Source organism: Dipteris shenzhenensis, chromosome 7 (genome assembly GCF_047967505.1).
Source record: "Dipteris shenzhenensis isolate YYH24624 ecotype China chromosome 7, Dip_SZ_1.0, whole genome shotgun sequence".
NCBI classification, from domain to species: Eukaryota; Viridiplantae; Streptophyta; class Polypodiopsida; order Gleicheniales; family Dipteridaceae; genus Dipteris; species Dipteris shenzhenensis.
In genome coordinates this window covers 10,113,910-10,258,088 of record NC_141602.1, presented here as the reverse complement: position 1 = coordinate 10,258,088, position 144,179 = coordinate 10,113,910, and the positions used below count along the sequence as shown (strand labels likewise).

The window sequence follows — 144,179 nt, the reverse complement described above, 5'->3', positions numbered from 1 at the left end:
CCTCCTCCTCCCCCCTGCTACTTTTTCCTAGTCCTTTTCCTCCCTCATGCTCATCCATTCTCATCTTCCCTCATGCTCATGCCTACTCCTCCTTCCTTCTACTCATGCTCATGCCTACTCCTGTTGCTTCTACTCCTCCTACTCATGCGTATTTGTCTGCCTTCATTCTCACACCTAGTCCTCCGCTTGCTTCTCCTCCCTCATAATCATTCATGGTCCTTCTCATCCCTCCTCAAACATCACCTAGCTTCTATCATCGACGCCTATCATAGACTCTGTAAACTCTGCGACTATTGATGGCACCATTTGTGGAGATCTCCCATGTTACCATCATGTGACCGTACAGTTGTAGGATCAAAATGTGATCCATGATTGTTCTTTTCAAGAAAAGAAACATCTTGAACCTCAGTAGGTGCTCTAAAGAGGAGAATATGAGATAAAATGTTAATTTCATAGTGTTTCAATGTAATTTCTTGCTTTGGGTTATCCACAGTGGTGCATTGCTTTTGCTAAGGTTCCCTTAGTTGTTCTTTTAGGACCTTCATGGAGGATGATATGAGAATGGTGCGCATGGATGATATGGAGTCTTCATATCAAAAGACACAAAGTCATGCATGAGCAAGTTGTTTTGGAGGTGATGCAGGACTTGAAGGGAATGGTGATGCAAACGAGATGCTTGGAGCTTGTGATGTTGCTAATGTAAGTCTTGAAGCTCAAAAGTTTATTGAAGAAGAAGAATTCACATGATGCATTACATCTATTTAAATTTAAATTTCTAAAATGATGTTTCTTCATGTGTGTAGTGTTATGGATAAATTTGACCAAAGTAAAAGGCATAAATATGTGTGTGTGCTTGTATGTGTGGGAATAGTATAATAAAATATGGTGTGCATAAGGCCCAGGGATGAGGTGGTAGGGCATGACCTTGTGCCACCCTTCCATGTAAGAGGACCCATAAGGTGTGTTGTACATAATCCATGGTAGTAATAATATAAAATGATAAGGTGGCATGGGTCCTCCATGCACCACCCCTCCACCTAGGTGGTCCCCACGCCTGCATTTAGTGAGATATGGCCCAAGGACCATGGGAGAAGCAATATAAAATAGGTGGAGATGGATATTATATTGGATTATTCCCTCCATGTAGGATAGGCCCATGTGGGGGGGGGGTGTAGAAAGTCCAAGAATGCAAGTTAAATAATGGGAAAGTAGGATGAGGTGGCAAGATTCCTTGTGCCAACCCTCCACTTGTCCTCCTAGATGTTTGAACGTATTATAAAATTGGGAAGAGGCCAAGGGAGTATCTTAGACTTGGGATATGGGGGTTGATGTATGTGGAAAAATGAGGCAAAGGGTTGTCGCACACAATTGAGAGTGCGTAACTGCCTAGCCCACATGGGACACTCTTCCACACACACCATGCATGTGGGAGGATGCATTTATTGGGAGAGACCCCCTCTCTTGGCTATAAAAGAAGGGGGCTATTCCTTGATGGAACACGCTCATTCTTGTAAAGCCACCTAGCTAGTACTTTGATTTCCCCCCCCCCATCCTTCCTTTCAAATAAAGCATGACTCTCTTCCCTTGATGTCTCCATCTCTACATTCCACCTCCCATCATGTACATGCTCCTCTTCCCCCTTTCCCTTCCCCCTTGTGACATAGTCCCTCTCTTCATTCCCACCCCTCTTAATCCTTTTTCCCCACCTATGTTAATGCTTCTTCCCTCATGTTACCTTTTCCTCTATGGCCTTCGAGCGTCGCCATGCCTTGCATCTAGCATCATGCCTCGAATTCTTTTCTACTTAATAGAAGTGGTGTGGCTACTGGGATTGAAATCTCCACAGCTAGTGTTGTAAAATGCGTTACTCCTACGGCTGGGTGTAGTTTTGCAGTACCTTCTGTGTGCGGTTCTTTGCTTCTACACCTCCAATCCATGTATCTTTTGCTCGCAATTCTCCGTCTCTACGGCTATAGAACTTCTCAGTTTTTGTGCCTTTAGCTTGCGGTTCCTGTGCATCTTCTGGGTTCTTGCACCTTCAGCCTGTGGTTCCTGTGCATCTTCTAGATTCCTATATGCATCTTCTATGCGGTGCCACGTGTCTTTTGGTCGACTATGCCTACGAAATTGCTCCTGTGCATCTACAACACTTGCATGCCCCCTGGTCGCAACTAGCACATCTACGTGTCACGGGCAGATCGTGAATCGCGACTGTTTTCTATGTCTTCTAGTGCATCTGCACATTGCGGATAGATCGCAACTATTTTCCTGGGTTCATGCGTCTTCTGGCGCACCTGTGCATCGTGAACAAACTTTTAGGCTCTTGCAAAAGATCTCGTGCCCCTATCCTCTTCTTCTTCTTCTTCTTCTCCCCGTCCTTCTCTTTCTCTTCTCTTCTCCTCTCCTCTCCTCTCTTTTTATTAAGGAGTGGGAATTGAACCCAAGACCTCCCCATTCACAAAAAGAAGACTTACCAATGGGCCAGCAAATAGGAAGTGATGAAAGTGTAAAGATATTGCTTATATGGTGAAATCTCATGAACTACAACTCTCTAACTGTAGGGAGTTTCCTCTTGTTGTAGAAAGCAAAATACTTTATTTCATGTGCTCTATTCATATCTGATACTAGATCGTAGATTCTGAACTTTTTCAAGTTCACTCCTTGGATGCACACCACACAAGGAGAGTGGATATTTATGTCACTTCTCGACGAGTTCAAGGATTTGGTGCTCGATCCTCCGCTCATTGCAGCTACCAATTGGCGAGATCTCTTTTTGGATCTTCATGTCGATCTTCAACAACTGATTGTACAATGCATTGTTCAAGGAGGCGATGGGTGGGATGATACATCGTGGATGATTCAAGGTGAAGAACTAGTGATACACTGGGAGGACTTTAATTTCAATTCTACTCATTGTGCGGTGATCGAGCTACGTGCTGCATTAGAGGTAATTAAAAGGGTGACATTCTTCGAAGGGTGGGATGCTCCCCCAGCTTGGGGGGAGCTTTGCCTGTGGATAAGCTCGTCTTGAATGATTTCTTCTTGATCTCACTACAAAGGTTTCTAGGGCTCGGCTATGGTTGGTAATGTTTCGACCAAGGAATCCCTTTGTACCTAATCGACCTTTTGTGCCTCATTTTGAGCTTCAAGTTGTAATTCTTTTTTGTCTAAAGATAAACTATCAACAAAGGATTGCAAGTTTATTTGGTGCTAAACGTCTTGCTCAAGTATTGAATTCTCCCCACCCTCTTCTTCTACCTATCTTGGACTACCAAGAAACTTGGGATGTCTAGATTTTAGTCTTGGTGTGATGACATCTTGGCTCCTCCAATTTGATAGTGCATACAAACCTTCGACCAAGGCTGCTAGTGTGGATGTGAAGCTCACTTCACCAGGGGGTGAGGTGTATTGTTATAGCAAGTCTACACTAGCAAGTACTTGCAACTAAGCTGAGTACTCGGCACTCATTTTTGGGCTACAAAAGGCGCAAGAACATCACATCAAGCAACTTGAGGTGCAAGGAGATTCTCAACTCATGTGTGAACAAGTTAGTGGAAGGTGGAAGGTGCAGAGCGAAGGCTTAGTTCCACGACATCAACAAGCGTTGGAACTTTGCCAATAATTTGAAGAGGTAAAAATTCAGCATATCCCTCGAGCTCAAAATATAGTTGCTGATTTCTTGGCATGTGAAGCTTGTACTTCAATCACACATGAAGCGAGTGGAAGCACCGCCCCAACAAAGCCGCAAGCCATGAAGGAGGGTGATCATTTGTAAGGAATGCAAAGGTTGTGGTCATCATGAAACTAAGTGTTGGGCATATTTGATACGAGTTTACCGACTTTGGAAGATCATCAGAAAGGTCCTCAAGGACATTGCTCAAAAGAAGGATGCCAGACCACACACCCCTTGAAGAAATAGCATGGCGATTACAAGAACTGGAAGAAGCTGAAGGTGATGTGCAAGCTCTCCAACTGTTGACATTTGTCATGGCATTCTTGTTTGCCTTGATGAACAACCTCATGCAGTGCCATGTCTCTAACCCTCGCTTATAAAGATGGATGTGATATCATGAGAGTTGGTCCTTTTAAGATTGTCTACGAGCTATTCTATGCTAAAGATTCTTCTCGTGTAGTATTTCACAATACACTAGTCACACCCTACCCTGCCTATGTGTGCTTTGTGGATGTATCTTCACCTGATTTTCAGTTCAAGCTACCTCTTTCCATTGTTTGCCAATAAATAAGCCTCATTTCATCTCTCTCTTTTCCATTTTCCAAGCATGGCTGACATTCTTGTGTCTTGTGGATGAGTTGAAGAAAATCCGAATGAGTATCTTGTGGCCTTTAAGCGCCGTTGTGTTTCTCTCAACTTTCTTACTAAAGATAGATGGCTGTTGGTTCTTCCCACATTTCTAGAGGGTTTGGCTCAAGTGTGGTATGAGAAGCAGGTGGACAACGTTTGCCAAAGCTGGCCAAGGTTAACAGTAGTGATGATTGAGTATTTTGGCAAAGAAGAGGAGCCAGAGAATGTGTACCTACAGGTGGCAAACTTGAAGCAGTTAGAAGGTGAGATGGCACGTCGATATGTGGATCAAGCGGCTGTGCTCCTGGACCATTTAATTGCCACACAGGAGGACAATGCCGGATTTCAAGCTAGAATGACTTAGCATGTGCTAGGCTACCTTGTAGCAGGAGCAAGTGACAAATTCCGCCTCAAGCTTAAATGGGAGAATCCAGAAACTATGGTGCTAGCACATGAGATTGCTCAAAAGTTTGATAAAGTTCAGTCTGACCCCGCTTCAAAGAAGACGATTGTCCCTCTGCAACCCCCTCAATTCTTGCAACAACAACCTAGGGGGTCTAACTCAGGGGCATACCCCCACCCCTCATCTGGGATGTATCCATCGCCTCCACCTCAAATGTATGGTCCTACCTTAGATGCTTACCCTCAACAAGGAGTATATCCTTAACCTCCACCTGGAAGATTTCCCTAGCCTTGCCCACGAGCTCCCCTCCTTCCTACTCCCCTGGCCCCTCCTACTAAAGAACCCAGAGTCAATGACCTAGCCAAGGCCCTGAATGATCTTCGGCTTGAGATGGTGGGCATTAGAAATCAAGCCAATTGCCCTCCAAGAGAATGTGCCAATGTTGTGTGCTACAAGTGCCACTAGAAGGGTCATTATCGCACAGAATGTCCCAATATTCCAAGGGTGAATCTTCTGAGTGAATCAGGCATCAAGGATTCTGACATAGAGATCCTTGACCTCGAGAAAAGAAGTTGTACCACCTCGGACCCCTCTCCAAACCATGGACCGAGCCGCCCCAGGAAGAAGGTGTCCTTCTCAGAGCCCTCAAATGTTGAGATGGCAAACCCACCAATAGAGAAGACTAAAAGATCTCACAGGAGTAAGTGGTCGTCCTCGGATTTTCCCATCAGCTCGGGGCAAGAGGACTATTCGGTCATTCAAGACCTTGCTCATCGGTCTTTGAGTATCATGCTCCCTCAACTAATAGCATTAAGCCCTAAGGTGAGACGTGAGCTGCAGCAAGAGCTCTCAACAAGGAGGAGCAAGAAAAAGGGAAAGGTACGAGAGGTTTCTTTTATCTCTAAAGAAATTGATCGCGGCACCCACATATAGTAGATGTCATCATAGATAATTGCCATGTCAAAATTGTGTGTGTCGATGGGGGAGCTGCATGTAATATCATGGTGCCTCATATCATGATGAAATTGAATTTGAAATGCACAAGGCGTTCCTCCACTCGAATCAAGGTGGCAGATGGTCGATGACTCACCACCCTAGGAGTCATTGAGGATTTGCCCATCACTGTCAATATGTTAACCACCACCATCAATTTCTATGTAGTGGACATCAAAGATATAGGCAGGAGTTACCCAGCCATACTCGGGAGACCATGTTTGAGAAAGAAAGATGCAGTCAGCTATTAGAAGACATGACACATGTCTTTTGGTGCTTCTAAGGAGAAGATCCCAGTGCAACTAGGTGCCACGGAACTAGAAGAAGAAGAGGAGCAAGACAGGGATACTCTCTCATCCTCGGTGTCTGAATCAATGGAAGAATCAGACCAGGGGGAGGAGTTCTTAGAGGAGGAAGTTTACATGATGGGGGTGTCTCTGACCCCGCCACCTACAGAAAAGGTAACAGCTAGTCCTCAACAACTTGAATCTATGCTTTCCCCAAACCTCACTCCAAGTGAGAAAGACGAGTTTCTAGAAATGTTCAAAGATTTCCCTAACCTCTTTGCAACTAGCTACCGCCACCTTCACCATGTGACTGCCATAGAGCACAAGATAGAGTTGAAGCCTGATGCAAAGCCTATGGCTCAGAAGTATCGAAGATTAGGGCCCCTACAAACTGATGCTTTGTGCTCAGAGTTGCAGAAACTTGTAGAAGCTGGGTTTATTGTTCCGGTTCACAATACTGAATGGGTTTCACCAGTGGTAGTCACCCCAAAGAAAAATAACAAGTGGTGGGTCTGCATCGGCTATAAGAAACTCAATGCAGCCACCAAGAGGGACCATCATCCTCTTCCCTTTCAAGACCTCATTCTTGAGAAGGTAAGTGGTCATGAGATGTATACTTTATGTGATGGTTACTATGGGTTTTATCAAATCAGAATTGCTGAGGAGGATGTGCTTAAAACCACATTTGCCACACCTTGGGGGACATTTGCATTCAAAGTAATGCCATTTGGCCTCACCAATGCTCTTGCTACCTTTCAAAGATTTATGTAGATGGTGTTTGCTCCTTATTTGGGGATTTTCTTGGAGGTGTCTTTAGATGATTTTTGTATATTCTCAGCACGTAAGGAGCATGTCATGAAGGTTAGGTTGGCCTTCCAAAGGGTCAATGATGCAAATGGTAGCCTCAACCCTGATCTGATAAATGCACCATTGGAGCCACTCAAGGGAGGTTACTGGGACATATTGTCTCACCTGAGGGCGTCAAGCCTGACCCTGAGAAGGTAGAAGCTATCCTCAAGCTCTTCCCGCCAATAACCAAACATTAGGTATGCTCATTTGTCAATCTACCAGGATACTATCGCCCCTTCATTGATCAATATGCTGCTTTGATGCGACCCATGACTATGCTATCAAAAGATAGAGTTGATTTCTCTTAGGATGAGGATTGTGATCATGGGTTTGTACAAATCAAGAGTGCTCTAGCTTTAGAACACATTCTACACAATCTTGATTGGTGGTCAAAGACTTTCTATATCAATCCTGGGTTTGGTGAGCACACTCTGGCGGGTATTCTTCTCCAGCAAGGGGAGGATAAGTTCATGTATCCCGTTTGATTTGCTTCTTGATAATTGCTTGAAACTAAACAATGCTACTCTGAGGCTAACAAGCATGCTTTGTCTTTGGTGTTCTTCATTGAGAAATTTAAGCATTATGTTGCTGGAAAGTCCTGCATTATAATCTGTAGCAATGGTCTTGCAAAGTAGGTTCTTAAGTCACCAAATCCCATGGGCCGGTTGGTCAAATGGTTGGCAGTTTTACAAGAATATGATTTTTCTTTCAAAATTGTAAAGGGGGTCGTTCCAACTTGAAGAATGCTTTGATTGATTTATGCTTCGATGTAACCCTTGTAGTAGCCATAGAAGATGGGGATCCATGGTATGGTGGAATCTATAGGTTTTTTACTGCTTTCTCCTCCAGAAAGTACTAGCTATGAGAGAAAGAAATCCATAGAGATAGTAGGCGCTACACTCTCTTTGATGGGGTGTTATACCGTCAAGGCCTGGATGGGGTACTAAGATAGGCCATTGATGCAAATGAAGTACCTAAGGTATTGAAGCATTATCATGATGGATTTTGAGGAGGCCACTATGCCGGTGACTATACAGCTAAGAAGATTTTACATGCTGGGTACTTTTGGCCGACCTTATTCAAGGATGTCACTATGTATTGCAAAACTTGTGAACCATGCCAATTCTTTGGTAAGAAGGATTTGCATCCTGGGCAACATCACCCAGTGATGTCCATCCATCCGTTTCAGAAGTGGGGAATAGATTTTGTTGGGCCCCTACCCATGACTGCCTACAAAAAGAAGTATCTTTTGGTAGCCACTCAGTATGTCACTAAGTGGGTTGAAGCTATCGCCCTCCCCACTACAAATGGTAAGGCAATTTTAAATTTCATATTTGAACGTATCTATACAAGGTTTGGGACACCCATGGAAATAGTATCTGACCATAGGAGTCCATTCTTAAATGAAGTAGTGGAGTTGCTCATGGATCGCATGGGTATTGATCACCGCACTTCTAGCATCTATCATCCAGCATCCATGGGACAAATAGAGCGGACCAATGGCCTCCTTTGTAAATCCATGGGAAAAATGGCCACAGGGAACAGGAGCCAGTGGGATCAGAAGGTCACTGAAGCTGTGTGGGCTTACAACATCACTCATAAAACGTCTACAGGTCACACTCCTTTTGAGTTGATGTACAGTACTGAGGCAGTTTTATCACTAGAGATAGAGATTCCGGCCTTGAGATTGGCACGAGAACAGAGGATGATAGGAGATGAACATGTAGAGGCCAGGTTGGTACAACTTGAGAAGTTAGATTAAACCCAATTCCTTGCACTACATCAAACAGAGATCCAAAAGAATCGACAAAAGGCTCACTTGGATGCTAAAATTCACAAGGGATGGGAAAGACACTTTGTTGAGGGGGATGTTGTGCTATGCTTTGATAACAAATTGGACCACCGAATGGATAAGAAGTTCTTGCCACTATGGACTGGTCCATACAAAGTCATCAAGGAACCTAGTAATGGGTTTGTACAAGTTCAGGAGCTGCATGAGCCATATGGCAAGAAGGTGATCAACAAGCGTTGTATCAAGCCCTTCTTTGTGCATGATGGTCCCAGGCGTGGAAATGCTGTGCATTCCTTGCCTGGGGGGGGAACTATTATGGATAAATTTGACCAAAGTAAAAGGCATAAATATGTGTGTGTGCTTGTATGTGTGGCAATAGTATAATAAAATATGGTGTGCATAAGGCCCAGGGATGAGGTGGCAGGGCATGGCAATGTGCCACCCTTCCATGTAAGAGGACCCATAAGGTGTGTTGTACATAATCCATGGTAGTAATAATATAAAATGATAAGGTGGCACCACCCCTCCACCTAGGCAATCCCCACGCCTGCATTTAGTGAGATATGGCCCAAGGACCATGCGAGAAGCAATATAAAATAGGTGGAGATGGATATTATATTGGATTATTCCCTCCATGTAGGATAGGCCCATGTGGGGGGGGGTGTAGAAAGTCCAAGAATGCAAGTTAAATAATGGGAAAGTAGGATGAGGTGGTAAGATTCCTTGTGCTAACCCTCCACTTGTCCTCCTAGATGTTTGAACGTATTATAAAATTGGGAAGAGGCCAAGGGAGTATCTTAGACTTGGGATATGGGGGTTGATGTATGTGGAAAAATGAGGCAAAGGGTTGTCGCACACAATTGAGAGTGCGTAACTGCCTAGCCCACATGGGACACTCTTCCACACACACCATGCATGTGGGAGGATGCATTTATTGGGAGAGACCCCCTCTCTTGGCTATAAAAAGAGGGGGCTATTCCTTGATGAAACACGCTCACTCTTGTAAAGCCACCTAGCTAGTACTTTGATTTCCCCCCCCCCCATCCTTCCTTTCAAATAAAGCATGACTCTCTTCCCTTGATGTCTCCATCTCTACATTCCACCTCCCATCATGTACATGCTCCTCTTCCCCCTCTCCCTTCCCCCTTGTGGCATAATCCCTCTCTTCATTCCCACCCCTCTTAATCCTTTTTCCCCACCTATGTTAATGCTTCTTCCCAAATGTTTCCTTTTCCTCTATGGCCCTCGGGTGTTGCCATGCCTTGCATCTAGCATCATGCCTCGAATTCTTTTCTAGTTAATAGTAGTAGCAAGCAGGAATGGATAATCTATCCATTTGGAATAAGAAGGCATGAAGAATTCATAGTATGCAACCTACGTGATCCATTCCAATGTGTGGTACATGAGATTATAGGAACTTATGAGTTGAATGTGAGATTACAAGTAGCATAGCGGTCTTTCTAAGGACTAAGTCAAGGATTCAAAGACCCTATTATTGGCATATTAGAGTTGAAGAAGAAGAGAAACAGGCTATGAAGCCTCTTTGTAATACAATCTGAAATACAAACACCTATTTCTAATAATATTCTTCTATCTAAAGCAAAAAAATTTCATGTATCTATGGCCAAATGGTGAATCTTTTCTTATGTCTATTTTAATTATCTATTGTTTTTAATATTGCATCTTTTTTTATATCAACTTGCACACAAAAGTTATATCACATTTTGATGTCACTTACAAGTCAATAAAATGTTGTTTGCTAAGTTTGGCCATTCCAATACATATGTAGAAGAGATTTGACCATGGCACCACATTGATTAGATGGAGTGTTTAAAAACCAAAATTTGAGATTTTCCTACATCACCTTGTAAAGGATTGATGCATTTCATGATTTTCTACGAAGAAATATAGATTTTGAATGGGTAGATGAAGAAATTTAACAACTTTGACCATTTCAATGTCAATTTTTGGCAAATGTAGGAGGAATTTGATCACAGCGGAGAAGGCAAAGTTGGTTGGGACATCATGGGGTGTCCAAAAATTCCAAAACCCACCATGGTGCGAATTTGGCCATTTGGACACCGTGCAAATGGCCAAATTCGTGCCATGGTGGGTTTTTACATTTTTGGACACCCCACGACATCCCGACCAACTTTGTCTTTAGTGCCGCGGTCGAATTCCTTCAACATTTGCCAAAAATGGACATTGGAATGGCCGAAATTGCCGAATTCCTTCATCTACCGAATTGAAATCCATGTGTCTCTATAGATGCATCAACTTCAACATAGATAAACATGGAAAATAGCAAATGACAATTAGTCAATATGACAACTTATGTGCTTTGTAGCAAAGCTTTGGTAAGACCCTTAGGCAATATGTTCTCTATATAATTTCTTGCACTTTGGAGGAACCTTGTAGGTTGGCTATGTCAATGTAATTTTAAATTTAATCCAGAAGACTTTGATCTTCCACTACATTACCTTGTAAATTTTCATTTTCTTTGTTTATCTTGCCTTTGGAGCCACCTTTTAGGTTGGCTATGTTAATGAAATATTTGATTTCATATCACTAAATCACCTTGAAATAATTTGATGCATTACATGAGAAAATATATATTTTGAAGAGGAATCTAAAAATTTCATTTCTTATGTTTTATTAGTCATAGACGTTGGCTATGTATATGTATCTTTTATTTTAATACTTAGGTTTGCTACTATATCATCTTGTAAAAGATTGATGCACTTCATGATTTCCTATGAAGAAATATAGATTTTGAAGAGGTAGATGAAGGAGTTTGACAACTTTGGCCATTTTGATGTCCATTTTTGGCAAATAAAGGAGGAATTTGAGCACGGTGCAGAAGGCAAAGTTGGTCAAGACATCATGGGGTGTCCAGAAATGCACAAACCTGCCACGGCACGAATTTGGCCATCTGGACACCCACAGTGTGAATTTGGCCATCTGGAGGGTGTCCAGATGGCCAAATTCGTGCCGTGGTAGGTTTGTGCATTTCTGGACACCCCATGATGTCCTGACCAACTTTGCCTTCTGCACCATGGTCAAATTCCTCCTACATTTGCCAAAAATGGTCACCAAAATTACTAAACTTGGTCGAGAGTATTTTTTTGACTTGGAATATCCATAATATTTTCCTAAAAATATATATATATACAAGTAATAGAATTTAATTGCATGGAATATGAAGAGAATAGTAAAATAGCTATAACTTTTGCGCTATAACTCTGATTGCAAATTTTTTTAGTTCAAAATCGAGAGCATGAGTAGCTCTATGATATTCGACTGGAAAAATAGATCTATGACCCTATTTTTCCTCGAATCTTCAAATTCACTGTAGAAGACCTTCAAAAATCAGTCACAAGTTGAGGGGGTTATAGATTTGTAATTACATTGAATACAAATGAAGGAAAAGCGACAAGTTTGTATCTTAAAGGTTCACCTCTCTACACAACCAACTTGGAGGTGGTGTATTCAATACTCTATAATTCAAAGCGACATTACCTTATATTGAATTAATAACACATTCAAAATTTCAACCATGACTCAATCAAAATTATTGCTTATGAGATCGTATCTTGCAAGGAAGAGAATGTGATAATGGACTGCTTGAGAGGCTAGACTGCTTCTATGTTGGGGACTGGGCACTGCGCAGAGGTGGCTGTACTAGGATTCTGGCAAGTACCACGATGTCATACCACTCTCCAATAGTACTTTAATTATAGCAGCCCCATCAAGGTCTTCCCCAAAAGGGGGTCCACATTCTAGATGACCTCCTACAGGACGAGGAGATGCAACAAGTCATGGTAGGGATTTGGCAGCAGTCAGAGACGGCACCATGTGAGGGCTGGGCTTCATGGGTGGCCGATGCGATCTAGAGGAGCAATGAGGAGTTGCAAGCTCATGCCCTTAGGTAGAGGAGGACTCTTCAGGAGTGCGAGCGGGCATTGAGGAGAGAACTTGCCTCCATAGAGCGGCTCAGGGAGCAAGACCAAAATCTCAATGGCATAGTGACAAGTTTGAAAGCACTTGTCTTGAGCTTCAGGACATAGAGATTTGGTGATCTGAGTTCTTTTATCACTCTTCCTGAGCTCGGTGGGTACAGCAGGGGGACAAGATGACAAAGCAGTTTTTTCACACCACTGGGCCCCAATCAGCAGGCACACAACTGTAGCATCTTTGAGATCCATAGGACATCATGCATTGACCCACAAGAGATTTTAGACCTGACCATAGGTTTTTACAACCAGCTCTTTCAGATAGAGAGGATGACTCCAATTGGTCTTGTGGCCAAGGAGGTAGTTTGGGATCACGTTTCGATAGTAGTCTCGCAGAATTTGTGCAGTAGTCTGGAGGAGCCTTTCATAAATGAGGAGCTTTGGGAAGCCCTCAAGGCTCTCCCAACCCAAAAGTGTCCTAGCGAGGATGGCTTGGACTCTGGCCTTCTTCCGAAACTTTTGGGAGATCATCTCCACCCCTTTTCGACTAGCTTGCCAAGAGATTTTTGACACAGGCTCCCTCCCTCAGCCCCAGAGCAGGGGGTGGATTTGTTTGATCCTGAAAGGGGGAGATATGTCAGATATCTGGTAGTGGAGACTGATCACTTTACTTGATAATGCATACAAGATCCTTGCCAAGGTCTTGAGTTTGCGGTTATAGCCCCATCTTATTAACATCATTCACGACACACAGACCAGGTTTCGTCCAAGAGCGCAACATCCTAGACAACATCTTCACGTTTAGGGAGGAAGTGGATTGGTCCATAAAGGAGTCATAGCCCCGCTAGTTGTCCTCCTCTTGGATTTTCATAAGGCCTACGATAGGGTGGAGTGATCCTTCCTGGAGGGTGCCATATGGAGATTGGGTTTCTCAGACAAATGGGTGGAGTTTTTGAGCTTTATGTAGGGAGATCTAGCCAAATGCTTATTGAACAACACACAGGTGAGGCCTTTCCTCTCTCTCACTTGGTTCGGGCTGCCCCCTTGCTCCCTTCCTCTTCTTGTTTCTAGCGGAGGCTTTGGGATATTACTTGAGATCACAGGTGGCAGGCCTTACAGGGTTGAGGCTCCCAATTAGGCAGGAGGAAGAGCTATTGGACTCTGAGTTTGCAGATGACACCGCCTTGTATGTAGAGGGCACCATAGCGAGTTTGGATAGAGTCATGTGAGGCCTCAAGTGCACGGATCAACTGGACAAAGTCCATAGGTTTCTTCATAGGCTCTAAGGAGACACATGAGATTCGTGAGTAGGGGAGCAAATTTGGCTTCAGATGGATACTACAGGGCTAGACAGTGAGATACCTTGGATGCCAGGTTAGTATCGACATTACAATAGAGCAGTAGATCGCCTCGGTCCTTGCGAGTGGGCACAAACTTCTCTACGGGAGGCCAAACTCTCCCTAGCAGGTAGTGCCATAGTGGCAAGCCAGGTCCTTCTTGCCACAACCTAATATATCGCCTCCTGCTAGTGTTTTTACAGCGGGTGCATTGAGCAGCTCCAACGATTGGTTTGAAACTTCCTTTGTGTAGGTTTGGATGGCACAAGGAATATTAAAGCCGGGGTCGCCCAAAACTAGACCTCGAGTCGCTTGGCAGATATGATGATCATGCCACAAGCATTGGGAGGCTTGGGTATCATCATTGATTTGGAGATGCAGAGCAGTAGACCTCTTGGGCAAGTTGGTTGTTCACGGCCTCACCCCAGGTGCAGAGCCTTGAAATCTCCTCTTACAGTGAGGGCTTCTTAGGAACACCCCATGCACTAGGGGGTAGTGGAAGCTTTCACACAGATGGATCTTCTCAGAGGCCCCCATTATGGGGAAGGGTTCCCCCTTGATGGGGAGCCTCCATAGGGTCTAGTAGAGATTAGCAGGGGGCCTCATTCATGCTCAACCCAGATGGAGAGAGGAGTTCGAGCGTCGGCCCCTTGTTTGGCACTTAGAGATCTGAGATCAAGAGGGGCGTATGCTCAGACAACAGACTCACATTGGTTCGGCACAGTGGGACAATGGACTGGCCAGGTCCTTTGGTAGATGGAGCAGATTACTCATGGAGGTAGAGATAAGGCTTGGTGCCATAGCGCCTCTGCGAGGGGTAGGGCAGCAGATGAGAGAGATTGACCTAGCCATCCCTAAGTCTTGGTGGGAGGGACTTCGTGTGTTGATGGACAACAAATGGTTGGGCCAATTTTCTCGAACTGGTATCCCCTTGAGGATGATGATGCAGTAAGGCAACGCGCAGCCCAGGTTTTTTTGTGGACCTAGAGGCCTACTCCAAGCATTCACTCAAAGAGACCTAGAGATGGATGGGAGTCTTGATGGGATTCACTCGCACATGATCAAAGTGGTGGGACATTTGGGGAAGGACTGGCACATTTACCCTCCCAGTATCTCAAAGTAGGATGCCCCCAGATGACGCCTTTGGCTTTGAGAGGGTAGGCCCTTGAGGAGGTCCAGTGGGATCCGAGAGAGTGGTTCTGGCCCTCCAGGGGTAGCCTTGCCAAGCAGGTGGACAAGGTACCTTTGTTTTCCTACACCACACAGATTGGTAGGAGGCATTTTGTTGCAGAGTGTAGCAATAGGTAAACTATCTTTTTATTGCATAGTATTTACAAATGTCTCGAGCTTGAAAAGTGGCAGTTCGCCGTGTCAATCCCCCGGGACCTAGAGAACTTGATCTTCGTTTATGAACTGTTTCATAGAACTAGTGAGATATATACTCATATCAACAAAATGTCATAGAGATGTACACTTGCCACCATTGTCACATCTAAGTACCTTGATGGATTTGCCAATATCTTTTTCCACCAAAGCTTTGAGAGCTTGAAAATAGTCAAATACATCAAACCTTTCTTTCAAACAATATATCCAAGCTTTTTAGGAGTAAGTCATCTATAAAAGTCTCCTGCATCCTTCCTCTAAAGAAGAAAGAAGACGATGCAGAGTAGGTGGGATCCCTCATGTAGCTCAATCTTGTGGATGCTCTATCCCTATATCTCATAGGCTAGCTAGACCTAATCAATGTGGAAGGCATGGTCCCCCTCTATCAACCAAGTTGCCATGTCCCAATTGAAGTCCCTCTAGATCCTCTACATTCAAACCATAAGTAGTGTTGGATAGTCTCTAAAACTGCATCCATGTAGTAGTGGCATCACCCATCCACCCACATCTACTCGAGCCAAGCACCTATGGGAAAAAGCCCTTGTAAGGTGACCAACAAGAAGAAAAAATAGATCTTTTGTGGCCGCAAGTTGAACCATGAACACATCCAAAATATAGATCTGACATTCTAAGACATATGCTACTCAACCCAATGTGCCTCTAGCTCTCTTTAAGGATTCCACACCAATGTCTCCATCTCGAGCTGTCGTCATATTTTTGTTATGTAAGAGAAGAAGGTCGCCTTATCCACTTGCTTTGTGTGGCCTCTTCTAGACACCTAGAACCACTCTCCCAGATCCCACTAGACCTCCCAAAGGGACAAGCCCTCCTAGAGCCAAAGGTGCAACCAAGGGGCATCCTGATCTAAGATGCTAGCAAGGTCAATGAAGCGTCCTTGCCCAAATGGCCCACCATCTTGAGCATTTGCCAAAAATGAAGAGAATCTAGCCTCCAACCCATCTCTTGGTCTCCCTTAGCCAGTCTCCCTTAGCCACTGGCTAGAGGGGCCATCCAAACCCCACTCTAAAGAAATTGGCTTGGTCATTACCTTTCCTAAACATAATCCTCAAGAGTACCCTTGTCCTAGAAAACTGACCCAACCACCTACTATTTGCATATGTCTAAATTGTTGCCCACAACATGAGTGAGGGATGGATTCGTCTATCTCCCTCATCCATTGCCTTGCTCCTTAGAGATGAGAGATGGTTCCATGTCATGCCTTTGCCTCTTTGAGGAGCCTACTTTACATCTACAAACCTAGCTAAGCCACTATACCATGGTGCCCAACCTATGTGAGTCCATTGTCTGAGCATGAGACCATCCTGATCCCAAATCTATGAGTGCCAAATATAGGATTGATGTCCTCCTTGTAGTAGCTAGGCCGAGTCCTAATGATTCCTCCTTCCAGTCTCTGCCAAACCCTATAGAAGCTCTGCATCACTCGGGAGCCCTTCCTTGTGAGAGGGGCCTCACCAAAGTTCCAACCATATGTAATGATCATACGTCGGTACTATGTCATTTTGGATAAAATATATTACTTTGTATATATACACCTCCATAAGACTAAATATATCAAATCTTACAAATTCATTTTTTTTATAGAACAAAGGAAAGAGAGTATAGAAGCAACTTTAGACAGATTTGTGAGTAAATAATAAAAAAATAATAACAATTTAGTAAGCAAAGCTCCAATTATGTTCACATTGGTACCCTAGCATAAGTTGCCATTTAGGTTTTAAAAGTTCTAGACTACACTACTGTTTTGTTGTTTTAAAAACACAAATGCAAGAGAAGTTGAAAAATAGATGACTTCAATGGAAGATTTATTTCAATGTAGAAATAAAAATTTCCACTACTGCCACTATCCACCTCTGCATGGGGTATTCGTGAGAAGCACCCACTAAAGGAGGAACTTCCAGGGCTATGTGCTTGGGGTGAGACCCCGCACAACTAGCTTGCCCAAGAGGGCTCTACTCTACATCTCCAAGTCAATGATGCCCAATCCTCCTCGTGTGTGTGGCTTGCCATGCAACTCTAGCTCTGATTCCCTCATGCCCTTCGATTTGGCCCTTAAAAGCCATGCACCAAGCATTTGAGTCCTTATGAAAGGATCAACAGGAGGCTATGTACTAGGCCATGACATGGTTGGTCACTAAATCTTTGCCTACTACTATGGAGAGTTTGGTTGAGCTCCAATATAGAAGCTTGTGTTAAACACTCTCTAGAACCAAGGCGATCTACTATTCTACTAAAATATCAATACCTAGCTAGTAGCCAAGGTACCTTGAATTTCTATTCTTATGGAATCCACTAAAAGCCAAAGGTAGCCCCCTAGGCTCAAACCTCTTAGTTCCCTTGAACATCTCAAGGCTAATTGTTGATCCCTCCACATATAGGGGCATGTCATACATGAACTCTAAATCCAATAACTCCTCCAACTAAATTGGAAGCCTCATCCTGGTAAGGCCTACAGCCTAAAAGTGTAATAAGTAATCCAACACCTTAGCCTCAAAAAGGAAAATGAAGGGGGTGAGGGGGTGGCCTTGTACAAAACATGAAAGAGAAAAGGACTCTCTTGCACCTGACTAGGACTCCTTGCACAAACATAGATGCAACTATCTGAGAAGCATAATATGTGCATAGTTCCCTCTAGGAAGGATCACTCCACACTATTGTAATCCTTCTCAAAATCTAAGAGAAGAGTAGCTAAAGGTCGTGAATCCTCTTGAGTCCAATCCACTGCCTCCCAAAGGAGAAGATGTTGTCTAAGATGCTGCGCTCTTGAATTAAACATGTCTACATGCCATGGATAATGTCAGAAAGTTGGGGTCTCAACCACAAGCTCATGACCTTAGCTAAGACCTTGTATGGAGTATCTAGGAAGGTAATCGGTCTTCACTAGTGGGTGTCTAACTTGACCCCCCTTTGGGTGTCTAACTTGACCCCCCTTCAGGATCAAGCGAATCCAACCTTGACTTAATGGGCTAAGGAAGTGAGCTCAAGTCAAAGATATTCTAACAAGCCAACTGTAGTGGGGTGAGAGTAAGCTTTCAAAAGCTTTAAAAGAAGGCCGTAGGATCGAGTTGTCCTCCCTAGGGCACTTTTGAGGTGTGAGGGCCTCCTAAAGCTCCTTATTATCAGTGAATGGTGCATCTTCAAGCATGATGAGACTATCATTGGAATCTGATTCCACTCTGCCTCTCAGGCTACAACAACTAAGGGAGACTCCTCCTCAAACTGAAACAACTATTGATAGAAGTATGTGGTCATCGCAAAAATCTCCTGAGGGTCCACGTGCATGTGCCCTACACATCTCACAACCATTGAAGTTGTGTCCTAGTTGAACGTGGATGGAAAAAATACTTGATCATCTTATCTCCTTTTTGAACCCATCTGGTTTGAGAGGATTGGTATGAGAACTTGGCTTGTTGAATCTTTGTGACCTAAGGGACAATCCTCACAGTCTTGTACCAACCAAGGAGCCATTGGGAGCCTAGATCCTACTCTATGGGTCTCCCTATGGAAGCTAAGTCTTGTCTCAATGCTCTCTCTTGCTCCTACAAAGCATCTCTCCATCCGTGGGCCTAGGACTAAATCTCCTCGTTGCTCCTTTGTATCACGTTTGCCACCCAATAAGCCCATCCATGTCCACCCTCTAGCTATTGCCAAATATTAGCTACTACATGTTGTTGCACCTCCTCCTCCTGAAGTGCATCATTTGGGATGTGAAATTACTTTTGGGAGAGTCCATGCTAGGGCGGCTATAGGTGAAGCACAATACAAGAGTGATTCGCAATGCCTACAAGAATGCCCATGGAGGCCCCCTTTTCAAAGCCCAATTCCCAACATAAAACCTGCTGAGACTCTCCAACAAATCCTCATACCAAAAGAGAAGAGGAGGCTGTTGAGAACCCTGGTGAGCTCTTCTTCTCTCCATGATCTTTGCCACGGATCGTGAAGATGAACTTAAAAAAAGAAGCTCCTCCTTGCTCGTCCTCTACAAACTCTAGGTTGTTGATGTCGCCTCCAACAATCCAAGAGTCATCTCGAAGGCACTCTGTCAACTTCCTCTAAAAATCATGGCAATGTTGTTTGCAAGCACGTGCATACACATCTTATCTTGGATGCACCCACTCGGGAGCCCTTGTGATAAGCTTGCCTTGATCAAAGATATCCGAGGAATGAAAATGCACACTCATCCACCTTGGCCTATCGTGGGGGGGCACACCTTTGGGCCTCTCCCCAAAAGTAGATGGTGATTAATTGATGTCTAATGTTGAGAATATATGCTCATGTATCAAGAGAAAACTATTGCCCTTTGTAACTCTTGACAAAGTATCATATGTTGTGGCTAACTACATGCACAATCATGAAGCCTATGCATGTTCCACGTCACCATGGTCTAACTCATGAGAAGGAGGATAGAGAGAATAGGGCTCACCTATGAGTGGAAACTTGCACCATGACCTCAGACTTTTGTGGCTTTGAAGGGGGCTTGGAGGGAGAGTAGTTTATATATGCGCAATGGCATACCAAGGGCATGAGAGGCACCATGCTTGTAACCTTTCATGCCCGTTGCATCATAAAGGATCACTCCAAACTTATCGGCACACTATTAAAGTGTGCATTAAGTTGAGTGCATGAACTCCACCTCTAGTGCCAAACAGATCACTGCCAAATCCTATGCCCATCCTCTTTACAGTAAAGCCAAGCTGGTAGGAAGATGAAGCACCATAGTTGAGCCATATGTCTATCCCATGTTAGCTCATCCACTACTCCATCATGTGGTACATCTGCTCTCCCATCATAGAGAGGGGTCCACTACTCCAATCCTATGAATGAAATTTTGGAAACTATAGAAAGGGTGAGTGCAGGAAGAAACCACAACAATGAAGCTCCCATTCCAGGGCTATCATATCTAGAGCAATGGGTACCTTGGGGTAGTTCCATGGCCCAAGCCTATAGAACTCCCTTGGTAGAGGTTGCCCAAGGTGATGCCTTGGGCCTGGAAGCTTACAAAACAAGCCATTGCACTCAGGCTTCTTTGAGGAAGCAAAATCCTACACTGGAGAGGAAGATGGGTATGATTGAGAAGAGGAAGCTACAGTCTAGGAGTGGGAGACGATGGGTGTGATTGAGAAGAGGAAGCTGCAGTCTAGGAGTGGGAGAAGATTCAACTTTCCCCTCACCCGAGGGCTTGTAAGCTCAGTCAGATCTAGTAGGGGTGTAGGAAGGAGGAAGAGGTGGCGGGAACTACTTTAGAGGGGAGGGGCACAGAGGGGGGCAGAGCAAGGGTGGGGGGAGGACGGGTAGTGAGAGAGACTACACCTAACAATGGCTGGCGAGGGGGGGCAAGAGGGGAGGAGGAGGGGGGGTTGCGAGGGGGGGGGGAGAGATTCAGAGGAGGAGGGCAAGCGCTAGAGCAGCAGCCTCTAAAGCTATGGAACCTCACAAGTCTTGCTACTAAGCTAGGACCCTAGATACTTTGGACTCTTGGTAGCGCTGGGGGGTCAGCCTTCACATCAAAGAAAGTACTATCATCTGGAGTCTGGGGACAATATCCTTTGGTAAATTCCCTTAGGACTGGGAAGCTACTTCATGCTCTTCTCACACTTGATCACGAAGCCTAGCATGCCACCTGTGGTTCTTCAAACTCTACTTGCTATATGCATCTTGTGTTGTGCCTTGGTCCAAGATTCCATCTGCTAGCTAGTTCGTACAATGGTTTCACACTGGGCGAGCTACCCACTACTCTTAATGGGGTGGAAAAGGAACCCTTCCCTAACTCCTCCAACAATCTTGTGCCAAATGCCCCATTTGTCTGTATTGTAAACAATGTCCTGGTAGCCTTGAAATCTCGATGCATTGCATGAGCTTTTTGCCATGGAGAGTCTCAAGCATGATCTCCTTCAGTATAAACTTGGGGCACTCAACAATCAACCTGAGGTAAGGAATGCCATCATCTTCCACCACTGTCACTGCTGTCTAGGATGATTGAGACTCGAGAACTATGCCGAATGCCCTTCCAATGGATTGAAGGATGGACTGATACTCCGCTAGAGCTATAGAAAGTAGAGCAGTGAGAGGGACGCGATGAGCCAAACCCATGTCTTCTATAGTGAAACCATGGTACTACAGAATTAAATAAACCGAGTAAGGGCCGAGGAAAAGAGGACTCCAGTCCACTAAAAGTGAGGGTGGTGTCAGGGAGCTCAGCTAGAGGACAAAGATGCCTCTTCTATAGCTGGTGACATCCTAGATAAGGTCACCTTCTATAGATGGTGACATCTTGGATACGGTCACCTTCTAGTACTAGATGGTGACATCTTGGATATAGTCACCTTCTAGTGCTAGATGGTGACATCCTGGATATGGTCATTTTCCAGTGCTAGAGAACTATAATTTTCACAAGTTAGAACTTGCTCGCCTGGATCGAGTCTCGCAAACCTGGCACCTCGTATTAGTAAGGCCTACAATCCTTCCTATCACTACTTTGTCTTGGAGTGATTGCTTGAACTTCTTTCTTCACCTCCTACTTGTTTGCTGGAGAGAGAGAGACCTCAATGGCATGGGGTGTTGAGGGTTCTACCATTGGAGCCCCTTTGGGGAAACCAAGGGTCACAACTAAGAAGCTTCTTCTCCAAATCAAGCACTGGGCTCATTAATGCGAAGAGGGAATTGGTGGGTGGGAAAAAAGAAAAGAAGAAAGTCAAAAAGGCTGGCCAATAGTTTGGGCAGGGAGGCTCCTCCAACCACAAAGGAATGCTAGTAAAAAAAGGCAAAAGGGGACCTTTGGAGGTTGGAAACAAAAACTATCGGAAAGACCTAAAGGAGAAACTATCAAAGGGATTGATAAGGGGCTATCAAGTTGGTGGATGAGCCTAACTACAAATGAGCTACGGACTCAAAACAATGACCACCCTTTGGATTACGAAGGAAGCCCATGAATAATCAAGAACCAATAGCAAAAAATGCACCCAAATGGGCAACCCCACAAGCACCTAAGTCCTTGGAAGGGGCGCAATAGCACCCCAGCTCTTGAACAGGAGTCATGAGCAAGGTTGGGGACTTCCAAGGTCCACATGGCCTGGTAAGGGAGCGCAAGTAGAATGCATGGGCTCCAAGGGCCTGCATGGCCAATCAAGGGGACCCAAGGGCATGTGGGGGTGCAAAATAGTGCCTTGGGCATCTCGAAGTAGCCAATGGCTTGGAGAACAGTAGCCATGGTAGCAACTCAAGGCACAAGTGAAAGGAAGAGGCCAAGGAAGGGTGAATGAAGGAAGGGAAAGCAACTTGAAGCACAAGCGAAAGGAAGGGCGTGGGAAAGAATGGGAAGAAGCACAAAGAGAAAGGTGAGGAGGAGGGAGGGAAGGAAGGCAGGGAGATAAGGCAGGGGGTGTAGTGGAGGGAGCATGCGAGAAGTAGGTCACTATTGTATTCATGAATGAATACTTTAGTTCTGAAAAACAAGACATCATAGTCATTGGCAATGATTAGACCAATTGATAACAAGACATGCAAAACATTATCAATCACTCATGTTTGATCTCATTTGTTTTTTATTAGCACTATGGCTTTCATGTTGTATGGATGGCTATTTGTAATGAACACATGTTGTCTAGGATTTTAATTCTTTTGAATGTATGAGAACCATTCTTGATGACTTGTATGAGCAGTTGCACCTAAGTCAACGAGCCTTTTAGGGTTGCCCCTTTATTTTTGTTCAAGATTGCCTTACATGCGCAGTAAGATTTACAACTTTTGAGCATTTTAACATCATCATTAGCATATTTTTCACGTTCTCTAGATTGCTCTCATTGTGCTTGATCTCTTTTTTTCTTATGACTTTGTGATTCTTGATGTTTAGGCACTTCACAATAATTGTACTTTCTTAATCTTCTTGGTGCCTCACTACTAATATTCATATTATTGAAATGTATCAAGGTGATTGCTTCATGTAGCATTTCCTCTACCTCTATTGTCCTAAGAATCTCTAGGGACATTATCCTTTATTTTGTTGTACAATCATGACTTTTGATGTAAATTCTAGCTATTTTTTGCTTATTGGTTCCCCTTGCTAGATATTGAGGGCTAGTTAGAGCATTTGGCGTAACCTCTACCTCTTTTAGTATTATATTAGCCTCTTCCTCTTTTGTTGCAAATGCTTGTTTAGACCTTTGTGTTTACTAGATTTTCCTCTATAAATGTTATCCTATGCCACCATATGAAACATGATCTCAAAAGTTAGGAGATTCTCCTAGTAACCTTGTAGTTACAATTTGATCACAGGCTTGCCAAGACCATTCAAGGTAATTTGCACCAATTCAATGATGTCCACTTTGTACCCAACTTTTTGTCTAATGAATTATAATTGATATTTGAATATCTTTTAACCTTGAAATGCAATATGGACATGGTTTTGACACACTTCTTTTGTCGGTATTCAACTTGTTCTCAAGCAAGATACCTATAGACATATTTTGGTAGCAAACTATATTCGAAGGAACTTTTCAAATCATAGACAACAAGAATGATGTCCACTTTGACATTCACCTTGATCATGTATAAGACTTGATCAACATTTTCATGACATTCTACTTGACAATGACATCAATGATAAGTCATGGAATTATGCTAGTAAGAAATGCCCCAAAGTTAATTCTAAGGCCTCTTTGGGCTTTAAACAAGTGTGCCATACATAGTAGTTGAGGCTAAAGTAGCCCTTTGCTTAAAGTTTGCTTGCTTATAGATTCATAGTACTATTGAATAGCTCATGTTCCAATGACCCTCTTGTGAGCTTGATGTAGAGCTCTACTAACATGTTGAGGGAAGTGTTAGGTGGGTGAGGAGAGGATGGAGGCAATTGTCACACACCAAGATACTATAGTTTATGCACATTGTTCTATTCCCAAAAAATGAGATACAAGGTTATTTACATAACCCCACTTTGGAACTCTAGTAGTATGTTACACTAGACCTTTACACATGAGACATGCCCATTTCTACCATGCTTTCTGTACATATACCCTCTTACACAAAGAATGGTATCTTAGCATAAAAGTTGATTGCATCCCACTACACAAGTCTCTCAATAGAAAAGTTGCAAGAACTATCTCAACATTACAAAGACCTTGAACTAGTTGTTTTTTATGAGATGTCTTTGATAGGACACAACACATTGGTTGTTGCTGTAGATATGCGATTACAAGAGATAAAACATAACCATCTTCAACCATTTAGAGGCATAGAAGGATTCCTGGCTCTTTGTAGAACAACCAAGTAACACACCAATTATATCATCATATTGGAAAGAAAATGTCTTGCTATATGAATTGCTTATGCTGATGAGACAAACGAACGAACACTTCATAAAACTACTAAACATAATACGCATAGGTCAACACACACAAGAGGACATTGACTACATAGACAAGCATTACCTACAACAACCATTAAAAAAACAAAATATTCCTCACTTGCTTTACACTAATGCTTCAAAAGATATTCACAACAAAGAAGTATTTGTCTTGTTGCAAGAATCTCCACATATTTTACAATCGAGCGACACAAGACAAAAGACATGCATCAAAACAATAACAATCCCAACAAACTCAAATAACACATGTGGCCTACACCAGACTTTGCATTTGAAACCAAGGATGATAGTGGAGATTTGTTTGGGAAACTTGGACATTTCGGATGGCCTAGTTAATGGTTCTGATGGAATATCCAAAAGCTCCAACCCAACAATAAAGCCAAATGTTGTTTGGATCCTTTTTAATAACAATAACATAGGGAAAAATGTAAGAATGAACAATGCACACCTTTATTCCGAAGACATCCCTCACTCATGGACTACTATACAGGCAATAACAAGAGAATTTCAAATAGGGAACAACTTCCTCAACACAATCTCTCATCGTCAATTCCCAATTCAACCAGCTTCTGTTAGAACTATCCATCCATCCCAATGATTAACAATGGATTTTCTCGCCTTTGACCCTTCTTTGATCAAGTCACATGGCCTCACATACACAACACTTCCACGTATTCAAAACCTTGACAACGTCTTTCTCATCAAACCTCTTTTGCCTCAACATATTAACATGTTCTTCGAGAACTTGAATGATTGTGAAACGATCCAACATGGATCCCCAAACAACTTAACTTCTTCACAAGCACCACCAAAATCGAAACGATACAATCCCTTAACACACGCACTCTTACATCCCATTTGCAAGACATCCTTTTCGAGAATAGCATCCTCTCAGCTACAATCTTATGCCTCCAAGAACTTCATCTATGAAACTCAACAACAATGGCACTACTAGGGTTCTCATGCATTCAAAAAAACATCGAAGTTTGGACTAGCAACATGCCACAACGCACGCATCCAACTAATACACGAAAAATACATCATCACAAACAAGTGCGAGTGCTTGCTCACATTGTTCGCACAAAATAAAACAAACGAGCATGTTGTCATAAACATTTACAAATCCCCTGCAACATCAACCAATACACTACTAACTCTACTTGAGCAACTCCTCCATGATAGTCAAACACCACCACCAACAACAATCATAGGTGACTTCAATATTGACTACAACATATCAAATACTAACACAAATAAACTTCATACATTCATGAAATATTATGTAACATGACACAATTAATCAATGAACCGACCACTTTACATGGATGACTATTGACCACATTTGGACAAACAACCCACAACAACACAAACTATTTTTTTGGGACAAATTATATTTATTGGTGTGACCACTCCCTTCTTTAAGCAAACTTAATTCTCCCTTTGGGGCAGGCCATTTGAATGTAATTAATTCACCTTGTTTTTTTGGGGTAGTCTTTCAATATGTTTGAGAAAATCCAAGGGCTATGAAGTGTAACAAGGGTTCCCTTTCTTTTTTCTTAGCATGTAAAAAGCCATAGGCTCTCTCTTTCTGTCTCTCTAATAAAGAGGGGGCTTCTAGCCTTCTACCTCTCTCTTTGCACCGCCTAAAACTATTCAAATTCACCTCCTCGCCCCTCCTTTTCTCTGTTTTTTCAATCCCAGGCCCCTCCTCCCCTCCCACATCTTGTTGCCTTCGAGGATAGCCGTGGTGAATTCACCAGCGGGCATCTTTCAGAATGGGAGTCCCAGCTTTCTACCGTTGGTTAGCAGATAAATATCCCCTTATCGTCGTGGATGTCATCGAAGAAGAGCCGCACTGTATCGATGGCGTGACTGTGCCCTTGGACACAAGCAAGCCGAATCCCAATGGCCTCGAATTCGACAACTTGTACCTCGACATGAATGGCATTATACATCCTTGTTTCCATCCCGAAGATAGGGTATGAAACGGCTTTTGTCTCTGTAAAGCTAGATATTGCAAATTGGATATTTTAATTATTGCGTTTTCCTTCTGATATGCAGCCTACACCTACAACATTCGGCGAAGTATTCCAAAACGTTTTTGATTATATCGACCGGATTTTTGCAATGGTCCGACCGAGAAAGCTGTTATACATGGCAATTGGTAGGTACTCACGTCAATCGTTGCATTTGCAGCTTCCATGTTGCAAGATATGTTCAACGTCCTATAAAGGTAGCTATGTAGTAGAGAGAGAATACTTAAAACGATTTTCGGTGCCGTTTATGCGGCCTGGTTGTCAAGGGATTGTAGTCACTTCATTCTTGACACGTTCAAATTTTCAAAACGAGGATTTTGTAGGTGTCCAATCTCTCTGAAAGACCATGGGAGTTTCTGGATTTTTTTTCTTTTAAGTTGATCTGTCGTTCCCAGTTTTTGAGATGTGGTAAGTTTGCTGTAGACGGTGTGGCTCCAAGGGCAAAGATGAATCAACAACGTTCAAGGCGCTTTCGAGCTGCAAAAGATGCTGCTGATGCGGTATGCGTTGCTTATTTACCACGGTGAAGCACCATTGTCTGAGTTGTGGCAGGCATAGATTTGCAACAGTGGGAATAGTTTTGGTTCACAGACAGGTCGGAGTATTAGTCAATGCTTGCTGGCAGTACAGCTGAGCAATGAGGGGTGTGCTATGGCTGTTTGATGTGATATGAGGTTGCATGTCTCTTGATAGGCTGCTGAAGAGGAAAGGTTGCGACGGGAATTCGAGGCAGAAGGTCGTATAATTCCCCCCAAAGAGAAGTCCGAAGCATATGATTCTAATGTGATTACTCCTGGGACCCCCTTCATGGGAAGCTTGGCAATTGCACTACACTATTATATTCACCTGCGGCTGAACCACGATGCTGGATGGCGGGACATCAAAGTGAGTAGTCCAGCCTCGAGGGGAATACTTTTTGATTTTGCATTCCCCTTAATAGCTAGAATTGGATCAGCCCTTAATTTTTGAGACATGATGGAAACTCAAGATAAAGGTCTTCATTCTTTGAGTATGTGGAGTGGGCATATGCGCAAGAGTTTATGTGAAAAAGTATCTACGCCCCACCTTTGGCATGGTACTTGCATAATTGCTGGGGATTTCAGAGTAAGTAGTCCTTCATATTCATTAATGTGTTGATGGTCTATTACTTGCGCGAGCATCACGAGGTTGAACTGCAATTTCAGTTATTTATTTAGTTGAAGAGTTTTGACATGTTCCTAGATTGAAGCATCACAAGGTTCCATCGCATATGATAGTCAGGGATTTTGTAATCCTAGCTTCAGTAACACTCACAAACCTTCTAATATTGTAACAAGCCTTTTTCTTCGTGAGAAGAATCATCAGTAATTTTTTCTTGACAGGTTATCCTTTCTGACTCAAACTCTCCTGGTGAAGGAGAGCATAAAATCATGTCATACATTCGCCTTCAGAGAAATCTTCCTGGCTTCGATCCAAACACTCGGCATTGCTTGTATGGGCTGGTATGTCAATTAGGTTATTCTCAACAACCCTGTGCGTACTTGAAATGGAAGATTTGAACTTGAAAATAACTTCTATTGTCCCTTTTACAGGATGCAGATTTAATCATGCTTGCTCTTGCTTCCCATGAAGTGCATTTTTCTATCCTGAGAGAGGTACCATGATAATAGTTTTGTTTATTTTTCATACCTCATGTTGCGTATTGAGACAAGTGCAAACAATTTGGTTTTCCCTCTGTAGTTTGTCATTTGGCATGCTCTTTAAATGTTGCAGGTGGTTTTTACTCCTGGACAACAAGACAAGTGCTTTCTTTGTGGTCAAGTCGGTCATTTGGCAGCCGAATGTGAAGGGAAGGCCAAGCGGAAGTCTGGGGAGTTTGATGAAAAGGGAGCAGAAGATGCTGGAGCGCTAAAAAAGCCATTTCAGGTAGGCATGTCGGTGTTGAAGAATCAGAAAGAATTACAAACAGCAGGTGGTCAACGTGGAAAACTCTTTTTGATTAAATTGATGTGGCTCTAGTGTGTAAGTTCTCAAAATTGGTATTAAAGTCTAGCTATATGTCTTCAAAGGAAATCTAGACTGCTGGGTATCGTTGGAGCTATAAGCTGACTCTCGACTTTCATCTTCCACTATGAATAGCTGGTACCGGTGAACTTCCTGGCCTCTCCATTTGGAGGAAGTGGCCTGTGGAAAAAGGCATAGAGAGAGATTAAACTGCTGTAGGTCCCGCCCTATGTGCTTTCATGATCAAATTGTGTCCAAGATGCCACTCAGTGCTGCTGTAACCATCGCAGGCCTTACGAGGGACCAAGAAGTCTGGGTGTATTCCTCCAACGAATGCATATCAAACTGCTTCCTTTAACAATTCCCATGACTAGGGACACACATTTGTTATGTTATACTTCTAAACACTTCTTTCATGGCTTGTCTCTTTCTGATATTTACACCAAAAAAATTAGGTGCTCAATTGACCAGAAATGCACCTCTATTACTTAAGAAAGAATGGATGGAGGAAACCCTAAAAGCAAGCTACAACACTATGGGCAGGGAGAAGAGTGTATATACCAAAAGGACTCATCTACTGCAGTAGGATCTCGACTTCCTTTCTAAACCCTTTGCTGGAGTGAGGGATCATTGATATGGGCTCTCCAATGTGGGTAGGAACCTCCTCCGCACACAACCCCCCGGACATCTAGCAGTCCGGGTTAGTGAATAGCTGAAGATCCACCTCACATCTATGAGATCCTTATGGTGAGGATGTAGAGTGATGGCTAAGTTCCCTTTCATCCGAAGCAAGTAGGTGGATTTTCTTAAATAGGTAGTCTCCAAATGGGGTGGATTTGTGGAGCCTCCTACAGTCAAGGTGCTATCTCCCACAAAGGGGGAAGCTTGCAATGTCAAGTAGTTGAGCTCAATAAGTTATGGAGTATCTATTGAGATGTTGGAGTCACTTTAATCATGATGATGGCCATGTGGTAAGGCCTCCATTTCAAGGTGGTCCATTAAAGAACCTTCATCAAGATAACCAAGCCTTCTAACTTGGATTATGTTTGGTCCAATGACCCAACTAATGATTCAACCATTCCTACGCTTGGCTAATGACTTAGTCTAAGAGTCTATGATAATAGAACTTAGAAAGCGTCCACCTTGGTTACACGTACTTTTTTGGTGAAAATTTTGTTAATTTATATTGCAGAATCACAATCCAAAAAACGGGATGTGGAAAAATACATCACGAGAAGGTCTCAATATATGACAGATACACAGCATAGTCTATGCACTGAGTTTGCAAGCAATCATAGAAAGATTGCTGCAGAGAGTGCCTGAAGAAAGAGAAAAGTGAAGAAGTAGGGTCACCAAAGACATTATGATTTCTGTCCTTCCATAGAGTCCAAGGTGCCCAGTAGCGAGCCCAAGTGAAAAATAAATCAAAATCCTGTTTGGGTGGGTGTATCCCAAAGAGCTAGAAGAACTTTCCAAAGGTAGCATTTGGAAGCTGCCCAAGGAAACTCAAAAATCATGAGTATGGGAGCAATGCCAAAGAAGATGAGGCACATACTCCCGTGGAGCCAAACATCTGTGACAAATGGCCGGAGCAATATTCTTGCATGCTAAAAGTTGCCTAGATGGGGGAATCCCAACAAAGCTCTCCACAAGAAGACCTGTTGTTAGAGTGGAATTTTTGAGTTCCAAATCTGTCTCAATCTTTTCCGCCACCACTAGTGCGATTCACTCACCCATGGTGGAGGCAAAAGCACTTTATATAAAGAAGAGACGGTAATATGTGATAGCCTCAAAGGACGACAAGATGACCCTGGTGACCTACTTGGGAACGTGTTGCTCTAACCAGTTCTGCTCCCTTGACGGGGTCCAAGTTGCGACCTCTAACTGGATCCGATGACCAATGCGAGTCGTGTAAGAGAAGAAAGGCACCTCCTCCACTCTGTTTGACTCCTTACTTGCGCCGGCCAGAACCACTCCCCTGGATCCCATTGCAAATCACGAAGAGGTTGGCCCTCCCAGAGCCAAAGGCGTCACACTGCTTCCTCCGGTCTCAAGAGAACTGTGTCCGCGTCAATATGCGAGGCCTTGCCTAGTCGGCCTACTACTCTGATCCGTTGCCACTCTAGCCCTCACAAGTCACCCACTTTCCCCCCATGGCTCTCCGACTCTGCTTGTAAAAGGCCACCTGGTCCTACCTTGTAGAAACAATGGCGAAAAGAGAGGAGTGTCTTTGTAGAAGAGGACCCTAAGGGGTACCCCTGTCCTCCAAAACTGCCCGTCCCAACAATGTGGAGTCCAAGGTAATCGCAGCTTCTCCCACCAAGGGGTTGCTATTGCTGCCTCGATTTGTCTTCCCTGGTTGATGCCTCTTGAGGACGTGGTCTTTAGGCTCCGAACGACCTCACCGGGCCATTGTCCCATGGTGCCCAACCAAGGTGCGTCCTCTGTCCTAACATGCGTCCGTCCGCATCTCGGACCTGTGGATGCCAAATAAGTGCCTAACGCTCAAACTCCTCCCGCATGATGGGCTGGCCCGAATGAGTCCGTTGGAGAGCCGCTGCCAGACTCTAAAAAGGCTCCTCATCAAAGGGGAGCTCTTCCCTATGAGAGGGGCCTTTGGAAAAATCCATGTGTGTGATTGTTGCCACTGTCCACTGGTGCGGGAGCATTCCCAAGAAGCCCGCGTTGAAGGAGGAGCTTTCAGGGCTCTGCGCTTGGGGTGAGGCCTCGTACAACCAACTTGCCCAAGAGGGCTCTGCTCTGCATCTCCGGATCAATGATGCCCAGTCTTCCCCGTGACCGAGCCTGAACCACCGTCTGGCAGACGACTCTGGCTCTAGTGTTCCGCGTGCCATTTGATCCCGCCCAAAAGAAATTTTGCACTAGGCGTCTCAGTTGCCCCATGCATCCCGGTGGAAGCATGAACAAGCGGCTATGTACTAGGTTGTAGCAAGGAGGACCTAGTTGACCACCAATGCTCTTCCTGCGAGAGAGAGTTTGGCTGAGCTCTAGTACAAGAGCTTTCGCTGCACACTTTGCAGCACTGGGGTGATCTGTTGCTCTGCTGAAATATCAATCCCAATCTAGTAGCCGAGGTATTTCATAGTCTGCACACGCGGAATCCATCGAAAGACAAAAGCCGAACCCCAATCGCGAACCTCTTGGACTTCCTCTGCACTTGTGAAGAAACCAATCGATTCCGAAGCCTCACAGTAAATGGCTAGAGCTCCCCTAACCGCCTCTAGGCTCGCTGTGGTGCCCTCGACAAACAAGACTGTGTCGTCAGCAAACTTTGAGTCTAGCAGCTCCTTCTATTTGATGGGAAGTTGCATCTTTGTGATCCTAGTTGTTTGGGAGTGAAGGAAGTAGCCCAAAGCCTTCGCTACAAAGAGGAAGAGAAAGGGGGCAAGGGGACAGCCTTGGTGAACCGAGCGTGAAAGAGAAAAGGTCTACCCTGTGTGTTCGTGTAACATGCAACGGTAATGTGATCGTGTAATCAACCTTTAGCGAGGAATTAGCATTATGCACCATAGAGAGAGAATGGAGTCGACAACCAATTGGTTCCTTGTACCCACCGAGGGCCCCCTCCCCCAATCAGGGGAGAATTTGCTTATACTTGGAGAACTGAAAGATACAAATAACACTCTTCGAGAGTGTGATCAGAGGCCACACTTTGGAGGTGTTCAGGACCGCACAAGAGGGGCTGGAGGGGAGCTGTTTGGAGTGCCGAAGGCTGGAGGACTTAATGAGGAATGAGGGCATGTAGGCCCCCTATTTCTAGGGGCTGGAGGGCTAAGCAAACCAATCAAACTAGCCAACTTTTTAGTCGGCTGTTTGGGCCCTTGGCCCCATAAAAGGCAGCCTAGGGAGGGGTGCAGGGTAGCCTATAAAGGAAGCCGTCCCCCAGCCCATTTCCCTTCATAGTTCCTGTAGGCCATTCTATGGGCTATCCATATGTGCCACTTGTTCCTTGGTGCCTTGGAGGACTATCAATTAGGAATGTTGGTACAATTAGTTCATGTACCACCTAGTTCAGTTAGGATACTTAGTCCAGTTAGGGCATTTGGCCCTATGGTTTTGTCATATTGGCTCCCTCTTGAGCCTCCACTCATTGTAACAGTATTTTCAATATAGCAGCTCGTTTTTGGCCTTCTCTCACTCATTTCTGAGCTTCCATTGTCTGCCATAGCCAACAGTGGTATTAGACCAAGTTAGGGTTCCATCCTCTAGCCATTTCTACCTTCCCCAAGCTGTTGGTGACCTGTTCCAGCCTCATTTCAGCTCATTCCCTTGCTGGTCGGCACATTTCCGAAGGCATTGGTCCTTGCTGCAGCTACCCAAGGCAGTTTCCAGCCCTTCCATCGCGGGAAAACACTATCTTGGAGTTGCTGCTGCATTTTTCGGCTCATTTGCTGCTCTATTGAAGCCATTGAAGATTGTACGGAACTCCGTACACCCTGTACGGACTGCAGGCATCGCACGTGTGAGCCGTACATGCTCATTGATTGCTGTACGGCCTGCTGTCAGCCTCATTAACTGCATTTGTTGCTGTTGCGCCTGTGTACGGAGCTTGTACGGACTCACATGAGAGCTGTATGGATTGAATTTTCGGCACTTTGCTCCACATGTGTGGTCTGTACAGCTTGTATGGACCTGTACGAAAATTGCAGCAGGCCTACATGTAATGCAGCTTTTGGTGTTATACCTACCGCCTTTGGTACTACTTGAGGTTATGGGTCTAATGCTTCTACTAGAGTAGCTGCATCTACTACTATAGGTACTTTGCCTCCTACACAGGGGTAGATTCAGTGGGATGGTCGTGATGCCAAAGCACATGCCTTGATTGCTAAAAGGGTTATTATCCCTCATATCCGGTCTTGCAAGCCAGCTAAGTACACATGGAATCAACTTGCATCCTTATATCAAGGGCAGAATGAGGCAAGGGTTGCCTATCTCGGCAAGCAATTGAAGGACTTGAAGCTTGAAGAGGTTGGTAAAATGGATGCCTATGTTACTAATGTGAAGGATTTGCAAGAGCAATTGGCCAATATTGATGAGATTATGCCTCATTCTCAGGTTGTTTCTAATACCTTTGATGGGTTGCCTCATTCTTGTCAAGGCTTTGCTACTACATTGAGGTTGGTTGTAGGTGGCAATGTCAACCATTTCTCTTTTGACCAGCTGGTTGCTCCTCTCTGTCAAGAGGAGCAAAGTCGTGCAAATTGCAATGCTTCTATGGCTAGGGATCAAGCCTTTGTTGCCTAGCAACAAAGGCAAAGGCAAGGTTTCAGCTGGTAAACCTGCTCATTCACGTGCTGATCATTCTCATGGTGCCTCTTCTTTGGGAGATAATAAAAAGAAGAAGAGATGTAACTATTGCATGAAACCTGGGCATGATATTTCTGAATGGAGGAAGCGGATTCCATTTGAAAAGAATAAGAAAGAGTCTGGTCTTGTAGTATCTGGTTCTTATAGTGCGGAAGATCGACACGAGTCAACTAATTTTGCACAAGACCGGCATTGAGCTTTCTTGGTTTCATGTTAGTATAATCCTGATATTCATGATGCCTGCATGGCAGTTTCATATGTTCATGAAACCTGGTTCTTTGATAGTGGTGCTAGCAAGCACATCACTTCCTGCAGGAAGTTATTCAACTCACTAGAGCATACATCTAAGGGAGGCAGTGTCACATGTGCCAATAATGCATTGTATACCGTGAAAGGTATTGGGCAAGTTGCTCTTACTTCTGTCTTTGGTGGTATTGTTACTCTAGAGAATGTGCTTTATGTTCTAGGCATTCGCAAGAACCTCATTTCTATTTCAGTTGCCATAGCTACGTGTGGCTATCAGGTTCTTTTTGATGGTGCTAGGTGTGCAGTGTATGATGCTACACATGCCTTTATCATGGTCTTGACTGGCACATTGACTAGAGGTCTTTATAGACTGGATGCATATGACCGATGTTTGGATGATGCTGCACTTGCAGATGCACATGCCTTTGCTCTTGATTCTTCTACCATGGCAAACACCCATTTGTGGCATGAGAGGTTTGGATACCTCAACTTTGGGGCTTTGGTGAAGTTATATAAGGATGGTATGGTTGTCGGTCTTCCCAAAATGCATATGCTTTCAAAGCATGTTTGTGAACCTTGCTTGCTTGGTAAGATGCACCGTGTTGCGTTTCCCAAGGATGGGAGAGTTGGTGCCCCATGCAAGCTTTATTTGGTTTATAGTGATGTTTGTGGACCCATGCGGGTTGCAACTCTTGCTGGTGTTGTGATAATTCTTTCTATCTTAAATGGTGCGTTGCCCTATCAGTGCTCGTTTGGGAGAGACTAAAATCGTTTAGACGTCACAAGCAGTTGTAGCTTGAATGAAGAGATTTTGGACTTTTTGATTAGCCTTCTCCTTTAGTGCTAGCCTTCGTCATGGCTGAGTTTGCTCTTCACCTCTGGAGAGCCGACAGAAACTCAGTATGAAGAATTTGTATAAAAAGGATGCTCAAGTATGTGTGGGTGTGTGGATTTGTATGTGTGAGAGCATATTTTTATACTATGGTCTACACTCACTGTCGGACGCTGATGACGTCAGTGGGGATGTCATAGTAGCTAGTCCCTGCTATGTGTGATGGAGTTTATGTCTTTTCAATCTTATGAGCGACTATCGTGACATTGAAATTGCACTATGTTGTGTTTCTAGAGGATGAGCTTGGGAATGTTCCTGGATTCATCTAGGTATAAGATTTATTTGGTTCATAGTGATGTTTGTGGACCCATGCGGGTTGCAACTCTTGGGGGATTCTATTATTTTGTCACTTTTATTGATGACTTTACCAGGTATACTTGGATTTTCGCCTTGAAATACAAATTCGAAGTTTCTTCATGCTTCAAGCATTTTATTGCCTTGGCTGAGAATGAGAGTGGGCTGCACATTGCTCACCTTAATACAGACAGGGGGGGTGAATATATGTCGAAGGAGTTTGCTGTTTTTTTGGCTTCACGTGGCATACATCATCGATGCACGGTGCCTTATACTCCTCAACAAAATCCCGTGGCTGAGCGGAAGAATAGATCAGTGATGGAGATGGCCACGTGCATGTTGAAAGGTAAACATTTGCCGAACAAGTCGTGGTTGGATGCCGTCATGTGTGCTAATTACATTTTGAACAGATGTCCCACTAAGGCATTGCAAACTATCACACCTTATGAGGCTTGGACAGGTCGTAAGCCTCGCATTTCTCACATGAGGACATTTGGATGCTTGGCATATGCCCATGTGCCTTCTTAGACACGCACCAAGTTGGATGATAAAGCCGTCAAGTGCATTTTTATTGGGTATAGCTTTGAGAGCAAGGGCTATAAGCTCGACCAGCCTCGCATGGGCAAGTGTTCTGTTAGTCGAGATGTTGTGTTTGATGAATCTTCTACTATGCCTTTGCTGGACTGTCAAAAACAGCCCGTTGTTGATGCCCCATATATCTTTGACAGCTTGATGCCTTTGTTTCCATCCGATGCTCATGATGATGTTCCATCTGAGGTTGTACCTCCATCTCTTGGTCATTTGCAGCCACATGTGCAGCCAGATATTCAGCATAATATTCAGCCTGATATGCCAGCGATTGATCAGGACAGTTTAGACAGGGCTCTTGATCAGCAAAGAGCTGAAATCCAGGAGCCAAAAAAGGTCCCTCGTTGGCTCCTTGACACATTAAAAGACAGCAAATAAGATACTCCTCTGCCAGCCCATACTAGAGCAGGTGTCCGGAAAGAGCATGCTAGTTTTGTTGCTTATGCATTGGTTGCATGCAATGAAGAGCCCTTATGCCATAAAGATGCCTTTCAGAATGATTGCTGGTTGAAGGCTATGCAAGCTGAATTGGATTCTATCCATCAGAATAACACTTGGGAGTTGGGTGACTTGCCTCATGGCAAGAATGCCATTGGAACTAAGTGGGTTTATAAAATTAAATGGAAAGCTGATGGTTTAGTGGACCGTTACAAACCCCGTCTTGTTGCTAAGGGCTATGCTTAGCAGCAAGGCATTGACTTTGAGGAGACTTTTGGTCCCACTTCCAAGATCACAACTATTCGCATTGTTATTGCCTTTGCTGCCCACTTTCATTGGGAGGTCCATCAGCTTGATATCAAGACAGCTTTCCTTCATGGGCATTTGTAGGAAGAGGTCTATGTTTCCCAACCTCCTAGCTTTGAGGTTGCAAGTTCCGAAAGCAAGGTCTGCCGCTTAAAGAAAGCCCTCTATGGATTGAAATAGGCTTCTTGGGCTTGGTATTTACGGATACATACTCATTTGCTCACCCTTGGCTTTCAGAACAGCCCCACAGAGGCTACACTCTACATCCACACTACATCCACAAGAGTGGGACAGATTTGCTGATTATAGTCCTCTATGTGGATAACATGCTTGTGACTGGGACACATGCTCAACAAATTGCCGATTTTAAGCTTGATTTGTAGAAGACATTTGCTATGTCTGATCTTTGTCTTTTGTACTAGTATCTGGGCATCCAATTTGCTAGTAGTGAGGGGGGCATTTTGATGTCACAATCCAAGTATATTGGACAGCTTTTGTAGCGTTTTCAATTTGAGGATTGCAAGCCATTTCCACACCATTAGAGCCTGGTTTTCATTTCTCTTCTGAGGATGGTGGCGGTGCATGTGATGTCACTCTCTATCAGCAGGGAGTTGGTTGTTTGATTTTATTTATGCCATACGTACACTATGATGTCTCACAGTTGAGCAGATATATGCACAGTCCCTCTACGCACCATTGGCATGTCGTGAAGCGTGTCTTTTGATATCTCAAAGGCACTCAACATTTAGGCCTTCTTTATGGGACTGATACTTCACTTGTCATGCATGGATTCACTGATAGTGATTGGGCTCGTTGTTCGGACACTCGTATGTCACATAATGGCAATGTCTCATGCTTGGTACTTCATGCGTTTCTTGGTTCAGCAAGAAGTAGAGTACATTTGCTACTTCTAGCTGTGAAGCTGAGTACAGAGTAGCTTTTACAGCTATGGTGGAGTGTGTTCTCCTTTGCAGATCTCTATGCATGTTAGACTGCTCCTACCAACTCGTGAAAAGAGAGAGGATTGCTACCCCCCTCAATGGCAAATTGAGCGAGGTGTGGAAACCAAGATAGGACTGAGGAAGGGAATTTAGAGTGGTGGTAATCATCTCTGAATGACTTCATCTATATTCAACAACTGCTCCCTCAAATCTTGAAGCTTTGTGAGGTGAGCATTCATGGAATCTCCCTCATCCATATGTGTATGAGATAACTCTCTCTTTAGGAAGGAAACAGTAGCATCATTTCTTGCTGCAAAGATACTATCCAAAATCTCCCAAGCTGCCTTTGAGGTCTTGCATGACCGAATGTAAGGAATAATGTACCTCTTGTGACAGAAAGAGAAATCACAGAAAGAACTTGCGCATCTCTAAAATCCCATCTTTTCTGCTCTGCTGTGGGAGCCATTGGAGCAGCAGTTGCTCCAATTACTTGTGTTGCATTTTGACCTGTACCCCTGCCTCCAGCTGTAGGAGTGGCAGGTGTAGCCACAGAATTTGGCCTTGCTTCATCTCCATTGACATAATCCCAAAGATGTCTGCCAACCAAGATGTTGCGAACCATAAAACTTGACAAGTAGTTGGTGCCATCCAACGTATCCTCCTGTGTGAGAACTCCAAACACCTCATTGGGGTTGTTCTGAGCCATTTTTGCGAGATAAACTCAAAAACACAGCAAACTAGATAAGTAAAATGTCTTGCTGGGATGTAAAATGCACAACGAGAGTCTGCCAAAGAAAATCTGCCCACAGTGACAAATACTGTCATAGCCTATCATAGGCTTGAAATGCACCACAATGCTTTGCAAATGCCCAAAAATCTGCAAAAAGTGGCAAAAGTCTGCAAATTGACTCACACTGAGTCCAAAACTGCTTGCAAATCTCCCAAATGGTCGTTCAACTGCCATATTGCATCCGAATGCCAAAAGCCCCAATTTATTCAAGCAAATTGCATCCAAAAAAGGGCAAATAAACTGAAAGCCCAAAAAATGCCTGAGATTGCAGCTCAAAACCCAAAGCCCCAAATTTTGTGGTGAAATTGAGCAAATGTCACTCAAATTTCAAGTCTCTTGCAAAAGCCCCAAATTTCCACTTGCAACGGAACAACCACAGCCAAACAATGACTCAAATGCACAAATTGACAAAAGCGCCTTCCAAAATGCACCTGCAAAGGAAAATTGCTCAAAGTACTAACGCCTCCAAATTGTACGGACTGACAGTACGAGACTGTTAGTACAGCTAAGTATAGTTTTCGGCCGGTATAGCTTGTACGAACGGATTCCGTACAACTGTACATAAAATATGACGTTGAAGTACGTACGAGATAGTACAGTGCAGTATGACAAATATGTACGGAACCTGTCAGCTGTTGTTCGGCGACCGTACGGAACCTGTCAGCTGTTGTTCGGCGACCTGTACGGAATGCAAATACACTGACAGTATGGACGGCGTGCAAGCGCTCCAGCTGAAGATGTACGGAATGCGGGCGGCCACTGCCTAGAAAATGATAATAATTCTAACACTTGCGTACCCTTTGCTTCAGCCTACTGAGGCTTATATGAGTTCGCTTTTTGTGTACTTTGTCCCATAGGCCCGTGAGGCCTCCCGTGGACGTTAATATATCTTTCTTTCTTTCTTTCTCTCTCCCCTTGTTCGTTCCTCTCCCGCTCATACAGTCCCGTCCGTACTGCATTCGTACAGCCCATAAGCCACAAATAGACTAACCCTAACCCCGAGTTGGGCTGAATCCTCAACCCAACCTGGGGGTTAGGTTCAACTAGGGGGTTCAAAAGAAAGCCAATTATGGACTGGCCTACCCTCTCCTCCAACGCCCTCTCAACTCCTTCAACCTCTATCAGGACTTAGTACTCTATAGTTGCAGCCATGACATCCTCTCCTTATACAGGGAATTACCAACAAGAAGGCTCAAAACGATCCATCCTTGGGCAATAGGATCATATTTTTTATTTGCAGCAGGTAGTGAGAGAGCTACGATTAGAACTGGCAGAAGTAAAGGCTTGACATCACCCTGGAAGGGCTTGGTAAGCAGGTGGTAATTGTTGAGGCTGTAAAATCTTGTAAGGATTCCCCCCCTACCCATAGCTAGTCTCTACAGTCAAAGATCTTGTTCACATTGAAGGACAAACTCTAAGAAGGAAGTGATTGTGGAAGTGGACACCAAAGCAAGTAAGTCTGATATTCAAGCAGAGATCAAAGAACACGAAGCTAGAAGTGATAGTGCGCTGAAGATTAGAATAGGGGGACTCCCAGAATAAAGAGGAAGACACATATAGTGAAATATTGACAAAGATCAAAGCAAGCTTGCCCAACATTGAATGGGTGGATGATGATGAGCAGGATGATGACGGCTCCAAGCCAACTTCTATTATGCACTATAAAGGTCATGCAATCCTTACACTGATGTTAAAAGATATGCGGATCAAGTTTCTTCGACAATCTTACAAGCTGAAGGGAACCAAAGTATGGATAGTAGAGGAGCTTACACAGGCTCAACTCAAGAGTAAGGCAACTGAATTAGCTCAGTTAAGGCTGCCAGAAAGGATGGAAAATGGGCAGTTTACCGTGAAGGTGTAGCCCTAATCAGAGAGTTTAAATCAAAACCTAAAGACTCTCAGTCTTAAACTGATGTATGGCTGTTTACTCTTTTAGACTATATGTAGGCACTCTAAAATAATGAGGGTTGCTTTTTGCACTCCTTGGGAGCTGCCATGTGCCTGCCTAAAGCAGATGTACTAGAGGGTTTCTTGCTGTCCCATAGACCTTTGGTCTCCAGTGGACGTTAATATACTTTCTTCCTTTCTTTCTTCTAGAGGGTTTGGCTATTTTGCAAGTTCTTTTTAGCTTTCTTATTCTACAGAATTCAAGAACTTCGCTATTTGTTCAGTAGTCTGCTCAATGTTGACCTTTTGAATTTGATGCATTAGTAAATATAGTTGTTTGAGCATGCTTGGGAAACACATGGTATGCAAAGTTAAACTGTATCATTACTTTTGTAAGCCAATTAACAATGCGCATGAAATTTCGGATGATACATAAACAATTAAGCACATTGGTGTGGTGGTATTGGTTGCTAGTTTGTAAATGCCGCTGTAATGTAGCATTAGGTGTGATAGTAGATACTTATCATAGACATTCGAAACTATAAAATTGTAATGGTTCTTTTGTTTTGTTTCTTTCTTATGTGCAGTTTCTTCAGATCTGGTCTTTGAGAGAATATTTGGAGTATGACATGAGGCTCCCGAATCCTCCTTTTGAAATTGATTTCGAGCGTCTTGTGGACGATTTTGTTTTCATGTGCTTTTTTGTAGGAAATGACTTTCTTCCACACATGCCGACTCTGGAAATACGTGAGGTTGGTATTTTTTTCCAAGCCTATTTGTATCTCTAAATAGGTTTTTGACTTATTTCATGAAATGTATGTGGTTTCATAAATCTTTTGAGAGGGTATCTTTCCAGGTTAAATGTTGTCACCACAATGTAAATATCCTAAGTCAAAGTACAGTTGACCATTTACAGATGGAAGATCAATGGGTACCTTTGGGAATTCAGAACAACGAAGGCCCACACTCCTACACATACCCAATGGTATAGATGTACCCTTATTGTGAATACTCTATGACCTTAGTAAGGTTCCTATTTTAACTTTAACACATAGTTTACCCGAAGGGTAGATTCAAAGAATTTGAATCTGAACCTACAGAAGCTTTCAAAGTGCCAACGTTATTAGAGTGCAAGTACACAACTAAACTATAGTGTATAACATGACAATGAGCTCAAGTACAATGTAATTGCATCTATGAATACAATACCACCATAATTATGGTCAAAGAGTTCTTTTAATGGTCAAAGAATTGACTATGGTCAAAGATGCTTGACTCTGGTCAAGTAAGCCTGACTTCGGTCGGGGAGACTTGGTTTATTACCAAGAGGGTTAACTATGGTTAACCAGAGAACACAGAGCTGACTACAGTCAGAGAGTGTTGACTTCGATCAATGAGACTTGGCATGCGCCAAGAGGGTTAACTACGGTTAACCAAGATGTGCCAACTTCGGTTGGAGAGTTGTGCCAACTTCGGTTGGAGAGACTTGACTATAATTAAGGCGCCTCGACCCTTGGTCAAAGCCTCTTAATTATAATCAAGAGTGTTGACTCTGGTCAATCAAAGAATAAATATATATTTTTATATTTGTTATGTGTGCACGTTTTCAGTGGGGACGCCCACCGTGACTAGAATTAGTCCATAGTGTGTTATTTGCATGCAAAGCGCTAACAATTATTGGGTACCATGGTGGTGCGCTTTAATTAATTGTTGTAGGTACTAGGAAGAGTGATTTTCCTAAGCCCAATGGAGCCTAACAAGCATCTAGGAGGTGGTTTGCATGACCAAGTGCTTTGAAGACTCTAGAGTTGCCCTTAGTGGCATGTTATTAGGAAAGTAATGTAGAATTTGACAAGTGGCTTGTTGCCAAGAAAGAGAGCCTAAGAGCTCATGTAATTTCATTCATGTCTTGGATTTTGTATGAACAGCTTCCATGCTGAACTCTTGTACTCAGTTTTTCTCTCAAGTAATAAAGTACCTTCGGGGGGGTCAGGCCGACATGTTGTCTTGGGCCCTAGTTGTTTGCAGAGTGAGGGAATGAGAGAGTTTGAGAGAGCAGAGTGAGTGTAGGAAATTGAGGTTGGCGTTTGTCGTAGATTACATTGGTATCAGAGCCTAAGGTTATCATTTCCTTCCTTGGAAATGATGATCTAAGTCAGCAATTTAATCGCCAGCAAGTAAATAACCAGTTCTGCCAGCCACTAGGAGTTTTGGGATATGCACGAGAGCGCTAGCTTTCAGTAGCTCGACAAAGAAGGCCAAATTCCCACCCGCAATAGGGACTCGTCGCTTTGGATGATCATGACGCTTCTAAATGCAGAAAGGGGAATTTATTTATTGAGACGAGATAAGTAGCAGGGACCCTTGGCTGTAGATGTATGGCGAAGGCAATTGGCCAGACAGGGGTGCACAGATTCGTGATATGCTGAAGGTCCCACGACGCGTGAAGCTGATAGTTTCTGGAAGGCATGAAGGTTAATTGGGAGCATCGCTCCTGTGCAGGCTCAGAGCGACGGTCACCAAGGTGCGGGTGTTGCACTATGCATAGACGTTGCTGAAGGAGAGGGGCGCTAGCGCGACGCGCGACGTCGACCAGCGAGAAGGTTTGGAACCTTAGGCTCCTGATGACGTGGCATAGGTGCTGACATGGCACATGCGTTGACTTGGCGACACGTGTCAGATGACGAGGCAGCCAGCCCAACAGATGACGTGGCAAGACATGTGGCAGCTGACCTGGACTGCCAGCTAGACAGCTGAGGTGGCAGACTTAACCTGACTTGAGGTTAAGCTAACCTAACTTTGGTTAGTGGACTGGTTAGAGGTCCAGTTAGTTGACCCAACCAGACTAGTCTGGTCACTGTAACCAGACTGTGACCAGTCCAGTTAGTATAGTTGCAGACTAACCAAACCAGAACCAGTCAGTTTGGTTAGTGTAACCATAGTTACCCATCTGGTTACTGTCAAAAAAAAAAGGACAGTTGCAGAGACTGTTTCTGCTAGCAGTTTTCACCTATCTGAGAGAGTAATTACTGTCAGAAAAAGCAGAAATTAGAGAAAAATCAGAGATTTGCACAAGTAAAGGGATGCATGCCTTTGTGCTCAGGAAAAGGGAATCAGATGCATACTCAGTGCTTTTTGCAGCAGCCAGAAAAGGGGCAATATAGTTGTTGATGCCTTGGCAACTTTGTGGGTATATGCCTTGAGTTGACAGCCCGGTATAGGCATAGATTGTGAATGCAAGACACCTCTTGTTGAGGTAATTTTTCTCTTTGAAAAGCAAAGGCAGCGTGCATCAGTTGCATACACAGTGTGTGTGAGAAACTTGCAGATCTCAAACGAGTTGTAGGAGAATGGCTCAATCACCTATCCAATGGGATTCGCATCCAAGACAAAGAAGTGTGCAGCAAAATCAGCAAGAATTTGAGCAGATGGTACGCACTTGTATGCAAGAGATGGAAAATCTCAGAAGGGATCCAAGAGCTCAGCATTTGTTTCATGTAGAAAATATGCCTAATGCAGCTTATGATGTGCCAATGCCAGAGGCACACTCTCGTGTACAGCCAGAGAGAGAGAGATCTCATAGGGGACGGTCTCATAGCAAGAAGAGATCGAGGCATAATCACCGATCTCCCAGTCCTTCACCTTCTACCTCGAGCTCGACTTCTGTATCTTCTTCTTTATCAGATAAACCATCCAGGAAAAGAAGGAAACATAAGAAGCATAGGAAGAGTAAGTCTTTCAGAGAGACCAAGGAATTCAAAGAGGGAGGTAAATCTGTCAAGTTTATGACCTATAATGGACAATATGGTCATACAGACAAAGCATTGCAGTTCATCAGGCAGTTTGATGCTGCATTCGGTACAAAAAAGTTTTCAGAATCTTCCAAATTAAGAATGGTCAGTTTGCACTTGAAAGCGAGAACTAGTGCATGGTGGAGTGCACAGACCATAGATGGGTCAGCCCCAAAGAGGTGGAAGGACTTCAAGAAAGCCTTCTACCAGCAGTTTATGCCTAAACAGTTTAGAGATCGTGTTCTTCAAGATTGGGATTGTTTGCATATGGATGCAGGAGATACAGTGGATGTGTACAACCAAAAGTTTTGGGATGCTTATTTGCAAGTTGCACCTTTCAAAAAGATCTCCAAAGGAACCCAAATGAGAAAGTACAGAGCAGGTCTCAATCCAAGAATTCAGGCAGTAGTGAATGCTTTGGGGGCAAAGAACATTCAAGACCTTATGCATTCAGCTTCAGTAGCTAGTCTTGTGCCGTTACAAGATCCATCCACAGTACTATCCTTGCATGCTGGAGGTGCTGAAAGGAAGAAAACTGATTTTTCAAAATCAGAAAAGAAAGAGTATCCCAAGGTTGAAAAGAAAGGGTTTCAGCCTTAGAAGTCGAGGGGTACTCAGTTTTCAAAGTCATATAAAGGCAAATCCCCATTCACTCTTGAACAGAGAGCTGAATTTCGTAGAGATGGGAAATGCTTTAGATGTGGGAAAGAGGGGCATATGCTGATCAAATGTTCCAAGGGAATCCAGTGCAAGTTACTCCTTTGATTGGAAAGCTTCGTGTCCATGTGCAGAGCTATGTAGATCAGGAGGACTTCTTAATCTGTCCTCTCAAGCAGCATGATGTTGTACTTGGTACACCGTGGTTTCATCGAAAGGAAGTAACAATAGAATACCCTGAGAGGGTGCTGAGTTTTATCCATAGGGGGAAAAACCAGCGTCTAGTTGCCAGGAATAAAGGGGAGACTATCCCCATTGTATCTGATGTTACATGTGGTAAAGCAATAAAGTCTGCAATTTCCGCGTACATGGTTTTTGTAAAAGAAAAAGAGAATGATATGCATGCTGAAATGAATGATGCAGACAAATATAAATTTCAGTTTCTTATAAACTTTAAAGATTGCTTTTCCGATGCTTTGCCAGGGGAGCTACCCCCAGAGAGACCAGAGGATCATAGATAGAGTTAATGCTTGGTAGTGAGTCACCAAATAGACCACCTTATAGAGTCAGTGCGACTCAGAGAGAGGAGATTATGGCTTAGGTGCAAAATTCTAGGGGCCATAGCCTACAGAGCTAGTATCAGAGGTTCCACCAGAAGTGGATGAGTTGGAGGAGGTCCTTCAGCCAGAGCAGATTGTGTACCATACTGTACGCAAAGGCTCTCAAGGCAAGGAGTTTTACAGGTATCTTGTAAAATTCAAGAATTATACAGCATTGGATGCCAAGTGGATGGATGAAGACATGTTATCCGATCATCCACAACTTTTGGATGTTTACAAGGAAGCTTTTCAGTTGAGGTCAATTGAATAAAAGCCGAGGGGATGTCACCACAATGTAAATATCCTAAGTTAAAGTACAGTTGACCATTTATCTGATCATAATTAAAGAGTTTTCATATGTGTTAATTATGGTCAAAGAGTTCTTTTAATAGCCAAAGAATTGACTACGGTCAAAGATACTTGACTCTGGTCAAGTAAGCCTGACTTCGGTCGGGGAGACTTGGTTTATTACCAAGAGGGTTAACTACGGTTAACTAGAGAATCACAGAGCTGACTACGGTCAAAGAGTGTTGACTTCGATCAATGAGACTTGGCATGCGCTAAGAGGGTTAACTACGGTTAACCAAGATGTGCCAACTTCGGTTGGAGAGACTTGACTATAATTAAGGCGTCTTGACCCTTGGTCAAAGCCTCTTAATTATAATCAAGAGTGTTGACTGCGGTTGAACAGAGAATAAACATATATTTTTATGTTTGTTATGTGTGCACATGTGTCCAGTGGGGACGCCCACCATGACTAGAATTAGTCCACAGTATGTCATTTGCATGCAAAGCGCTAACAATTAATGGGTACCATGGTGGTGCGCTTTAATTAATTGTTGTAGGTACTAGGAAGAGTGATTTTCCTAAGCGCAATGGAGCCTAACAAGCATCTAGGGGGCAGTTCGCATGACCAAGTGCTTCGAAGACTCCAGAGTTGCCCTTAGTGGCATGTAATTAGGAAAGTAATGTAGAATTTGACAAGTGGCTTGTTGCCAAGAAAGAGAGCCTAAGAGCTCATGTAATTTCATTCACGTCTTGGATTTTGTATGAACAGCTTCCATGCTGAACTCTTGTACTCAGTTTTTCTCTCAAGTAATAAAGTACCTTCGGGGGGGTCCAGCCCGACATGTTGTCCTGGGCCCTAGCTGTTTGCAGAGTGAGGGAATGAGAGAGTTTGAGAGAGCAGAGTGAGGAAATTGATGCTGGTGTTTGTCGTAGATTACAAGTGCACAAATTAATATGTGTATGAGATGTCTTGAGTCTCATCCTTTAGTTGTTGATAGCACACACACATAAAAGTACAAACCCCTACCTTCCCTTTCCCGCATTGTCTACATTTTGCAGCTCTCAGTCATATTGTGAATTTGAATTTTGAAATCACCATTTTCCTGATCATTGTTTATTAACTCCACTGCAATCACTGGAGATTGTAAGAATGACGTGTACATGAGACAAATGAGTCAAATGTCTTTATTTAGCTACACTACTACCTTGTAGTGAGGCTCATGAAGACCCAGTTACTTTGTACGAATGTAGCTTTGGTTCGCCACTCACCTTTAAAAGTGGCATTTTTACTGACAACAAAGAACATTTATAACTTTCAGCTTAGCAGTTTTCGTTACTCTAGTGAACTTTGTGTTTTGTAACGGAAACTCACAGCTTGTTATCACATAAATCTTAGAGGCAATCATCGTTTCATGAACCATATAGCTCAAAGCAAGTTGGGTCTTTTATTAAATTGATTAGATTGCTAATGATGCATATTCTAAAGGGTCTCAAGCAATAAGCAGTCTGCTTGCAGCAAATACAGCTTATTGACTCTTTGGACAGCAGGAAGACACATCTCTTTTTTGATCCGAGATGAATAACATGGACTCGTGAGACTAAGAAGAGGCAAAACATAGGCAATGATGGTGGAGCTAAGGCAAGGCAAATCGCATTAGCAATACTAAGGCAAAGGCAACAGCACGTTAGCAATAAGGACGGCTGCATGTGGATGGCACAACTTGTGATGGCAGCTAAAAATGATGATGTTGCAGGTCTAAAGGCTGAAGGTTGAGCTTTCGATTCATTGTTGTGAGGAAGGGAACGGATGCGCTTATATAGATGGGAGTGAGTAGCATGGAGCAGTTAGTTTGGGCATGTTGGTCCAAGTGTAGGGAGAATTGTCAATTAGAGGAGATGCATAGTATGAGTTTATATCTACATGGCTAAGTCTTACATGCAGATAGGCACTTGTGTAGCATGCTTGTAAGCATGTGTACTTGAATGTGAATGAAGTGGCATTACAGCACCCCACCTCCATCTGTGTAGCCTTGGGACTACAGCGCAAGCAATTAATTGGTAGCATGAGCAGACATCAAAACATGCCAAAGTAGTTTGGTTGACTTCATCAGTGCTGATATTTGATCACTGACTTGATCGATTTAGTAAAGGGGAGGACCTAATACAGGACATGTGTCCACAATGCTACGTTTGCAGCTTCATTTAGAAGATGCCACCATATTGGCAACCATGAATAGAGGCCCAATCACCTTGTTTATTATTGTGGTGCAATCTCAAATAAATGCTGTGCAGATCGCCAATATCCAAGAGTGAGTAGACATGGTCATCTAGTTTCACCCAAAAGGAAGTGTGGATCATTGAGATTGCAAAGTTCTAAGGTAGAAAGATTGGATGGGTACAAGTCTATGAACCCTCATAGATACTAGATTTCTTTGCCTCAAGTCCTAGTGTTGTTTGATGGAGTAGAGTGATTTTATAGATGGTAGGAGTGAAGGACTGAATGTAGTTCTGGAACTTTGTTGGACTTTTCTCTATTTCCTTTGAGACACATTTCTCAAAGCAATTCTTAAGGTTGTGACATTATGTCACACTCTTGATTGGGATTCTTGCTTTGCACACCATTAGACTTTCCCAATTTTCTTGAGTACAGGACACTCATAGAGCGAATGCCTATCTGAAACTTTTTCAAAGCCAAAGCATCTCTTTTCTGTCATTAATCTGTCCACCACACGACATGATACAGCTCGACAACTACAGATACGGGACATCTTTACTTCTTATCGGAGAGATACCACGACTACTGGATATGTCCTTAGAGCTTTCGCACTGCCTACTGGAGCCTCCTGAGAGCTCTGAGAGTGTGCTTCTGAGTTTTTGAGATTATTAGTTTAGCTTAGCACTCAGCGAGGGCCTTAGCGAGCCCTTTGCTTCAGCCTGTGGCAGCTCGCTTGTATGAGCTACTTTGTGGATTGTACTTTGTCTCATAGGCCTGTGAGGCCTCCTGAAGACGCTTATATAACTTTCTCTCTCTCTCTCTCTCTTTTTCTCTTGTAGACATATGGGGCATTCAAACATAGGTTTCTCGGGGTGGAGCCATTGACATTCTGAAGTTGTCCATTCTTGTCGAAAGCTCTTCCTGGGCTTAAAAGAACGGTCTTTGAAATCCTTTGCTTCCACTATGCTTTGATGTTCTAGGATTTAGATTTCTTTCAATCATCTCTACCATCTTAATGCGTCAGGGCCATGGACTTCCACCTCATACCTTAAAGTAGGTTTGATTGAGGTAAGATATTTTGGCAACTTATCACTTTCCGCTTTACCCTTGAAGTAAAGTGATTTACCCTTGAAGTCAAGTGAAACTTTTCGAAAGCGAGACTTTCCTTCTCAAATTTCTGAAGTCCCTCTTATTTGAATGTGAGCTTCTCTTGATAATGCAAGGGAAGACTGTAGCATTGAGGAGATCTATAAAAACCTTGCCATTCCTTCACAGGATTCTCCTCACTTTGACGAACGTACCACAAAAATAAGGTATCACCCTTCTAAGTGCAAGGTTGCTTATGGGAGTTTATATTGATTACTCTTTCCTTGGGTAGAGAAATATATCTCAAAATGCCTTATGCAAATTAAGAGTTTAGTTGGCTCTCTAGATCGACCATATTTTGGAAAGTTAATCCTCTTCCTTCTCTCTGGGGTTGGTTGCTTTGTCTCATGCATGCTCCATATCTAGGAAAAGTTGACACTCAGTGGATTTCATCTTCAAGGAATGAGATATGGCACTTGCTACTGGTTTAAGAAACTTCCCATTTTAAGGGGGAGATCACTTATTTTGTGACAATTGAAATAATTTGGCATGAACAGAAATGGTTGTTGTCATGAATTGGCTTCAAACAAGCACGGTCGTTGGAAACAACTCGGTTAGAGGAGTTTGTAATGGATCTACAGAAGTGGATGTGGAGGCTCAAGAGGAAATGAAGGTGGACTAGGTGGTGGTTGATCTCATTATTATTCCAACCCATCTTATTAGTTGATGCTATTGCTTCAAAGCAATTGTAAAAATAATTTAAGGAGTCCCTTCCCCTACTGTCACTTGATGCAGATGCTAGAAGAAAGGGCGCTTTCTCTTGTATCTATCAAGCCAAGTGAGCGTGAAATTGGTTCAACCAAGGTTTCTAAAACCTTAAACCTTCTCCAGCAAAATGTGCCTCTTGTTGTCCTCATTACTCCTTAATATTCACTTCTTTTATGTGTTCAGCCCCAAACCAGACCTTTATTTTTTTCCTTGGGAATAAGTTTTCATACAGTAGGTACATATGCTGCCAAACATGCCCTTTACAATTTTGCTAAACGTTTTGTCATAACGGAAAACAGTGCCTTTTTTCCAGGACAGCAACGGTTTAAGGTCTCTTTGCATGGAGCCTTAAGGTACCCCGATTCAAGCAAGAACTTCACAGCAAAAACAAAGTGCAAACACAAGTGCGCAGAGTTTTATTTGCACTGTGGGGGGGAGGGGGGGGGGGTGAGAAAGAGTTAAAGAAAATCCTTATCTCCTCCATAGCCCAAATTTTGTTGGTTTGGCCTTTTCTGGAAAGGCTGGAAATTTGCCTTGTGAAACAGAAAATTGTCGTATTTCATCGCAAAAACTGTTTTGGGCTTGGAATTCCGGCGTGATTCTTTCCACACGAACACTGAATGTTGTTGCCATCCCTCACATGTCGCCAAGTTCATGCTCTCTTTGTCTTGTTACAGTGAGCTCTCTTTCTGCTACTGTTGTTCACACGTGGTGTCTTCCGCATGCATGTTGCGCTTGCCCAAAAAGAGGCTCCTTTGCCTAAGGTAATGTAACACTAAATAGCCTTTTCAAATTATAAAAAGGTACATTTTATGGTTATAATGTAATAATTTACAATTGTTCTAAGCTCTATACGAGCCATAGATCATATTAAATGCTAATCATGCTAGCATAACCAAGACTACAAAGTCATCTTTGCAATATTTGAATATATACAATAAACTGAATGCTCAGTAGAGCGCACTTTCATTGATGTATAGTCTTAGTATCTAGTCTTACAACCCTTCTTGCCTTGGGGTACGCACGTTCCCATTTACTAGGATGGGATTTCAAATATATAGGGTTATTTTGTGGCCTTGTGAATAAAAATTGACATGCCTTGTAAATAAGTGCAAAGTGTGTTATTGTAAATCGTGGATAGCTGATTCCTCTCTTTAAACAATTAAAATAATAGTGTTGTAACTCCACCCCACGGCTTACTTGAATCCTTCTCACTGGCATTCTATTAGGGTGGGCCCCCAAGATGGTAGATAAATTTAAGAGCGTATTTTCCTCAAATTATGAGGCATGTACTAATATGGCATGTTCATCTATAAAAATTAGTTTTTTTCTTAAAAAGTAAATTAATAGTGTTGCAACTCCACCACACGGCTTGCTCGAATCCTTTTCACCTGCATTTTGTAAGGGTGAAAGGGGCAAGCTTCTCTCTCCTATGAGGTGTCTTGCATTTCTCCTTCTTTTATGCATGCTGCTCTTGTACCTCTTTTTGAGCTGCATCGCCTTTGTGTGTGTGAATGTGTGAGTGTGATTGTGAGTTTGCGTGTTTGAGAGGGAGAGGTTTCTTTGTGTATATTTGCAAATGCAATGTTTGGTGTCTAAATAATGTTTTTGCATCCGCTATTTTCTGATTTAGGGAGGAATAAACTTGTTGATGGCGATATATAAGAACGAGTTTAGAAAGATGGGTGGCTATTTAACAAATGGTGGTGAGGTATGTCCGGACATTGAGGAGCTAAAATTAAGTAGCTAAGTTTGACACTTATTAAATAGTTGTATCTTTGATGCTGTTGTGACTGTTTTATATCTTGCATCTATCTGAGATTTGTGATGGATGTATTAATGAAGCTTGACAGAGTTGTGCACATTTCCTAATGTATTCTGAATTTGTATAAATTCAATGAGGTTGGTTTTGAAACCTGATTTTGATAGACTAAGTTTTGTATGTGGAGTCAGATGTTGATGAAATCTTAGCAGCATTAGACATTGCTAGGATCCTCTTAAGTTCTGGGGAATAAGAAATGGAAGGAATAAATTTTCACCATGTAGCATTTTTTAGGACAAAGGTTATAAACAGGGGCAACGATGACAATAGATACTCTGACATCTTTATAAGCCAAGAATGCAGCTTATTTTTTGGGTAATGATGGCAACATAAATATCCCTTTACTTGGTGTTGTCTCCCATGTAGTCCCATCAGCTCTTCTCTTCATTGCTGCTTTTCCCCTACGACTATTTCATATTTGTGTAAGCAATTTGTGCTAAATCCTTGGCCAATCCATTGCTGGTAGGAAGTTGTAGAGGCTTGCACCAAGCTACAGTGGGAAGGCTCTAAACTCAGCGAGGACTATCTGATGTGGGGTTGAAGGCCTATCGCTAGCATCCGTGAAAGCATGAGAACTTGAAGCCTCTCAACTCGAGCACAATCTATCTATGATAGGTTTGGCCCCAAACAAAGGCTGCCATACATACCCGCTGGATGGACCAAAGAGTCAATGAGAAGAGACTTGGTCTAACGATCTTGGAAGTGAGACTGAAAGCACTGCCCTATTGAGTCTAGCAAGTGCGTCCTATTCCTTGCTCAATCAAGCTTGTAGTGCTGGTCGCATCTTGAAGATCGGGCCAGAGAAAAGAACCTTCAAGTATTTGTAGGATGCAACTACCTCCGCCGGTAAATCCGCTGCTGAAAATCCTCTGAAGGGCTGCTAGGAGGGGCTGATGGATCTGATCCCAGAAGGAGGTGAAGAAAGCGCGAGAGAGCCCATCCTCGCCAGGGCATTTCTGCCCATCGATGGCCATCAAGGCCTCCAGCATCTCGTCAGTAGTGAACGGTGCCATCAACGTCGCTTGCATGCTGGCCTGAACAAGGGCTGGAATGTGCCTCCACACCTCCTCGCGGGAACGTCCAGTACGAGGGGCAAGCTGCTCCTGCTGGAAAAGAGTCCTGTAGAAGTCGGTAGCCAACCCCAAGACCTCATCCGGATCAGTAACGATGTGCCCCTCCGCTATCCTAAGACTCCGGAGCTGATCACCTGCTGCTCTCTGGCCATGCGTCCTGAAGAACTCCCTGCTCATCCGGTCGCCCTTCCGAGCCCAGTATGAGAGGGAGGCGTGATAGGAAAACTCTGAGCGGTGTTGGAGAGTCTCCTCAAGAAGGGCTCTGGCTCGAAGGGCCTGGATCCGAAGCTCCTCCGAACCCGGAGCTGCCTGTTGGAGTCGCTGAATGGAGGCGAGGTCCCTACGAAGAGCTCTCTCTCTGCCCGACCACTCCTGGCGAACCTGAAGGGCTGCGAGCTGGCAAATCTGGCTGGACTCCCGCAAAGCCTGTGCCATCGAATCTACTAGATCAAGCACTCGCCCCAATCTCTGTCCCAAAGGCTACCGATACTACTGCGCACCTCCTCCCTCGAGAAGATGGAATCGGGAATCCGGCACGAACGGGGAGGAAGGGACTGAGCTGCCGAATCTAATGATAAGAGCACAGGCGCGTGGTCGGAGAGTGTCGTCCCTGGCACTATACCCGCCTGACCACCTCTGCTGATGGCCCAATCACTGACATAAAATCTATCCAGTCTCTCCAGGAGTTTGCCTCCTTCCCTGCGGAAGCCCCACGAGAAGTCCAAGCTCCCGTGCCATCGGCGGAAGGACGGGTCTCTTGAGCTGTCCCTACCTCCTGTCGCGAAGATAAAGGAGTCCCAAGCGGAGTGCTCTGCCTGAGCCATACCTGTAAACTCTGGTCCTCTGCCCTGCTAGTCCTCCAAAGTCTCGAGATTGTTGAAGTCACCTCCAACAATCCAGGAATCCATGTCTGGGAGAATCCCTGTGAGTGTCCTCCAGAAAGTGGCTCTGCATCGGAGGTCTGTGGGAGCATAGATGTTGAGGATTCCTATTTTAGAACCCTCTAACTCTAGGCCAACTCAAAGTGCACGGCCTCGAATCAACGTACCATGACCAAAAACTCCCTGGGCAAACAACTCGCACACGGAAGTACAGACACCGCCACTCCTCCCCTGTGCACCAATCGAGGGCTCCCAATAAGTGTGAGAGCGTCCAGGGAGGATCTTCCCGCAGCTACGGGAATGAGCCACTGAAAGCTTCTGCTCCTGGAGCAGAAGTATATCCAAGCGACCAATCACTGCTGGCTGAAGTTCCTGTCTCAAGATGAGCTTCCTAGGACCACGGGTGCCAGAAGAATGAAACCCGTTCACGTTCCAGGAGACAAGGTGTAAGCTCATGATGAGGACTGGTAGGCTGCGAACAACTGTCTGCTCGCGGCTGATGTCGATGAAGAAGCTGACACTTCGGAATGGAGGCGCTGACGCTTTTGAGTGGGTTTGGAGGGGGAGGCGGGGTCGTCCTGCCCGTTCTTCAAAACTTTTAGCAAAGGCGTGAGGCCTTTAGTGCCATGGACAAATGATTTCTCGAGCCAACTCGAGATCTCTGAGGTAGTCATCCCGTAGAAGGCTCGGAGTTTCTGAGGAGTCCAGGCTCTGACATCCTGGGGAAGGGGCCACGACAAAGGGGGCTTGAGGATCACAATCAATCTGAAGCGCTTGGCGGCGTAGCGCCACCGCAGGGGCACGTCACCCTCGGACCATTGAGTCTCGAGAAGCTGTCCACCCGACGGGCCTATCCAGGAGCAAACCTGAGCGTGCGTCTGCTCTCTGAGAGCCCCCCAGACCGAGTCGTCTGTCCAAGTCTCGGTGCCGTCGCTGAGAAATGTGAAAGCAAAGCTAGGGCCATCCCTCGGTGCCAAGGCTGCGATCTTTCCATCCGCCCCTTTACGGAGCAGGAAGATACTGATGTTGAGACAAGCAGGGAAGGTCCCAAGGTCGGCCACATCCAAGTAATCCCAGGGACCAGATCTGTAGAAGTCGCGAGGAAGCTCTCTCTCCTGAAGCTGAGGCCCGCCAGAGTCTGCAACTGAGGGGGTCGGGCTAGCAGACAGGGAAGATTGCTCCAGGGGTGGTGTAGACTCGAGGTGTCCTGCCTGGGGTGGGGAAGGGGGAGGAGGCTGAGGGGTAGGCAACTCAGACTCCACGGAAGCGACTAGCGGGGGGGCGGAGGAGGGGGAGTGGGGGCTGCCCGCGGCTGAGGAACCATCGGTGCAGCTGACACTGCAGGAGAGCTGAGAGGGGCGGGGGGAGGGGGATGGGGCTGAAACTGGGACTGGGGCTGAATAGGAAGAGGAGGGGGCTGAAGAGGAAGAGGCGGGGGCTGATGTGGGTCGGGAAGAGGGGGGTGCGACTGGGGAAGGGGCTGGGGCTGAGTGGAAGGGGGTTGGGGAGCGGAAGAGAGGGGGACCTGAGGCTGCGGAGGGCGGGCTACAGTCGAAGGAGAAGCTCTCCCAGGACCCTGGGGCGGCTGCCTGTCAGTTCTCTGAGGCGCTGCTGCAGGTTGGGTAACCTCTGCCTCCTTGCTTTTTTCAGAAATCTTCTTATTCTTTCCTCTTTTCCTTTTGACCTCGGTCCAGCCGCCAGCCATCTCTGGACCGGACTCCGGCTGCCTCTGCTCCTCCTGACGTGGCTGCCCGGAGGGGGGGGAGGGGGCGGAGGGGGGGGGCGGGGGGGGGCCGAGAGGAGCTGGAGAATCGTGGATAAATAGTAGCCAGGTGCCCAAAGCCGTGACACCTCAGGCACTGGCCTGGCTGTCCTGTGACTACCATGCTCTGAGTAATGCTGCCAGCATCTGTCACGATCTCAATCACTGCAGGGAGAGTCGTAGGGTCTGCCACAGCCACACGGACTCGGGGGGCTCCTGCCGCAGTAACCGCGTCGACGAAAGTGTCATGCATTACCCAGCCAAAGTGGGAGCCCAGGTCCTTGACTATCGGCCGCAACTCAGCAACAAGGCCTGGAAAAGCTAGCATCACTGGGTGGCGAGGTATGCGGAAACGAGCATCAAAATCCGTTGCGCTGAATCCACGGTACCAAGGGACTATCATGATGATCTTTCTATCCACAGATGTGGGGGAACCAGCAATCAGGTTGCTCGCAGCTTTCGCAGTAGAGTTTAAGCCAGAAGATGCCCCTTCCCATAAGGGCCACCTCCTCGATGTGGCTGTCCTCTAGCATGAGAGTGGACTGGAGCCAGTCCCTGATGGCTGATCTGGAGGGAGAGTGTCCAATGACTCTGCCATAGACGGAAGTAAGGGCAAAGTCATTGGCAACCTCTTGTACCCGAGACGACTGTTGCTCTCTCAAGATAACGCGGTAGGCATCTGGAGAGGGAGGGTCCGGCTGGGCCTCCGGTTCCGAGCAGGGAGCCGCCATACCGCCAAGACAAACTGCGAGACCTCCGATGGAGAAGAGGCCGCCACCAAAAAAGGGGGGAGATAGACGAGGGGGTGGAGCCTGGGTGTGACGGAGAAGGGTGAGGCGAGATGAATCGAGGCGGGTGGGGGAAGCGGAGGCGAAGGCAGGGGCGGAGGCGGAAGGCGGAAGGGGTGGAGGGCGGATGGCGGAGGCGGAGGTCGAAGGCGAGGGAGAGGGACGGCGGTGGAAGCGAGGGCGGGGAGGGGCGAGGGCGAGGGGCAGAGGGGGAGGGGCGAGGGCGAGGGGCAGGGGCGGAGGTCAGAGGGGCGGAGGGGGGTGAAGGGCGAGGGCGGAGGGCGGGGGGGTGAAAGGTGAGGGGGCGGGACGGAAGGGCGGAGGGGCGAGGGGCGGGCGGGCGGAGAGCGAGGCGAGGGGCGGGGGCGTAGCGAGGGGCGAGGCAAGGGGCGGGCGGAGGGGCGCGGCAGGGGGCGGGCGAAGGGGCGCGGCGAGGGGCGGGGGGGTAAAGGTGAGGGGCGAGGCGAGAGGTGAGGCGAGGGTCGAGGGGCGGAGGGGTGAGGGCATGGAGGCGGGCTGAGGTGGGGGGTGTGCGGCGAGGGCGAGGGGGGTAAGGCGAGAGCGAGGGGGGCGAGGGCGAGGGAGAGAGGCGAAGGAGGGTAGGGAGGTAGAGGCTGCGGAAGGGAGGGAGCGGGGCTCGCAGGAGCTTGGTTCATGGAATCTCTTGCCTTGTGAATGGAGGTGATGGTGTCAAGGGTGCAAGAGTGAGGGAAACCAGCACAAACCACTTCGTTAAAAAGCTTTGCTAAGATTAGGGCCAAGGTACTTATTCACCAGGTGCCCATCAAGGACCTATCAAGAGCTGCCCCTTTGGAACATTGCCTGCTTTCCCTCCTTGTGGGCGACATCTTGCTGTTTGCAGCAACAGAACACTTCAAAGGTCTTGATCAAGGGCTACCTACTTGGCAACAAAGGAAGACGGAGTCAGGAGGAAACTTGTGCCTCAGTTTGGTCAGCCTTCATAGCAATGGGGAGGTCAAGGATCTACAATGAACACTGGCTTAAGAGAGGTTGTCCAGGAGGATTGGTTGGAAGGTTTGACTTGTGTAGCGATGTAAAGTAGATCTCTGGGTTGACACGTAAGGTTGATCGTCTACTCAGTGCCACAAGGCGGACAGAAACTCTGTACAAAGACTTTGTATAAGTGGATGCTCAAGTATGTGTGGGTGTGTGGATTTGTATGTGTGAGCTATGGTCTACACCCACTGTTGGGCGCTGATGACGTTAATGGGGATGTCCTAGTAGCTAGTCCCTGCTATGCATGATGGAGTTTATGGTTTTCAACCTTATGAGTGACTATCATGAGATTGAAACTGCACTATGTTATGTTTTTAGAGGATGAGTTTGGGCTTGTTCCTGGACTTATCTAGGTATAAGTGCCACAAGGCGGGCCTGGGCATCCTTGAGGTGAGTGATGAGAGGCTGCTCTTGGTTGGGGTCCCACCAAATGCACCAAGCCCTCTCGATCATGTGCTCCTAGACTCTGAAGGTAGAAGTCACGAAGCTGGTTGCCTCATCAATGGGGGTGGTAGGTGTGCGAGGATTGCTTCATACTCTGACATTGAGAGCCGTATTGGCTCTCAGCTATTGCTCCAAAATGGTGCCGTTCGTAGGCTCCCACTTTGCGACATGCACCTAGCTGGAAGTCCTTGCAGTGTTGGACTGCATGGTGGCTATCTATGCCTCCATTGCCTCATGAAGAGAGAATTGCTCTCCAAGTAACAAGATTATTGATACTGCATAGGTGTATATACTTGATACTGTGAGCTATATATAGCTGTAACAAGAGTACTATGGTGTACTTTCTTCACTTTTGACCTTGCTCTGCACCATCTATAGGAACTTCACCAACCATAGGCGTTTATCTTGGGAATTGTTACTTCTTTTCCTAACGTATGTTGGTAATTGGTCTTCAAGGCTAACCATCGGAGTTGACATTATAGAATGATTGTCATCAATAGATATAATCTCCACACGGCCCCTTCCAAATTTTGAGTAAACATGATCATTTCACATTTACCCTTCAACGACTCGAGAAACTTATAATGAATTTGAGTAAAAACTCAGCTTGTTTAAAATAGGCATCCAGCGTAATCCATTAGCTACCACTTTTTAGCACTGTCTTCCAGGCATCTCTCTAGTTACATTTTTGTTAAAAAGTGTCCCACGCACTTTGTTGCGAAGTGGCCCCCTTCTATTTTGGTTCTCTCTCCCTCTCTCACTCACACACACACTCTCACTCACACACATTTTCTTTTTTTAAGAACTCTCTCTCTCTCTCTCTCACACACACACACACACACACACACACTCTTTTTTTTTGGGGTGAAATCTTTGATTGATTATATTATATGAGTAGCAACCTCAAAATAAGGTGCTACAATTACATTAACTGAAAATTTCAGTATATGCCAAAAAGACCTCATGATCTATGCAGCGGGTCTGCAAGCAATCAAAGAAAGATTGCTGCAGAGAACGCCTAAAAAAGCCAAACAGAGAGAAAGTAGGATCACTAAAGACTTTACAATTCCTATATGTCCATAAAGTCCATAGTGCCCAGTAGCGAACCCAAACGAAGAAAAGATGAAAGTCCGGTCTGGATGGATGAAACCCAAATAGCCAGAAGAACTTCCCAAACGGAACAGATGGGAATCTCGCTCGCGCGCGCACACACACACACACACATGCGCGCGCGCACACACAGAGACTTTGCAAATCTCTTTGCATTTGCAAGTGGTTGCATCGTCCATTAATCTTGACAATCGTTTGCATCTGGCAGAACTTAAGGCAGTGCTCACGAGTACTTGTACTTACTTGTTATACTTTATGCTATCTCAATTCGATAATGAAACCTTGTATCAATTCAATCTAATGGCCTTTTGACCTTTCAAGTGAGGTGGATTGCACAAGTGGCTCTCTTGAATCTTGATCAAGGAGAATCTTAAATGTAGCACTTATTCTACTTTCCTTTGCGTATCCCATTTGGATAATGAATGCTTGTATCGATTCAACCCACATGGCCACTTTACCATTCGACTGAAGGTGATTGCACAACCACTTAATACCCTCTTGATCAAAGAGGCTGTTAAATTTAGCACTGTACAGGTAGTGCCTCCGTGTTTTCAACTCAGGGTGATTGCACAAAGCACTCTCTCGATCGAAAGACTCTTAAGTTTAGTATCGTACAAGTAGTGCCTCCGTGTTTTCAAGGCATGGATAAAGGCATAGAGTTTTTTCTCATGCGGAATAATTTTTCTAGCTACTGGTTGTCCACCTTGGATCAACATTGCTCCCACAGCTGTATTATTGCATCTGTTTCAAGTAGAAAAGGGTCTTTAGGATCAACCACTTCTAATATTGGTTAATAAGATGAAAACTTCTTTCAGCTTTCTCAGTCCCGGCAAAGGTATTTCCGTTTCTCTTAAGCTGATCCATCATAGGCAATGCAACGCAAGCATAATCCTTGATAAATCTCTAGCAAAAACTCGAGAGACCAAGGAATTATTTGTAACTCTTCTAAGGCCACTCTAGGGTAGCTTCCTTTCTCTGGATCCATATGTATCCCTTCTTCATTGATAATATGACCCTAGGTATTTGACTTCCTTACAAAAGAAGTTTCCGGAGGTATAGAGAGTAACAGGGTTCTTCTGGGGGTCAGATCAGGCTTGTGAAGGAGCAGCCACCTATGAAGTTTTGGCGACAGGAGATACTGTGATCTCTGCTTGCACTGCAGCTGTCAGTCCCTGCCCTTGATTACCGGCTACTTTGTTGGAGAATCTAAGTATGTACCTCTAGCTCAAATCCTGGCTTCTGGCACCATGTTAAAACATGCAGTGGAAACTCTAGATTCTCGTAAATGATTACCAGTCTCAGATCTGAAGTAGACAGCAAGATATGGAAACCAAAATAATTAATAGAGATGTCCATTGAAACGCCCAAAACATAGATACAAAAGTGCTTTCACTATCTACACTTGTAAATGATTACCAGTCTCAGATCTGAAGTAGACAGCAAAATATGGAAACCAAAATAATTAATAGAGATGTCCATTGAAACTCCCAAAACATAGATACAAAAGTGCTTTCACTATCTACACTCGTGGACCTGCTGCTCCATTTGTGCTAGATTCGAGGCCACTTAGTGCTGCCCTGCACTGCTCACTCCTGCTGCATGCCTCTCCAATGAGGCATTTAGTGGCTTAGGGAGGACTGAAAAACATTCCGTCAGCTTCCCTTCTGCACCTGTGTGATCTGCTCACTATCTGGTCCTTTCACACGTGCTAGGTTCTGCTGCTGCTGGTACCTCTGCGCACCTTGCTGCTGCCTCTGGTCTCTACCTTCTCTTGTGCTTTTGCTGCTCCTCTAATGACTGAATCATTCAATGACTGCTGCTGTCCTGAACTGCTGTTCTGATAGTCCAATGCAGTATACGTCTGCTCCCCAATTGGGGGGGAGCCCCCATTTAGGGCTTGGTTCGACTGGGACGGACTTGTTGCAGAGCCAGCCAGTACACTGACCGATGACCATTTCTGCCCCCAGTCTGGCTGCATACCTGCGTACATGCAGGCCTATGCACAGCCCTTCATGCCGCTCCAATGGGGCCTAATCTGACTCCAACACCATGGCTGTCCACTACGAAACTGATCTGCCCTAGGAGGTGGAGCATAATAAAATCTAAGAAGGAAATCTTTGAGCTGCCCTTGTGGCAGCTGTGTGCTGCCCACATGGCAGCCTCTCCCCCCTCCATATTTCCCTACCATGCAACATGTGTCACTCCCCCTCCTGATTTGGGAGCTTACAAGTGGAGAGTAAACCCATATATCCCATATATTCTGACCACCCCTTTCAATGAGCTGTAGTCAGCCTTACCCAACTCTTGAAGAATGCTCCTCAGAAAGAGCGCTTAAAAACATCTAAGGCATCCACCATGTCTAGTTCCAAACACCCATAGAACATCCTCCAGCATCCACTTTCTGATGGAATAGTCCATATAATCTGGACAGTTGGGGGGGTGAGCTACTAGCTCGAAACCTATGGATTGTTCTGCGGGTTTCAATTGGTATCAGAGCTAGCTTTGAGCTGGAAAAGTCGTCTTTCTTGGGGAAAGCACACATTCTTCTGTTGTGCTTATCCTAGTAAAGGATGCACATGTTCCTGGCAGAAACAGCAACAAGAGGATTGAGAAAATCTTAGCTAGGCAACCAAAGAGGTAGATGAGTTTCTTTGCCTATGGGCAAAGCTGGTTTTAGGCTTTGCAGCAGCATGAGCTGACTTCAAATTGCAGCCTTGAGGAACTTGGATGACGAGCAGCCCATGTAGGACAGCTCTCAGGAAGATCTGCAAACATGTTGTAGTGGCTGGAATGTTGGGCTGGAACAGTTGATCAGAAGGGCTATTTCACAGTGAATAGCTGTGGTATGTCTAGTACTGCCTTGCTGAGGCTATAAGAATGCATACTAGGTACTTTGATTATGTGTCAGCAGATTTACCAACATGTATTACTGTTGAAGGCATGAGAAGGCGACCTGTTGGTTGATCTATGTTTAGGGGTTTATGCAGCTTGGAACAGTTTCCCTGCTGTTTCCTAATGATTGCTCTAGCTGAACTACAGATTTGTGGCAGCAACCTGTTTGTTGTTGACAGGGGAACAGTTTGCTACTAGGAACAGGTCTGCCAGAGCTGATTTCGCCATGTACTGCTGATTGAAGAATCTGGTTCTGCTGCTACTCCTTGATTGTGTGGCCTGGGAAAGGCTTTATGTGTCGTCTATTCTGGGTTACATGCTCTGTGAGACGTGCATGCAGTTGTGACTGCTGGTATGCTTCAGTTCATGGCCTTGCATGTCAGTGTGCATGTGCCTGGCTTGGAGGCATGTGCCTAAAATAGTGACATGCAAAGTGAGCAGTGGATTGCATGCAAATTTGTAGTGTGCGTGTGGATGCATGCAAGCACATAGGAGTTCTAGGTGACTGCATGCAGTGTGCATGTGGTGCATGCAAGCATGCAAGAGTCCTGTTTGGCTGTATGCACTGTGAATGAGGTTGCATGCAAGCATGCAGGTATTGCAGTTTGTATGCAGTGTACACAGGAGGTAGCATGTGCGTGTCAGTAAGTTACTACATCAAAAACTGCATGCAGAACAGTATGGCTTCAGTCCTGAAATAATGCCTTTTGCATTACTTTCATGAACAGAACCCATGATTGGGTATTTGCAGACTGAACTTTTTAGACCATAGAGCTTTTAAAAGCCTTAGCTTTAAGGGGCAGTTTTCAATCGCAGCTTTTAGCCTTTAGCATAAAAGCAACAGTATTTACTTTTTTATGGCAGGGGGGGAACCATTGATGGCCAATTGTTAGCAGAGGACTTAAGCTATTGTGGGGGAGTTGATCGAAGGCACTAATTGCAAGTCCCGTCCTATTGATTACTGCTAAGCTGACCCCCAATCTTGTGCTCGTCTCCCTCTCCCCTGCCACTTTGCCTTTACTGGTTTGAGTTGTGTCCTGTTCAATAGAGGTGATTGTCAACTGGAGCGCTGATTTCTGGCTGATCTTCTGCAGCTCCCATTCAATCTAATTCGCTACAGCAACTCTTGATTCTGATTTATCTAGTTTACCTATTGCTGCAGCCCTCAAATCAGATTCGAATCTGCTCCTTTTCTTCTAGAATCGGCAACGTCAGACCTTCTTTGGAATGTTTCTTCTGTTAAAACTTGTATCTGTTTTGCTCATGATGTTCAGGGAAGCTCGTGGGAGTAATTGTACCCTAACACTTGATCATTCTTTAATCAAACTTGAACATAAAGTTATGTCCGAACTTCAGCCTTGGGGGCCTTAAGTTATCATAAATGAAATTCATCGTCTTCAAGAAGAACTAAAGGCTTCTCTAGCACATAAAGTGCATAACTATCCAATAACATGCTGGATAAGCAGTAGTGAGGACGATATGGAAGATCAGTTCACCTCATGACAGATTCAGAGGGTTGATCAGCTATATTGAGCGATGGATGGGAAGTACTGGAAGCCCATAATAAAATCGATAGTGATAGCTTCAGCTAAAAGTAAAAGTGAACCGATAGCTTGATAAATTTCCAGCTGGTCATCTTGTATACTCAAATGGCTACCATTTTGTTAGTGGGTGGAAATTCCTGATGTGGGGCAAAAAGAGATATTTATCAATTTTGTCCACATATATTTATTATAACTGTTTTTGTTCACTTGAAATAGTCTTATTTTGCCAAAGTGTTATGCATCTATCTTCTAAATTCCATGCTCATTATGCTGATGACTTGTAAGTAAAGGTTTTAAAGTAGAACACACTCTTCTTAAAAAGGGTGGTACTTTGTGTTTGATATTTTGATTTTAAGAAGTAATCGTGCCATCTTTCAGATGGCGGGCTAAAGCCAAGTGTTACAAGTACTTGATTTTCCTGGGATATTAATAGTTTTGCCATGGATTTGGCTGTTTGGCCATGGATTTGGATGCTTGGTCAGGGATTTGGCTGTGTGCATCACTTTAATGATGACAATTAGAACATGATGTGGTTGGATAATCCACTGTTCGAGTAATCCTTAGGGATAAACCAATTAGTTGGAAACAGACTCTGTTGGTCACTAGGGTGACCTGCTTGTGTCACTTTGGTGATGAAATCACTTAAAGTTTGTGCTCTGGAATGTGGATTCACTCCAGCTCTAGCTAAATTGAGGGGTACTTCTTATTTTCAATTCTTTAGGTGCTTTGGACTAAGCACCAAATGTTCAGAGACCACCCTATTTCCGAGAGGTTTCTCTACAGTTGAGAAGTGCTTCTGGCTCCTGAGGAATATAATCTGACAGATCTTGTAATTGGACAAGCTCCTCTGCTGAAAGTAAGTTATGAGATTCGCCTAATTTCTCTTTTTGGTGACTTACATGGAAAACCGGATGTACCTTTACATTGGGTGGTAATTCGAACTCATAAGCCACGTTATTGATTATGCAGAAGATCTGGAAAGGTCCACAAAAGCGAGCTGAAAGCTTAGAAACTTCACTAGTTTGTAATGCTCCAGAATCTTTAGGGATTCTGAGAGAAACAAACTGGTCCTTAACAAAAACTTAAGGCGCGCGCTTCCAATATGGATAAAACTGAGTTCTATCATGAGCTGTGCAAAGCTTTCCTTCACAAACTGCAACATACACTGCTGCAATTGCAGAAAATCAGCAGCTGATTGTGCCTTTATGTTTTGCAGACCAACAGCCCATAGAGCGTTAGCCATACATGAAAACAAATGGACCCAGCTTAGTTGCTGTATGCTTTGCACTATTATATGCAAACTCAGCCATGGGAAGATACTCTTCCCAATCAGATTACTTCTGAGGAACAGATGCACGGAGCGTATCCTTAAGGATTTGATTAACTTGCTCTGTCTCTCCATGCGACTCCGGATGTCCAGATGAACTCCTGCGAGTTTAGTGTCTAACTTCTTGAACACGTCAAGCTGGAAATGACTCATGACTTAGGATCACGATCATTGACAATCTTACTTGGAAGCTGATACATTTTCTCCATGAACATTTGTGCCAGTTGTGTAGCGGAAATTGTTGGCTTGGTTGGAATAAACTTGGCGATCTTGGTCAGTCTATCCACGACCACCCATTTGGCGTCATGTCCATGTCAGTTTGCAACAAAATCCATGGAAATGCTTTCTCGGTTCTTATCTGGGATTTCCAATGGACGCATCAAGCCATCTTGTCTCAAGTGCTTTGCTTTATTGACTCAGCATTGCTGAAATTCTCAAACATATTGTTCAACATCAATCTGCCAATTAAAGTCCAGCTTGACTGAAGCCAACATTCATTGTACACCAGGATGTCCGCCACAAGGGGTGTCATGACGTCGAATAGGACTTGTATCCTAGATGTCTGGTATGCAGCCTTTACCCTTACGGAACAAAATACCATTCTAAGTGGAATACTGATCTCAGATTTCCCTCTTAAATTTGAACCAGGTCATTCATCTGGGCATATATGGCTGAAATAGTGATCATGCTCATAGAGCCTTTAAAGGGATAGAAAAGATCAGTGGGAATCTTAATGAAACTTATAAAGTCCACAAAGTGGATGCGACTTCATGTTGGATCCAAGTAAACCTTTTGTTGTTGAAACAGATGCTAGTGACAATGCTATTGGTGCAGCCTTGTTCCATGATGCTCAACCTCTTGCGTTTATCAGTCAAAGCTCACTTCAGCATAGATCGAATATCCTTAGCACGAAAACTATATTTTCGTTGTAGTTCATGCATTGAAGACGTGGTGTGTGGATAACACCAATTAAGTACATATGTACTGCTTCAAACTTGCACAGTCATAAGGCTAGATGGTTTGAGCTTATGCAGGATTTCGATTTTGAAATCCGATACAGGAGTGCCACTAATGTGGTAGCTGATGCATTGGTGCGGTAGTAACCACATGCTTCAATTCCTTAAAGCATGCATCTAAAGCATCCTTCCAAACATGTCTATATTTCATCTGCTTGAAAGGGATTTCTTTTTCTCCTCCATCATTGAGTTCTTGTCGTATGCTTTGCCTAGAGTTGGCAAGTGTGTTATAGAATACAAGTAGCCTTGTGTTAATGTGTCTTCTCACACATAGTAAAGGGTCTACTTTCCTATAATTTGTGAAGATATATCCAAGATCTTCGGTATTGTGAAAACGTGGCTAAAGTTACTCTAGTAAGAGTAAACCTTGTGGACAAAGATAAGTATATGCAGGGTAGTATCTATCCAAACCCTTTAGAATCCATGGAGTATCTTAGAAACTGATTACTACACTCTTATTAACTTCCTTACAGAAATTTAGATAATACACCAGTGACAATTTTACTAAATCTTATGACCACTCAGTGCCTATTTGTGACATCCAAGATAAGTAGATGTCAGAAATAGGCATTGAGTGGTCATGAGATTTTGTACCTGCTCTCAAACTATCAATGTCATCATTGACCCCCTAAAGCAAGGACATAGAACATGGGCTTTCAATGAACGGTTTAAAAAGATTTATGCTCGCATAAATCAGGGTAGGAAAACTAATCAATGATTCTCAGACTATACTTCTCATCCAGACTTAGATTCCAGTATTAGTATCTGTAATGTAGTGTTTGTAATGAACCTGGAATCTATATAGTTACCATACCATATAAATTGAGAAGTATCCGTCTAGGATCCTCTAAGCACACTCAGAAATTGATTATAGCTTTGCTTATTCAATTCTCATATGAGGAATGAGTAGGCAATATTCAACATCCTCTTGAATTCTGATTCATCTCATAATCATAACAGTTCTCTTAACAATATCAGTGTTGTAATTTTCAATGTTAGTGTCTTAGCAACACAAAACAAGGATTTCTCTCATTATAGGAGTTATCCAAAAACGTCTCACGACAGAAGAGGGTGGGCAAATGCTATATCCATAACTGGATAACTAAGGCCTAACCAAGGCTGGACTGTCTAGGGTCAAGGCTAAGTGAACCAATGATCTTGGATTGGGTGTAGTCTAACCTAGCGTTGAGAATAGGGCTAGCGTGGATGAGGTTTAGAACTTGTGGATTGGGCTAGTCTAAGAAAGCCATGGTTATTCCAAGATTAGCAGAGTTTATTAGGAAAAAGCATGTTTTAAGTAAAGCAAAGCTACTTTACATATGGATCTTAAAGTTAAGGCTAACTGCTAAACATAGCCAATGCTAGGCCTATAAGTATGAGCGAGGGGCTCAATACTCTGGCTCTGAGGAGTTGGAGCTTCCTCTGGATGTAAATCTGTTGCCCTGGTAGTGGCAGCTAGGGGAAGGAGCATGTGGTATGGGACGCATGTTCGGGCCTGGGGGCTGTCCAGCCTTATGCAGTAGTCTACACCTTAGGCTTTTTTGGGGGCGGGGGGGGGGGGGGGGCGCAGGGCTTCTTGACATATTGAGCCTACGGCTGTGAGGTGAGCTGCCAGCTTGAACTATGGGTTGGTTTGCAGCCTCTGGCTTGGAGTTGTACCCAACCAGTGTCAGACGTTTACTTGATCTGGTTGGGGGTGTTTTATTGGGTATGTTGCTGTGCTAAGCAAGACTGGAAGAGGAGTGGATATATGGGGTTGCAAAGGGGCTGGGGGGGAGGTGGGTGGAAAAGAAGGAGAGAGGGCAAAAATGGTTGGGAGGAGGGATATATTGGCGGGACCCAAAAATGCCTCAAACTCCCCCCCTTCTGTCAGTGCGAAGTGTTTGCACCTTGAGTCTTGTCTCATTTTCAACCATGGCCACAAAGTGTTTGAAATGCATAAACACATCTGATTTTTTCTTCAAGCTATAGACCCAAATATAATTTGTGTAGTCATCTATAAATGTGACATATATAGATAACCTCACGAGGGAGGGTGGTGGGCAGGTAGTGGTAGTCAGTGAGAATGGAATTTGTTTGAAGGGGTGAGGAACTGTAGTCTAAATGACCATCTTCCATGCATTTATTATCTGGAAAATAAACCACCATACAGAATTTCAATGCCTCCCTTGCATTTTGATCAGTTCATGCGAGTATTTACTGTTAACTCTGCTCTTCATCACTATTGGTCTGGCCAGTGTAATGTATTTCTTAGATCCTAGAAAGCTGTGTCTGTCACACGGCTGAACTGATGATTCACATTTATTTATTTTGTTGTTCTGTTTGATTTTTGTTCTCCTTGGCCCTATCCTTACTGTCATTCTCCTGCTATTGTGTTCTGTTGTGGCGAGATATATTATGACAAAGCTGCAATTTGATTATCTCATCATACATGGAATACTGACGGCCGTGAATAGCTTTGCCAACTTGTGTAGATTTAATGTTTCATTATATTTGATTGCTCAGGTTGATTTAAAGCGTGTTGAGCACTTTATCCAGGCAGTTGGTGCAAATGAGGAGAAGATTTTTCAAAAGCGGGCCCGCTTACATCAGGTTTGGGATTATTATCTCTTCATTGAGCATGGATTCTATGGGAGTCATGCAAAAGCATTCCAGCAGGGTCTTAGCTAAAAATATCCTATTAATAGGCCCCATGCTCTCTTTTTAGCATTATTAGCCATTCACTCTCATGTCTCAACATGGCTTAGTGTTTAGTCATAGTTATAACGGCATGAAGAGTTTATCTCATGGTGAGTTCTCAGTGTAATGCCAATTCTATTCAGGGCAGTTTGCTCTAAACCTTATGAAACCTAGAAAACTCCTCTCAAGAGATGCACATTGTTTTTGGCATTTAATGTCGTCTTCTACTTTACAGCGCCAACTGGAAAGACGCATGCGTGAAAAAGGAAGGGCATCAGGGGAAGATAAGGTTGCTCCAAACGTCAATCCAGACGATATAGTTCCTGTCATGTACAACCGTAATTCACGCCTTGCATCAGCTCCTCTTGCATCTCCATACCAGTCAGGGAAGTCCCAATCTCAGCAGTTTACTGCTGGAGTAAATCAGCAGAGACAACATCATTTGAGCAAGAACCATGCTAATGGAACTGCTGGTGCAAGTATGCATTTGCTAGCTTCAACATCACATGCTGTAAAGCTGATGCGGGTGGATGAAGGGGGCACTGCCTCAAGAGTTGTCATGCTGGAGGATGCAGAGGTGAGAGCTGATTTTGTGACAATTTACAGGATGACTAGGTTGTGGAAATGTGATTTTTGTATTTCCATTGCCCTTGCAGACATTTATCATTAGATTGGCTGTGAATGATTGCTAACCATGAAGAAGTTAGCCACACAACCTGTTGAGGTTGAATTAAATCACTTTCATCATCCAGTTTTGTGTATAAACTTTGCGCATGTGTTAATTGACATGAACAGGCCACGGAAAAGGAGATGAAGCAAAAGCTGAAGGATATTCTGAAAGACAAATCGGACCTCTTCAATGCAGAGAAACCATCAGAAGATAAGGTTTGGATGCATCTCTATTCAACTCCATTGATATTGAGGAGCACCATCCAGCCTTTTTGCAGCATCTGAAGTGGATGCAAATCATTTCTATTTGTTTTCTCAGGTAAAACTGGGTGAAGCGGGATGGAAGGAACGGTACTACAATGAAAAGTTTGAGGCCTATGCACCAGAGAAAATTGAAGAAGTCAGGAAGGATGTGGTAAGCCTTACTCTGCAAAAACGACACAACATCATCCCCCCCCCCCTCTCAGCCCCAGCCAAAACCGCGTCTCTTCACTACTCCTTTCCTCTCTTGCTTTGCCTACAAAATGGAAAAGTTCCCTTTGTGCTCTTGGGACCGTGTATTAGCTAGTCATCGTGACTAATTTTTTTTAAATTGGATGGTCTAATTCATATCATCATGGCACCTTTGTTGATAACAGTAAGCTTGCTCAGGATACATCATGGGGTGTCAAACCACCAAGTTTAATTTATTCTGAAGTAAGTTAAGACTGATCTTACGTATATATTGGAAACTATATGCGACAAGGTCCGATAGCAAAGTTGCTACCATTCGGTGGCTGATCCTTTGTTCTAAAGAAGAGTCACTGATGGGAGTGTATGCTCACAATATGTGGATATACCTACACTCTGGAGGACTCAGGCTTGCACCTTGAGTGATTATTAAATCAGGGGTTGCCATAGTAGTGTTTCCAGCTTCGTCTAAATAATGCTGTGCAGTATAGTTGGATGCACAAATTTGATGTTAGTTACTGCCAGCATATATTTTCCATCTTTAGTGCCCCTCTTTGAAAATTGAAACATATTTTCTTAGAGCTCCTTATTATGGAGAGACTGAAATGAAATGTTTCTCGCTTCTCAATATGGAAACTGTGCTCCTGCCCTCCTCTCCAAGCTCCAACCTCCTTTCCAGCCTGCCTCCTAGCCCCATTCCGCTGCCATTCTTCCCTCTGCACCTGACCCTTCTGCTTGGGCTGCTTCTTGCTTTTTTGCACCACCTGTTTAATATTTACGGTCCATATGGTTGCCATATGGCTGTTTGGGGCTCAGCTCACCCGGGGCTGATTGCACCAGCCTCAAGGCTGGCTGTAGGGATGCTTTCTAGGTCTCACAGCCACATACTGGCAGGCAAGCTTGGCTCCCATGTATTGGAGAGATGTCTTTCTTCTAGCTCACCTTTCCAGCGATGGCTTACTTGGGCTCACATTTGGTTTACTTGATCCCTTGGTACCATGGGTTCTTTGTGGACAACTCCAACGCGAAACACCATGTGCCATCACTTTACAGCTTCCTGGCCTCCCTGAGAAATAGCATGCTTTGGCACCTTGTTGGAGGGCCCCATGACAACGGCTTTGGTGCACATGTTCTAGCCCCCCATCATGCATAGGTTCATCGCGAATTTCAGACTTGTCTGATAGCCCCATAGATAGCGTATGGACTTGGGTGGAGGGATGGTATGTGGCGAAGAATTCTTGACGGAAGGCTTGCAGGAAAAGAGATTTCGGCTCGCCATAGAGACTACTTTGGCACCAGGTCAGGAGTAGTATGGAGTTTCTCTAGCGGGCCTGGACCCCCTTACATGGAAAGAGTGTCCCTTGCCTCAGGATGTTCTTTTACAGGAGAAGGATCCTAATCCTGATTCCTGATCCCATACAGTAAAGAAAGCCCTTTCTTCTTCCTTGTTGAGATACGCCTCATGATTCCTCACTTTCCTCCAAGTTCTAGCCGGCTGCCTTTTTCCTGCAGTCAACTTGAGCAATGGACTTCAGGAAATGCCAAATTTTAGGAATGATGCCAAAGTCTTGTGTTTTCCCTGCTTGAAACTTGGGTGAAAAATGGGTCTTATTTGACTTTAAAATGACCACTTTTTTACTGTTGAAAGGGTCCCTTGGGAGTTAGGACTTAAGCGTTCGGTCCATATACACCTTGGACTTTAGGTTGACTAGCCTTAACCACATGCAAATAGAGAAAGTCAATGTTGGCGCTGACTATGCAACCACTATGCAAAAGGAATAGTGTCCATTTGCATATGCAAATGCAAAAATCTAGACGCTTAGGAATGGAATGCAAGAAAATCTAGCGAATGGAGATAAGGTGACAAGCTGAAGCCACGATTCATGCTAGGAAGTTGTCTTATTTGCGAATGCCATTGCTGTTGGATGTATGTGCTAAGCTCATGATGTGCCCTTGGCTATTGAGGCAAGGCTTGTGACTATGGCCCCTTGTGGCTGAATTGTATACTTGTTGCAGATTGTGGTAGTGGTTCTTGAGCTTCATGTACAAGCTTGGGGCTTAAGGAGCCTTCTTGAAGCCTTGGATGAGAGACCTAGGGGGGTCAGGCTTGCCCGCTCCTAGGCTAAACATTGGAAGCTAAGCTTGTTGGGATTTTAGGGGTCACCCAATGAGGAGGACATGGGGGAGGTCTACCAGCAGCATGTTAGGGTCAAGAGAGAGGCCGCGTGGGCAAATCTGAGTGCATATGAAGCCTGCTATGTAGGCAGACTGAGTCAGCAGCCTGCTCTCAGGTTGGGCCCTGTCTGGGTAGTCGGTAGTAGCAGAACAGTTCGGCAGATTGCAGACAGCAGTCCAAGTCTGTACATGAGGTGGTCAGGCCAGTAGGCACTTGCCACGTGGCAGACTAGTTAGCATTAGGGGTGACCTGATCAGGTATAGGGCATTTGCCCTATAAAAGGGCCCCATTGTTGGGGGTCAAGATATCATCCTGTGCCTCAAGTTTGGGCTGGATGCAGAGCAGCAGGCAGGCCACTGGTCAGCATCCATTGTGCCTCAGATTTGGCTACATCTAAAGCAGCAGGGAGGCCAATGACACTCTAGAGAACACTCTCTGCAGCAGCAGATCTCGGTCGGAAGAAGGGCAGTAAAGAGACGTGTTGGAGCAGGATCTTACCAACCCACTGAAGCTCCATTGGAGCATTGAGGTTGATGTAGATCAGACGTGCTCTGTGGTGGAGGCAGCCTGTACGAGTGCCCACTGCTAAGAGTCTGCATTGGTGGTTTGAGCATTACCTCTTTGTCGAATCTTTATATGGTTTTGGCTATTCTATTTCATGAGCATGCTCTAGATTCTACTTGTGGTTAGCCTCAAAAGTATTGTGTGCACAAAGAATGGAGCGAGAGTGATTTAAGCATTGCATGATTCCTGGGCATATTCTTCCATTGTGGCAGTGTTGTTTACAACAAGCAACCTCACCATCTCTGTTTTCTAACAAGGCTAAGGTACTCCGAGAGCCGTGCAATACTCTTGGGTGCCATATACTTAGTATGCAAAAGAGCTTGGACAGTCTGTACTTGAGTAGTATGTATTCCAAGAAGCCTAGAGCTTTGTGAATGACTACATGAGCTATAAAAAGCCCTAGGAATTCCGCGAGGAGGCTTGGAAGTTGTGTTGAAGAAGCTTTCCTCCTCGAAGTCACTGCTGAAGTACAAACCAAATGATGATGAACTCTCAAGCTGTGGGTAGCCTCATCTAACCAACGATGTAGACAGCCATTGAGGAGACCTCCAAGTGGGTGGATGTTTCAAAACACAAGCATACGAAGGCTATCGTTTCAGCCACTCTACTTGAGCAGCAACATGAGAGCTAGTAAGGCTCTCAACATGAGGGTGTCCGGGGTTCGATGCAGTACCTCTGCCGCCCTACCTTTGTGGCCTCCACCTTGGGGGTTCTAGAGCATGGCGTGAGTCGGACAAGACCTCACTAGAGATTAGCCCCTCGTGATACGCTTCAGAGACACCCACGCTCGACTTGCGGCATTGCGCAAGGGTGCAGCTCGCAGAGACTACCCATAGGTTCATATGGATAAGGATATTACTCGTATGGAAGTAGAGGAGAGGGCGAGCCCTTCTAAAATAGCATGACGCTGCTCGTAGGGAGGGAAAGTGGGCAGTTGTACGCAAGGGTTGACCGGCCCTAGATGTGGGCTTGGTCGACACACTTGACCTTGGCCTATACCGTTTGGAACTGTGATGGAACCTTATGGTCAAAGCTAGGGAATTTCTAAGAGTCATATACAGGACAAGACATTGTATTCTACGCAAAGACTCATCAGAACCCAGACCGCCCGCCACAACCAATTTGTGGGTATACATTGGAGTCAGCCTACCAAGATGAGATGAGAGGCGGGAGGAGTACGGGGGTCTAGCGGTGTAGCAGTTCGATAGTGATCATCTCTCGTGGGGATGATCACCGCGGAGCAACCCACAAGCTAGATTCCTCTAGATTGGATTAGGAGCAGATCATCGAGGGATACCTTCATTATCCCTTCATTGCAATGTTGCTTCCCCCATGGACCTCACATTTTGCACCAGTCCTCGGCAATGAGAAAGAAAGAAAGAAAGAAAGAAAGAAATATTAACGTCCACGGGAGGCCTTGTGGGCATATGGGACAAGGTGACACTTAAGGGGAAAAACTCATACAGGCCACAAATGGATGAGGCAAAGGGTGCGCTAAGACCCTTTGCTGAGTACCGTGTTGAAATAAAAAGAGCTCAATGGCTCAGACAAAATCAAATATATTATATCATGTGCTATTTGCTATCTGGAGGAGGCTGTGAACTGGAACTAGAAACTGAAAACTCAGAAACCAAAACTTGGCACTGTGATGGCTCGTCTATGAATGGCGAAAATGTCTCGATTCAGAGTCTGTCTGACTGTCTCATGCTGTGGTGTCAGAGGGGGACGTGATCTCCTCGATCTTTGAACCCATTGGGCTATGTTCAGAGTGACCCCTCATCGTCTTGGGCGGTCTCCTCTGAGGAAAGCTGTGATAGGGCGAACCTCAATCGAGTGTGCTTTGGGCGCTCTCTGTGTCGTGGATGGCCTCTGCAATCTTCTCTCGGTGATCCAGACTGCCCACGTAGCAGCTAGCTCCTCCTCCTCCATCCCATTGTGTCCTGGAGCTAACTCGAATGTGTAGAAATCTGTGACGTGCCGCTGTGTGTGGTCAGCATCTGCATCCATGGTGTGATTGCCTCTTGTTGCTCTTTGATCTGTCATAGCAGGGTCTCCCTGGGTCGGCACATCTCAAGCAAATAGAGCCCAAATGCAGACTTGGTCATGGAAGTGGATCAATCGTGATAGTGGGATGAAGCCACTCCCATCCTGATAGAGGCAGAGGTATTGCCCCGGATCTCGTAGTAGGTTGGGCAAGTGCAAAGAAAGTGTTCCTGTGTCTCAACCACTCCTAGTGTGCATAGCGTGCAGGTCCATTGCGCTCTAGGTATATGTGCTGCTCTCCCTGTCTCAATCCTTAGTTGATGGGATGTGACCCGCATTTGCCCAATGGCGATCCTCGATGCATGTGAGACTCTTCTGTCCTTGTGATATAGGGGTCTGACGATGATTCCTTCCTCTGAGACATTCAGGAAATGATCACAGTTGAATTGTATCTTGGTGGGGAGTCCCCCAAGCCCGAGACGTGTGGAGTTGGAGAAGATCTAAGTGTATGACACCGTTAATCTCATCTCGTGGGATCGACTCAAGGGGTGCGCCCAAACTATACTAAAAAGGGGAGAGCTATCCATCTGAATCCCGTGTCTGGAAAACCATGTGGATATACGTGCATACCATGACCCTCAGCTAGTCGCCTAGATGACTCCAGAGCCAACCTCGGTAGTCTCCAATGAGGTAAGTCCGAGACTCTGGATGAAAGTTACTGTTTGAAAGATGGCATCAATCTGTAGTGGTGTCATGGCGAACTCTGTCTGTACTATCTTAGTCTATACTATCTCATGTGGATTGAGGAGTTGCTCCGAATCATCCTAGATCCCATGGTCACCTGTAGCTGCTCACATCTCTTCCATGTCGCTATCGATAGATCACATCCCTAGAAGGGTGCTGCAGACATGGCAATCGGTCGCACTAACGTATTGAAAAGCCAACACTTCGTTGGTGGATCCCGAGAGGGAGACATCCCCATATGCTCTGTAATACCTTCATAGAGATGGGCCGAATGCACGATCTAATAATCTACAATGATATAGAGAGATGGCCCACTTCCGGTGGACTCACTTATTATAGGGTCTAGTGTAGTTGGCTGTCTCATGGATTCCTCGTCTTTGCCTCTCACATCATAGACTTCTCTATTCCCTTGCCCCACCTTGAGCCGACCATACACATCTATTCTTTAGTTCACTCCCACCATTGAGCATATCCCATCCCACTTACACCACTTTCTAGGAGATTCACTTTGATCATCAACTAGCCCCCTGCCTATGCTGCTTGAATCTTTGCTATGCTTGATGATCTCGACAACATCCCCCTAATAGAGGAGAGACCCACTCTTATCACCTGCTCTTCAATCCTTCCCTCAAACCACTAGATCCCCTCCCCTCCCCTCCCCCCCCCCCGCCCCTTGTTGGATTCGTCCCTTGCAATAGTTGCTACAATGATGAGCGTAAGGCTTTGCACTATCAGCTCAGACTCGAGACGAAGCAACACCTTCTGATTGAGCTAGAATCCAAATGAGAAAATCACCGTTTGGTCCATCGGAAGAAGAGAGACTTGATCCATCAAAATGAGAGAATTACTAAGCATTTTATATACTAAAAACTCCAGACCTTTGACGGAAGTTTCTCGAGTAAGGGTCCACATCCCCTCGTACAAACCTAGTTATATGGCACACTTATGCACACATACTTTATGACATTGCTCACCAGCTTACACAAGACCTCCCATAGCTTCCTCATCCCACCTCTTGCTCATTCTTCACCCCATTGATGATATTATACACACGACTATCAAGCTACATAAGGGCCAAGCCAAAGATCATGAAGGGCTATGTAGAGTACATGTGGAGTACATTGCATATGGGATTAGTATCCTAGCCTCGATCAGCAAAGCTATTCAACAAAGTGCTTTGCATTGGTTTTTCCCACACTAATGCCATTATCCCTATCCATGAGGCAGGGGATCCCATGAGTCCAAAAATCTACGTGACCATCATGATTATCCAAGATTTATGCATCAGCACCCCATGTCAGCCAGTTTGTAGAGTGTGAGGGATTTAGAGGCACATTTTTGAGTAGATCATGCTACACGCAGAGCTGCCATGGAGGAGTCTCGTGCATGGAAGCAGTTAGTGTGCGCTTGCTTTGGGGATTTTTACAAAGCCTTTGACACAACCTGGGCACTATATGAACGGTTACTAGGTAGAGTCAAGACTGGCTGGATGGTCAAAAGAGATCATGAGCATGATTGGGTCAAACGGGGTTGTCATTTGTTACCAACCTTGTTTGGCCTGACATGTTTTTACTATATATAGACCTTCAACACATCTCAAGCACTCACATTGAGAGCAATTTACCTTTGATGGGGCATCGATGGAGATTGTTACATCCTATACAAACTTGGGGATCCTCCTTTTAGGCCCGATCTTCATGATTCGTTCTGCCATGCATGTTTGTTTGAGTAGAGGGTGTGCCACAGTAGCTAGACTTGAGTGTCACTGCTTTCACTCGTATTTGCAGGACCCAAGATCAAGTCTCTTCTCTTTGATTTGCTTGTTCATCCAGGTGGGATGTACGGCAGTCCCTTTTGGGGGATAGACCTATCGAAGACAGACTGGTCATGCATAGAGACACTACAAGATTTGCTTCTTGCTCGAATGATCTGTAGCAAGAATTGGTCCGACATTCTTGCTTGCAGATCTTAGAGGAGGGGACACCTAGATTTATCTCCCACATACAATGAGGATCTTAGTTGGATAGTTTTGTGTATCTTCTCACAGGCTATAGCTAGGTAGATGGCATTCCATATGAGAGATGGGTTTGACATGCAAGAGGCTGAGATAGAGGAGCCCTTTGCATTTAGATGCCATGTGTAATATGAGTTCCCACTCATGCCTCGTATTTGGCGATGATGGTGGAGCCAACGTGATGTAGCTTTTGATGGGATATCTCAAGGTGTATGCCTCAGGCACACCTTGGTTTCTATGTGTGAGTGCTAGAGGCACAGTTAGGTGCCCACAAGCACAGTTAGGTGGTGGAGAGCCACATAGGATGATTGAGAGAATCTAGGAGCAGATTGAGGAGATGATTGTGGAGCTCTGAAGTCATCAGTGATGTCAGTGAGCATGTATGAGGTGCCTACTTAAGGACCTCACTCTTCTTCATTCCATAATGCAAGTATTCTGAGTTTGTGTCCACTCTTTCCTTCCCTTTCAGTTTACCAACATGGTATCAGAGCCCTTTGATCCCCCTTGAGCCCATTTCTGCCACATCATCATCATCTTCTTCATCTTCTTCTTCACCATCTCTCCCTCTTCTTCCCAAAGTTTGCTTAAGCTTGTTCTCCTCCGGTTCTCAGCGATTTCCCACGTCCTTCTTGCTGGAGATCCACCTCGAAGGGGCGAACCCCTGGCTGAGAGGAAATGAAGAAAACCGCGCCCGTTTCGTCGCCATTACACGAATTCCGTCGACTCTTCCTTCTGCGTTTTCTCTCAGCACACTTCATCTTCCTCCAATTCCTTTCAGGGGTAGACTCTCCATGCCTTGGGCTATCCTGTGCTGAAATTTGAGCAGCAATGGCTGCATATTCAAGGAGAAATGAGTGAAAAACCAGTCGACTTTGAAGGGGGAAGCTGTGGAGTTCTGACGCGTTTTTTCGCCTCTTCTTCCCAGAGGATCTTCTGTGGTATAACAGCTCTCTTTTGCCTTAAACACCCCCTTTTCCTTTGCTTTGAAGAGTAAGCTACAAGCCCTCCAAGTTCAGCCTTTTGGTTTTGACAGTTTTGACAAGTTTTTGAAGAAGATGCTACATAAGATGCTATTCTAGCATTTCTGGTTTTTTGAAACTTTCAATAACTTCAGTACAAGTGTGGCTTCAGTTTTGCTTTGAATTACTAGACCTGGTTTTGATTGGAAAGTATTCATTTTAGCCACCTCTATGAAGCATGTAAGAAGAAGCATCATTGATTGAATATTGGTCACTAGTCTTTGCTACATCAAGTGCTTATATTTTGGAAGTCTTTCAGTTGCGTAGAGCTGATGATTTCTCAGCTCTTGAAACACTATAGCAAGATGTTCTCTGTGCTCTTCTTCTGTCTTAGAAAAGACTAAGATATCATCAAAGAAAGTACCCGTAAAATGCCTGTACTTTCGGAAGATGCGATCCATCATTCTATTGAATGTGGCTGGAGCATTTGTCAACCCAAAAGGCATTACTAAGTATTCATACAACCCGAATGTAGTGCGGAATGCTGTCTTGTGCACATCCTGAGGCTGTATCCTCACTTGGTGATAGCCACTCTTTAAGTCTATCCTGCTGAAAACTGAAACTCCATTTAACTGATCCAGGACATCATCAATGCGCGGAATAGGGAATCTATTCTTGATGGTCATTTTGTTCAGTGCGCGATAATCGACGCACATACGGAATGAACCATCTTTCTTCTGTACTAAGAGTACAGAGGAACAAAAAGGAGACGAGCTGGGCTGAATCAACCCTTTGGACAGCAAATCCTGTACCTGAGCCATAATCTCCTCTCTCTGAGTCGCACTGACTCTATAAGGTGGTATGTTTGGTGGCTCACTACCAGGCATTAACTCTATCTGATGATCTTCTGGTCTCTCTGGGGGTAACTCCCCTGGCAAAGCATCAGAAAAGCAATCTTTAAAGTTTACAAGAAATTGAAACTTATCTTTGTCTGCATCATTTATTTCAGCATGCATATCATTCTCTTCTTCTTTTACAAAAACCATGTACGCAGAAATTGCAGTTTTTATTGCTTTACCACATGTAACATCAGATACAATGGGGATAGTCTCCCCTTTATTCATGGCAATCAAACGTTGATTTTTCCCCCTATGCACAAACTCCAGTACTCTTTCAGGAAGAGTCAACTTCACTGCCTTGCGATGAAACCAAGGCATTCCCAAGACTACATCATGATGTTTCAGTGGAGAAATGAAGAAGTCTTCTTGATCCACATAACTCTGAACATGAAGACGGAGCTTTCCTATCAAGGGAGTAACTGGCACAGGATTCCCACATAACATCTGATCGGCATCCAAAGCCCTGCCTAACTCCTCCGTCTTTATTCCCAGCCTCGGGGCTAGATCCTCTGATATGAAATTATCAGTAGCCCCTGGATCAAATAAAATTAGCGCTTGCTGGTCTCTAACTCTGCCCCATGATAGCAGCAATTCTCGTTCTTCTGGGTTTGAAGCATGACCCAGTATGTCAGGAATTCCCCCCGCCATTGGCTTTTGCGGTCCTCGTGGCTTCTCTGCCTCTTTTCCCTTCGAAGTTGAAGGCTTTTTTGGGCACTGGGCAGCCACATGCCCCTCTTTGCCGCACCTGAAGCATTTCCCATCTGTACAGAATTCCGCTATCTGTTCAGGGGTGAATAGAGATTTGCCCTTATAAGTCTTTGAAAACTGAGTACCCCTCGGCTTCTGAGGCTGAAACCCTTTCTTTTCAGCCTTGGGGTACTCTTTCTTTTCTGATTTTGAAAAATCAGTTTTCTTTTTATCAGCACGTCCTGCATGCAAGGATAGCACTGTAGATGGATCTTGTAACGGCACAAGACTCGCTACTGAAGCTGAATGCATAAGGTCTTGAATGTTCTTTGCCCCTAAAGCATTCACTATTGCCTGAATTTTTGGAGTGAGACCTGCTCTGTACTTCCTCATTTGGGTCCCTTTGGAGATCTTTTTGAAAGGTGCAACCTGTAAATAAGCATCCCAAAACTTTTGGTTGTACACATCCACTGTATCTCCTGCATCCATATGCAAGCTGTCCCAATCTTGAAGAACATGGTCTCTAAACTGTTTAGGCATAAACTGCTGGTAGAAGGCTTTCTTGAAGTCCTTCCACTTCCTTGGGGCTGACCCATCTGTGGTCTGTGCACTCCACCATGCACTAGCTGTTGCTGTCAAGTGCAAACTGACCATTCTTAACTTGGAGGATTCTGAAAATTTTTCTGTATCGAATGCAGCATCAAACTGCCTGATGAACTGCAATGCTTTGTCTGTATGACCATACTGTCCATTGTAGGTCATAAACTTGACATATTTTCCTCCCTCTTTAAATTTCTTGGTCTCTTTGGAAGACTTTCTCTTCCTAGACTTCTTGTGTTTCCTTCTTTTCTTGGATGGTTTATCTGATAAGGAAGAAGAAGACACAGAAGTCGAACTCGAGGTAGACGGTGATGGACTAGGAGATTGGTGATGATGCCTCGATCTCTTTTTGCTATGGGACCGTCCCCTATGAGATCTCTCTCTCTCAGGCTGTACATGAGAGTGTGCCTCCGGCATTGGCACGTCATATACTGTATTAGGCATAGCTTCTGCTTGAAACAAATGCTGAGCCCTTGGATCCCTTTTGAGATTTTCCATCTCTTGTATACGAGTGCGTACCATCTGTTCAAATTCTTGTTGAGTTTGCGGCACACTTCTCTGTCTTGGATGTACATCCCTATTACAAATTGCTAAAGCATCAACAATTGTATTCCCCCTTTTTCTGGCTACTGCAAAAAGCACTCAGAAGCATCTGATTCATCTTCCCAGTGTACAAAGGCATGCATTTTCTTTTTCTGCAAATCTCTGATTTCTCTGCTTTTCTGCTGCTTTTCGGCCAGTAGAAGTCTGACAGGCAGGTTAAATGTGCTAGCAGAAATAGTCTCTGCAACTGTCTTTTTTTTTTTTTTGAAAGAACAGTAACCAGATGGAGTAACTGGCTAGTTACTCTAACCAGACTGACTGGTTCTGGTCTGGTTAGTCTGCAACTAGACTAACTGGACTAGTCACAGTCTGGTTACAGTGACCAAACTAGTCTGGTTGGGTGAAGTTAGCTAGACCTCTGACCAGGGTTAACTAACCAGAGTTAAACTTAACCACTGGTTAGCCACATCAGCCTGCCACGTGTCTTGCCACGTCATCTGCTGAGCTGGCTGCCACATGTACTGCCACGTCAGCACCTGCACATGCATGCCACTAGGCTGCCACGTCACCTCGCACGTGTGGTTGCCACGTCAGCGCCACGTGTCCTGCGCCGTCAACGTAACATGAGATTTCTTCTCTCTACGCAGGAATTTCCGTCATAATCAGCATACTCTTGCTCAAGGCTATTCACAGGAATCTTTACGCCTCTTTCTATGCTCTTCTGAGTCAAAACAGCTGCGCCTTAGTCTTTGAGGACAAGCTCCAAATCCTTGGGTAATTTGAGCGTTATGGAATTTTCTTTGGGCATAAAGAGCTGCGTATCAAATCTTTGACGTTCACACGGCTGCTGGTCTCTTTCGTGAGGCTTCACACTCCTGCCTATCACAGGCCGTAGCACACAACAGCCCGCCTATCTTTAATAACCTCCGAATCCCCAATTACAAGCGGGTCTAACAGGAGCGATGCAATTCTGGGCAATTCTGGAATTCTGCCTCAATTCTGATTTCCGCTGGTCTCTTTGTTCTTCTTCCCCCAAACTAACAAACAAATGATAGCAGCGGCGTAATTTCTTTAAGTGATACTGATTCCGCCTTCAATTCAGGACTGAAAAACAATATGGTGCACTTAATTGATGCATAGGATCTTCTTTTTTTCATCACGCTTGCCCCAATTCCATTCTGCCAACGAATAACTCCACAGCTGCATCTATGTCGCCCATCTTGTTGACGTTGTACCAGCGGCTGCAAATCTTTGCTTATCCCAGCTTTGAACAGGCCGCCATCTTGTTCCTTCCTTTTGAGCGAATTCCCAAGCACCACAGGCATGTGCATCAGTAATTTTCCCTTTGGCTGCAGGCATCTTCTCAGACCGTCATAGCTTCAGAAAGCTACGGAACTGCGCTCTGATACCAATAAAATCAGACGAAATCCCACACGCTCTGTTACGGACAACAATTTCTCTTTGATTCACTACGAATCTCCTTCGTATAAAAACAGCAAGCACACTTCCCCTTTTGCTCTCCCTCTCTCCCTCTCTCTACAAAGACAATAGGGCCCAGGACAACATGTCGGGCTGGACCCCCCCGAAGGTATTTTATTACTTGAAGAGAATCTGTTACAAAAGTTCAGCGTAGAGCTGTCTGGTACTCTCAGTTTTCAAAACGTGAAAAATCCCCTTTATTACAAGAGCTTCAAGCTCATTTCAAATTGGCAACATGCCACTTGTCTAAAATCTAGACTAAATCCTATTACATGCCACTAAGGGCCATTCTGGAGTCTTCAAAGCACTTGGTCACACGAACCGCCTCCTAGATGCTTGTCAGGCTCCCGTAGCGCTTAGGAAAAATAACTCTTCCTACTTTCAAACTACATGATTGACAATCAAGACTAGTACCTGCAACAATTAATTAAAGCACACCACCATGGCACCCATTCATTGTTAGCGCTTTGCATGCAAATAACACACTGTGGACTAATTCTAGTCACAGTGGGCGTCCCCACTGAACACATGTGCACATCTAAACAAATATTAAAATATATATATATATATATTCTCTGGTTGATCGGAGTCAACACTCTTGATTATAATTAAGGAGCTTTGACCAAGGGTCGAGGCGCCTTAATTATAGCCAAGTCTCTCCAATCGAAGTTGGCACATCTTGGTTAACCGGGGCTAACCCTCTTGGTGCATGCCAAGTCTTGGTGACCGAAGTCAACACTCTCTGATCGTAGTCAGCTCTGTAGTTCTCTGGTTAACCGCAGTTAACCCTCTTGGTAATAAACCAAGTCTGCTTGATCGAAGTCAGGTTTACTTGACTAGAGTCAAGTATCTTTGACCGTAGTCAATCCTTTGACCATTAAAATAACTCTTTGACCATAATTAACACATATAAAACTCTTTAATTATGATCAAATGAATGGTCAACTGTACTCTGACTTAGGATATTTACATTGTGGTGACAGTATCTAGTTTCTTTTCAGTCTCATAAACGTTCTTTATTAATGTTGCAGTGTTAGGTATGGAGTGCTCGGCGTATGCGATCTTGGATGCACTTAGGTATGGGCGTAGCTAATCGCTGCTTGAGTGCATGTTTCACCTATGAGCCCCATATGAGGACATAGGGGAGGTGTAACAGCAGCATTTGTTAGGAGAAAGAAAGAAAGAATCACTGTGGTTGAGCTAGAGCCCCTTGACCTCTTGTAAGTTGTGCCTTGGCTACATGAATCATTGTAAAATTTGGTCTTGCAAAAATCGCCTCGAGGTAATTGGAGGACTGCAGAATATCCACCGGCTCCCCCTATGATGTGTTGAAAATCATGACCTTGGTCTTACCAAGCTTAATTGTCAAGTCTCTTTCTTCCTACAAAACACCCCTAGGGCCTATAGATGTCTGTGTAAGAATGATGCCGAGAAGGATATGAGGACTGTATCATCTGTGTATAAGAGTATCTATATCATCAAGTCAACAAGCAATGACCCCTTACCTCCAAGGCAGTCAATGAAGGTCTTGATCTCATCAATGTCAAACCAAAAAAAGAGTGTCAGTGAGAAGCGGCATCCCTGCTTCACTTTGATCGTGCTCTCAATCCAATCTGACAGACCACTTGGGTTGCCCCGCCAAATTGTGGCTCTTGGGATTTGCGTCTCCTGAATCCTCGGAAGCGTCCCAAATTCTACTAAACAAGCGTAGACCTTCTAGGATCTTGATCTGGCCTCCTCGATGATGTGGTTTAGAGTAGAGTGTAATCCAGCTTGTCCCAAAGCCTGCTGTCCCTTTGCCTTTGTGAAAGTATTGATCTCTCTGTCTAGTACCGACCCATAAATTTTGGCTAGCGTGTGGCCAATCATGAGAGTGCGGTAATTTTCAGTATCCATGGGATTCGTGCTTTGTGTATCGGTACTATGTGGTGGTACTCCAAGCATGGGGAAGTCATGGCATACACCATGGTTGAATGCTTGTGCTAGGATTAGGGCCAAGACCTCATGTTCATTGCAAAGTGCTCTGTACGTAGCCCCTCATGGTCCTAGGCTCTCTTGTTATGGAGTCGACACATGACATAGTAGGTGGTGCATGGGTTTGGACATCATAGAGCAATGTAGCATATTTGTGCCAATAAACCGGGGCTGTGATGAGGATGGATGGCTTTGCCTTTGAGAGAAGCCCCCATGCAATAGTGGGGTCCTCTGTTGGGAAAGAGCTAGTCACTTCATCTAGCCTATGTGAGAGGAAAGCCTGCCTCTTGCGGTATGTAAAGTGCTATGAGATCCGGTGTGCTTGCTCACGTATAAGGTGGGATTTCATCTCTCGCCACTCTATCATCATCATAGATATGAGCAATCTTAGATGCGAACTGAAGAGAACTGCTGCACCCCCAGAGCCTCATATCCCATTATCATCGCAACTCCCATGTGCATCTTGTCACTATGTGTAGTCCTCTCTCCGGACTCACGGGTAGTCCTCTCTCCGGAATCACGCATGTCTCGGTGTAGAAGACGGTTGGTGGAGGTCCCTCTTGGATCAGTGCACAAGGTGTCATTACAGCTCCACGCTGCCATGCCCAATAGGTTTTGTACCTCCGCCCCATAGGTTGGACACCGCCATGTGTTGTTTGTTTCCCTCTCTCTTTCAATCGAATGATCACCTTACCATCTTTGTATGCAGGCTTTTTCCCTTCCTGTCTTGCTGCCATCACTCGGATCATCCCCTCCCTTCTATGCTCTTGTTGCAAGAGCTTGAGGTTATTATCTAGGTATGTCCTTGTCCCCTTCATTGTTGCCCGAATGTAGATCTGCCTGCTGTAGATCTGACCACTGCAGTTCACAATCTGACCACCATTGGCCTTGTTCGTGCATCAGCTTTACCCACTCTCCAGGCTGCCTCACAGGTGCGATTAATACCGACCTTGGTAATTAATGCTCCAGCATTGGCCATTGGGCTGTCACTTATTGCCAGTCCTCTGACAAGTACATTCAGGGCTTTGCTGTTCATTCTCGTGTCTTTGTCTAAAACATCAGATATGAATTCTTTCTTTCGGCTGAGATGACTTTCTTGACCATTTCCTTCTATTGTAGCATCTTTACCTTTCCTTTGGTTATCTACCGTGAGAGTTCCCTTCATTTCTTTGAGCTGTTGCAGCTCCATTTCCATGGCTTGCATCTTTGCATTGGTGTTGGTTTTTTCCAGCTCCCACTCAGCCTTCCCTTTCTCCCATCTTCTCTCTCATGTTTCTGTCTCCTCTACTTCTCTTGTATCACGTCAGCAAGGGCTTTGTCCATATGTGTCTTCTCACCCATCAATGCCACAGTTTTGGCTTCTAGATTGTCAATTTCCCAATCAACACCAAACAGAGTTTCTTAAGGTGAATAAGATCTTAAGATATGGCTTGAGGTGGTATCCCTGCCAGGTAGGAGGTCATTGCTGTCTTCTACGCAGCCCTTTCAGTGGAGGAATTTATCCTTGACAACAACCTGTATTGAATATGATTCGAATGCTTCACATTAACTCAATCATCTTAGATATGAACAAATATGGAGTGATTACCTCACAGTTCTATAAAGTAAGAGCGCCTTTATTTCTCTTTAGAAATCTAATCCTAATACTTCTCAAGAAGGCCTTTAATACAATAAAAGTAACAAAGAAACTCCACTTTGTTCTATGTTGTATTCTCGTCTTTGCTTATGTTTAGGATCCTTACACACAGAATCAAAATCTGAAATGGGGAGCTTCAAAGCCCATTTTCTTTTTAGCTCTTAGGTTAGTTCTATCCTCAAATATAAAATAAATAAATCAGTAAATAATATTTTTTTCTTTTGTTTGCATTAGTGTGTCATGTTGGAATATGGAAGCAAGAACTAGAACTAGAAATTGGAAATGAAATAACAAGACTGAAAGACAAGAAATACCTTGAGAAGAGTGTAGACAAGACACAAGCTAGACTGATAGATTACAATGATGTGACCCATTGAATATATGGGCCAAAGTACAAGATATAAAGCAAGAGTGCTTATGGGATACTTGTAGAAGTGCCACATGGCACACACTCAAGACATAAAGACTAGACTTAGACTTAGACTTAGACTTAGACTTAGACTTAGACTAATGTAGACTAGGAAATAGTACACTTAGTGTGCACTTATCTCCAACACCCTCCTTAAGTGGACACTAGGAGTAAGACAGAAAGACAAGACTAGAAGATAGACATAAAGACTGATAGACTGAGAGACAAGATAGAAAATAAAACCAGACTGACCGGTGAAAGACAGCTATGGCTTCAATATCACCACTCTTAAACGACGGGATTTATACTCTCGAGTCTCAAAAGCTCTCCCTCACTCCCTCTCACTGGAGATGCACTAGGGCCCAGGACAAATCGTCGGGCTGGACCCCCCCGAAGGTCTTTATTCATCCAAGAAAAATCTGTTACAGAAGTTCAGCGTAGAGCTATCTCGTAAATCTCCATCTTACAAAACGTGAATAATCTCTTCTTTTACAAGAGCTTCAAGCTCCATTCAAATTGGCAACATGCCACTTGTCTAAAATCTAGACTAAATGCTATTACAAGCCACTAAGGGCCATTCTGGAGTCTTCAAAGCTCTTGGTCACACGAACCGCCTCCTAGATGCTTGTCAGGCTCCCATTTCGCTTAGGAAAAATAATCCTTCCTAGTACCTGCAACAATTAATTAAAGCGCACCACCATGGTACCCATTAATTGTTAGCGCTTTGCATGCAAATAACACACTGTGGACTAATCCTAGTCACAGTGGGCGTCCCCACTGAACACATGTGCACGTCTAAACAAATGTATATACAAATAAAAATATATATATTCTCTGGTTGACCGGAGTCAATACTCTTGATTATAATTAAAGAGCTTTGACCAAAGGTCAAGGCGCCTTAATTATAGCCAAGTCTCTCTAACCGAAGTTGGCACATCTTGGTTAATCGGGGTTAACCCTCTTGGCGCATGCCAAGTCTTGTTGACCGAAGTCAACACTCTCTGACCGCAGTCAGGTTTACTTGACTAAAGTCAAGTATCTTTGACCGTAGTCAATCCTTTGACCATTAAAATAACTTTGACCATAATTAACACATATAAAGCTCTTTAATTATGATCAAATAAATGGTCAACTGTACTTTGACTTAGGATATTTACATTGTGGTAACATCCCCTCGGCTTCTATTCAGTTGACCTCAACTGAAAAGCTTCCTTGTAAACATCCAAAAGTTGTGGATGATCGGATAGCATGTCTTTGTCCATCCACTTGGCATCTAATGCCGTATAATTCTTGAATTTTACAAGATACCTGTAAAACTCCTTACCCTGAGGGCCTTTACGTATAATATGGTACACAATTTGCTCTGGCTGAAGGACTTCCTCCAGCTCATCCACTTCTGGTGGATCTTCCAAAAGATAGTGTTTCCATGTATGGATGGCATGAATTACAGCCAATAACTCTTTCTCATAGATTCCTAAATATCTTTCCGCATCCCGAAGTCGCCTGCTTTCATAGGCTACTACATGACCATTCTGATGCAATGCAGCCCCAACACATTCTCCACAAGCATCACAATCAACATCAAAAGACTGATAAAGATCCGGGACTACCAGAATAGGCTCTGTAGTCAACTTCTCCTTGAGTGTATTGAATGCTTTCTTCTGTGATAATCCCCATGTGAAGGCTGCATTTTTCTTAGTGAGGTCATGTAATGGAGCTGCGATATCAGCAAAATGTCTGATAAACCTTCTGTAGTAAGAACACAAGCCTAAAAAGCTTCGAACTTCATGCACAGTTTTCAGCTCTGGCCATTCCTGAATGGCACGGATCTTCGTTGGATCCATTTGTATCCCATTCTTGGATATTATATGCCCCAGATAGTGGATTTCTTCCAGGAAGAATTCACTTTTCTTGCTGTTTGCATAGAGCTGATGATTTCTCAGCTCTTGAAACACTATAGCAAGATGTTCTCTGTGGTCTTCCTCTGTCTTAGAAAAAACTAAGATATCATCAAAGAAAGTACCCGTAAAATGCCTGTACTTCCGGAAGATGCGATCCATCATTCTATTGAATGTGGCTGGAGCATTTGTCAACCCAAATGGCATCACTAAGTATTCATACAACCCGAATGTAGTGCGGAATGCTGTCTTGTGCACATCCTGAGGTTGTATCCTCACTTGGTGGTAGCCAATCTTTAAGTCTATCCTGCTGAAAACTGAAGCTCCATTTAACTGATCCAGGACATCATCAATGCGCGGAATAGGGAATCTATTCTTGATGGTCATTTTGTTCAGTGCGCGATAATCGACGCACATACGGAATGAACCATCTTTCTTCTGTACTAAGAGTACAGGGGAACAAAAAGGAGACGAGCTGGGCTGAATCAACCCTTTGGACAGCAAGTCCTGTACCTGAGCCATAATCTCCTCTCTCTGAGTCGCACTGACTCTATAAGGGGGTCTGTTTGGTGGCTCACTACCAGGCATTAACTCTATCTGATGATCTTCTGGTCTCTCTGGGGGTAACTCCCCTGGCAAAACATCAGAAAAACAATCTTTAAAGTTTACCAGAAATTGAAACTTATCTTTGTCTGCATCATTCATTTCAGCATGCATATCATTCTCTTTTTCTTTTACAAAAACCATGTACGCAGAAATTGCAGACTTTATTGCTTTACCGCATGAAACATCAGATACAATGGGGATAGTGTCCCCTTTATTCCTGGCAATTAAACGCTGATTTTTCCCCCTATGCACAAACTCCAGCACTCTTTCAGGAAGAGTCAACTTCACTGCCTTGCGGTGAAACCAAGGCATCCCCAAAACTACATCATAATGTTTCAGTGGAGAAATGAAGAAGTCTTCCTGATCCACATAACTCTGAACATGAAGACGGAGCTTCCCTATCAAGGGAGTAACTGGCACAGGATTTCCACAAAACATTTGATCGGCATCCAAAGCCCTGCCTAACTCTTCCGTCTTTATTCCCAGCCTCAGGGCTAGATCCTTTGATATAAAATTATCAGTAGCCCCTGGATCAAATAAAATTAGCGCTTGCTGGTCTCTAACTTTGCCCCATGATAGCAGCAATTCTCGTTCTTCTGGGTTCAAAGCATGACCCAGTATATCAGGAATTCCCCCCGCCATTGGCTTTTGTGGTCCTCGTGGCTTCTCTGCCTCTTTTCCCTTCGATGTTGAAGGCTTTTCTGGGCACTGGGCAGCCACATGCCCCTCTTTACCGCACCTGAAGCATTTCCCATCTCTACGGAATTCCGCTATCTGTTCAGGGGTGAATAGAGATTTGCCCTTATAAGTCTTTGAAAACTGAGTACCCCTCGGCTTCTGAGGCTGAAACCCTTTCTTTTCAGCCTTGGGGTACTCTTTCTTTTCTGATTTGGTAAAATCAGTTTTCTGTTTATCAGCACGTCCTGCATGCAAGGATGGCACTGTAGATGGATCTTGTAGCGGCACAAGACTCGCTACTGAAGCTGAATGCATAAGATCTTGAATATTCTTTGCCCCCAAAGCATTCACTACTGCCTGAATTCTTGGAGTGAGACCTGCTCTGTACTTCCTCATTTGGGTGCCTTTGGAGATCTTTTTGAACGGTGCAACCTGCAAATAAGCATCCCAGAACATTTGGTTGTACCCATCCACTGTATCTCCTGCATCCATGTGCAAGCTGTCCCAGTCTTGAAGAACATGGTCTCTAAACTGTTTAGGCATGAACTGCTGGTAGAAGGCTTTCTTGAAGCCCTTCCACTTCCTTGGGGCTGACCCATCTGTGGTCAGTGCACTCCACCACGCACTAGCCGTTGCTGTCAAGTGTAAACTGACCATTCTTAACTTGGAGGATTCTGAAAATTTTTATGTACCGAATGCAGCATCAAACTGTCTGATAAACTGCAATGCTTTGTCTGTATGACTATACTGTCCATTGTAGGTCATAAACTTGACATATTTTCCTCCCTCTTTAAATTCCTTGGTCGCTTTGGAAGACTTTCTCTTCCTAGACTTCTCGTGTTTCCTTCTTTTCCTGGATGATTTATCTGATAAGGAAGAAGAAGACACAGAGGTCGAACTCGAGGTAGACGATGATGGACTAGGAGATCGGTGATGATGCCTCGATCTCTTTTTACTATGGGACCGTCTCCTATGAGATCTATGAGATCTCTCTCTCTCAGGCTGTACACGAGAGTGTGCCTCCGGCATTGGCACATCATATACTGGATTAGGCATAGCTTCTGCTTGAAACAAATGCTGAGCCGTGGGATCCCTTTTGAGATTTTCTAGCTCTTGTATACGAGTGCGTACCATCTGTTCAAATTCTTGTTGAGTTTGCGGCACATTTTTTTGTCCTGGATGTACATCCCTATCTTGTGAATCCCACTGGATAGGTGATTGATCCATATTCTGAGATCTGCAGATTTCTCACACAGTGCGGGTAACTGATGCACACTACTTTTGCTTTTCCAACAGAAAAAGTACCTCAACAAGAGGTGTTTTGCATTCACAATCTATGCCAGTACTGGCTGTCAGTTCAAGGCATATACCCACACAGTTGCCAAAGCATCAACAACTATATCGCCCTTTTCTGGCTGCTGCAGATGGCTTCAAAAGGCATCTGTTTTTTTTTTTCCTCTTTTTACTGCTCAAAGGCATGCATACTCTTTTTTTGCAAATCTCTGATTTCTCTGTTTTTCTGCTGTTTTTCTGACAGTGAAAGTCTGACAAACAGATGAAAATTAGTAGCAGAAACAATCTCTGCAACTGTCTTCTTTTTTTTTTTTTTTGTAGACAGTAACCAGATAGTATCCGGCTGGTTACTCTAACCAGACTGACTGGTTCTGGTCTGGTTAGTCTGCAGCTAGACTAACTGGACCAGTTACACCAACCAAACTGATCTGGTTAGTTTGCAACTGAACCAACTAGACTGGTCACAGTCTGGTTACAGTGACCAGACTAGACTGGATGGGTCAAGTAACTGGACCTCTAACCAGTCCACTAACCAAGGTTAGGTTGGATAAACCCAGGGTCTGCCACCTCAGCCACCTGTCTAGCTGGCACTCCAGGTCAGCTACCACATGTCCTGCCACGTCATCTGTTGGACTGGTTGCCACGTCATCTAACACGTGTCCATATGACACATCAGCAAATATCTGTGCACTGCCACGTCAGCGCCTGTGCCACGTTTACTACCATGTCATCTGCTGACCTGGCTAGACGCCACATCAACGCACTACACGTGTCTGCCACGTATCACCGCACGTGTCAGTGTATCTGTGCATAGAGCCACGCCCGCCGCACCTTGGTGACCGTCGATCTGAGCCTTCACGAAGATTTGTTGAAGGTCTTCGTCAACATCTCTGTCAGACAACAGAATAGCACACCGTGCGTTGCCTTCACAAGGTCTTCAAGGATCTCCACGAATTCCTTTGGGCATACCATCCAGCGACCTCCCTGATACTCCTTCGCCAATTAGGAGGCCAAGAATCACCAGAATCGCTCCCATCTGCGCTTACTCTCCGTCAGGGGTATCACGCAGCCGTCTGCTCATTAATTCGTGGTCACGGAACCTTTTACATCGCCATTCACCAGCTGACACCCCGCGCTTGCCAACCATTCAGTGCCCGCGTAAGAACGTCTCTTTGGGGTCATCAGCACAAGATTGCCTTCCCGATTTCCATTGTTCGTCCTTTTGCATTCACAGGACCCCTTCCTTTGCCGTTCACGATGGCTCATGGAATCTCTCCTTAGCTTCCTTTGGGAATTCCATTACGTAATTACCCAACAAGACACGACGCTGCTTGGGCTCTTGCCTAAAAGAGGAGTTGCACTTCCGGTAGGCTACCACGACCATGTACAACCCACAATTGCGTTAGCTTAAGCCATAGCTAGTTAGGCCTTTCTGTACTCCATTCACTCACGCCAACTTTCGGGTCTCGAAAATGAAATACTGGATCACGCTACGCCAAAGATGTTTTCCCCGTATAGCTTACGCAATATGTTTAGCCAGACTTGCCGCCGTGTGCATAAACACTCGCATGCTCCTCTTTATTCCAACACTTTGAATCGTCAAAAACTTCAGTAAGTTTTTGAGCCTCGGCTCTGATACCAATAAAACCAGACTGACCGGTGAAAGACAGCTATGGCTTCAATATCACCACTCTTAAACGACGGGATTTATACTCTCAAAAGCTCTCCCTCACTCCATCTCACTGGAGATGCACTAGGGCCCAGGACAAATCGTCGGGCTGGACCCCCCCGAAGGTCTTTATTCATCCAAGAAAAATCTATTACAGAAGTTCAGCGTAGAGCTATCTCGTAAATCTCCATCTTACAAAACGTGAATAATCTCTTCTTTTACAAGAGCTTCAAGCTCCATTCAAATCGGCAACATGCCACTTGTCTAAAATCTAGACTAAATCCTATTACAAGCCACTAAGGGCCATTCTGGAGTCTTCAAAGCTCTCGGTCACACGAACCGCCTCCTAGATGCTTGTTAGGCTCCCATTTCGCTTAGGAAAAATAATCCTTCCTAGTACCTGCAACAATTAATTAAAGCGCACCACCATGGTACCCATTAATTGTTAGCGCTTTGCATGCAAATAACACACTGTGGACTAATCCTAGTCACGGTGGACGTCCCCACTGAACACATGTGCACGTCTAAACAAATGTATATACAAATAAAAATATATATATTCTCTGGTTGACCGGAGTCAATACTCTTGATTATAATTAAAGAGCTTTGACCAAAGGTCAAGGCGCCTTAATTATAGCCAAGTCTCTCCAACCGAAGTTGGCACATCTTGGTTAACCGGGGTTAACCCTCTTGGCGCATGCCAAGTCTTGTTGACCGAAGTCAACACTCTCTGACCGCAGTCAGGTTTACTTGACTAAAGTCAAGTATCTTTGACCGAAGTCAATCCTTTGACCATTAAAATAACTCTTTGACCATAATTAACACATATAAAGCTCTTTAATTATGATCAAATAAATGGTCAACTGTACTTTGACTTAGGATATTTACATTGTGGTAACAGAAAACATGACAGACAAAAGATCCTGAGACACCCCTCCTCAAGTAATATCCTCATATGGGTCCACAAGGGTAGGGACAAAATGGATCTAAAACACAGTCAGATTGATAGACAAATAGACAGACAGACAAGACTAAATAGACAGAAGACTGACTGTAGACAAATAGAAAGACCAAGACACTAGAACCCCTTGACCTACATCATCGGTGGTCAAGGTGTTAGACAAGTCATAGAAGTAATCAGAAAGCCCATTTCTCATCATGTGAGGAAGGAATAGCAGGATCAGCTGATGGAGATGTTGCAGCAACATGGGCTGAGGTAGATGCAGGGGCTGATGTAGAGGTTTTGGAGTAGCAGTCCCTCTCCCGGTGATTATCACGGCCACAAATGGTGCATGGATGAGCCTTGAAACAGTCCTTCTCCATATGATTAGTTTTGCCACAATGGGTGCAAGGCTTTCTTACCTTAGAACTTCCTTTCTTTGCTAAAAAAGCAGTGTCAGTTACCTTTCGTTGTTGAGTTCTTTCTTCCTCTTGGAGAGCATTGATGATACCCTCAAGAGAAGGATTATTATGATACTTGAAGGTAGTGACAAGAGTAGCATAGGTGTCAGGTAAGCTTTTGAGAAGCACAGCAATAGCAATGTCTTCGGAGATGGGAGACTTGACTGACGCAAGCTGAACCATAAGACTGCGAAGATAATTGACATGAGAGGCTATAGTAGCTAGGAAATAGTACACTTAGTGTGCACTTATCTCCAACATGTCATTGGTTTTCTCTTATTTGTGTTGGTTTATCTTTGTTTCCTTTTTGTTTAGGATTAATCTCTCTCCTCACTCTTTTCTTATTTTCTGCTTTGTTTATTCCTTTTTGTTATCGAAATTTTTGCTGTTTGGGTGGGTTAGTAAGTGCTAGGTTTATGCGACAAATTCTGAGATCTCGTGAAACCCATATGGCAGCTTATGCTTGGGTAGCGTAGTTTTATTTTTATTTTTGTACTTTACTCATAATTTTGTCTAAAGTCGTTTTCTTTGTACTTTCACTTGTTTTATGAAAATTTACTTTGTATATTCTAGTTTTATGAAGGCATATGTTCAAGAATTTAGTTTGAATAGCTATCAGTCATCAATGTAGAGTCTATATCACGGCGGAAGGGTAGTTTGTAATCGTACCCTAACTATGTTTATGATGTATTGTGCCACTTCCAAAAGTTGTTTCTAAATATTGTGGTTACGTAGAGTCTTCAAAAGACATTAAAATTGAATGGTTGTTTTTGTTTTTAAAGTTCTACTATAGTTTTTTGAATTGCTTCTCTAAATATGTGTCGAACTACCATGCAGGCAATCAAGTACACCGAGGGCCTTTGTTGGGTGATGCGTTACTATTACCAAGGCGTGTGCTCTTGGCAGTGGTAAGCTTGGTTCCAAAGCTCGTTTAATCGAGCAAGCAATAGAAAACAAATGCAGATGATTGCTAAAAATGAAGTTAACCCTCATTTCTCAACATTGGTAACTTGAAATTGCTGACATGGTCATTTTAGCATGTTGTAACGTGGTGCCCTTTTTAAAGTTCTGAGTTTCCATCTCAATTGTATATTTATAGAACACGGGGACCCAAGGTTCAAATCCAAGACGATTAAGAGCTATGTTTGGAAAGTAGATGAAAGTGGAGCACCTTAATCTTATGTGTTTAGTATTCAAATGGGAAGGTGGTGTGATGAGAGAGAGAGAGAGAGAGAGAGAGAGAGAGAGAGTATTAAAAGTATTTGGAAAATCAAAGGGTCTATGAGACTAAAAAAGACATGATACAATGAGTTGAGGGGTGGAGCCTTTGAATGGGCATCAACCACAAGGAAAAATCCATGATCATAATGATATTGATACATAAAGAGAAGAACTCTTAGAGCTCACGGAGAGTGTGAGGACTTGTGGCACTGTTATGAACATTTGGGGAGGGTTGGTTAAGAAGTCAAGCCTAAGAGAGGGTTGGCGATTGTGAGGCTGTTGTGGCAGGATAGAACCCATAATGGGACATTGACAACTATCAGTATATGTGGTCCATTGTGGTCTCATAGCAATGGCTCTGCCATGAACATCTTCGGGAGGCCTCGCGGGCCTATGAGACAAAGTACAACCAAAGAGTGACTCATACAAGCCCTATCGGCTGAGGCAAACGGCACAAGGCCCTTGATGACTGCTATGCTAATAATTCAAAACTCAAACACTCGAGACTGGTGCTCAAAATACACATATCCAAGTGCCATGATGGCGCTCTCGTGGAATGTGAAGATGTCTCGTATCTGTCTCTATGAAGTCATCTCTCGTTGTGGTGGTGTGCGTGGTCTCCATGATCTATGTATCCGATGGGCCATATCAAGAGTGGTGCCTCGGCTCGACGGTCCCCTTTGAGGAGGGCTGAGATCGGTTGAACCTCCATCATGCGTGCTTTGGTCACTCTCTGCATCGTGCGAGGTCTCTGGGTCTTAGGCTGAGCCGTTCCCCGTAGTCTCTTTCTGTTGACCCACTCTACTCTCATGTCAGCTATCTCCTCGTCCTCCACTCCACTATGTCTCGGGAGTAACTCGAATGCATAGAAATCGAGAAAGAAAGAAAGAAAGAAAGTGTATTATTGTCCACTAAAGGCCAAAATGGGCCCATGGGACATCAAGAACTCTGCATACAAGATAGCACAAAATCAACGTGCCACAAAGAAGAGGCATCGTCGAATATCATCTAAGTGCTACGCAATACAATGCAAGTGAAAGTACATAATGTCAAATCTGAGCCTAAAAACAAAGTAAACTAGATGGAAGGAAACCGCCCCTGGGTGCAAAATGGGGGGATGAGTACAATATGCCAATGCAAAGATACAAGTCCAGGTGTCACGGAGTCTGAGAACCAAAATAATACTGGAAATCCTGTCCATCGACTCTGCCTCCTGCTATGAGAGAGAGAGAGAGAGAAGAAGAAGAAGAAGAAGAATATATTATCGTCCTCTGAAGACCAAAACCGGCCTATGGGACCTGAGCAATACAATATCACAAGTACATGAAAGCTCCTCCCGAAGATGGGAGGGTGGAAAGAGAAACCACCTTCTAGGATTCAGGTGGATTCCTATGCTTGAAGAGCTTATACACAAATGTTCCTAAAGCTGAAGGTGACCCTTTATGCAGCAAATCAGCCAGTTTGTTATGTCCCTCAAGGAGGTGATTGAACTCTTCCCTAATGTGTGCATAGTGAGGGCATATCATTACCATGTGTTCTTCTGTTTCAACCATACCTTGATCACATAGTTGGCATATTCTACTCTCCCTTGGCATCTTTTTCCATCCCCCTGTTTCTATTTGCAGCTGGTGTGATCGGGTGCGAAGTGAGGCTAAAGCCCACTGCTATAGGTGTACATATGTACTTCTGCGTTGTTGTCTCCCTTCCTGTATAAATTGACCAATATTCGGGGTTGATATATGTGCGATAGTACTCAAATTTATCTTTGTTTTCTGCTGTTTGCCATTTCCTGTGTAGTGCATTCAGCAGGTCATAATGAAAAGCCTCTTCATCAATCTCCTCTGAAGAGTAGTTTAAATACTCTTCTACTTCCCACTTCTTGAACCATTTTTTTAGGTCCTGTGCCCATCCGGATGTCAAAATCTTGCCCTTGTTTGTCTTTTGAAGCTTCTGACTTTCTTTCCATGCTCTCTTTGGTAGCCTTTCATTATCCATGCCCTTGACCTTTGTGATGTATCTGAGTACTCTCTTCAGAGCATGTAGCTCTATGGGTATACATCCTGTCTCTAGGAGTAACAAAGAGTATGGTGTAGTAGCCTTGATGCCCAGGTGCCTCCTAATGAAAGACTTTTGCATTTTCTCTATCTCATTCCACGTTGATGGAGATATACTCCCACCCCATACCTCTACTCCGTAGAGTACTGTCTGTATCACATATGCCCCAAAGATCATATTTCGTACTTGCCACCTTCTCGTATTGCTATTGTTGCACTCATTTTCAAATTGGAAGTATTTTGCCCATCCTGCATCAAGTCTCCGTTGCACACAGCTGTTCCATCTATTATTGGCGGGGATTTCAATACCCAAGTATTTGAATGAGTGCACTGTCTCAATGGGTTGTCCTTTATATAAGATTTGGAGGGGGCTGCTTGGCTGTATAGTCTTGACTATCATGAGTTTAGTTTTGTTGACATTAATAGCCATCCCACTCTCTGCACAAAATATGCTGAAGATATCCATCATTTTTTGCATCTTACTTTCACTATCAGTGAAAACAACCACATCATCTGCGTAAAGAAGCAACCAAATCACGAGACCTGCTAGATGAGGGCTGTATAACTCATCTTTACATGCTTCTTCATTCACCAACTCCTCAAGTCTATCAATGCATAGGCCGAACAAAGTGGGTGAGAGCGGACATCCTTGTTTTACCCCCATATTACTATAGAACTCTTGTGACATCCCATCCTTACATTTTAGTTGACATTTTACTTTCTCATAAAGTCTAAAGACAGCAAACCTTATTTCCTCGGGCACCCCTATGCATTCCATTCTCTCCCATAGCACATCCCTAGGCACTGTATCAAATGCCTTCTTAAAGTCAATGAAACAACAGAAGAGTGGCTTCCCCTTGAGGCGGCTTTCCTCCATCAAAACTCGAAGAGTGACTAGGTGATCCACTGTACACAGTGTTTTGGTCTGAAACCAGCTTGTCCCATTGCTCTTTTATTTTCTTTCTCTGCCCAAGCACTCAATTTTGCCTCTACTATTGTGCTATATAGTTTGGCTAGAGTGGAACATACCATAATTGTTCTGTAATTTGTTAATTGATTGCGGTCACCCCCTTTGTAGATTGGTTTGATCCAATTCTCTTGCCATTCTGTTGGGAAACCATGCATCAAAGCCTGATTTAGTGCCATTGCTATGTGCCTTTGCGTGTGCTCATTGGTCCACTTAATGAGTTCAGCCACTAGGTGTAGAGTGTCTGCTGCCTTTCCATTTACCATTTTCTTGAGGCCATCTTGTACATCTTTCAATGAGAAAAGACCCTGAGTATTACTGCTGAGAGGTATGCTCACCATGGGCCGAGCCTTGGGATGTGTGTAGCTGTTGAGCATATTCCAGCATCTGTGTTTCTGTAAAATCTCCCATAATGTCATTTGACCTTTGTTTAATTCCTTTCCATGCTCTTCTAGGATGCTTGATAAAATCAATTGCATCAGTCCATTCCTTGTTCACAATATGTGCACGTCTTTTTTTACGTGTAAGTGCATGGAGCTGTTTCTCAGCTGTTCTTTTCTCATCCCCCATTGGGATTCCCTTTAGTGCATTCCTAGCTGCCTTGCACTCAGCATCAAACCAAACATTGTATGGTAGCCCTTTCTTGCATTCTTTATTGCTCTTTTTGTACCCCAAAACTGACTTGGCTGTAGTGAGAATAGCATTTTTCAATTCTGTCCACCCAGTTTTCTGTTTTCCCAGCAGACACGTCTCTAGAGTTTCAGCGTACTCCACCTTCTTTGCCTCATTTATATGATAGTTGCATTCAACTGTTTTGCGCTCTTCTAAAGTTGCCTTGGCAAGTAATATATCAAGCTCCACATATAGTGGTGTGTGATCTGAATCAGGGGACTTTGAGCCAAGTGAGAAATTGTGAATGAGATGGCAAGCTTCCAAACCAATCAATGCATAGTCGATCACACTAGCCCCTCCACTGGCAGGGAAACAAGTAGGGGTATTTGATTTTGGGAAAAGGGCTGTGCCATTCACCACCAACATGTGCATTCCATTCATCAATTGCTCCAATGCCCTACCATGTGCATTCACTTCCTTATCCTTCGAGCATCTACACCAAATGGGGTCAATGTCTATCTCATGTTCCTTGATGTATTCTTGCTGAGTGGGATAGTGAAACTGTAGATCTCCTATCCGTGCATTGAAATCACCAATGAGCAAAACATTTCCTTTTTTGTTGAACATAGCTATATCCAAGCACAGGTCTCCAAGTGGCTGGGTTGGGTCAACCTCATGTCTTTGGTAGAAGGGAGATTCTCTATGAGGAATGTAGCACCCTGCAATGTAAAGTGGTGAGTGCATTCCTTTTACCATGATCCATATGAAGCGTTTGTGGATGTCATCTTTGGCTATGGAAATCATGTCTTGTATATGCTCCTTGTATATGCATGCTACCCCTCCTTGCCCTCGTAGGCCAACTTGCTTTTGCCAGATGGAGTGCACCACGTATCCATTAATTTTAGGAATTCTGCATATGTCCCTTTCCCAAGTCTCTGCGAGAAAAATAATGTCTGCATCATGCATAACTTCATTCAATCCAGCCCCTTTATGCCAAGGGAAACCTCTACAATTCCAAAACATGATCTTCAACTTCTTTTGGGTTCCATAGGCCGCGTGTTCCTAGAGGGCCTGTTCAGCTCCTTGCTCTTTTTTTTTTATTCGGGCCTCATACATACGTCTCCTTTCTTCTTGCTGCTTGGGGGTGCGGTCTTCTGTCACGTAGAAAGATGTTCCCTTTAAGTAAATCTTGCTGCTGTCCAAAATGATTTCTCTCTTGCGTGGGTCAAGCATGGTGCAAACAATTGCTCGCTGACTCGAATTTTCATCTCTCTTTCTCCCTACTGTGTGTGCCCCAAAGACCACAACTTCTTGCATGGCAAAGTGCTCCACAAAAAAGTCCCCTACATCCTTTGCAAGTGAGAGGGGTGTTTCCTTTTCTTTTTCTACTAGACCTCGTATGACAATGTTCTGTGATCTTTTTTCTCTCTCTCTATACTCATCAACATCTATCTTACCTTCTGATTTTTCCCCCTTGTCTAGATGTGCATCTGGCGAGGCATGTCCATTTACTATATTTGCCCATGTCACTGAAGTGTTTGTCTGTGGCTTGCATTCTATTTGAGGCTGTGGTGCCGTATTTTCTTTCATCTTTTCCAAAGTCTGTTCCAGCTCACATAATTTTTCCTCTTGACTGATATTTTTTTCCTCCAAACTGTTTATGGAGCTCTCTTGTATGGCCACCTTTTGCTCCAAATCTTTATTTCTGTACTGTAAGTGTTGGCACTTCAAAGAGAGTGCATGTATCTCTTGCTGTTGGCGATCCAATGTGCTTTGCAGAGCTGTTAGAAACACCCAAATTCCAGATTCATTAGGAAAATTGTCTATTGTAGCTCCTTGCACTGACATGAGCGGGGCTGCTAAAATGTTTCCTTGAACAGGAATAAAAGGGACTGCTTGTCCATCTAAAATGGTGGGGGGTGGCTCATCTCCGACTGTCATTTGTAGAGAGAGAGAGAGAGAGAGAGAGAGAGAGAGAGAGAGAATAGAATATAATAGAATAGAATGTTGTATTATCGTCCTCTGGGGGCCGAAAAACGACCCATGGGACCTCATCTGATCAGAGAAGATACAAAAAAGGAAGTCTCTGTCCTCCAAAGAGGAAGGGGCGATAAAGTAACATAGTATCACTGCTTTATAGCCTACGACATCGTGCATTGTTCTCTGAGCTTAAGAATCCTACCAATATATGTGCCCAAGATAGGAGGATGTACATCGTGAGTAGGCTCACAAGATTTGAGTGCCTCTCTACGACATTCTGAAAATCTTTCCTTATGTGGGCATACTGTGGGCATGTCAATGAAACATGTGCTTCTGTCTCCACGTCTTGCAAATCACACATTTGGCAAATTCATCGATCTCTTGAAGTATCTCCCCAGGCTCCTCTCTCCACCTCTAGCATATGAGAACGGGTACGCATACTTGCAATATTACGCCTAACATTAATAGGTATGGGCATGCTTATGTATCTTTGAACATTGTCCTTTGCTTGAGCATATGTGCTCCAATAGCTGGGACTAATATGTTGGCAATAGTATTCAAACTTAGCTCTTTTCTTAGCTGATTGCCATTTATGATGCAATGCTTCAAGGAGCGCTTTTTGCAGTGCCTCCTCATCCATTTTGTCTGAGGGGCTATCTAAATATGAGGCAACTTTCCACCTTTGGAACCAGCCATGAATATCTAGCCACCATCCTGAGGATAGTATCTTACTCTTATTTGTTTTTTGAAGTCTTCTACTTGCTTCCCATGCCTTTCTTGGTAGTCTGTGTATGTCCATGGCCTTGACCTTCTTGATGTATTTGAAAACTCTTTCCAATGCCCTTATTTCAATTGGTTTGGTGCCAGTCTCTAGAAGCATGATTGAGTAGGGTGTGGTAATTTTGATTCCCAAGTGCCTTCTGATGAATGATTTTTGCATCTTCTCAATATCATCCCATTTTGATGCTGAGATACTTCCTCCCCAAACTTCCACCCCATATAACACTGTCTGTACAACATATGCATCAAAAAGGATTTGTCTAATACCCCATCTTATAGTGTCACTATTCATGCAATCATTCTCAAGCTGATAGTACTTACCCCACCCTGCATCAATCCTTCTTTGAACACAATCACTCCACCTGTTATTTGCTGGTATATCCACCCCTAGGTATTTGAAAGTTTGCACTCTTTCAATTTGCTGGCTAATACTGCATATGCCAAGATTTGAGACAGTGGGCATCCCTGTTTCACCCCCATATTGCTGTAGAATGCTGTTGATAGCCCATTTTTTCCCTTGAGTTCGCATGTTACCTTCTCATTTAGCCTGAAAACTGCTATCCTGAGTTGGTGTAGTACTTCCAACTGCAACATTCTCTCCCATAAACTGTTTCTGGGCACCATATCGAATGCTTTCTTAAAATCTATAAAGCAACAAAAAAGGGTTTTGCCTTGTAGCCTACTCTCCTCCATTAGAACTCGTATAGTGACCAGATGATCCACAATGCTGTGAGCTTTCCTAAAGCCTGCTTGTCCCCAATGGCCCTTTTTTTATGCAACTCTGCCCATAGGCTGAGTTCTGACTCAATTATTGTGCTAAACAGTTTTGCCATTGTGGAGCTCACCATTATGGTTCTATAATCGGTAAGTTGATTGCGGTTCCCTCCTTTGTAAAGTGGCTTTATCCACTAGATCCTCCACTAGGTGGGAAGCATGTTGGTACCCCTGTTTGTGGGTATAAACCTGCCCCATTCATCACGATCAAACGGAGGCCATTGATCATGGTAGTTAATGCATCACCATGTGCATTGGCCTTCTTATCATGTGAATGACGGCACCAACTATGATCTATGTGCATTTCCTCTTCTTTGTTGTACTCATGCTCTGTGAGGGGCTGAAATTGTGTGTCCCCTATACGCGCATTCATATCACCCAGCACCATCACATGTCCTTCAAGTTTGAAATGTGCCACATCCAAGCATAGGTCTCCGTATGGATCTGATGCATCTTTACCAAACCTTTGATAAAATGGGGAGTCTTGATGTGGGATATAGCATCCTGCAATAAATAGTGGCATTGACTGCGTTTTGACCTTGATCCATATATACCTTTTATGTGGATCATCTTTGCATATACTCACCATGTCTTCTAAGTGCTCTTTGCATAAGCATGCCACCCCTCCTTGCCCACGTTTACCAACATTTGATTGCCATAGAGAGTGCACTTTGTAACCATGAATTGGGGGGAGTCTGCATATGTCCATTTCCCATGTCTCAGCCAGAAAGATTATATCAGATTATTTCAAGCACGTCAGAGAGAGAGAGAGAGAGAGAGAGAGAGAGAGAGATGTATTACCGTATGCGAGAGGCCTCCGCGGCCTTTGAGACAAAGTTCACGCCAAAAAGGTAGCTCATACAAGCCACTGAGGGCTAAAGCAAAGGCGTAGCATGCAACGGTTATCTGATCGTGTAATTCACGGCAAGACCTTTTTTAAACCTTTAGAAAGGAATGAGCGTTGTTTACCATAGAGAGAGAAAGGAGGTGAGGGTAGAGAGAGAGTAGAGTCGACAACCGATTGGGTCCCTGTACCCACTGAGGGCCCCCTCCTCCAATCAGGGGAGAATATGCTTTATACTTGGAGAACTGAGAAATACAAAGAACACTCTTCAAGAGAGCATGGAACACGCTTTTGAAGAGCTCACTGTGCACACATATAGCAGACCCAAAGACCTGAGAGGCAAGGCTGACCAATACCGAGACCTTGATGCTGTCCACATTGACGTTGTAGGATGCTTCTGCAAGGCAAGGAAGAGGCTTGTGCTGTTTACAAGAATGCAGGGTTACTGCGTAAGTGAGAGAGTGAAAACTAGAAGTGATAGATCCTATGAGAGAATTGAGAGATGACTGAAATATAGAGCTGAGAGTGAGCTTTGTAAACTGTAAAGAGAGCTGAGAAAGCTGAGGAAACAGTGTCCAAACCTCTCTCTGTTTGCTGGTCCAAACCTCCGACTGTTGTGCTGTGTGGTCACCTTCAGATCAGGCTGAATTGATGGTCGAGGGACTGACGCTAGAGCAGGGCCAGATCTGAGGATCTCAGGGTCTGCAGAGGAGGCTGAAGTGGAGCTGTAGGAGGACTGAAGGCAGGAGCAAACTGAATGAGAAAATAGGGCAGCCAAGGGGCCCTTTTATAGGGCTGGGCTGAGCCAACCCAGTCTGTAAACAGACCGACTCAGTCTGTTTTACAGACTGGTTGGCCTACAACCAGCCTATAAAAAGCCCTCCCTGGCTCATTTGCCAGGGGAGTTTTTGGGCAGCCTTTGCAGGCTGCCTTGCCTGCTTTGTCCAGCCTTTGGGGACCCTAAAGGGACTCCTAACCTAGGCTAAGACCTAAACTATAAGATGGAAACACTTAACCTACTGTTCTCCAGTGGATACTAGTGAACAAGAACTGACTACTGAGTTGACCTAAGGCTGAGAGACTGACCTACGTAGCTTCTTGACTACCTTGGGCAAGGGCTCACAAAGGGGTCACAGCATACGACAAAATCTCCTATCTGGGAACTATAATGCACTTGTCGATGTAGCCAGTGTGTCACCTTGCACCCAAGTGTAGGGGTGCATGTGACATTCTCTCCTTTACTTGGCGGTAGGTTCATTGCTTCCAAGTAGTCCGCCAATATCTGGGGAAACTCCTGGAAAAAATCTTCGTCCAACCACACTGCTTCATGGGTACCTTGATCACGGAACTTGGTGTAAAACTCTCAGATCTTGCGTCTTGACCCATGCTTGAATTTATGAAGAAGGATCTGTTCTGGTTGGAAAACTTTGGCTTCATCAAGAACTTCAGGTTGTTGCTCGTCGGAAATCTCTGAAAGAGGCGGTCCAAAAATATGGCTTCAACCAAGCTACATGGAACACGTTGTGCATAGTCCAACTGTATGGTAGGCGTAACTTCGTTGAGAAATCGTTGATCTTTTGAATAATAGGGAATGGTCCGAAACTCCTGAAGGACAGCTTAGGGCATCGCTTGCCAACCTGCTTCAATTGCTTGATAATGCGTAAATACACCCATTGACCCTCTTTATACTGGACATCTATGATCTTGTCTAGATTTATTAGCTTGGCGTGTATACGATGCTTGAGCTTTGGCGATGCGGCTTTTCACGGACTCCGTAATCTCTGCCGTGGATTCAATGGTTTTGTTGGCTTCAAGAGATGGAGACATCATCCGGGTGAGGAGTGAGGTAAATCGCCGTCCAAATGTTGCTTCATAAGGTGTGCGACGAATACTCGAAGAATAGGTATCGTTCAGAATGGCTTGCACAAGCGGAAGAAACTGCTCCCACTTTCCCTGAGCATCATGACAATATGATTTCAAAATATCAAATGCCATACCATTATACTTTTCCGTCTCGCCGTTCGATTGCGGATGGAAAGCGCTGGACATCTGCAGCTTAGTACCAAAATTATCAAACAAGGCTCGTCAAATGTTAGAAGTAAACTTGGAGTCCCTGTCGGATGTTATGTTCTTTGGCAACCCTCCAATGGGATACCAATACTTGATAAACAAACGAGCTACATCTTTAGCGCTGGCCATTTGTTTGCAAGGAATGAGCGTACAATCTTTACTAAAGCGACAAACAATAGTAAGACATTGAGTATTACGAGTACCTGCGGATGTTGGAAGTGGTCCCACGAAATCCATACTTATGTCCTGGAAAGGACCGTCGGGTATTGGCAATGGCATAAGGAAGCCTGCCGCTTTCTTGTGCGAAGCCTTGACATTTTGGCATATTTGACAATTCTGCACATAGCTGTATACGTCCTTCCGCATCTTTGGCCAATAGAAATAGTGCTCCAACTTCTCCAAAGTCCCGTTGATACCTCTCTGACCTCCGGTAAGGGCGTCATGGGCATCATGAAGAAGCAAATGTTGTTTGTCTTTGAGTACACATAACCTTTTCTTATAGAAAAGCCAACCGTCCTCTAATGAGTAATGGCCTGGAGCAAGCGCCTGGAACTGCGTGCCAAACTCTGCTGACTCCGCGTATTGTGCCTTCATGCTATCAAGATCATTTCCTTTGATTTTGAGCACAGTGGCCTGCTCAATGGTCTGGATGGAACCTTTCCGACTGAGAGCGTCTAGAACGGGGTTGTTGTTGCCGGGAACATACTTGATCATTCTCCCAAACTGCTGGAATATCTGACTCCACCGCTGCTGCCCATCACTCCATTGCGTACTAGGCATTGTCTGAAGCCACTTAAGGGCTTGGTGATCTGTCTTCACCGTGAAAGTCCGTTCGTACAGGAAAGGCTTCTAATGTTTTAATGCCTGGACGACACCGAGGAGCTCTCTATCATACACTGAATAGTTCTTTTTAGCATCGTTAAGCTTTCTGCTGTAGTATGCCACGGGCCTATCTTCTTGCTGTAAAACTGTCCCTATGGCGACATTGCTAGCGTCTGTGATTACGAGAAATGGATCATCCCAAGAGGCGATCTTCGTAACTGGTGCTATCGTGGCCAACCATTGCAAGTCGTGGAAGGCCTGCAAAGCTTTGCCTGTGACTTAAACTTTTTGTCTGCGTATTTTTACCCCCTTGAGTAAATTTGTAAGAGGGGTTGCGTATGTTGAGAAACCCTCCATGTGCGAGCTGTATGCTTGACACAAACCCACAAAGGATCGGATCTCCTTGGTCGTCGTGGGGACAGCCCAACTTGTGATAGCTTGGATCTTCTCAGGGTCCAATCGAATCCCTTGAGCACTAATGATGTAGCCCAAATACTGAATTTCCAGCAATCCGAATTCACTTTTCTTTGCGTTGAGATATAGTTGGTTATCACGTAATAACTGTAGGGCACATCGCACATCCTTAATATGCTGCTCGGCTGTTGCGGAAAAAATAAGGATATCATCGAGAAAGATGAACAGGCACTTCCCAATATACTCTGCGAATACCCGGGACATCATCTTGTTGAATGTTGGTGGTGCATTCTTTAGACTAAAGGGCATGACGACGAACTCGTAATGAGCTTGCTCAGTTTGGAAAGCTGTCTTCGGGATGTCAGCTTAAAAAATCCGGACTTGATGGTAGGCTTATCGTAAGCTTGTTGAGTGCTCTGTAGTCGACACATAGTCGTGCGAACTTATCCTTCTTTGCCACAAATAGAATGGGTGTAACAAAAGGCGAAGAAGAAGGTCTCATAAACCCTGCGCGCAGTAATTGAGACAATTGCTGCTCTAACTCCCTCTCCATAGACTTTGAAAGTCGATAAGGGAACTTGCTTGGAGGTGTCGAGTCTGGAAGTAGATCGATGCGACGGTCTTCCGGTCAGTTGGGAGGTAGCTGGGGTGGCAGATCGTCCCGGAGCATGATGTCTTTGAACTCTTGGAGTAGATCCACCATTGTTTGCCCCATCGGAGGAGCGGCTTGAATTGCAGTGATCTGGCACTGGACATAGACAAGTGCACACATGGCACCCTTGCGTGCGGCGCGACCTGCTTGAATATGTGAGATTAATGGAATCCTTGGTATGCTCTGATCACCGCGTATCACAACGGGCTCAGGTAAACCTTCCACAATCGTGAAGGTGTCCTGGCGCCAATCAGGCGTCTGAACATGCTCATGGAACCACTGAATCCCGAGGATCATGTCGCACCCCATCAAAGGGGTCAATATAAAATCCCACGTAAACATGGCCTTCTAAACTGAAAAAGTGAACTGGATGGCCTTATGCGTGATGTGTGTGAACAAGCCGGGGGTACCGCTTCTGCTCGTCAAACTGTAAATAGCCTCCCGTAATACCTGCTTTAGCCTTCTCATCCGGAGTCATCTTTGGCTTGGACTCCTTTTGACCAGAAGTCTGGTCGTCTTTCTTTTGGAACTGGTTGTCCTTCTTCTAATCCTTACCCGCTGTGTTGTTTGAATGCTGCGGGGCTTTGGAATCTTTCTGGACCTGCTTGGGCTTTTCTCCATTCAGCATCATCTCTTGATTCTGTGCGAGAGCCAGCGCTCGCTCGTAATCCAGCGGGTCGAAGTTTCGAATGGTAAAACGTATGTTCGTGTCCAATCCTCGAATGAATTGCTTCATCTTGGCACTCTCCATCACGCCCAAGTGTTGTGCCAGTGTGATGACCTTGTTACTGTATGTCAACACAGACAAACCATTCAGGGAGAGACGAGCGAACTCATCCTCCAGGTTAAGCAGATATTGGGGTGGGAGAAAACGGGCTTTGAGGTCGGTCACAAACGTTGCCCAGATGAAATTTGTCTTGAACGTGTTTGGGTCAGTATGCTTACTAGCCCGCCGCCTCACCTGTAAGATGAGGGGCTGCAAGGTGGACTTTATCTTGCTAATCTTGAATCCGTGCTAACGGAAAATGAGCTGCAAACTGATGAATAAACTGTAAAATTGCTAAATGGTCACACTTACCATCATACTTAAACAAAATTTGGAGTGAGTGAGTGGTGTTACCTTTGTCGATGGCGAAGCCGTGGCGGATTCGGCTGCTGCGCTCAAACTTGCCTACATAGCGGCTAACATCTGTTTGTGTTGGAGAAGCATCGCCTCTTGGTCTAGCTTTTGTTGCCTCTCTGCCTGGGCGAGCTCTGCGCGTTGCAGCGCCTCCTCATTTTTGCGTTCCTCACGCATCATCAAGAGCAGTTTTTCAAAATCTGTGGTCCCTCTTTCTTCCAGAGGCTTTTCTGCTTCTTTTTCCTCCAGACGTTGTTTTGTTTGGTCTTGCTGTCTTCTGCTTTCTTCCAACTGGGATGAATGTTCTTCGAGTTGCTGCAGCAGGACCCGATTCTGCTCTAGAAGGTTCGCCATCATTTGAGCATTTGGTGGAAGCGTATCTTGTTGGTAGTTTTTCTCCTCTTCAAAGTCTTCGCGGTTGAAATCTTTTCCTGACCCTTCCATGGCACTTGATTGTGTGTCCTTTCCGGATCTCAGGACAACCATACACTCGCGGTAGTCAAGCTGGATACAGACCGAAGCTCTAATACCAATGTAGCATGCAACGGTTATCTGATCGTGTAATTCACAGCAAGACCTTCTTTAAACCTTTAGCGAGGAATGAGCGTTGTTTACCATAGAGAGAGAAAGGAGGTGAGGGTAGAGAGAGAGTAGAATTGACAACCGATTGGGTCCCTGTACCCACTGAGGGCCCCCTCCCCCAATCAGGGGAGAATTTGCTTTATACTTGGAGAACTGAGAAATACAAAGAACACTCTTCAAGAGAGCATGGAACACGCTTCTGAAGAGCTCACTGTGCACACACGTATAGTAGACCCAAAGACCTGAAAGGCTGACCAATACCGAGACCTTGATGCTGTCCACACTGACGATGTAGGACGCTTCTGCAAGGCAAGGAAGAGGCTTGTGCTGTCTACCGGAATGCAGGGTTACTGCATGAGTGAGAGAGTGAAAACTAGAAGTGATAGATCCTATGAGAGAATTGAGAGATGACTGAAATATAGAGCTGAGAGTGAGCTGTGTATACTGTAAAAGAGAGCTGAGAAAGCTGAGGAAACAGTGTCCAAACCTCTCTCTGTTTGCTGGTCCAAACCTCCGACTGTTGTGCTGTGTGGTCACCTTCAGATCAGGCTGAACTGATGGCCAAGGGCCTGAGGCTAGAGCAGGGCCAGATTTGCGGATCTCAGGGGCTGCACAGGAGGCTGAAGTGGAGCTGTAGGAGGACTGAAGGCAGGAGCAAACTGAATGAGAAAACAGGGCAGCCAAGGGGCCCTTTTATAGGGCTGGACTGAGCCAACCCAGTCTGTAAACAGACCGACTCAGTCTGTTTTACAGACTGGTTGGCCTACAACCAGCCTATAAAAAGCCCTCCCTGGCTCATTTGCCAGGGGAGTATTTGGGCAGCCTTTGCACGCTGCCTTCCTTGCTTACCTGTCCAGCCTTTGGGGACCCTAAAGGGACTCCTAACCTAGGCTAAGACCTAAACTATAAGATGGAAACACTTGACCTACTGTTCTCCAGTGGGTACTAGTGAACAAGAACTGACTACTGAGTTGACCTAAGGCTGAGAGACTGACCTACGTAGCTTGTCCGTGACTGTCCCTGGACAAGGGCTCACAAAGGGGTCATAGCATACGACGAAATCTCCTATCTGGGAACTATAATGCACTTGTCGATGTAGCCAGTGTGTCAACTTGCACCCAAGTGTAGGGGTGCATGTGACAAAATGGTTCACTAAGACCCTTAGTGAAAGCTAAAAAGCTAAAGTGCTTAAAAAAATGAATCAAGTGTCGAAGTGCTAGAGTAGTGAAAGCCAAATAACAGAGGAGTGTCAGGCGCTCAGAGCTAGCACTCCTAGTACATGCTTAGGTTCCGTATATCCAGGTAACCTAGTGGCTCTCTGATGAGATGTGATGAGCTCTCATATCTGTCTTTGTCGAGTTGTCTCGCCGTGTGGGAGAGGGCGTGGTCTCCTCGATCTCTGGATCTAGTGGGTTATGTCAAGGGTAATGCTTCGTCTCTGGCGGTTGCCTTTGAGAAGGGCTGAGATAGACCGAACCTCAATCGTGCGTGCTCTGGTACCTATTCATGTCGCACGTGGAGTGCGTGTCCCTTGTTTGGCCGCATCGTGGTGGACTCTCCCATTGCTAATCCATGATGCTCTCATCTCTGCAAGCTCCTCTCCCTCAGCCTCACCGGCAGGTGACTTAGATGCATAGAAGTTTGTAACAAAAGTCTGTGACCTATTGATATTGGTGATCTGTGGCATTAGTCTTTGCTGCTCTCTTATCTGTTGCATCAATGTGTCTCTCCGTCGACATATCTCAATCAGGTAGAGCCCAACACAGACTTGATTGTGAAAATGGATCAGCCGTGTAAGTGGACCAAAGCCATGCCCCTCCTAAAAGAGGCAGTGGTATCGTCCTCCTATCTTATAATAGAGTAGGCAAACACACAGGAAATGCTCCTCCGTCTCGATCTCCTCCATCTGGCATAGTGTGTAAGTCCTCTTCTCTCTGGGGCATGCCTACAGCTCCCCCTGCCTCAATCCGCAATTGATGTGATGAGACTCGCAACTGACCGATGGCGACCCTCAGTGCATGTGAGACTCTCCTGTCCTCGAGATACTGAGGTCTGATAACAAGACCGTGCTCTGAGACCCTCAGGAAGTGGTCCTAGATGTATGGAGCTGGAGGAGGTCCAACCGTATAATACGGTCGATCTCATCTCGGGGGATCATCTTGGGTGGTGCATCCAAACTGTATTGAAAATAGGGAAGTCTGTCCATCTAAATGCTGTGACTACCAAACCACGTGGATATCCGTGCATACCATACCGTATCAACACCGCTCGCTCTGCTAGTCGCCTAGTGGACTCTAATGCTAGCCTTGGTAATCTCCAATGGGATAAGGCCCAGAGTCTGTGGAGGAATGTCAGATGGCATCAACCTGGAGAGGGGTCACAAACTTGGCCTGTATAATCTGGTGGTGGATTGAATCATCCTGGATCCCATAGTCTGAATCATCCTGGATCCCATACTCCAAATCATCCTAGATCCCATAGTCACCTATAGCCTCTCAAATCTCCTCCACTCTGTCATTGAAATATCACTCCCCCAGAAGGGTGCTGCATATATGGCAGTCGGTCTCACCAATGTGTCAAAAAGTCAACCCTTCATTGGAGGGTCTTGGAAGTGTGCCTGGACGCATCACCCTTCTAGTCGGGCTAGAGCGCTCCATCCTCGTGTGAGTCGTATCGTACCTGCATGGATCATCGTGAAACTTGGCCCGGTGAACACTACCCCCAAAAATGTGTAAGATTGCACTATCTCCACAGGGTCATCATGGTATGTGAAGCTATGTTCATGAGACACTGCTTGCGAGGTGTTGAATATCATAACCTTGGTCTTCCCAAGGTTAACAGTCAAATCTCTCTCTCTACAGAACATCTCCAGAGCCTCTAGAGGATTTTGCAGTCCCTTTGCTGAGGAAGATATGAGGACAATGTCATGGGGGTATAACAATATATGCACCATCAGGTCGACTAGAAGCGAGCCCTCTCCACCCAGGCAATTGACAAAAGAAGTGATCTCATCGATATAGAGCCCGAAAAGGGTAGGCGATAGGGAACAACCTTGTTTTACTCCGATATTGCTGTCAACCCAGTCTGACATGCCTCTTTGGGCACGTATCCCCCCTTTGACAGACTCATACAGACTCATAACTCCCCAAATCATGATCTCTGGGAGTTGCAACTCTTGTAACCTATTGATCAGGCGAGAGCGTGGGATGTCAAATGGCTTACGAAAGTCCATGAAACAAGTATAGACTTTCTGATGCCTCGACTTCGCCTCCTTAATAATGGCCGGTGAAAATGTGGTCCAAGGTGGAGTGTTGTCTCCGAAAGACCGCCTGCCCAAGTGCACGCTGCCCGTGACCTTTGTGTGGCTGTTGATCTCCCTCTCTAGTATCGACCCGTATATCTTAGCCAAAGTGCGGTCAATCATAAGAGTGCGGTAGTTCCCAGTGTCCATGGGATCCTCTGCCTTGTGTATCGGTACTATGGTGGTGGTGCTCCAGGTAGGTGGGAAGCCATGGCATATGGCATGGTTGAATAGTTGTGCTAGGATCGGGGTCAAGATTGTTAGAAATGAGAGAGTGAGAGTAGGAAGCAAGAGAGCTGAACGTAGTCAAACTTTTCACGTGGAAGTGCTTTGGTGAAGATATCTGCAACATTGTCATGTGTTGACACATAGATCATACTGATCTCTCCTGCATCTGACATAATGATAGTGAACCTCAATGTGCTTCGTGCGAGCATGAAACACAGGATTCTTTGCCACTGCTATAGCACTCTGACTATCAGTGAGAATCGGAGAAGGACCCTCCAATGAAAGATGAAGATCAGCAAATAAACGACACAGTCAAACACCTGCAATTGCCGCTGTGAAAGCTGCGTTGTAGTCAGCTTCACATGAGGAGGTAGCCACTGTAGACTGTTTCTTGCTCAACCAAGAAATGCAAGCATGTCCTAGAAAGAAACAATTCCCACTGGTGGATTGCCTAGTATCATAGTCTCCAGCCCAATCTAAGTCACTGTAAGCATGCATTTGCAAGTCACCCCCCCTGGGAAACATCAAGCCAAAAGACTTTGTACCTTGCGAGTAACGGAAGATGCGTTTTACAGCCTGCCAATGCATAATCTTTGGGCTGTGCATATGCCTTCTCACCTGAGAAACTGAAAACTGAATATCAGGTCGTGTATTGCAGAGATAAATGAGGCATCCAACAGCCTGACTATAGAGTGTGACATCAATTGATTCACTCGCATCATGCATTGTAAGCTTCCGCTCCGGCTCCATGGGAGTGGACATAGGCTTGCAATCATGCATGTTGAATCTGTCCAAGAGCTTTTGTAACATACTTGGACTGAGACATAACAATGCCACGTTTCTCTTGAATAAACTGGATCCCCAAAAGGAAATGTAACAAGCCCACGTTTGACATATCAAATGTAGCTTTCAATTGGGCCTTGAAATCTGCAATTACTTCCTCATTTAATCCGGTGAGCAGCATGTCATCTACATAAGGAATATCCCCCCCATCCTTCTTGATGTAGAGGGTGCTCTCAGTTGGACTATTGTGCAGCCCCTTGCTGGTCAGAAAGGCATCAATTTTGGCATACCATGCACGTGGGGCTTGTTTCAGCCCATACAAAGCTTTATTCAGCTTGCATACCTAAAGTGCATTTTCTGAAATTTGAAAGCCCGGAGGTTGTTTGACATAAACCTCTTCCAACAAGTCGTCATTAAGGAAAGCTGTTTTAATGTCCAACTGATGAACATTCCATTCAAAATTTGCAGCCATGGCTATAACTGACCTGATGGTTGTCATCCTGGATGTAGGAGCTCTATGCCTTTTTTTGAGCATATCCTTTTACCACCAGCCTTGCCTTGTACCGATCAACGGACCCATCTGGCTTTCTTTTGACTTTGAAAACCCAACGTGTACCTATGGCATTTTTACCTGGTGGCAAATCCACAACATCCCAAGTCTGATTTTTATTATTGGACTGCAACTCACGTGCATGGCATTCATCCGATGCACATTATCTTTTTCTTCTTCAAATGTCTCAGGCTCCTCCTCATCAAGAAGAGTACCTGCATAAGCTGATTCAACTGAATGAGCTCCCTCCAGTACAGCTTCCGTACCATCTCCGTACAACTCGCGTACAGCCCGTACAGATTCGCCGTACAGCTTTCGTACAGTGCCGTACGGATCGTCGTACCTGCGCTGCAACTTCCGTACAGATTCGCCCCGTACCTGCGCTGTCATTTCCGCACCTGCCGTACAGTCCGTACGTACCGTACCGTACAGTACAGTCCGTACTTACTGTACTTTCCATAGATCTGTGTGCAGTCCTTCAGTACCACACGTGTGGCAACAATATGTTCATCCGTACAATCTGTACTTGCAGATTTACACGGGTTTCCTTCAGCCACAGGTGTTCTTTGACAGGCACATCTTGCAGAAAACCATAGTTTGGTTCAGTTGTTTGGGAGTACATTTGGGGCATTTTGTATATTGCAGACATTGCAATCATTGTGCAGTTTCGGAGCTACATCTGGAGCAAAATTGCAGATTTTGTTTAAAATTTGGGGCTTTTACAGACAGATTTGCAGATCTAGTCTGAAATTTGGGGCTTTTGTTCAAAAATTGCAGATTTGGGGCTTTTAGTAATTTTGCCCCTTTCTGGTTGCAATTTCAAGCCACAAATTGGGGCTTTTGTGTTGGGAGAGCATTTTTTGGAGTATTCAGTTCATACTGCCTTTCTTGGAGTGTTTGAAGCACTTTTGGCAGATTTTGGAGAGTTTTTGATGCTTGGACAGATTTCTGACAGTGCAAGTACAGAAATCTAAGTTGCATTTACAGCCCGTGCTTGGCTGTGTTTTTGGGAGTTGTGCATTTCATTCCCAGTAAGGGAATTCAGCTTTGTATCTGCTCCAATCTTTTTCTCAGATATGGCCCATCAAAATCAGAATGAGTTTCAGTTTGGTGGTCTTTCACAAGAAGACAAGTTGGATGGTACCAACTACTCCCTCTGGAGTTTCATGGTACGTAATATTCTGATTTCTCGAAATTTATGGGATTATGTCAATGGGGATGAGATCCGACCAGCAGATATTGCACCTGCTACCCCTCCTCAGCAAGGAGGTGGAAGAGGTCGTGCACAGGGTGCAGCTACAGGACAAGTTGTTGGTGCAGCTACAGTCAATACTCCAGAGCAGAAGAGATGGGATTCACGGGATGCCTTAGCTTTGTCATGCATCTCTCTTTCAGTGAAAAGATCTATCATTCCGCATATTCGGTCGTGTAAGACCTCCAGGGCTGTGCAAAATGCTCAATGCATAGTCCCTCATGGTCTGGTGATCTCCGGTTATGAAGCCGGAAAAGGGTAGCTCGTACATTCTGTGCAGTGAATAGATGACATGTAGTGGGTCTAGGCATGGAGGACATATCAGGTGGTGCCTGACCTGGGACATCATATAGGGAGCATGCATATGTGTGCCATACTGTTGGATCTGTAATGGGGATGGGCAACTTCCCCTTCGACAAGAGCCCCCATCCCATAGTAGGGTCTCCTCCGCGAAAGGAGCTGATCATTTCATCCATTCTGCGCATGAGGAAAGCCTGCTTCTTCCGTCGTGTCACTTGGCGTGAGATACGTTTTGCCTCTGGTGAAGTTAAGTGTTCCAGTGCTCGCTCACGTGTACGGTGGGCTCTCATCTCTGTGCACTCATCATCGAACCAAGGGTTTTGGGACATCTTCCCATCTAGAACACGCGCAAATCGTGTCGTGGGAAAGGATCTGGTGGCAACATCTTGTGTCACGGAGATAAGGGTGTCTGATGCATGCGCAAGGTCCATCCCCTCTCCAAGTAGTACTGGAAGCTCAGAAGCCAGGTGGCTCATGTACAGCGGGTCAAGAGCACGACCAAAATGAATCTGAACGCGAGTGGGTGGGGGGGGGCCCTCCTCATGGTTGGCATGGCGATCAATATGCAGAAGGTAAGATATGGGTTGTCGGCTCTGAGTGGAAGAGGAGGTACAATAAAATCATGTATCCGTGGGGCAAAGGCTAGTGGACCAAGCAGGTAGTCCACCGTACCACTCCCTCCTCCATGTGGGAAACAAGTGATTCCTCTAGATGATGGCCATCTACGAAGGCCGTTGCATATGATCAGGTCATGTATAGCCCCCAACTTGAGTAGATGCTTCCTATACGGTGTTACTAGTGCATCTGCATGTGCCCACTGCCTCACAATCCCCAGATCTGCTGCATGCATCTCCGCGGTACAATGAGAGAGAGATGTATTCCCGTCTTAGGGAGGCCTCGTGGGCTTATGAGACAAAGTAAAAACTAGTACTCAAAGCTGGTGATCAAAATATGTAACTAGGTGCCATGGTGGCTCTCCTGTGGGTTGCAAAGATGTCTCGTTTTGTGTGTTTGTTGAGTCATCTCTTGCTGTGGCACGGACATGGTCTTTGTGATCTCTGTATCGGACGGGCTATAGCAAGGGTGATGCCTTGTCCCCTCCAAGTAGAGCTAGGATGGGTTGGACCTCAATCGTGCATGCTCTGGTCTACCTCCGCATCATGTGTTCTTTGTGTCTCTGGTTTCACTGCTCCGTGCCGTCCCTTCCCTCTGATCCATGTTCTCCTCATGTCGGCTATCTCCTCCTCCTCTACTCCCCTATGTCGTGGGGATGACTTGAAAGCATAGAAGTCTGTGACATGTCGTTGCACACGGTCAGCCTGTTGTGGCACGATCACCTCCTGCTCTCTGATTTGTTGGAGTAGAGTCATCTCCATTAAATAGAGGCCAACATAAACTTGGGCATGAAAGTGAATCAGCCGGGAGAGTGGCCCAAACCATGCCCTTCTTAAAAGAGACAGTGGTACTGTCTTGGATCTCACAGTGGACAAGTGGATAGGAAGTGCTTCTCTGTCTCTACCTTTCTCAGTGTGCATAGCCTACACATCCTTTGCTCCCTAGGCGTGCTTGTGGCTTTCCTTGTCTCGATCGTTAGTTAATGGGACAAGACTTGCATCTCTCCGATGGCAATCTACAGTGCGTGTAAGACCCGTTTGTCCTCTAGACACTGGGGTCTGATAATCACCCTATCAAGGATGGTATGTTGTATTGTGAGTGAGTATGGTGCCCAAGGCTGTAAAGAAGTCCTACCAAAGTAACCCATAAACTCTGCATCGATGCACCGACAATCTCCTTTGTAAATTATGAGCACCCTTGAGTTCGTTCAACAAATCATCAATCCTTAGGATTGGAAACGCTTCATGGTGGCCTTGTGGAATTTTGTAGTCAGCTCACATATGGCATGAGCAATCCTTTTCCCCCCCATCAAAAGCACTAGAAAGGCGTAGTTGACATCTGCTTTAAGAGGGTGTCATATTTCTCAAGAAATTCATTCTTTTGTTGTGCTATTCCTTCCCTTTCCTCTTTAGAAGATGATAAAGAGCTTTGTTAATGGGCTTCCCTTTCTCTTATACGATTGTGTTGTGTACTTCTTTTTTAGGAGCCAACTAATGAGGCATATTAGCGAATATGCCAGTAAAATCCACGGGTGGTTGCTGCATACCAATATCCTACAAAAAGGGGATACTGCTTGTATGTGGCTGGGTTGACTGTCATGCATATAGGACACTATTCTTCAATTCTTTGGCCAATTACCTGGCTAGAATTAATTGCATTTTGGGTCGTGTGAGATGCTACACCGTCATTGCCTTGCACTCCTATGGGAAGTGGAGAGCCATGCCTCATCACCCTTCTTGCTAGCTTCGCCAGATGCATTGAATGGCATAGCATTAGTTGCGGCATTGGTAATGGAGCATAAAGTGCAAAAATGGGCTGGAAGGTAAGTGTCTTTTGCTGCTCAATCCTAGGGGTCGACATGTGCATAATATCCATTTGTTGTTACGAAAAGAGACACAGGATCCAAACTTTGAAGGCTGCCATGGGCATTGTCTGGCTGTTCATGAATCATTTAAGGATCTTAAGGGAATCTCATTTGGGATCTCTGAACTTGGTTATCTTAGTGTTCATACATCCCTACACTCATTGCTTAGGGTTCCATTGCTTACCACATTTAAAGCATAAAATTGTCCTCTTTCTGCTCTCCAATGGTTCTCACAAATTTTTGAGTGCACAAACTCCAAAAATATTATCTAGTCTCTTTTGTTGGCCTCTTGAAGCCTTGTTCCTTGGTTATATTCCATAACAGCATGCTTGGCAATCCATATTCCATACATTTGCTTTTGCGATAGTGGCAGGCCTTTGAAAGAAGGTGATCATATCTCTTGTCATTCATGCCGAGTTCTACCTTCATTTGCTGAGCTTAACTTTGGCTTACAAACAACAAATTCATGTAAGAATCTGTTGCATAGTACACGTTAGTGATGTATCTCATCTCACCATCGAGAAGGATTATATGGCAACAGAAAAAACATGGAATATGAACTGCTACATGTTTTTAAAGAGGTTAGACATATTTTCCGAGCTTTGAAACTAAAGTGATCATATCTCTGTCGTTTGATGTAAATTTATAATGAGCTCCACCAGCTGATCTTTACTTTGGCTTACAAAGAACAAATTCATATAAGAACTTGTTGTTGGGGTAAAGGCACATTGCCACCCCTTTCTTAAAGATAAGACATCTATGAACGTCTTAAGACAGTCATAGGGTAAAACCTAATCCTAATAAAACTAATGAGTTTGTGGTGTGGCTCATCACTTCACACCCGCACACTTAAGTCTTCTCTCTCTCACACTCTCTTCCTCTTGCTCTTCTTCCCCCTTCTGGCCCCCTCAACTGGTATCAGAGCCTCTTCTCCCTCTACCCTTGCCTACCCACACCCCTCGACCTCTACCTAGCCTCTGCAAGGGCCAACGGGCCATCAGACGACAGCGCGAGCCATCTGGTGGCAGCGTGAGCAGGGCGCGGGCGCGGGCATAGAGCGGGGCGCGGGCAGTAGTGCAGCTGCTAGCTGCAGCAGGGCGGCGCTGCGTCATGCCAGCAGCTGCATAGCAGCTGCTAGCTGTTGAGCCCTCGGGCTTAGTCCGGGCTTCGCACAGGTTCGAGTAGGTACACGGCCGTACGGCCGTCCGTACCGTTGTACGGACTCCGTACGGGCGTCCGTACAGTACGGACGTCATCGTACCTACAGGGAGCTGCATCAGGGAGAACATTCAAAATTTTTTTTTCTGGCATTCCGTACCCTGCACACGTGCGCAGGTACAGGAAGTACAGCAGGCAGAATTTTTTTTTTGGGAAGAAAAAGAAGGAGAAAGAGCTCTTTGCTCTTCACTCAGGATCATCCTTCAGTTCTCAAAACTGTGTTTTCTTGAAAGTACAGCAAGTACCTTCATTTACCTCGTGCTTGAGGTGCAGAGAACCACAGTGTGTGGTTGATTGCACAGTTATCTGTTTTCGTGAAGGAAATGCCTTGATCTTGCAGAGGATTTTTATGCTTTTACTGGGCTTGAATCTCAGTTTCCGGGTGAGCAGATCATAGGGCTTTTGCCCGACAGTTGATGCTTTGTCTGCCTTGAGGCACTGTGGTGCCAGAGAGCACACATTTGTCTCGATTTCCGCAGTGTCGAGGTGACATTTTCTTGCAGGTCACATTTCTTGTGCAACACTCAGAGAACCTCAGTTGAGCCACGCTTGGCCAGGGCGCATCGAGTTTACTCGGTCCCTAACTGTCCATCGTTGACAGTGCTCAAAAGGTTCCTCATTGAGTGTTTGTACGTTGGGATCTGTGTATGTCATTTCTACACAGGGCAGTATATGCATTACACTGTTGGTTGATTTTGTCAGAGAGATTTTCACATTGCATGCTACCTCAGTGTTGAGGTGTTCTTCACTTGGTTCAGGTGTCAGATCAAGGGGCTTTTGCCCAGATTTTGTGTGATAGCACTTGGGTTACCGACAGAAATCTTCAGATGCATTTTATCCCCTTGGCAGAAGGGTGATTGCTTGGGATTTATCCTATTTTCTGTTGCAGGTTTTGTGACAGGCTGAAGTGTCATTTTTTGTTTTGGTGTTTGCCAAGTGGCTTATGCATATTAACTCAGTGCAATACCTCATCTGAGGTGGGAGAAGTGATCAGTACAGCCAGTACAGCAGTGTTTACAGAAGTGTTTTGTGTTTTGTCAGCCAATGATGCACTGTTAAAGCACTTGTGGAGCAGCTGCAGCATTCTGAAATTACTGTTTATGCCTATTTGAGCACGGTACAGTGTGTCAGAAGGTACAGTATTTGCAGGGACATTTACTGTTTTGCTGCAGATTTTCCTGACAGTAAAAAACAGCACTATTGTGAGTGCTCTTGGCTCTTGATAGAGCAGGTTTTTTCTGAGAAATCAGAATTTTATTCAGTCTTTCTGGACTACAGGTACTTTCCTTATCTGATATGGCATCAGGGGGAAGTGAATCTTCAATTATGAACATAAAGAAACTGGAAGGAGCACACAATTATGCATTATGGGCAGAACAGTGCTTGAATGTACTTCTGTTAAAGAAGATTTCTAAGCCCATAAGGGTGAAGGGTGTCAAGCCATCTGACATGGCAGCTGATGACTGGGAAGAGCTTGATTTGTCCGCAAGGGCAGCTATCATGCTCACTATTTCTGATACTCTTGTGTTCAATGTTCAGGCTGAAAAGACCTCTTATGGCCTATGGCAGAGGCTAGAAGAGTTGTATGCCCAAAAGAGCTCAGCCAGTAAGGTTTATTGGTTCAAGAAGCTGGTTGATCTTCGCATGAAGGAAGGTACAGCTATGACCTCACACTTGAGTGAGTTCAATGCCATCTTTACACAGCTTACTGCACAGGGATTGAACCTTGATGAGGAGTTCAAGGCTACTTTCTTGTTGTGTACCCTCCCTGAGAGTTGGGACACTTTCAAGACCACCCTGTCAAATTTGAATGTCACTCTTATGTATGCTGATGTAGAGAGCTCTCTCCTTATGGAGGAGATGAGCAGGAAGAATAATGCGAGCAGCAAGTCTTCAAATGCCTTGCAGGTACAGGATAGAGGCAGGACTCAGCAGAAGGGGAGATCTGCTAGTAAGTCCAAATCCCGCAGTCAGTCCCGTGGCAAAAAGGATATTGAATGCTTTTATTGTGGCAAGAAGGGACATGTGAAGTCTAAGTGCTTCAAGTTCATACGGGATCAGAAAGCCAAGAAGGCTGAAACAAAGGATGCAGGCAATGGAAGCAAAGGCAAAGGCAAGGCCAAGGCAGATGACTTGGATGCAGTGAATGTTGCAGCAGAGGACAGTGACAGTGACATACATGATGTTTTATGCTCTTCTGCTGTAATAGCACATGCTTTGGTTATTGATGGCCATGACATGCACACCTGGCTCTTGGACTCAGGTGCTTCTTTTCATGTTACTCCTCATAGGGAGTGGTTTACTTCCTACACAGGTACTTATGGAGTTGTTCATCTTGGGAACAACTATGCATGTCAGATTGCAGGGATTGGCAGTATACAGATAGTATTCCATGATGGACGCATATTTATGCTTGATGGTGTTCGCCATGTGCCGCAAATCAAGAAAAATCTGATTAGCACTGGCTTATTGGATGACAGTGGTTACCACACCACATTTGGGGATTCCAAATGGGTGATTACTGATGGCCAGGCTGTAGTGGCTGAGGGTTTTAAGAGTGATACCTTGTACCCTCTTTATGTTTCCAGTGTGGGTAATCATGTTGTTGCCATAACCGAGCTGCCAAAGGTTTCATTGTGGCATAGCCGGTTGGGACACATGTCTGTTAAAGGAATGCAAGAACTGTCACGTTTGGGTTATCTGCCGTCTCTTTCTTTTTCAGATTTGCCTACTTGTGATCATTGCATATTTGGCAAGCATTCTGTGACTCCTCATAAGAGGAGAACTCCCCAGAATAGAGCACCGCTTGATCTAGTGCACACTGATTTGTGTGAGATGCCACAGTTATCACTAGGGGGTGCAAAATATTTTATTACTTTTATTGATGATGCCACACGCAAAGTGTGGGTCTATTTCTTGAAGCATAAGGGCGATGCCTTAGATGCTTTCAAGAAGTTTGTCGCTCAGGTTGAGAATCGGACAGGTCGTAGGCTGAAATGCCTCAGATCCGATAATGGGGGTGAGTATGTGTCACATGCCTTTGTGCAGTTTTGCGAAGCTAAGGGCATCAAACAGGAACTCACAGCCCCTCATAATGCATCTCAAAATGGTGCAAGTGAGCGGATGAATCGAACTATTCAGGAGAAGGTTCGATGTATGTTGTCTTATGCTGCATTACCCCATGGCTTTTGCGCAGAAGCCGTGCAAACATCAGTTCACATTATTAACAGGTCGCCAAACAAGGCTTTGGAGTTGAAAGTGCCAGAGGAGGTGTGGTCTGGCAAGCCACCTTCATATAAGCACTTACGTGTATTTGGCTGCGAGTGCTTTGCTCATGTACGCAAAGAACTGCGCACCCAACTGGAGCCAAAGTCTATCAGATGCATCTTTATGGGTTATGGTGACGAAGGTGAAATGGGGTACAGGTTATGGGATCCCGCTAAACGGAAGATTATACGCAGCAATGATGTCATCTTTAAAGAGGATAGTGTACACAAGGAACCCGTGCAACCTGTGGAATACAAGAGGGTTATTTATGATGATGTTGGACAGCAAAGAATGCCCATTTATATGCAGCAGCAGGCTGCTGCGGATAACCCTGTTCAAGAGGGTATACAGGCTGAAAATCAGCCAGATAATTTTGCCAATGATGCACCACTGGATATGCCAGCAGATGGGGCTGTAGAACAGCCAGATATGGTGGTACAGTCACCCGTCATGCATGACGAAGAGGCTGGACAGCAGCCTAATCCGGAACATTTTGTTAGGAGGAGCACCCGTGTACAACGGCCTCCTGCCAGGTTTGTTCCAGGAGCCAATAATGTGGCTGATTTTATCATGTTGACAGATTGTGGTGAGCCTTCCAGCTTTAAGGAAGCTATGGGAAGAACGGAGAAAAAGAAGTGGGAGAAAGCCATGCAGTCAGAAATGGACTCCCTACTTTAAAATGATACATGGGACTTGGTGCAGCTACCTGCAGGCAGAAAGGTTTTGCCATGCATGTGGGTTTACAAAGTCAAAGTGGATTCAAATGCTTTACCGAGGTATAAGGCCAGATTGGTTGCCAAGGGATTTAAGCAGGAGAAGGGCATTGACTGTGATGAGATCTTTTCCCCTGTAGTCAAGATGACTACTTTGAGAGCAGTGTTAGCTCTTGTTGCTCATGACGACATGGATTTATGTCAGATGGATGTGAAGACAGCCTTTCTTCACGGAGATCTCCATGATGAGATCTATATGAGTCAGCCAGAGGGATATGCTGTTAAAGGGAAAGAGCAGCTTGTGTGTAAGCTCAAGAGGAGCTTGTATGGACTCAAGCAGGCGCCAAGAGAATGGTACAAGAAGTTTGATGCCTTCATGCAGTCCCAAGGGTATCATAGGTGTGAGACCGATCATTGCTTGTACACCAAACGGGCAAAGGATGGCAGTTTGATGCTACTCATTCTATATGTGGATGACATGCTTATTGCCAGTAAATCTCAGCATGAGATTAGTGCTTTGAAGAAACAACTGCATAAGTCTTTTGACATGAAAGACTTGGGTGATGCAAATCATATTCTTGGCATGCGGATTACTCGTGACAGGTCCAAGGGACTTTTGTTTCTGTCACAGAAAGAGTACATTGACAAAGTACTGCAGCGCTTTAAAATGGAGGGGGGGAAGTCTATTAGTACCCCGTTGCCTCCACATTTAAAACTCAGCAGTAAGGACAGCCCCAGATCAGATGATGATAAGGCTGAAATGGCCAAGGTTCCGTATGCATCTGCAGTTGGATCTTTGATGTATGCCATGGTTGCCACTCGTCTGGATATTGCTTTTGCAGTGGGAGTCATCAGCAGGTATATGGCAAATCCAGGCAAGCGGCACTGGGAAGCAGTGAAAGGTGTCTTGAGGTATCTCAAGGGTACCAAAGACTTGTGCATATGCTATGGTAGGCAGGATGCATTGGTGCATGGTTTTACAGACTCAGACTATGCAGGGAATGCAGATAACCGGAAGTCTACTACCGGTTATATTTTCACATTTGCAGGAGGTGCTATATCATGGGTGTCTCGGTTGCAGAAATGCATTGCACTGTCAACTACTGAAGCTGAATATGTTGCAGCCACTGAGGCTTGCAAGGAAGCAATATGGCTTAATCGGCTGGTGGGAGACTTGGGCATTACAGGAGATATGCCAGTTTTGCATTGTGATAGTCAGAGTGCTATCATGTTGGCAAAGAATCCGGTCTTTCATCAGAAGACCAAGCACATAGATGTGAAATATCATTTCATCAGGGAGGTACTGGAAGACAAGCGACTTGAGCTTGTGAAGGTGCATACTGATGATAATCCTGCAGATTTGCTCACTAAGAGCTTGCCTACTGAGCGGTTTGCACATTGCCGCCACATCATGGGATTAGGATGAGACCATTCTTATTTTATGGTCTTGTATACAGTAACTGTATATTGCTGTAATTTTTATTCTTTTCTCCCCTTTAGGCACATTGGCCTTTAGGTGGGAGGTTGTTGGGGTAAAGGCACATTGCCACCCCTTTCTTAAAGATAAGACATCTATGACTGTCTTAAGACAGTCATAGGGTAAAACCTAATCCTAATAAAACTAATGAGTTTGTGGTGTGGCTCATCACTTCACACCCGCACACTTGAGTCTTCTCTCTCTCACACTCTCTTCCTCTTGCTCTTCTTCCCCCTTCTGGCCCCCTCACTTGTTAGTACACATTGGTAATATATCTGATTCCACTATCTGTGAGGCATATGGAAGGATTATCAGTTTCCTTTATGAGCAAATTTGTTTCCATTTTTATGTATGGCCTTAGGATTGCTTCATTTTTGCAGAGCTAATCTTGGCTGTCGCATGACATGTCTCTTGAATCCACTATCCAAGATCATTACCAAGGGTTGTGTCAAGTTGAGCCCAAAGGGTTTTTGGAAAGCAGCCAACGCTCAATGCAAGTTTGGCGAGGGATCCCCCGATTCTGTAACCTTTGAATAGGTTATTATGTGGGGCACTCCAAGGGAGGGAATGTATGCCTAGAATCTCAGTTTGTGGGAGGAGGAGATGTAAAGAACGAATGACTCATGGGAAACGAAAGAATAACTTTGTACTCTAGGCATCTCTTAGCCTGAAGTGCTTGATACTACCTTAAAGTGGCAAGCAAAGGGCTAAGGCCAGGAGCGAGGAAAGGGCTTGTGGCAGGCTCAGGCTTTGACTTGTGCTCCATCATCTTATACAATGAAAATTGAATTGAGAACCACCGAGCCATCGCTTGAAAACTCAGAAGCTGGTTTACTTGTATCCTCAATGGGTAGTTGCTGAGGTAAGGTCCTTTAATGTGGGACTCACAGCTTGCAATGTATAATGTGCTGGGAAGCGGTGTACAAATAGTAAATACGACATGAAAAGTGTGCTTAGAATTAAGCTAACATACAAGGTAGTTTGGCTTGTTCTTGTAACTCGAGAGAATTTATTCTTATCATAACTTAATCATTTTTTAAAACAGACATTTGTGATGGTTTGTGGATTCCTATTATGATCTACAGGTTTTACCCATACCACTATGCACCTTTTGCATCTGATTTAAAAAATTTGGATCAAGTCAATATCAATTTTTCATTGGGGAAGCCATTCAAACCATTTGATCAGCTCATGGGGGTGCTGCCAGCTGCAAGGTAGAATCACAATTTCTCTCTTTTCTGTTTCTCTTTGTTTTTTGGGGAAGCCATTCAAACCATTTGAATGGAGGTGGGTTGTAGAGGCGGGTCTTATACTCATTGTTTTTGTGATGCAGTGCATCCTGCCTGCCTGAGTATTATAGGCCTTTGATGACCGATCCAAATTCTCCAATCATTGATTTCTATCCAGCTGGTATTGTTTTTACAAGTCCAATAGTTCATTTACTAGCATGTATGGTTTGGAGCATTGTGGAGCACTTTTGCAGATTCACATTGTTCGTGCTTTGTGTATGTGCAGACTTTGATGTTGACATGAATGGAAAGCGTTATGCCTGGCAGGTATAGTGCCATCTAGGAGCTCTCTATCTGTGTGTGTGTGGAAATGATAACCTTGATTAGGCATGTGAACCATGTTATCACTTTTATGCTCTCACAGCTGCATGCTTCGAGTCATACAAGTCTAGATTCCTACTCAAGAGAGATCTCCTGTTCAGCTTTCCAGTTCTTTCACATTACAGATGATAAACTGTGTTTTTTAATCCTCATTAATATTTTGTATCTTGAGCTTTCTCGGCTTTCTGTTTTTTGGTGGCACTGCCCTTGAATTTGACACTGGCTGAGATCTGCATGTGATATGGAAGCTGTCCTTTGACATACCAGTGTAGGCTTGGATTTTTGCCGTCTTTCGGTCAATCATCTTTAGGGGCAACCTTGGTATTGAGCTATGCTTATAGCATGGGTAGAAAAAGATGAAGGAATCAAGGAATCGTAAATCTTTAGATGCTCAGCTTAGCCTATGATAGGAGACTGCCTCGGGAGAAAATCGAAGGTAATTTTTATTAGACATTACTGTCAGACGAACAAATAAGAAGAAATATTCTGCATTTGGTGATACCCCATGTTGCATTAGACATAAATTTGGTGGTGCACAGTCCTTGGCATGGTGATCACAAGGAACATGTTCACAATGGCACCACCTTTGGGAAAATCAGTGTACTTTCACATATGAAATAATATCTGTGACCTCGAATACCAATTTCACAATTCCAGATTCAATGAATTCGTCCCATTTGGCGAGTTTGGATGTGCCAATAGATTTTATTTGTTCTTTGAAGGGGAGAGGCTTGGACATGCTGAGATCCCATGCATTCTCATATCTGTTGTTGGATGCGAGCTGTCTTGTATTTGGATAAAACAAGACAAACAAACTGCAAAATCTTTTGTCAGGACATCTCAGGTAACGCTTCGTAACAAATTCAATCGACAAATATATTCGTGAGCAATTCATACGTCTACTACAAAGTTCCCAAATTGCCTAGAGGAGTCTAAATGCCACATGTACAATTTTCGACCCTTTCTTAGATGCCCCACTTCTACCCCTTGGGATACATTTCAGTCCACTTGCCCGTAGGCACAATTCACAAATAGGGGAATACTAGGCCTTTCTTATCTACTCCATGCTATTCACCCTTGGCCTTTCTTAAATGCCCCCTTTCTATCCCTTCTTGGGATACATTTCAGTCTCTTTGTCCTGAGGCACAATTCACAAATAGGAGTATCCTTGGCCTTTGGCATTGAACCTTTTGACCGTACTACATGAAGCGCAACACAAATAAATCACAAATGTCGTTCATCTAAACATAATGCCAATTGACCCTTTAGAGGTCATGTTATCTCAACTTTAAGAGCTCATGTTATCTCAACCTAATATTCCTTCCATCTTCAAGCATCAGTGTCCTCAATGGTGAATTCTAAGAATATCCTTTGCATCCAGTACATGGATTCCCAAGTCGCCTCAGATAGAAGTAAACCATGCGATGCAACCAACACCGTGGGTATCTTCCGATTGCGCACTTGCATTGTTTCTCAGTCCAAGATTCTTGTTAGTTTGCACCTCGCATTATCCTCTATCTCCTCTAACAAAACTACACTCTTAATTAGTAAGTCTCCTAGATGCAAAAATTGTTTTAAACGAGAAACATGAAACATTGGGTGCACCTGATAACCTTGTGGTAATTCGAATCTATAGGCCACCTCGCCCCGCAATATCGGGATATCGTGGTGATAATGTAACCGGCCTTCAATAAACAAAAGGGCAGTGATCTTCTTCTACTCAGATAAATAGCCACAATGCAAGCTTCAGTCACTTCAACCACTTAGTAAAACTTAGAAACAGACTTCAACAACAACAAAGGGGAGGCTAGAATGCCCCTGCTCAGTGAAAACAGTACACAATGCACCCACTGGCCCCAAATGCCTTGGCACCCCTTTTGGTATTTATTTAATGCTTCTGAATGGAAATGCTTTACACCAAGGGCTCACCTTTGTTCTGTCTGAAAATCCTCTATTTGTCTTCAAGGAATCCAAACTAAGTGTACCACTAGAATCCAATTGGCAAGGCAATCTCAGGCATCCACTTTAGACTTGACCCAAGTGAGAGGCATCCATGCATCCAAACCACTGGCAAGCTGAGCTCAAAGCAGCCTCAAGGATATCGCATCGTCCACACTATCCTTAGGCCTTTCACAGGAACAGTCTTGTCTCTTGGTGCTTGCTAGAACCTGTAGGAGACCTGAAAGGACTGCGATGAGGGTGGTAACATGGATGCCTATCTCACTAATGTGAAGGATTTGAAAGAGCAATTGGCCAACATTGATGAGATTATGCCTGATTCTCAGCTGGTTTCTAATACCCTTGATGGGTTGCTTGATTCATATTAAGGCTTTGCTACTACGTTGAGGTTGGTTGCAGGGGGTGACCAACTTGTTGCTCTTCTTCTTCAGGAGGAGCAAAGTCATGTGAATCGCAATGCTACTATGGCTAGTGATCAAGCATTTGCTGCCTATCACAAACAAAAAGGTAAAGGCAAAGTTTCAGCTGGAAAGCCCTCTCATTCCCATGCTGATCATTCACATGTTGCCTCTTCTTTAGGGGATAACAAAAAGAAGAAGAGATGTAATTATTGCAGGAAACTTGGACATGATATTTCTGAATGCAGGAAGCGCATAGCATCTGAAAAGAAAAAGAAAGAGACTGGTCTTGCAGTATCTGGTTCTTCTAGTGCAGAAGATCGACATGAGTCCGCTAATTTCGCACAAGACCACCATTGGGCATTCTTGGTTACATGTTAGTATAATCCTGATGTTCATGATGCTTGTATGGCAGTTTCAGATGTTCGTGGTGCCTAGTTCTTTGGTAGTTGTACTAGCAAGCACATCACTTGCTGCAGGAAGTTATTCAGCTCATTGGAGCTTACATCTAAGGGGGGAGTGTCACATGTGCTAATAATGCATCATATACTGTGAAAGGTATTGGGCAAGTTGCTCTTACTTCTGTCTCTGGTGGTATTGTCACTCTAGAGCATGTGCTTTATGTTCCAGGCATTCATAAGAAACTCATTTCTATTTCAGCCATTGCTACATGTGGCTTTCAGGTTATTTTTGATGGTGTGAGGTGTGCAGTGTATGATGTTACACATGCGTTTACCCTGACTTTGACTGGCACATTGTCTAGCAGTCTTTATAGACTTGATGCTTATGACCGATGTGTTAGAATTATTATTATATTCTAGCAGTGACCTATGTAATGTAATAAGTAGGTTAGGGGCACTTCTCTCTCATTGAGAGGTTTTTCCTCCTAACCACAGTTAGTTCACTAACTACGGTTAGTGAAGGATAAGGTTTTGTCACTTAGACAAAACCTATCCCACTTCTTGTATTACTCACTTCATCTATTGCAAGCACAACGTTCAGCTCTCTAGCTCTCTCTCTCTCTTTCTAACATTTGGTATCAGAGTAGCTCTCCTTCCCGGACCTACTTCCTGCTCCCACATTAGCTCTGCTCCCGCATTTCAGCCCGCTCTAGTTTCAAGGTCATTGTTCCGTACAGTTCATATGTCACGGGGGCATGAAATTCTAAGTACTTTAATGTACTACAAGACCGTGACAACTTTGGTTTTAAAAGTCCAAGCGTGGGCTTAATAATGTGTAATTAAACGCGGCATGGTGCCTAGCACATAAGGGTAATTAATCCCTAGGCCCAAAGGCATTCCAAGGAATTAAGAGAGTGGTTGTGGGAAAATGATGATGTGGCATTTCTAATGGGTCCCCTAGAGGGCCATGTACCTTCAGTGGCCCCCCTAGAGTTCCAGGTGGCTCTAGTGTCTTCTACATGCTCCTTTGCCATTCCTGGACCTTCCTGGGCCTTCTAAACTTCACATGTGTGGTTTTCTCTCTCATCTTCTCCCTTTGTTGAGATTTTGGACTGGTTTTTGAGCCTCCTTCAGCTGAATTCCGTTTATCTTCATAACTCCTCACCCGTTTGGATTCCTCGACTTCCGTTTGGCCCGATGGCTTCCCCTCTGCCTCCCCTTCGCAGTGATATGCTTTTCCCTCCGTGCGTTTGGTAGAACGGGTAGAGCTGAGCACTTCTTCTGCTGGTCGAATTTGCAAAAGTGGCTTTTTCTGGACCTTTTTGCTTCTACCGCCTCCTGGGCCTCTCCTCTTGCAAAGCTACAGCTTTCTGTTGAATTTCGAGTGGTCACACGTGCTGGTTGACTGGTTTTTCTCAGTTTTGGAGGACTTTCCGGCGATGAAACTTCTCCAAAACCTTCTCAATGCATTCCTCTCTGAAGCACACTTCTTTTGAGCCCAAGAACTCCCACTTCTTCGCGACAGAAGTGCTTCTTTTCGCATTTTTCAGTGGAATTCTTGCTGGTCGGCTCTTGTAGATGCTCTTTCTTCATGCCTTTGCACTCCTCTTTGGCTGAGAATGCAATTGGGCATTGGCTACTATGTCCTCTTGGCGATTGAGGACTTGGTTCGAGTTTTCAGGGCTTGGTGAGTTGTGATTTTGCTACTGCAGTTTCTTTTTGCCATAAGCTATTGGTTGGCCTCGTGTGCCGCCTCTTTCTTGGCTCACAAGTGCCCAGGCAGTGCTACATGAGTCATTCTTTGGTTGGGTACTTTGCTGATTTTATTTTGGAGCTTTGAAAAGCTTTGTGAATGCCATCTGGAAACCACTCAAAGAGAGTGCAGCTGGGGTGCAGTGTGATTGCATCTGGACAGCCAATGGAATTGCACTCATAAAAGAGAATGCCTTTGGGTCGAGGCGATGGGTTAAGTGCACTTATGTGATGGTGTTCTATGCTTGAAAGCCTTGCAAAGGCTTAGTGAATTGGGGCTGCATGCTCAGTTGCAGGGAAGGTCTCCCAGATGCAACTTGTAATCATTTCACTGTGAAATATAAAGAAATACCGAAAGGGGCGCCACGGTGTTTGGGGCCAATCGGGTGCACTTGTCTATGTCTGTTGAGTAGGGGCATTCTAGCCTCCATCCCTTTTTCAGTGGTTTTGTTTGTGAACAAATGGGTAAAGCCAAATGGTGATCATGCAATGGTTAATGGTTGTGATATATGCTTTGTGAGCTGTAAATAAGTGTTGAAGTGATTAAAGGTTTCGTTCCACTGCCCTCTGAGTGATTAGAGGCAGGTTTCACCATACGACTGTACGGATTCCGTACAGCCGCACAATTCTGCTCTTGCATCGCCGTCAGGTCCGTACACTCGTACAGCTCCTGCACCACCATTCCGTACTGCAGCGTCGTACAGTTCTGTCGCATTTTGTACATACAATTGTACGCTTTCGACAGCGCCGTACCGTTGTAGAGTTCCACCGTACAACTGCAGCGTACAAATGCAGTTAATAGTCCGTACTTTAGTACAGATTTTCGTACTTCTCTGCACCGTACACCGTACTCACGGATTTTGGTACAACCGCCATCTGTACTGTTGCAAATCCGTACACAGTACGAATTTCGTACATTTTGCAGGTTTTTGACCGGTTCGTTGGCATCCGTACTTTGTGCATGTTTTCCTCTTGTAGGATTACTTTGCAGTTTTTCCTTTGCAGGTTCTTATCTTTGTAGAGAAATTGGGGCTTTTGAGCTCTTCACAGGCACATTGCATTTTTTGGAGTGCTCTTGTGGAATTTTTGGGTGGCGCAAGAGGTCCGTACAGCCTGTCTGGACTGTACGGATGGCCGTACAGTTGCCGAACAGCAAATTGCAATAACATGTTGAGCCTTACAATTGTACGGATTCTGTACCAGCAGGTAGCCGCTACACACGTGAAGTGATTTCTGAGGAAAAACAGCTCCCTTCACAGTGGATGCTCCAAAATGCGGTCTTCTCGCGTCAAGATCAGGGTTTTCACAACATAAGTGCTTGGAGACGCTTCAAACACTCATGGGTGTGTAGAAACCAGCAAAACCAGCAGGAATGAGGGCTTAGAAGGCTGCCAAACAGCTTGGGAAAGCTGTCAATGGCTGAGGGAATGGATTCCCGACCTGCTCTGATACCACTGTTGGGTGTTGGAAGCAATGGAAGCTCAAAAATGGAAGCACAAAGAAGAAAAACGAGGTGATGTAATAGATTGCCGCAAAACTGAAGTGTGGAGGCTCAAGGGAGAGCCAACATAACAAAACCCTAGGGCTAACTGTCCTAACTGGACTAAGTATCCTAACTAACGTAGATGGTACATAAACTAACTGTACCAATAGTCCCAACTGACTGTAACTAGGCCTACAAGACACATACCAAGGTATAAGTGGCATCTATGGAAAACCCATGAGATGGCCTACATGGTAGAGCTTTTGGCACGGTATTGAAGTCCCCCTCAAAGTCAGCCGCATCAGTTGGTGACAGATGAGGAGGCTCTGATTGGTGATAGAGGACCTTGAGTCCATCCCAGAGTGGATCCTTCTGGAAATTCTCGAGGGGGGCGATCCACGTCAGAGGATTCATATCTCAGGATTATCGGGTTAGTGCCTCCGTTGCAGAGAGCATGGACACCTAGCTAGGGATTGTTCTCGAGGCATGAGATGACCCCCTTAACCTCGTTGCTAGCTAGATCGTGAGCGAGAGCCACAGGAGGACAGGCAGTGTCACCTGCGCAGGTAGCACTAGCATAAGAAGAAACCTTCCAAAAAGAGACTGGAACACAAGAAGAAACCTTCCTAAAAGAGACTGAAGAACCGACGAAGGTGAAAGTTGAGTGCGCTCAGTCTCAGGAAGACTAGACCATGGAGGAGTCGTCCGTCCTCCTGGTAGGTCTTGTTAGGGAAGGGACCCAGGGAACACCGGCAACTACTTAGCAGTTCCATGACCCACGAGGTGCGCAAGGTCCCGCTCGATAGGTTGACAGACTCACGTCAATGCTAAAGGAGGAGACCTCGGGCTCACAGGCCAGATCCTAGAGACCACCTGCTCTGTCTTCATCCCTGGCTTTTTCTTTCGCGACAAAGGAGGCTGCCCCCCCTCCCCCTCCTGATCCCTCTCTACTCCCACGAGTCGCCCCTCCCCCCGCCTCGGTCCTCCCTTCGCCGACACGTAGAATTATCATCCTCGCAGCCCCCCTTCTCCCCCGACCCGGCAGTCCCCCTCCCCACCCCCTCAGCATCCCAAGCTCCTTCTTAGACCATACTGGACCCTCTTCCCACGGGCGAGGGTGGGACCTCGCAGGTAGGGGCTTCTTCATCCTGTTAGAAGTGTAGCCCGCTGCCCAATGGTTTCCCTGAACACGGCTTCGCCTCATCAAGCGACTTCCCCCCCTCTCACCCCTCAGCCTCTAGACGGGCCTTAGCTCATATCCTTAGTCCTTAGCTCCAGGGTGCTCTCTTTCAAGGGAGTTTTGGAGGGTGGGGCCTTGGAACTACCTTGAGATTTCGGACTCCTATCCTCAGCCATTGGAGGTGACGCTTTTGGTTTTGCAGCCTCGTAAAGCGGGTTGATCAGTGCAATGGGCTCCCACACACATCCAGCTTGGAGGTGCGACTTCGCTTCCACAAGGGTGAAGTGGACTCCAGCTTTGTTTGATGCCATGTTGGATGATCAGTTATTGCCCATGATGGACGAGTGGATGTCTGTAGGGTTTGGATCTATGGCTCGCCCATGGTGCTGAAGTTAATTTTCAGCTGGGCTTCGCGTAGGAGAAGTTGCGCGGCCTTGCAGTAGGAGTGATTAGATTGCCACCCAAGGCAAAGCTTGATGAGTCGCACTACTGGCCACTCCAGAAGTGTGCTGAGATGTTTGGGGTGGACGTCTCCTTTCTATTGCAGTGGGCACGGAATGTAGGCGTGGATCTGGTAGCCACTCTGGTATGCTGGAGGACTGATACGGACTACTCGCCTTCCAAACCCCCAATTAAAGTTGTAAAAGGTAGTTTTGCTAGAATAAGCTCTCACTCACAGGCGAGCCTTGTTTCCTGCTTCCCCCTCCCCGTGAGTTGGAACATGCACGGGCTCCTTGACCGTGCTCGTAGTCAGCCACAGTACTTGATGCTTCCCCAGGAGTTGCAGAGGACAGTGGTCGTCCGACATTGGACTTTCTTATGATTTAGGAGCATATGTTCTCAGCGAAAGGATATCGGACGTCGTCATCACCTCCTGCTAGGTAGAGGCCCAAAGGTTTGGTCTTCAACAGTAGGTAGGAGTGGAGGAGTTTGCATCTTGGTCTCGCAAGCAGTTGGCCATGAGGTTTTTGGCCACTGAGAGCTCATTGCAGGGCAAGTAGTCTGGATGGGAGTCTGAGCAGTTGAGTCTAGGATTGGGATTATGAACATTTATGCACCCGCTTGTCGTCAGCACTGCCCTGCTTTTTGGAGCCCGTGGTAGAGAGGAGCACATGGGAACAGTTCACCTTTGCGACTAGAGGGAGGTATCCTTCGCGAGAGGTGTTGTTCACGAGGGTCCCAGGCAGCGTGCAGTTTTCATTTGGCCAGCGAAGAGTGGATGGGCTTGTGGAGCAGCTAGATAGATTCTACGTAGGGGGTTGAGCATTGCACGTGGGTAGCTCTACTGGCATGTTGGCAGGTACCACCATGTCCCCGGCGGTGCTCTTCCTCGAGCAACAGTCCCGCACCGGACTTCCTCAAAAAGGGATCTGCATCGCGGATAGCCTCCTACAGGAGAAGGTACAACGCGCAGTGGTACCTGTCGGTTGATGGGCCAGTTGAGGGATGGGCGGCTTGGGTTGCAAATGCGATCCAGAGGAGCAGTGACGAGCTTCAGTCACAGGCCTTGCGATGGAGACATGCGCTTCAGGAGCGCGAGAGAGCGCTGAGGTGGGATCTAGCTTCCATTGAGAGACTCAGGGAGCACGATGTGGCTTCGGGATCGTCATGAGGTTGCGAGACTCTTCTTAATGCTACGGAGGTTTGCAGAGTTGAGTTTTTGCATCACTCATCCCGGGCCAGATGGGTCCAGCAGGGGGACAGGATAAGCGGGAAGTCTTTTCAGACCACTAGGCCACGTTCAGCATGGACGCAACTGTAGAGGTTGTGGGATGCCCAGGGACAGATGCACTTAGACCCTCAAGAGGTCCTTTGAATGCGGGCTCTTATTCATCAATTGACTTTTGTGCCAGATGATAAGTCCATGAGGGCTTGGATGATTACGGGGTGCACCCAGGTGGGCTTGCACAATCCGAAAATAGTAAATTTGACTAAGACATGAGAAATTGCTTGACCAAGCCATAGCTTTGGAAAAAGGGGAAGGCCTTAAGGGCAAAGCAAAGAAGAAAGATGTAGATAATAACACTAAAGAAGCACCAGTGAAGAAGGATAAGCTCAAATCCGAGCTGAAGAAGGCATTGAAGGAACTGGGAATTCGTGGGAAGCTAGGTACCAATGAAAAATGGTGCAATATGTGTTCAAGGAGTGGCACACTGAGAATGATTGCAAAACCAAATATTGCAACACCTGCACTAAATTTGGGCACGATGAATCTAATTGTTGATTCAATGGCAAAATCATCAAGCATTTGCCAACCAAGTGACAATTGACACTCGGCCAACAAGTGGCAAACTGCCGTGCCCCGAGTGTTTTTTTGGTGCGATGGGCAGTTCTTGAGAATAGAGGTTCCCCTTAGGGTCCATTTCTATAGGGACACCCTCCTCTCTTTCCGTTGTCACTTCTACAGGATGGGACCAGGTGGCTAGTTACAGACAGAGTCGGAGAGCGATGGCGGGAGTGCGGGTGATTTATGGGGGTTGGAGTGGCTGCGGATCAAACTAGGCAAGGTCTGGCACATTGACCCGGACACAATACTCTCAGTTCCGGAGGGAGCAGTGTGGTGCCTTGGGCTCAGGGATGGCTGGCCTCTTCGTGATGTGCAGTGGGACCCAAGGGAGTGGTTTTGGACGGCGCGGGTAGGAGATTCGGACAGAGCGAAGGAGGTGCCTTTCTTCTCTTACGCGGCGCGCATCGATTGACGGATTAAGTTAGAGGCCAGAGCTTAGACCTTGTCGAGGGAGAGACACTGGGTAGAGTAGGATGTTGACAGGGAGGTCATCTCATGTTTCTAGCCTCGTCTTTGGACCATATTGAGACCACGCAAGATCTCCTACTTTTTTTGGTTGATGGCTCATCCACTGGCCCGTGGCTAGAGCAGATGCGAGTCGATGCCTTTGTTGTGCAGAGGGTGTGCTGCAGACGATTCCCCATTGCCTGTGGGGTTGTGTAGCTGCTCAGAGGATCTGGTTTGCCTCATTTCGCATAGTGGCTAGTACTGAGCAAATGCAGAGGGACTTCACTTGGGGGATGGTAGCATGGCTCATAGAGAGCGGGCACCCTTTTTCCATCAACATAGTGTTGCCAGCTTATAGGATCCATGGCCAGCAGGTCTCCTGGATAGAGGCCTATGATGTAGTACCGCCTTCCCTCTCACACACCTCTTTCTCACCAAAGGACAGTGTTTGGGAGACGGTGGCCAGCATTATCGCCTGGACCATTTGGGGTGCTCGGTGCAGTCAAGTGATAGGGGGACAGACGATGACTCCGGCGGCCACCCTAGTGGCCATTTGGTAGGATATCATCTTCACGCTACGCGCTACTTGGGAGCACGGCACTCCAAGATCGTCATTATACCACCTCCATTGCTGTTAACTCATGTTCCTGAGGCAACCTAGGCAATGAGCCGATGCCCTTGGAATAGGCTGTGTTTTCTAACAGCCTTTTCATTACATTTACCGTCTTCAGTCCCTCTATGGAGGTTAGAAGCACTGGGTTTTTAAAGCATTAATAGAAGTTTTCCTTTATCTGGAAAATTAATAAATTAATAAAAATAAATAAATTAATAAATCATATATATATAAGCCATTTCAAAGCTGAATGATATTAAAGGTTGTTAGTAAATCAAAATTTTCACTTGAAGATATAAAGAATATTGCAGAGTGTAAGCTCATACAAAATGTAAATAAAAAATTTTGCTCAAAGAGCTAAAGAATATTGCAAAGTGTATGTGCGTAGAAATGCAACAAAGAAGCTATAAGCATGATTATGTTGAAGCAGTGGATACTCTTTAGCCCTACCTCTTAGATTCATTGTGTACTCCCATTGATCAAAATAGTTCTTTGTATGCATAAAGACTCTTTACCCTCAACTTAATCAGACTTTCTCAACAAACTCGCACACACATGCACATTTGTATGCATGTATTTATGTTAGACATGTGAGCGCAAGTGCACCTGTTCTCTTATCCAAGAAATGACTCTCACCACCTCCTCCATCTTTCATATGCTACCAATCCTCCTGATTCAAGAAGAGGCATCCTTTCACTTGGAGGTAAGTTCCTCTCTTCTACCTTCATGTTATGTCCTTAAGGACATATAACCTTGTTCCTCTTTTATCTTAGGCTGGAAATACAGCTTTGCAATAGTATCATGTTTTTACCCAGAACTGAGGTTTGATATTGTTCTTAGTCATAATCAACACACCCTACAAAATGGGATTTGCACTTAACTCCTGCTTATGGTTGTGTAGTGGTCTACGTGATTCTTCCTTGCGTTCCTTCTTCTTAATTCTTCTTAGTTTGAGTTGTCTCTAGAACCCTCCTCCAATTCAACAAGAAGGATAGAGAACATGGTAATTAGCTGCTCCTGTCTTAGCCTAGACAATGCCTCCGTATCCTTTCTTTTCCTTCTGTTTTTGTAGCCCACCCTGCAAATGAAAAAGAGGATCACAATGTACTAATTACATGTAATAGTCGGGGGATTAGCAGCTCAAATGAAAATTTTCACTGCTGTAATACAGAGAGATAAGATTTAAGATAATTTACCGCTGACACCAACTAGACATACGTGCAGATTTTTTTACAATATAAGGTAACACTAAGATCTGAGGAGAGGGAGAAGAGACTTATGTTGTGAAGTCTATGTGACACATATAAACATCAGGGAAAATACTATATTATTTGTGCTGAAAGGGGAACCTCACTCTTATTCCTTGTGTTTTAACATTAGCAAGCCATCCTTTCAAGAATGATCAAAGGAGAGGAGTAATGTAAGGGAAAACACTTGGACTGTGGGATAGGTGTGTGAAAGAGTTACGTATTTTTGACATAAAGTGAAAATTGACACACACACAAATCATTATTTAAGACGGTGTAGGATGAATGCTTGGAATGTGAGGAAGGCAAGAATGTGTACGAGGCTTGAGGTATTTCTCAAAGACAACATCGTTACATGCAAGAAAGAATAGCTTCAGGTGTGCTACCTAAAACATGGGAAAAAATTAGGCATCTACTTGCTTGAAGGGCACTTGAGCCTCCTCAGTCGATAACAAGCACATCTTTGTCCATTGTTGAAGCAACTGTCCTAGGTGAGCATTGACCCAGGCATAAGAGCTTCAGAATTTGCAATTTTTAGGCAGTTACATAGCAAAACTGTCTACGTAAACAGAGCTCCTCATTGGGATAGTTTTCATATTTCTGCAGAGGTGCAGAACAACTTTTGGAGGAGGCTCTAGAAATCCCTTAGAAATAGAAAGGTCACTCTTTTCTTTTGGCTTTCTATTCATGGAGGGATTGCGGTGAACCTGTGGAGATCCAGTTTCGGGGCTGACCCTACTTGTCCTCGATGCCACGCAGCAGTTGAGTCAGTTCAGCATTACCTTTGGGAGTGCAGACAGGCAAGGATGATCTGGAAGGGTGTTGCTAGGATTCTTTGAATATTTCATAGAATATCCTTCTTCATGACCTAGGGATCAGTGGCATGGTTATCTCTTATTGGCCCTCAAGTGTTTTTCGAGGGACATGACTCGGACACATCCTTCATTATACGACACACACTGATGGCCATCTAGGCAAGCATGCAGGGATCCTCCAGAGCAGCTACAGCCAGGAGAGAGATTTTTTTCAAATGTTGGAGAGGATCTCTGTTCTTCTCTGAGTCTTCTTCAGGGTTGAGGTGTATTTTCAGGCTCCGCCTTGGATTTTTGTTAACTCCTTTTGAGCTTTTTTTTCTCTCATGCATGACATGATGTACTCCCGCATTTAAGCTTGCTCTTGCGGCTTTCATTCATACTTAATGAAGTAATCTTTTTGGGAAAAAAAAACTGTCTACGTAAGGACTGTGGAGGGGTTAGGCAGTCATGAAACCACACCAGTATTGCTTGAGCGGATAGGGCTTCTCCATCAAAATATCAAGTGTGTGGCCTCTCACTTGTGTTTGTGAAAGTAGCTAGGTTGCACTCAACACACATGAGACCCAGATAAATGTTAAGCTACTTGCTCAAAAATCAACTGACTAGTCTGCCTTTAGGTGGCTCTCAAATGATAAGCTACTTGCTCAGAAACCAACTCAGTGCTCTGCTTTAGGTGTCTTTCAAATGATTTCCACGCTTATCTAGGATGCCTGCAGGCTGCAGGTGGCCTCCCAACTAGCTGGTACTTAGCATAGTGGTTGGTTGGGTGGTGGAATTTGCAATGGGTGAATGGAAATGCTTGAATAGTCAGTTTCTTGTGGGTGCAAGCCTTGCTTGTTCAGGCTACATTGTGTATATGATGCCTCTGGGCTGTAGATGATATACAAGATGCATCATGCTGTCCAGTTGACTTGTGTGTGCTTTTTTGTAATTTGCCGTACTGTTTCTAAATTTCACTCTTTGGGTTTTGTTTCAGGGAGTAGCTAAGCTTCCTTTCATTGAGGAGGCCCGGCTATTGGCTGAAATTAAGAAAGTCGAAGGCACTCTAACAGTAAGTGTTGGGTTAGCATTCAGATACGCAAATAAACTAGGGCATTGGTAAAGCACCTTATTGCTATGTATGATGATTACTTGTTCCTAGTGCAATCAAATTTGCCATATGCTCAATCTTCTGAAGTGGCTTTGTAGGAATTTTCCTCTGATGTAAGTTTTTCTTGTAGAATGAAGAATTTCGAAGGAACAGTATCATGGCAGAGATGCTGTTTGTGACTTGCAGCCATCCTCTTGCACCATGCATATTTTCATTTTACGACTCTTTTGGTCATCTTACGGGCCAGCAGCGAGCTGAAGTACTAGAGAAGTTAGACCCTAGAGCAAGGTTTGTGCCTGTATTATGCAAATGTGTAGTCGTATCTATAAGTGCATAAAGTGAAGATGTGATATTTTGTTCTGTCATCTAAGATAAGAGCTGACTTTGCACATTCCATTACAGTGGATGCATGAATGGATTTATTGGATTATGCGATGGTGAAGCTTGTCCAGCGGTTTTCACATCTCCTATCGAAGGAATGCCTAACATAGTCAACAATCAAGTTCTGTAAGTCCTAACCTTCCTGCCATGTGCCTTTTCATAAACATAAATATAAGCTTCTTGGATTACGTTTGGCAAGGGAATCTTTGGTATCTCATCAGCAGAAAACTTTGCTTTGAATGTATTAATTCCAACATAACAGATCAGTTACATACAAGATGCCTTCCCCACATCTGCATATTCCAAGGCCTCCTGATGGGGTGATATTACCAAAGAAGGTCAGTTTGAAACTTTGGTTTACTTGGAATTCTGTAGCTTTGGAAACTTCTGGACTGAGCAGCATATTTTGAGATGTTCTTTTTTGGACTTACTTCTTGAGGTTTGTGTACTGGAACTTTTTTAGACTATTACTGAGCAGGATGTGAAGTTACAACCTTTGTGGCATGAAGATGATGGTCGAAGGCAGCAACGAATTCAAGATAGGTAGGATACTGACAGTTCATGGTTTTAGGATGCTATGATGCTTTTGTTGCTGGATTCTCACTTTCTAATGTTGAAATGTTTCCATATTGGCAGGCCCCCCGTGCCAGGAGCTATTTCTGGAGCACAACTAAGCGATGCCTCACATCGGCTCTTGATGAACAGCTTGCATCTAAGCAGGAATGGAAACACAGGGGTATCGATTCAGCATGCTAGCTCTTCCCATAAGTCTGTGAGTGGAATACTAGCGACACCTTCAACTTACCATGGTGGTCGCCCTGCTGGGCCACCTGGATATGAGCAAGGCTTCTTTGCAGCAGCAAGCTCAATTGAGCCTAGAACTAGTAACAATCGCAGTCACTCTCATGTAAAGGCATACTCTGCATTTGCTGATACCATGTCTGCTCATCAAGGAAGTCATGTATCTCAAGACCATTTAACAAGAGGAGGCTCTCAAACTCACCATTCTGAATATATAACTCACCAAAGTCGAGCAACTGGCTTTCCGGTGCGAGGTAGTGGTTATCATCCAGCTTCTTCCCTACCATACCCTGCAACTTTGCCCCCTTCCTACGTATCGCCAACAATCCAAGGGTCACCCTCATTGCTTCAGCCACCCATCTTTTCGCATTATCCCGCTTCGCGATATTCAAGTTCCATTACACCAGGAGGTGATTATTATAATCAAAAATCACCTCAGGCATATCAAGTGAGTCGTAGCAGTTATTTTAACAGTTCTGTGCCAGAACAATATTCAGTAGAGCCTCCTCGAATCCCCCGCGACCTTTCCCAGGTGCCCCCAAATGGTCATGCCCAGGCTTATGCCTATGGAAGTTTAGAACAATTTGTTGCTCCAAACAGGTTTTCTGCACTCGAGAACAGAAGAGGTCTCTCTGGGCGGGGAAGGGGGGGGCGCTCAAGGTTCCCAAATTGGCGCTAGATGCAATTGTGGGCTTCATTTTTGTAGCTGTTGCTGGAGGCTCTCAAGCTGTATCCAGAAAGCCTTCCAGAAGATGAATCAAGCATACATTTGGGGAAGATGCTACCTGGAATGTTGGCATTTGCAATATGTTACAAGGTTCAAGAATACTTCCAAAGAAAGAAAAGAGGTCCTGAACATTTTAGAGACTCATCAAATTGGACTAGGAAGTTGAGCTTGTGATTACACAAAGTTGTCCTGCTTCTGGCCTTAAAGGCAATTTAATTAAATTCAGAAGTGTGGAATAGGCTTTGGCTCAAATACATGGTGATTTGTTGCCAGCTTATTTACAAAGCCTGTGAGAAGGTTCTTTGAGAATAGTGGAGATTCTGTTCTGTATCATACAGAGGGCTGGTTGATTATTCTTTGAAACGAAGTTGAATCAAGTCAAGTATACTTTTGATAAATCACTCGAAGATGTAGCCAGGCACCTTTCAACAAGACTCTTTAGAGGTGACAGTCCTTTTTTACAACCCATGCAAGTTTGGAGCTTGCCATGTGAACTTAAATATTTATATTTTATCTTCCCTTAAAGGGTAGACTGGAGTTTGGGCAAGCAGGGGACAGCAGCAATGTTCGTTTCAACCTCTGGGTCCAAGCTTTTCTTCTGTAAGCTCTTCCTTTGCACTATTGAAGCTGACCTGCATTATTACTATGGTCAGCACCTACGGGAGGAGATTCAAAGTAAAAAGAATGACAGCTTTTTTTGAACGAATTTCCCATCATGGACTTTATATCCTGATTCTTTGTTCAATACCTGGAAAGATTTGGTGACTAAGCAGGTTGAGCAATAATGAAATATGTGCCTTCTTTTATCATGCACCACAGACAATTTTTGGCTTTATGCCCTCTTCCGACTTGCTGTAAGTGCTTCTATTTTCTATCTTGAGTGATGTCTTGCCTTATCAGCTAGATTGTGATAAACTCTATCTCAAGTGCGGCCTGCTGATATTCCGATAAATTTTTTCCATCTTAAGTGGGGTGTTGCCTTATCAACTAGGTTGTCAAAGCATGTTTTCGTGTTAGTGTTCGTCTGGGAGAGACTAAGTGAAATCGTATAGTCTTCACAAGCAGCTGTAGCTTGACTGAAGAGAATGTGGACTACTTCCTGATTGGCCTTCTCCTATAGTGCTAGCCTTGGTCACGGCTGAGTCTGCCCTCTGGAGTGCCGACAGAAAGTCAATACGAAGACCTTTTTATAAATGGATGCTCATGTATGCGTGGGTGTGTGGATTTGTATATGTGAGAGCACATGTTTATACCATGGTCTACACCCACTTTTGGACACTCATGATGCCAATGGGGATGTCATAGTAGCTTGTCCCTGCTATGTGTGGAGTCTGTGATTTTGAACCTCACGACTGACTATCATGAGATTGGAACTGCACACTGTGTTGTATTTGTAGAGGATGAGTTTGGGCATGTTCCTGGATTCATCTAGATATATTCTATTTTTCTGCCCTCTTGTTGCGTAAAGTGAAATGCTATCCTGCAGGGTGAAGTTGAAATACTATCATGCAGGGGTCTTTTAAGACAAAATTGGAGATCTGTAAGGCTGGACCATAAATGTAGCATGAAACATTGATACTTTGGTATAAAGAAAGAAGAATCATTTCAATAAGAAAGACAGCCGTATGTTTTATATTTTGTGCTAACAGTAACCTTAATTTCAGGTTGTGTGTCACCTATTGTGTCTGCTATCAAGCATTTGAAGATGTGGCACGTGAAGTTTGGGTCGAAGGGAGAGATGTAGGCTAGATGTGAGATTTGTACTTGCATAATACACCCTGTTCGGTTACGTAATTGTAGTGATGCATCAAACAGACCATGATGCATGTGTAGTCGATTTTTGGTAGTTAAATGAATGTGATTGTCAAGGGAGAAAAGGGAGACCACATAGATTAATTATAGTTGTTCCTACATGGCCTAGTTCATACTTGACCATAGACATAGGCCTAGATCATCTCCAAGTGGGATAGAGATGAATGTAACAACCTGAAAAACCAATGAACGGATCAACATAAACAAAGAGCTAGGGGACCTCCCAGCCATAGAATTTGTACATCGAGCCAACCTTGAGCTTGAGGTCCACAAACCATTCTAGAATCAAGATAGCGTGATAGTACGATGTGTCTCCCATACCACATGTCCTCACTGATGAAGGTGATGCCATCATGTTCCTTGCTTTGAGGGCACTATGCTTGAATCTAGGTCCTCCCAAGGCCATGGGGCCAATTAAGTCTTCACTGTATGTATAGAGGCCATGGTGTTCCTTACTCGTAGGACATGTCCTACATCATTGTCCTAATTTAGACAGTCCTGATATGATAGTTCGTCCATGCTAACTGAAGTTTAAACGTGGGCCTAGTGTTCCCTTGGTTTGAGCCCTTTGTTGTTTCAATGAGGACGAGATTCTCACACCCTTAACTAGAAAAGTTGTACGAGATGGATTAAGGATATGGATGATTGAGGACCCTTTAATATTCAAGGTGAACCGTTTTGATTTCCATATACAATGCTCTATCAATGAACACTTTCTTCTGCTGTCCTCAGAGGCTCAAGGCTTTTTGTTATCTTGCATAAATTCTGAAGTTGCATTCACCTTGATTTTTGAAGACCTTATCCAAGGTGGACATGGTTGATCTCATTCATGAACATAAAACCAATCATCCTATTGGGCCAATTTCTAATGCTATTATAAACAAACTCTTACAATTCGAGGAATTTCTTTCTACTCCTTGAGACCTCAACATATCTTTTGTAGTTTGAGTGAATTCTTTAAATTTGGCCGTTTGAATTCTAATGATTGGTGGGGTAGAGATTCGAATATTTGATTTTGGATTTACTTTCTTGCTCATAATGCCCAATGAATTTATGAATTTTTAAGACGAGAATATTGTTTGGCAATCTTGGGTTATCTACATCTGCGTGAGTCCTTTCATTACCACCATCCAATTAAAGTCATGGCCTCTCTTGGTTTTCAACAACCAACAAAATCCAAAGGAATATTGTGCCATGATTCTCTAGGATCTCTAATGGATG

The 144,179-nt window shown here is 44.7% G+C and overlaps 1 protein-coding gene across 1 annotated transcript; it reads left to right on the top strand.

The window, feature by feature from the left end:
• Positions 1-26,263: 26,263 nt before the first annotated feature.
• On the top strand, positions 26,264-142,068 carry LOC147899930 (5'-3' exoribonuclease 3-like). Its single transcript, XM_087376974.1, has 23 exons — positions 26,264-26,655; positions 26,738-26,840; positions 27,136-27,212; positions 27,406-27,597; positions 28,074-28,193; positions 28,284-28,346; positions 28,465-28,617; positions 40,993-41,157; positions 51,443-51,520; positions 67,991-68,077; positions 68,400-68,741; positions 68,960-69,049; positions 69,153-69,248; positions 94,333-94,403; positions 125,041-125,169; positions 125,289-125,365; positions 125,471-125,511; positions 139,124-139,198; positions 139,368-139,525; positions 139,640-139,744; positions 139,881-139,956; positions 140,082-140,161; positions 140,255-142,068. Exons 1-23 carry the CDS (start codon positions 26,452-26,454, stop codon positions 141,096-141,098), a joined length of 3,426 nt encoding a protein of 1,141 aa, XP_087233100.1. The 5' UTR covers positions 26,264-26,451; the 3' UTR covers positions 141,099-142,068.
• Positions 142,069-144,179: the final 2,111 nt, after the last annotated feature.

What these genes read in the sequence shown, in the direction of transcription:
- LOC147899930 (XM_087376974.1), top strand. Translation starts at nt 26,452, where the DNA reads ATGGGAGTCCCAGCTTTCTACCGTTGGTTAGCAGATAAATATCCCCTT. An exon ending in GGCGTGTGCTCTTGGCAGTG is followed by an intron (nt 94,404 to 125,040) that starts GTAAGCTTGGTT and finishes TATGATCTACAG; the next exon opens with GTTTTACCCATACCACTATG. An exon ending in CAGCAACGAATTCAAGATAG is followed by an intron (nt 140,162 to 140,254) that starts GTAGGATACTGA and finishes CCATATTGGCAG; the next exon opens with GCCCCCCGTGCCAGGAGCTA.